Genomic DNA, 144,179 nt, shown 5'->3' on the forward strand with positions numbered 1-144,179 from the left:
AAAGCTAGAGTCGCAGCAACGACACACATACAAGTTAAGAGAAGAGCACACGAACACAGCGCAACAAGTTCACAACTCAACAAGTGCTCAAATCTCAATCACAATGATCCGGATGCGTGCTTGCGGGTTCTAGGCATCTTAGGATGTTCAATAGAGGTTTGGTGTACTGCTCCATGCGCCTAGAGGTCCCTTTTATAGCCCCAAGGCAGCTAGGAGCTGTTGGAGCACCATTTGGTATAGGCAATTCTTGCCTTCTGTCCGTGGGCGCACCAGACTATCCGGTGCACACCAGATAGTGAACAGTACAAGCGCAGGACGCGACAGAGAATCGCCTGATTGGTTGGTTTCCTTTTCTATGGGGCACCGGACTGTCCGATATGGGGCACCGGACGGTCCGGTGCACCATATGACCATTGGCTCTTGGTCGACGTGGCAGGTAGCCGTTGCACGGTTGATACACCGAACTGTCCGGCGCCTCGCGCGAACTGTCCAGTGAAATATAGCCGACGTAGCCAGGAAAACCTGAGAGCAGAGAGTTTGGCGGACCGTGCACCGGACTGTCCGGTGGGTGGCACTGGACCGTCCGGTGCTGTGTAGTCCAGCACCTTTTCCACGTTCCTTCCTTTGTCTTCCTTTGATTCTTTTGGACTTCACTTAGCTGAGTCCCTGGCACTTATACAAGTATGTTTAGCACATAAAACAATTGACTAAGTGTCTAGAACTTACCTTTATTCTTGATCCATCTAGATATACTTTTGCTTAACATTTGTTAGTTCTCACCTAGTGTGTTGTGCATCTAATCACCAAACAATATAGAAATAGCCCAAGGGCACATTTCTCTTTCAATCTCTCCCTTTTTGGTGATTTATGCCAACACATTAAAAAGCAACTCGTTTCGAACTAACATATCTAGAAGAACCAAAAAATGCAAATTGAAGACCAATAAGATTTTTAAGGAATTTGGCATATTTGGATCACTTTTGCCACCACTTGGTTTATTTTCACAAAACAAATTCTTTTTCTTATCTCTAATGTCAGACACACTTGTTTTGGCAAATCAAGATATCTTTCAAGAGTAAATTTGTTCAAATACCAAAAACTCCCCCTTTTCCCATAATCGAAATTCTCCCCCACAAGAGAACATTTTTTTGCAATAAGAAGTTTTTGATCAAACACAAAGATTCTAACTCTAAAAATTTGAAATATTTCAAATTCACAAGTGGTTGGCTGATCCATTTGCTTTGGCCTTAATTTTCCCCCTTTGGCATTAAGCACCAAAATAGGTGAACTTTTGGCCCTATAACCCCATTGCCTCACCAGAATGCCAAATAAGAGAAAAAAGGCAATGAGAACACAAGTACGAACTTGGGACAAGATACATTGATACTGGAATGCAGTGGAAGCCCTTTCTTTGTCCAAGTTCACTTTTCTTTTTCAATATAACTTTGAGACTATATCATGAGTACTCAACAAACAAGTTAGTCTCAAGGGAGTCAAGTTGTAGCACATCCTCCCCCTAAACATGTGCATCATTTGCATAGGGACTTGTGAGGTCCGAGGATGACTTGTACAACTTGAGCACAAAAAATCAGCAATTAAAGACATTAATGCTTAAAGTAACATGATCAAAGGCATAGAACACATGTATGCTATAGATCAATCCAAGTTACGTGAATCTAAGACATTTAGCTCACTACGCAACTTGTAAAACCTTTTCTCATCTAAAGGCTTGGTGAAGATATCGGCTACCTGGTTCCTGGTGCTAATATGGTAAATATCGATATCTCCCCTTTGCTGGTGGTCTCTCAAAAAGTGATGCCAGATGTCTATGTGCTTAGTGCGGCTGTGTTCAACAGGATTATCCGTCAAGCGGATTGCAGTCTCATTATCACATAGGAGTGGGACTTTGCTCAGATTGTAGCCAAAGTCCCAGAAGGTTTGCCTCATCCAAAGCAGTTGCCCGCAACACTGTCTTGCGGCAACATACTCGGCCTCAGCGGTGGATAGGGCAACAGAAGTTTGTTTCTTAGAGCTCCAAGACACCAAGGATCTTCCTAGAAACTGACAAGTTCCTGATGTGCTCTTCCAATCAACCTTGCACCCGACATAGTCGAAATCTGAGTATCCAATTAAGTCAAAGGTAGACCCTTTGGATACCAGATCCCGAAGAAAGGCATAGAAACCAAATATCTAAGAATCCGCTTAATGGCCACAAGGTGTCATTCCTTGTGGTCGGATTGAAATCTAGCACACATGCATACACTTAGCATAATATCCGGTCTACTAGCACAAAGATAAAGCAAAGACCCTATCATAGACTGGTATGCCTTTGATCAACGGACTTACCTCCTTTGTTGAGGTCTAGATGTCTGTCCGTTCCCATTGGTGTCTTTGCGGGCTTTGCATCCTCCATCCCAAACTGTCACACCCGGGTTTTAGGGGGAACCAAGACCCGGACGCGAAATAAACACCAGGTGTGCTGGGACTGTTGGGGACTTGTTCTCAAATGCTAAGAATTAAGAACAAGGCAACACAAAAAATGTTAAGCGTTAAGGTCCTTCGTCCTCCATAACAATATATCCCCTCGGGATATATAGCATCTCGGACGAAGGTTACGAAGGTCATACCTTCGTAAGCATAACAACGAAGAATGAAGCATTCACATAAATCATAGAATATGAAATAAACATTTAAATATTGTCATAGAATTGTCTCTACTTGTATCAATGAATATAAATGACTTTGAATTACAAATGTACCTTCGGTCCTGCGGAAGGCAAAAGTACAAGCGTGATGCGAAAGCAAATGATAAGTTCGCGTGAACAGTACAGAGGTACTGTTCATCTATTTATAGGCACAGGTCGCAGCCTGTGACAAATTACAATTATGCCCCTTGCGAAAGTTTACAGCATTGACTCAGACCTATATGTATAAAAAGGTCATTCTATCTCTATGTCGGTTTAAAACGCCGAAGCTCCATGAAAAGGGACCTTCGGCCATCTCTTGGAGACGACTTCAGCCGAAGCTGCTTCTTCGTGTGAGACCTTCGGCGCACCGAAGCACGACCCCAACAGTAGCCCCTTTCGCGGTGCTAGATCGTTCTTCGTAACGAGCTTGACCCGTGAAAAAAGCCTCTTCAGCTTCGGGAAGCCGAAGGTCCAAAAAACACCTTCCCTGAGCTCGTTGCGGAGAAACGATCCGACTTCCGAGCGCGTGTCGGTCCCACCTTGCAGAGTTACTGTTTTATCCTTGTGGTCCACTGCGCAGCGGGTATGAGTTACTGCGCGCCTGGTGTAACAGTTCCACCGCTTCGCCTTCCTACCTGCAGTACTATATAAACAAACAGGTGGGTGTGAAGTTACCACAGCATTCATTGCTATTTGCACTGTTTCGCTGCCAAAATTTTTCACCATAGCCGAAGCTTAAGTCTCAGAATCGAACGAAGGTGCTTCTCAACGTCCGCTTCGTCAGAAAGAAGAGCTTCGGAGAGAGAAAAAAGGAAAAAAGTTTTTGACTTCTCAAACTTAGAATCAAATGGCGAGAATACGATCTACTGCCAAAGTTGTACGTGAGGGAGACGAAGCCGAAGGTTCAGACACTGTGCCCATCTCCGAAGCAATGCAGCGTTCCGGTCTACTAACTACAGAAGAAATGCCTGCTGCTGAAGCAGGCCCAACAACTGTCGAAGGAGAAGAAGACATTGAAGGGACTGACTCCGAAGATGACTATCACCTTGCTACGCCCAGCAAGCCCAGCCACCTAGATTTTGGGAAATCAACTGTTTCAAAAGCTGACCTTTCGAAGATGGTGAAAGCAGGTTATTTCAAAGAGGACCAGAAGAAGTTACTCCGCTTCGGGGAAGAAGAAACCACCCCGAAGCCAAGGGAGGATGAGATTGTTATTTTCAAGAGTTTTTTAAAGGCTGGGCTTAGATTCCCTCTCCACGGTATTGTTGCGGAGATACTAAGGAGGTTTGGTATCTACTTTCATCAATTGACTCCTAACGCCATCGTTAGGCTCAATGTTTATATCTGGGCCCTCCGAAGCCAAGCTGTGGAACCATTTGCTGACAGCTTCTGCCGTGCTCACGAATTACATTACCAAACAAGGGCTAGAAAAGATGGGCTACATGATAATTTTGGTTGCTACAATTTTGCCTACCGGAAGTCAACAAAGTGTCCTGTCATCAGCTACCGAAGCAAATGGTCAGCAGGTTGGAAATCTGAGTGGTTTTATGTAAAAGTCGATGAAGGCAAAGAAAAATTGGCTCAAAGCCCTCTGGAGTTAACCTTCGGAGAGACAAGGCCACAATGCCACATTGGCGACCTAAAAGGTCCCACCTGGGCTGCTCTGGGTGAATTTGAAATTATCTCAAAAAATATTGGCACCAGGGATCTCGTTCAGGAATTCTTGGCATTCAGGGTTTTCCCTACTCTAAAAGAGTGGGAAATGCCGAAGCTGGAGGGAGAGAAGAAGGAGGGGGAGCTAGTTCGTCTGCCTTATCACTTTAAATTCAAGAAGTACTTTAAGAAACCCTGCAAAGAGTGGTTAGACACAGTTGAGACAATGTGCAATGAAATCTTGGGGAATTACTCCAAAAAGGAGGATCAATTAATGACAGCAGCCTTCGGAACCCGACCGAAGCGGAGGCTGAACCGAGTATTCGATGCCCTGGGCCTCGAGTATCCAGACTATGAGCAGTTGAATAAGGGTGCCGAAGGCCACAAAAGAAAAAGAGTGGCTGAAACCGAAACTCTGATCAGAAGTGAAGAAGGACCAGCAAAGAAAAAGAAAATTATCAAGAAAAGAACAATATCCACTCCGAAGCGCCAATCTCCCGAAGAAGAGGGGTCCCCCACACCGCCTTCTACCAGCGACGTGGATGAAATTTTAAAGGTAATGACTGAACCCATGCCCACGAAGCTAAGTCCACTAGGGCTCCAACTGACGAAGCTTTTTCGAAAGGTGGACGAGCCGGATCAAACGAAGACAAGCAAACCCAAGCGGCAAAGAATCATTGCGGTAACTGAAGTTATCGATAAGACGCCGCCAAGGGCGTCAATCCAAAAATCGGCAGCTGCCGAAGATACAACAATCGTCGAGGGCGTAGCTTCGGGGGTCGCGGCTACCGAAGCCGCTACAGCCGAAGATACAAACTTAAAATCCACGATTGAGAATATCAACAAGATTTTGGAAGACATGGCTGCGGAAGAAGCTGGTGCGACTACTGAAAAAACCATGGCCACAGTGCCTGAGAAAGGAAAAGAAATAGCCGAAGACCCTTCGGACGACGAAGTCTACTCTTTCCAGAACTTAGTTGGGCAAAAACTGACGAAGGACGAAATAGAAGAACTTAAAGACTACGCCAAGTCTTGCGGCTACAAGTCAGGTGCCCTCCTATTTGGGGGCATTGATGACGAACAGCTGGGCTGCATCCGGGACTCAGCTGGAGCTAAGGTCATCGGTACTCTATCAAAGAGTATCGGTTTTCCGAAGCTAGAGACAGACATCAGCCGCTATCGACGACAACATATCGTTGGCAGCTTATTTTATTCAAATTTCAAGGTAAACATCCTTCTCCCTAACTTCTATTGCTTTTTAATAATGGCAATATTCTTTAACGAAGGTTGTTTATTTGTAGAGCATGCTTCTAAGCAAAGCTTTGAGGATGCAGCAAGATCTAGAAGATAAGAAGCACGAAGCTATAATTGAAAATTTAGAGAGCAAAATAAAGGAGCAATCAGATGCTTTTGAGAAAAAGAACTTTGAGCTCCAGGCAGCCGAAGGCTTACTGGCGGAAGCTGAAGCAAAAATATCAGAACTAAACTCGAAGCTTCTCCGCCAGTCCGAGCAGTTCGAACGAGAGAAACAAGATCTCAATGAAAAACTTGAAGCCGGAGCTCAGCAGAATTCAGATTTGAGAAAACTACTGACAAATCTTCAAGAAAAATGCCTGGAATTTAGCAACAAGTGCATTCAACGATTAAGAAAGATTTTTTACTCGGTTGGAGCTAGCAGCGAAAAATTTACCCCCTCAGCTGAAGATCTACCGAAAACCTTTGAACACATTGAGGAGGAAATTGACGAGCTCGACGAAGTCATAGCTGGGCATGGTGACTTCTGTGCCTGGGTGGCTTCTCGAGGGACTGCTGCTGCATTTCTGAAGGCCGGCTGCGAACACGGAAAAATTGTCAACAGGCCCAACTTCACCTTATCTCCATCAATCCTGGATGATATGCCTGACCTCGCCCGAAGCATCTCCAATAGATTTATAAAAATGATATGGACAAAAGGCGGGCGGGAGAAAGCTGGAGACGAAGCACGAAGTCATCTTGAGCCAGTAAGAAATGATACTTCGGAGTTACCTTTTTCCTTTGCTCTTGATTTTTACTCATAAACTCTTAATTTATGTAGGATGACGAAGGTGAAGATGATGCCTAAATTATGTCGTCGAAGCTGAAACTTAATGAAGATCAGTAGAAGTGTACTGTAGAAAAACTCAGGATATTTTTGTAACAATTCTTGTAAACACAACTAGACTACCTTCAAGGAACTTTGTACATACCTTGTAATATATTCTTACCCTTTTGCTTGAGGCGCTTTGTTGTGGACGAAATTAGTATTTTGAGCCGAAGGCGAAAAAACACCTTCCCTTCTTTTCGTACACAACGAAGCCTAAAAGGTCGCTTCTTCTTTTTGCCGAAGCTTTGCTTTTTTGTACATGGCAAAACATAAAAGACTACTTCTCCTTTCTGCCGAAGCTTTTCTGTACAAAACATAAAAAACTACTTCTCTTTTCTGCCGAAGCTTTCCTTTACAAAACATAAAGAACTACTTTCTCTTTTCTGCCGAAGCTTTCCTTTACATGACAAAACATAAAAGACTACTACTCTTTTACACAACGATTCATAAAAATCCAGTTCTCCCTTATACTGAAACTTTTCTTTGTGTCAAAGCAACAGAACTTTTCACTTTTGCACACAACATAGCGTAACAAGTCATAAAAAGGCACTTCTCCGAAGCTTTTTTGCCGAAGCGGCCACTTGGGAACACAAATGCTATGAATGAATGCTTATGCATGCGAATGTTATGATGTAATGTAATGCACGAATGAATGTCCGAAGCATATGTCCGAAGCCATATTGTCAGCCATTACTTGAAAACAACCACACATTAGCTCTGCATTCCCTTAGGAACGACTTTGGAGCTTCTTCGCCTCTTACTTAGGCAATATCAGCGTTGACTTTTCGCTGTAAGCTCTGCATCCCCTTAGGGACGTCTTTGGAGCTTCTTCGTCTTTTACTTAGACGGTATAAGCTCTGCATTCCCTTGGGAACGTCTTTGGAGCTTCTTCGCCTTTTACTTTCGGCGGAATCAGCGTTGACTTTTCGCTGTAAGCTCTGCATCCCCTTAGGGACGTCTTCGGAGCTTTTTCTCTTTTTCAGCTTCGGCACTCGATGGTGCGCTCTCAGCTTTTACATGTACATCTTTGGGGGATTTTGCTCTTATAAAACTAAAAAGAAAAATTACATGTGATGGCCCCATTAAAAACCTTTCTCCCCCTTTAGAAAGGAAAAGGGTGCCATGAAAAAGAAAAGAAAAGTCAAAATTACATCGAGTTATACATAAAACCGCCGAAGCTCATCCGCATTCCAAGATCTTGGAATTTCATTGCCATCCATGTCCTTCAGTCTGTACGAACCAGGCCTTGACGAAGATGCTACTAAGAAAGGCCCTTCCCATTTCAGTTGCAATTTGCCCACTGTATCCGGATTGGCCACTCTCCGAAGCACCAAGTGTCCTGGCTCAATATTTTTTAGCCGGACCTTTCTATCTCGCCATTTAACTGTTTCAGCCTGGTACTTATTGATATTCTCCACGGCCTGGAGCCTGATCCCTTCTAAGGCATCTTTTTCCACGAGACAAGTATCTTCGGGACCTGATTCTGCCGAAGCTACCACTCTTATTGATCCAGCTTTGGCCTCTTCCGGGGTTATTGCTTCGTCACCAAATAACAACTTAAATGGGGTAAAGCCTGTAGATCTTGATGCTGTTGTGTTATGGCTCCATACCACTTTGGTAAGCTGATCTGGCCACTTTCCCCTTGGTTGATTGAAGATTAGCTTCATTATTCCTGTCATTATGATGCCGTTGGCCCTTTCAACAAGCCCATTTGACTCCGGGTGCCTGACTGACGCAAAGTGGATCTTCGTGCCAATTTGATCACAGAAATTTCTGAATTCTTCGGAGTCAAATTGTGTTCCATTATCTACAGTTATAGCCTTCGGTACTCCGAAGCGACAGACAATATTCTGCCAGAAAAATTTTTGGACAGTGGCCGAAGTTATTGTAGCTAATGGCTTCGCCTCAATCCACTTAGAAAAATATTCCACAGCAACTACAACATATCTCAGATTGCCCTGAGCCGGTGGTAATGGGCCCAGCAGATCGAGGCCCCACCTTTGCAGTGGCCAGATGGGTTGTATTAGCTGTGTCAAAGACGAAGGTTGTTTTTGATCTCTTGCACATTTCTGACAACCTTCGCACTTTCGAACTAACTCAGCTGCATCCGCAGCTGCCTTCGGCCAATAAAATCCTTGACGGAACACTTTTCCAAGTAACGGCCTGGATCCGATGTGGGATCCACAAAGGCCTGCATGTATCTCCTTCATCAACTCTATACCTTCGGCTCTAGACAAGCACTTGAGCAACGGGGCACAAACTCCATGCTTGTATAACTCCCCTTCTATAATGATATACGGACGAGCTCTTGCCTCTATTCTTTTATTATAAGCTTCGTCATCTGATAGGAAGTTGCCCTGAAGGTAAGAAATTATTTCAGTTCTCCAATCTTCACTGTACACAGGGGAAATAGTAAGAACTGCTCTTTCAAGTAACTCCACCGAAGGTGCCTTTATTGTTTCAAAGAATACATCCGAAGGTAGCGGCAGCCCCTGTGCTGCAGACCTGGCTAACAAATCAGCATGTTCATTTTGCCCTCGAGGGATATTCTTAACAGAGAATCCTTCGAAGGAAGCTTCGATCCTTCGGACTGTGTCTAGGTATTTTTCAAGCTTCGGGTCTTTAGCCTTGCAGCTTTTGTCAATATGACCCGAAACAATCTGAGAATCAGTTTTAAGGATCGCCCTCCTGATCCCCATCGCCTTTAGTTTCCGAAGACCCAGGAGCAAGGCTTCGTACTCAGCAATATTATTTGTGCAGCTGAAATCCAGTCTTGCTGCGTAGCAAGTTTTAACCTTGGATGGTGAAACCAAAACAGCAGCTGCTCCTGCTCCGAAGGTTCCCCAGGAGCCATCACAAAACACTGTCCATGCTTCGGCATCTTTATTCGCTTCTTCGCCCTGAGCCCCTGGCGTCCAGTCGGCAATAAAATCTGCCAATGCTTGAGATTGGATCGAGGATCTGTGCACATAATCAATGTAAAATTCATTAAGCTCCGCAGCCCATTTTCCAATTCGGCCAGTAGCTTCTTTATTTCTCATGATATCTTTCAACGGCTGCGAAGAAGGAACAATAATGTTATATGCCTGAAAATAATGCCGAAGCTTCCTGGATGCCATTAGAACGGCATACAACACCTTCTCCAGTTCTGTATAATTTTTCTTTGAGACACTAAGGACTTCAGATACAAAATATACTGGGACCTGCTTCTTGATTTGTCCATCAAACTTCTCCTGCACAAGTGCCGCACTTACTGCTGAGTGCGAAGCTGCCACATACAACAACAGAGGAGCCCCTGGCATTGGTGGAGTTAATGTTGTTAGATCTATCAGGTATTGCTTGAGTTCTTCGAAAGCTTTTTGTTGAGCTGGGCCCCATTGAAAGACTTCAGCTGATTTTAGCACCTCGAAGAAGGGTAGATTTCTTTCCGCTGATCTGGATATAAATCTGTTAAGAGATGCCAGTCTTCCTGTCAATCTTTGGGCCCCCTTTCTTGTGGTTGGTGGCTCCATTCGAAGTATAGCTTCGATTTTATTTGGGTTAGCTTCAATTCCCTTTGTTGAAACCAAGCATCCAAGGAACTTACCCTTCTTTACTCCGAAGACACATTTTTCTGGATTCAGCTTCAGACCAGCTTGTCTGAAGCTGGCGAAGGTCTCCTGCAGATCAGCAATATGGTCTTCTTGCTTCGTGCTTTTTACAATAATGTCATCAACATAGGTCAACACATTTCTGCCTATCTGAGATTGGAGAACCTTCGCAGTCATCCTGCTGAAACTCCCTCCAGCATTCTTAAGCCCCTCAGGCATCCGAAGATAGCAATATGTACCACTTGGGGTTATGAAACTAGTCTTCGGCTCATCCTCCTTTTTCATCCAGATTTGATGATAGCCTGAATAACAATCCAGGAGACTCATGAGTTCCGAAGAAGCTGCTGCATCAACTAAAGAGTCTATCCGTGGCAGCGGGAACTCATCCTTCGGACAAGCCTTGTTGAGATCTGTGAAATCAATACACATTCTCCATTTTCCATTGGCCTTCTTCACCATAACAGTGTTAGCTAGCCATTCTGGATACTTCACTTCTCTGATAACTCCTGCACTTAGGAGTCTTTTTACTTCGTTGCGAGCCCCTTCGGCCTTGTCATCAGACATTTTCCGAAGCCTCTGCTTGCGGGGTCTGAAGGATGGGTCAATATTGAGCGAATGTTCAATAACATCCCGATTCACTCCACATAGATCATTGGCTGACCATGCAAAAACATCTTTATTGTTGAATAAAAACCTTATCAAGGTTTTCTCTTGATCTTCAGATAATTGCGAGCCCAATAGCACCCTCTGCTCTGCTATATCCTCACACAGCAGCATGGGCTTCGGCTGATCAGCCGAAGCTGCTTTTTCCCTCCTGAACTTGTACTGTTCACAAGCTTCAGCTCCATCTATATTATGGATTGCCTTGGAATCAGTCCAGCTTCCTTCGGCCCTTCTGGCAGCTTCCTGACTCCCATGAATAGCAATAGGCCCTTGATCCGAAGGTATCTTCATGCAGAGATAAGCTGGGTGAAGAATTGCTTCAAAAGCATTTAGAGTACCACGACCAATGATGGCGTTGTAGGGGTATTCCATGTCAACAATATCAAACACAATTTGCTCAGTCCTTGTGTTATTAACAAATCCGAAGGTTACCGGCATGGTAATCTTCCCGAGTGCCACAATCTGCCGCCCTCCGAAGCCACAAAGAGGGTGCGTAGCATCATGAATCTTGTCTTCAGGCTCTTGCATCTGTCTGAAGGCTTTGGCAAATATAATGTCAGCTGCACTGCCTGTGTCAACTAGAACATTGTGAACCAGAAACCCTTTGATCACACAAGAAATGACCATAGCATCATTGTGGGGATAGTCCTTGAGCTGAAGATCTTCCTGAGAGAAGGTAATTGGAATGTGAGACCATTTTGACTTAATGAAGGGTCCCTGCACTCCAACATGCTGCACCCTTCTTTGAGCCTCCTTCTTCTGCTTTTTGTTAGCTGGCTCTGAGCAAGAACCGCCTGTTATCGGGAGCACCAGCTTCGAAGCCGAAGCAGCTCCAGCTTGAGTGTTGAACGAAGCCATCAGCTCAGAAAGGTGGAAGTGAGTTGACCGGAGGTGGGCGCCAATGTTGGGGACTTGTTCTCAAATGCTAAGAATTAAGAACAAGGCAACACAAAAAATGTTAAGCGTTAAGGTCCTTCGTCCTCCATAACAATATATCCCCTCGGGATATATAGCATCTCGGACGAAGGTTACGAAGGTCATACCTTCGTAAGCATAACAACGAAGAATGAAGCATTCACATAAATCATAGAATATGAAATAAACATTTAAATATTGTCATAGAATTGTCTCTACTTGTATCAATGAATATAAATGACTTTGAATTACAAATGTACCTTCGGTCCTGCGGAAGGCAAAAGTACAAGCGTGATGCGAAAGCAAATGATAAGTTCGCGTGAACAGTACAGAGGTACTGTTCATCTATTTATAGGCACAGGTCGCAGCCTGTGACAAATTACAATTATGCCCCTTGCGAAAGTTTACAGCATTGACTCAGACCTATATGTATAAAAAGGTCATTCTATCTCTATGTCGGTTTAAAACGCCGAAGCTCCATGAAAAGGGACCTTCGGCCATCTCTTGGAGACGACTTCAGCCGAAGCTGCTTCTTCGTGTGAGACCTTCGGCGCACCGAAGCACGACCCCAACAGGGACCAAGTCTCACATATATGATGAATAGTGGTATAGAAATGAATGTCACATCTTTATTATATAATAGGAGTTCTATACAAAATAAATAAATAATTACATCATAAGGAGACAACGATCCAGCAACCCAGAGTTGACTAGGAGATGATGGCCTAGACCTCTCACGAACTCATCACATCATCCTCCATGCGCCTCATCATGCGGTACCTGTTCTTGACCTGTGGGGGGGGTGTGAGACAGCAAGAGTGAGCTCACATACGTTCATCGCTCAACAAGTTGTGGGGAATAATGTGCTTGAGCTCGCCAAAGTTGAGAGCTCATGTGAAGTGTAAGGCTTACCAAAGAGGATGGTTAAAGCTGAGCATTGCTTTTAAAGTTGGTCAAAATTTTATTAGCAATTACTAAGTATAAGTAGATACCAACCCAATTAAGTAGTAGAATAAAAGTGATAACAACACATGCGATGCAATGCGTATGACAAATTGAATTTAGTTCCATAAATTACTCATGTGAGTGTCCGAGCTGCTCATGACCGTGAGCACGACTGATATACCAGTTTTACACTCTGCAGAGGTTGCACATCTTTACCCACAAGTCATGTTACCCATCTGCCAAGGGATCACGACTTCCCATATACATCTACCGAGGAGGCGAGGCAGGGTAACACTACGAGGCCTTTATAAAGTTCCACTAGCTTCAGAAAACCCGCTACAATTTCTAGGAAGCTTTAATACAGGGACCCCTCGCCTGACCGCCATCACATCAAAATCAACCCAAGGGTCTTCCTACACTGCCCTTGCCCCTTTCGAGTAAGGTAGTCATCCACTAGCTGTCCTAATTAGTCAGCCAAGGGCGTCCATACCATCCTTGTGGTAGCACTGTTTTCCCGGGTGGTTCTCCATGTTCCAATTAACATAATGATCTTATCATGAGTAGTAAATAATAAACTGATAATAAAAGTATGATCATGAATAATGTATATCTTCATACCCAAAACCACATAAAGCAATAGCAGGTACTACCCAAAAATTCAGTGGTAAACAAGGTATAAAGATAGCCAAACTAGGGTGACCTATTGGGTTCCATCAAAATTAACCTATGCAGATCATTATGATTAATAAGAACATGATTGGGTAAAAAGAAGTGATCAAGGGCACAACTTGCCTGGGACTTGAGATTCCAGATACCAACTTGCTCTTCAGGTGACTCGTAACCTTGCGCTAGTCGTAGCAATACAAACAAACATGGTATAGGAAAAATTAACATCACACCCAATGTAAGAACAACAGCATAATAATAATCTACGCGTTGCTACGAGATCGTGGTTTCAAGAATCACTAAAATTGGAGCCATGGTTGAGAAGATATGGCTTTCTGAAGTTTTAGGTGATTAAATAGTAAGAATATAATTTATGTTAATTAATAGTATGTGAAAGAACTATTGTAAAGGAATAACTAATCCAAGTTATAACTTGATTATAAATTATATTTTAGTTAAATTATGGATGGATCAAGTTAACTCTGATTAGAATAGATAATCTAATCAACATAGGCTAAACAAATTAGTTATCTATATTTTTTACAACATGTCATGTGATAGTATAGGGTTATTAAAGTGTAGGCAATATTATTATGAAGATAACACAACTTGAACGGGTTAAATCAGAGCTAAAATGATCAAAATACGAATTTCAGAAGTTCTAGTTTAATTTTTTATAATAATTTTATACTATAAATTTCAACCAGGGACCTATTTGCAAATACTAAGGGCGGTTTTGTAAAAATAGAGGATCCAAACATTATTTCTTATGCACTAGGTGGATGTCGGGTTAGTTTTATAGAAGCATAAGGGCTTATCTACAATTTACCGAGGCCGAAGTGTTATTGCTGTTTCTGGCCACGCGATCAGAGATGGACGCCCCAGATTATACTCAACATAGAATACCGATCCCACGGTCGCGATTAAATCACACTTAACCCAAACGATACACTATGCTGGTCGTTCGATTCCGGATCGATGGCCAGATCTTAAGTCCCCAACATTAAATCTCGCCCGCACCTACGTCAATCAACGACCTAGATCGGATCTGGCCAATCGTTACGCCCGATCAAATCTCCCCCGCCCGGCCGGGATCCAACGGTTGATGGGCGTCTTCCCCGCCCGACCACGTAGCTTGGCGGCGCCCAAAGCCAGTGTGGCGGCGGCCATCACCGGGCACAGGAAGACTGGCCGTCCCGGCACAAAGCTTTATCCTGATGGGCTCTACTCGAAGAGGAAGGATGGGTGAACGACATGGGTGGGTTCTTACCGGCCATAGAGCATTCATAGACTCGGACCACGACACGAAGCGGCTCCGCGGCGACGACGTACATTGGCGACGAATTCCGAACTGAACGATGACCCTCGAGCCCTCCCAGATTCCAATATGCGATCCATGAGCCTCGGCGGACCTCCACGACCCAACAAAGAGGCCGGAGCAATGGTGGGGATTCAATTCAACAGCGGCGGCGGAGGTGTGCTAACCACGATTCGGAGCTACCTCAAATGGAGGGGAGAAGGGGTGCCAGGCACAACGCAATGAACGAGGAAGGCATTGCGGCCCCCGCATTTATACTCTGGAGTGCGGCATGGATCCCGGCGGCAATCACGTGATTCATGGGAGCTATTGCGCGGCGACGGAGTTCAGCGTGCCCAACAGAAAAGCGGATAAAGGAGGGAGAAAAGGTTCCTGACGTCCGGGCCCCACCAGGCAGAGGCACAAGGCAACCGGGCTAGGTTAGCGTGGAGATGACATCTCGGCCCCACGCGGCAGCGACAGTGCAGGGAACACAGGTGCACACGAACATCGTCCAGAATCGCTGATATGTGGGCCCTGCCGGTCAGCGTGAGCAAGGCGAAGGAGACCGCCTGCCTGGGCCCACATGACAGCGCCAAAGGATCGCGTGGGCCGCGCGGTGGGGAAAAACTTGGGCAAGGCAGGGAAATAGGGCCCAAAGCACATATTCTTATCCTCTTTTTTTTCTTTTCTTTTATCCTTTCTAATTTCTTTTCCAAATTTGAAACTTCAATTCAAATTTTAAATCTTGTTTGAACTTCAACTTTCCAAATATATCTAATAAAAATCCTAATATGAAGATAACGCCTATTATTTATTTATAATGTTTTCATTTTCTCTATAGTGTATATTATTTCCCTCCTCTCTCTTCTTTCCTCCTTCATTTTCAAATTCTAAATTTTTTAAACTTAAACGTGTCTCACGAATTTAAACACAAATACACAATTACAAGAACCTCAGCATGAGATGCATATTTATATATTTATTTATTTGCTATTTGACTACTTCATTTCCCTTAAGTGAGTATGCACTAAGAAAAGGAAATCAAATAATTCCCAAAACACTTTTATGTAAATACATGTATTTATTTTATTATTTTTACTTTATACAAATTTTAGGGCTTTACAAATCCTACCACCTTAAAAATAATCTCGTCCTCGAGATTACTAAGAAAAGGGATGTAACAAATTTGGTTTAAAATTTAGTTTCCCATACGGTTTAGTGACCACAAATTTTGTTTCATGTTCTTAAAAACTAGTTAGTAGATGATTTGGAAAATATGGACAGAGTATGCCTAGTCATATTATTAGGTCAGATGAGGTATGGTTATAGAAAGTATAGTTCATGGTCAGGAAGAGTATAATAAGGAAAGACTTCATCATACATAGTGGGTCTTGATTCATCTGATGATTCAACTTGCTCTTTGAAGACTTGAGTTGGTGCTTATCCTTCCTTGATGAGGTTGACCTTCTCTTTACCAGGTCTTGGTGTCATTGATTTGGAGTTAGTGTATATCATTAGAGTTAGGGCATATGGTTAAGATAGATATGGGTGAGATATACTCGATGGTGTAGGTCAAAATTTTGTTCGATGATAAGTGGGGATAGATAGATTATGCAGGTCATTATAACTCTATTAGTTGGGTTAGGTCTCATGCATGTGGCTGAGTTGGTCTAAGGCACTAGTTTAGGTTTAAGTGCATGAGGGGAGAACAAGGTTTATAGGAGTATGATCCAGTTTATTTCACTAGTTTTAACTTGTTAAGTGACTCATATTAGATTGCATAAGATCTAGATTAGTATAAGTTGAGTGTGTTATGTAAAATTCTAGTTGGGTGGCTTTGTGTTAGGTCGGACTTGGTAAAATGATGTACATCATTGGAATCATGTAGGTCAGGCTGGAAGAATAGAATCTCTCTCTCTTTTTATAGATAGATTAGACAATTTATCAAGAATGTGTAGGTCGTTGGTATATGGCCGAGTTGATCTAAGTCACCAATTTAGGCTTAAGTGAATTAGGAGCTCACTACCGGAATCGCAGGCTTTGCCGAGTGCCGGCGGCTTTGCCGAGTACTTTTTATCGGGCACTCGGCAAAGAAAGCTTTACCGAGTGCCGCGCTCGGTAAACGTAGGCTCTCGGCAAAGATCCCCTTTACCGAGTGCTTAACACTCGGCACAGGACGCACTCGGCAACGACACGTTTGCCGAGGGTCAAACACTCGGCAAAGGTGGCTCTCGGCAAAGCGCCGTTAGCGGCCGTCCCACAGCTGACGGCCGTCAGTCTTTGCCGAGAGCCAACTGCTGGCACTCGGCAAAGAGGATTCTTTGCCGAGCGCCACACAGTAGGCACTCGGCAAAGCGTACTTTGCCGAGTGTCAGCTCTAGACACTCGGCAAAGTATATTTTTATTTTTTTTATTTTGTCTCTCAAAATTTTTGTGGTATGTTCCTACACTATGTAGACCTACTTGTACAATTTGTGGACAATTTTAACAGAGTTTTCAATCGTTAGTAGATTTAGTTCGTTTATTTGAATTTCTTCGGAAAATTTAGATTTGAACTGCAGGTCACTCGAAACTTGGAAAACCGTGCATGCAAAAATGATATTCATGTTACTTAGCATAAGTTACGACCGATTCCAGGAGCGGACCGGAAACTTCGAGCAACATGCTCACTAAACATGGCCGTGAACTTGCCATCCTCATGTTTAAAAATTGTATAAAACACAAACAAAGTCAGAAAATCCTGAAACTTGTCCACGTGTCATGATATCATATGTACAGGCTGCGATAAAAATTTTAGAATGTTTGGAGAAACTTGTGGGACACTATGTGTAGAAACCTCAGAGAACTACACATGAAATCATAGAGTTTCAATGTAGTTCTCTTAGGTTTCTACACATAGTGTCCCGCAAGTTTCTCCAAACATTCTAAAATTTTTATCGCAGCCTGTACATATGATATCATGACACGTGGACAAGTTTCAGGATTTTCTGACTTTGTTTGTGTTTTATACAATTTTTAAACATGTGGATGGCAAGTTCACGGCCATGTTTAGTGAGCATGTTGCTCGAAGTTTTCGGTCCGCTCCTGGAATCGGTCGTAACTTATGCTAAGTAACATGAATATCATTTTTGCATACACGGTTTTCCAAGTTTCGAGTGACCTGCAGTTCAAATCTAAATTTTCCGAAGAAATTTAAATAAACGAACTAAATCTACTAGTTATAAAAAACACTTTTATAATTGTACCAAAATGGTACTTGTAGGTCTACATAGTGTAGGAACACACCACAAAAAGTTTGGTTGCCAAAAATAAAAAAAATAAAATATACTTTGTCGAGTGCTGTGCTGTTAGCACTCGGCAAAGACAGTTTTGCCGAGTGCCTGTCGGTTGGCACTCGGCAAAGTCTGTAGAACACATCTTTGCCGAGTGCCCGCGATCCGGCACTCGGCAAAGTTTATTTTTAAATTTTAAAAAAATCTTTGCCGAGTGCCGGATCGCGGGCACTCGGCAAAGAATGTAATTTAACCGCCCGACGGGCTCTCTTCTCTCTTTCTCTCCTTTCAGCTCCTCTCTTCAACCCGCCCGGCGCCGCCGCTCCCACCGCCGCCCGCCCCACGCCCGCCCGCGACCGCCGCCCGCCCCTCGCCGCAGCTCCCACCGCCGCCTGCGAACGCCGCCCGCCCCACGCCCGCCCCTCGCCGCCGCCCCTCGCCCGCCCCTCGCCGCCCGCGAACGCCGCCCGCTCCCACCGCCCGCCCCACACTCTCGGCTCGACGCCGGCGCCGCCCGTCAAGCCGCCTGGCCTCCCCACGCACCGTTACGGTCGTCGCGCCGCCGTGCCCCGCCACCGTCGGCCTCCCCACCGCCGTGCCCCGCCACCGTCGTCGCGCCGCCGCCATCGCCGACCCATACATTAGTGAGTATAATAAGTTAATTAGTTTAGTATGTATTTATTGAGTTTATAGTATATGTGTTTAGTGGATTTAGTGATTTTCGTGAGTTTAATTAGTTTAGTATGTGTGTTTAGAGAGTTTATACTATTTGTGTTAATTTGGCATAATGTGATGATGGATATGGATGCCGTTGAAATATGTGTGATGGTGGATATGGATGCCACTTAGATGTGACTTGCATTCATCGTGTCGTTTGTATATGTGCGTGTCAGCCATCGTGCTGTTAGATCTATTTGCAGGTTTTGGAAATCTCCCCGTACAGGGGAAGTGCTGCCGATTTTTTTGACATGCTTGTTTATTTTTTACAGAGAAGATACTTGTCTTCCTAGCCACTGCGGGTCTGCCTGCACCGCGTCGCGTCGCCACTGCACCAACCCGCCACAGCACCGTCACCTTAGGTATAACCTCAATTTCCGCATCATGGTCGTAGATCACGTAACTCAGTTAGGCGTCTCCCGTTCGAAAGAGATACGGTGTAGATATGCAGATCTTTGCATATCTACAAATGTATCAGTTTCGAATTGTCCACGTTTTTTGGACAGCCCGCGGTTGCCTAGATGGTGTTAGTTTCCATGCTCTACTCTGGTCCGAGACAGAGTTTCAGCGTCACCTCCCTGTTGTTCTCCGGACAGTACACTCTCCCTGTCAGGACGTGTATCCGGAGAACAGCGGGGAGGTGCTGCCGAAATTCTATCTCGGATCGGAGTAGAGCATGGAAACTAACACCATCTACGCAACCGCGGGTGGGATTAGGACCTATCCTCACCTATTAGAAGGTAGAAACGTAGTGTACATGCATTACATGTCTATATTAAACTATACTCGGTTATATATGTTAGAGGATGGAGGACCGTGAGTGGATGTACACGGGCCGCGTAAGACGTAATGATGTCACCCCAGAATGGATTAGGAAGACCGATGCTTTCGTGGAACGGGCATATGGCGAAGCTGCTAAAGGAGCTAGTCTAGTCCCTTGTCCGTGCAGCAAATGTGACAACCGGAAAAGAAAACCAAAGAAGGCCATGGTAGAACATATTTGGAAGAATGGATTTACGCCGGACTATACTCGGTGGATCTTCCATGGTGAAGCGCATCGCACGAGAGAGGAGGTGGTGAGACAACGCGTCGAGGATTACAATGCTAATGCCGGGGTAGCGGACATGTTGAACGACTATCACGAGGCTCAGTTCGCCGAAGGACGTATGGAGGACGAGCCAGAGGCGACCGCAAAGGCATTCTACGACATGTTTGATGCGGCACAGAAACCCCTTCACGGCAAGACAAAGGTTTCTCAACTGGATGCCATTGGGCGTATAATGGCGTTCAAGTCGCAGTATAGCATGAGTCGAGACGCCTTCAATGGTTTGTTGATAGTTATTGGCAGCCTGCTGCCGGAGGATCACGTTCTGCCAAAGAGCATGTACGAGGCACAGAAACTACTTCGTGCACTCAAGATGACGTATGAGCAGATACATGCTTGTCCGAAGGGCTGCGTCCTATTTAGGAAAGAACACACTGAGGCAAAGTACTGTCCGAAGTGTAAATCTTCTAGGTTCATGGAGGTAGACTCTGGTGATGGACAGAAGAGGTAGCTCGACATCCCCGTGACAATCCTACGCCACCTTCCGTTCATACCGAGGATCCAGCGTCTATACATGACAGAGGAATCCGCGAAACAGATGACATGGCACAAAAAAGGCAAACGATACAATCCTGACAAGATGGTTCACGCATCCGATGGTGAAGCATGGACCCACTTTGATGCCATTCACCATGAGAAAGCCAAAGAGGCTCGACATGTTCGTGTTGCGCTGGCCACAGATGGGTTCAATCCCTATGGAATGACCGCTGCCCCATACACATGTTGGCCCGTGTTCGTTATCCCCATCAATCTCCCCCCCCGGTGTATGCTTTCAAAGACAGAACATATTCGTGTCGTTGATAATTCCTGGACACCCGGGGAATAAAATGGGCGTGTACATGGAGCCTTTGATTGATGAATTGGTCCGTGCTTGGGAGGAAGGGGTATGGACGTACGACCGAGCTACGAAGACAAACTTCAAAATGCATGTTTGGTACCAGTACTCCATGCATGACTTTCCGGCATATGGGCTATTTTGCGCCTGGTGTGTTCACGGTAAGTTCCCATGCCCAGTTTGCAAGGAAGCTCTTAGGTTCATTTGGTTGAAGAAGGGTGGCAAATATTCGTCATTCGATAAACATCGACAATTTCTCCCTCCTGACCATGCATTCCGACTAGACATCAAGAACTTTACGAAAGGTGTCGTGGTGACAGACCGCCCACCTGCAATGATGACTGGTGCCGAAGTTCGCGAACAGATAGATGGTCTCGTGGCCAACCCAGAAGGTGGTTTTGTGGGATATGGTGAGCAACATATGTGGACACATAAGTCGGGCTTGACTCGGCTCCCCTATTATGATGACCTGCTCCTTCCACACAACATTGACGTGATGCACACTGAAAAGAATGTCGCCGAGGCACTTTGGACAACAATTATGGAGATTCCTGATAAGTCAAAGGATAACGTAAAGGCAAGAGTGGATCTGGCAGAGTTATGTGATAGACCAAACCAAGAGATGAAGCCGCCTAGTGGTGGTAAGACATGGAGAAGGCCTAAGGCCGATTTCGTCCTGAGCAGGGCCCAGAGGAAGGAAGTACTACAATGGATCAAGATGTTAATGTTCCCTGATGGGTATGCAGCTAACCTTAGTAGGGGGGTGAACTTATCTACTCTGCGAGTCTTAGGGATGAAGAGTCATGACTTCCACATATGGATTGAACGAATTCTTCCGGCGATGGTTCGAGGCTATGTCCCTGAGCATGTCTGGCTAGCGCTTGCAGAGTTGAGCTATTTCTTCCGCCAGCTTTGTGCAAAAGAGTTAGCTCGGACCATGATTGCAGACTTGGAAAGGATGGCACCCGTGTTGCTGTGTAAGCTGGAGAAGATCTTTCCACCTGGCTTCTTCAATCCGATGCAACATTTGATTATTCATCTCCCGTATGAGGCACGAATGGGGGGGGCCGTGCAGGGACGTTGGTGCTATCCAATTGAGAGATGTCTAAAGACTATCCGAAAGAAATGTAGAAATAAATGCAAAATCGAGGCTTCCATTGCAGAGGCATACATACTGGAGGAGGTGTAAAACTTCACAACAACTTACTATGGTGACAAACTGCCGAGCGTGCATAATCCACCCCCTCGTTACAATGATGGCGACAATGAATCGAACCTCAGCATTTTTCGAGGGCAACTCGGAAGCGCAAGTGGTTCGACCACCAAGACCCTGAGACATGAAGAGTGGCACCATATCATGCTATATGTATTGACCAACCTTGAAGAGGTGATGCCATACATGGAGCAATTTCTTCATGAATTCTGGCGTCGATCAAGGGACCCAACTCCACAGGAATATGATACCCTTCTTCGAAAGGGTGCGGGAAATGGATTGCCCGATTTCATTTCCTGGTTTAAACGTAAGGTACATGCTTAGTTTGTCATTTGAAGTTGCTCTTACGTGCGAATAATATAACAATCTAGCGTGTTTGAACTTGTAGGGCCAAAGAGAGCCGTCTATGAGTGTCGAGTTGAGACAAGTAGCCAATGGCTTTGCCTATAGGGTCAGGAAATTTTCTGGGTATGACGTCAATGGATACCGTTTTCGCACAACAAGCTACGACCAAAGTCGGCCCAATCGAAAAACCACGTGTTCTGGAGTCTATACGCCCGGGCTTGACGAGGTCGAGTATTATGGAAGAATTGAAGAAATATATGAACTCAATTTTTATGGTTCCAAACCTCTTAATCCAGTGATATTCAAATGTCATTGGTTTGACCCTGAAGTTACGAGACGGACACATTCTAATCTTGGGCTAGTCGAAATTCGATAGGATTCCACCTTACCAGGAGACGATGTCTATATTGTGGCCCAACAGGCCACACAAGTGTATTATCTTCCATATGCGTGCCAAACGAAACAACATCTTAAGGGTTGGGATGTTGTGTATAAGGTATCACCGCACGCTAAATTACCTGTTCCAAACGATGAAGATTATAACTTAGACCCGGACACATATGACGGAGAGTTCTTCCAAGAAGATGGGCTCGAAGGGCAATTTGAGATAGACTTAACCGAAGCGATCGGAATGGAAGTAGATATTGAAATGGTTGTTGATGACGAGGATGATGAGGTTCAAAATGAGAATGACTTAGAAATACTTGAAGGCAATGCCAATGACGAAATTGCGCCTTCAGATGATGTTGACTATGAAATGGTTGATAGTGATGATGACACTTATGATCCGGCTAACCCGGACACATATGAAGATTATTTTTAATTGATGTAATGCTATATTTCATTTATTTTGCATATGTTTCTAAATACATATTTTTTATCTGTGCTTAATTGTTTACTCTTAATTGCAGGTTGTTGGACAAAGATGGTGGGCGGTGGGACGAGGACGAGGAGGGGGAGGGGGAGGGGGAGGGGGAGGAGGAGCACCCGTAGGACGGAGGAGAGGCGCAGCAGGACGACGCCGTACAACAGCAGGTGGAGCAGCAAGCCGCTGTCGATGCGGCACAGCAGGACGACGACGATGCGGCGCAGCAGGACGACGACGACGACGCCGCTCAGCAGGACGTCTCAGGTTCTGGCTCATCAGGTTCGAGGAGTATCTACCTGCGAGGTCCCGCGAGCCTCCCTAAGCGACCCATACTTCGTGACAGACGTCCGCTGATACAACCCGATGGAGAGAGGTAGGTAACTTTAGATGTTGTTGCTGCTTTTTCATATTATATGTTCAAATTAATAATAGAAACTAATACTTCATCTTAATCACTTGGACAGGTCTTGGATGGTTTTGGAGACTGCAGGGGGTCACGGCCGCAACCCCAATGGCATCCTCGGCCTTCTATGCCGGGAACACTTCCCTGGACTTGTCGAGTACGCCGGAGTGACGAGCCCAGCATACACCTTCGACCACTACGCCGTCGCCCCCGATGCAGTAGATCGGGACGGCAAACAATTCAACAACAAGGCGGAGCGGGTGAAGCAAGAGCTGTGGGTAAGTCTTCCTCGCACTATATTGTTTAATAAGTCGCATTTGTTGCATATTCTTGAAATAATGTATGGATACATCGTCTTTGTATGTAGGATTTCTTCAGGTGCGATGCTGGATACGAGGCCAGGGCGGATGTGGTGTCTACGACGTGCTGTAAGAAGCTCGTCGTGGACATGCACTACGAGGCGCGCATCCAGGCCATCGTCACTTACCACGGCTCCGTCCTTGGGGAGAAGGTGAACAAGAAGGACGCCCGAACCATGTCGTTGACTCCGGACCAGTACTTGCAGGTAAATACAAAACTTTATTATTGGTACTAAATATGCTTATTTTTTTCTTCTGATATGCAGTGTACTTATATTTTTTTAGATGATTCCTCATTGGTGCGCCGCGCATCCTGAGTGCTGGGAGCAGATGGTGCATAGGTGGTGCTCGTCTGAGTGGGATGAGGCGCACAACGCTAGCCGGGAACGACGTTTGCTGATGCAAGGTCCCTCCCACCATCAAGGCAGCCGCAGCCTGGGCAAATACGCGGAAGCATGGGTACACACTCTTTTTTATTTAGGTATATAACTTTCGATTAGACATGATTTCTAACCATCTCGTTAGTTTTCTCGCAGTCGGCGGCACATGGTGGCGCGCCTTGCTCCACGTTCTCGGCATATGCCATGGCCCACAAGGGGAAGGCGACGTCCGACGTCACCTACAACCCGGATGACGGGCCCGAGGCGTACACCAACCCCGCCATCCACAGCCGACTCAGTGAGTACACCGCCATGGCCAAGGAGGTCCATGGGCCAGATTACGATCCGAGGACCGAGGACATCGACGGAGATGTCCTCATGAGGGTCAGAGGAGGCAAGAAGCATGGGCGGTACTGGATTGCCGATGGGGCAATCGACTCGTCCTCCACTCCCACTCTCTCTCAGGTGCGAGCAAGGAGCACGAGCGCGAGCCCAGCCATACGACCTCGGTAGGACACCTCACAACATCGTATCCAGCAACTCCAGGTTATTCCTTATCTATTCATCGTTCATTGATTTTTATATATCTTCTCTTTGCATTATCGTAACATTAGGGCGAAATATTACAGACTCAGCTAGATGATGAGAGGAGGCAACATGAGGAGCTGGAGAAGAGGATGGCGGAGATGTTCGCGTACATGCAGAGCCTTGGCGCCGCACAGGGTCATGCTCCACCACCTCCGTTGTTCCCTGCAGCTGACCCTACAGAGTTCACTACTCCTATGAGTATCAAAATTTTAGTACTGCATGATATATATTCATATGTTCTCACACATACAATCTCTTCTCTGTGCAGGGTCAATCGGCGGCGTCGAACAACCCTCATGCTTCGTCCAGCCCTTCGCCGAACCAGTCCAGATGCCCACCTCGTTGATGATCTGTTTTGTGATGATCCAGACTTACCTTTATGAGTGTTGGTGATGTTAGTTAGACTTTATCTTGTGAGATACTTGGTGATGTTAGTGATGATGCAGACTTATATCTGTTTTGTGATGATCCTGACTTATATTTGTGAGACTTTAGTGAGACTTTGTGATATATATGGTGTTGATGATAAATGTGTTCATTCTGTGATGTGATTGATATATAATGTGATGTGAATGATATATATCTTTTGTTTGTTTGGATGGAACAACAAAAGCAAATAAAAAGGGACATCCTGGTCACTTTGCCAAGTGTAACACTCGACAAAGGGTCGCTTTGCCGAGTGCTATGACCATGGCACTCGGCAAAGAAGGAAACCTGGGAACCGGTAAAGCCATCTTTGCCGAGTGCTGACAATGGCACTCGGCAAAGAAGGAAACCTGGGAACCGGCAAAGATATCTTTGCCGAGTGCTGTTGCCAAGGCACTCGGCAAAGATACTGGCAAAGGGACCCACTGGAGGGTTCTTTGTCGAGTGCCAGTCCACCAGACACTCGGCAAAGAAGCCTCCTTTGCCGAGTGCCTGCTAGAGCTCTCGGCACAGGGACTGGCGGTGGGGTCCACTGGACCAGTCCTTGCCGAGGGCCTCTCGAGCAAACACTCGACAAAATTGGCCTCTTTGCCGAGTGCCACAGAAGGCACTCGGCAAAGGATCCGTCACCATCACTTGGCGCCGTGACGGTGACTTTTCTTTGCCGAGTGCCAAATGACACTCGGCAAAGTCTTTGCCGAGTGCCCGGCGAAAAGTACTCGGCAAAGAGTCTGTTGCCGATGTACAGTTCGCCGAGCATTCTTTGCCGAGTGTTACACTCGGCAAAGCCTTTGCCGAGTGTAAAATAGCCTTTGTCGTGTGTCTCAGACACACGGCAAAGGAGCTGATTCCGGTAGTGGAGTATGGCCTAATCCCATGTACCAACATTAAGTAACTCACACTAGATTAAATCATATTAGATTAGATAGAATCTAGATTAGGTTGGTATGACTAGATTAAACTAGTTAAGATCTGATTAATTTATTTAGGGACAAGTAGGTAGATATGGGTAGGATAAGTTATGATAGTTGAAAATCTTGGGTGCTTATAATTTTATGTCGGTCTATACAGATTTTGCAACCCAACGCATAAGTCAAGTACTTGTATATGGTTGAGCTGGTATAGGGAACCAGTTTAGGTTAATCGTGTTTATAGGAGTAGTGTCTAATTTATGCCACTAGCATTACCCAACTTGGTTAAGCAACTTACATTAGATTGTATAATCCTATTTAAGAATGTCATTTAGTTAAGCATATCAAGCTGACTTCATCTTTATGAAATTCTAGTATCCCTTTTTTTATCTAAGTGGAACTTCTAATTTAGAACTATTCACTAACTATGATTAATAATTAAGAACTGGCATTTTATAGATCCCCTATATATATTTTTATTTGCTACACTATTTCTGTAAGCACGCATTGCTCAAAGGTTAGAGCAGCGCATTTGGATATGACTGGATTAGACTAGTTTAGGTTAGATAGATCTACTAGGGTAGAATAAATGTTATTAGAACATGTTAGAATCTTTTCAGATAGTATGGATCATATGATGTAGGTAGGTCATAATCTCTGTTAGGTCAAAACAGAGGGTTTATGCAATCATCCGATGGGTAAGATGGTTGTATATAACTGAGTTGGTCTGTCATTCTTAATTTAGTGCAGAGTGAACTAAGTTAAAACATGTTCTATAGGAGTAGAGTCTAATCTATTTCATCAGTATTATCTAACATGTTTAGCAAGTCCCTTTAGATTAGATCAGATTAACCATATTAGTTTGGATCAAATTAGATTGTATTAATTTAGATGGGATCTAGATTGGATTGGTATGACAATCTTAGATAGATATGATCTAGTTAGTTTTGGATTAGACCATGGTTGTTACACTATAATGAGATAAGCAAAGTGGTTGGGATAAGTAGGCTTATTGGGACAAGATGAATCTATAAGAATAAGATAAAATCTTTTAAGATTAGTTAGATCTATTACTATAAGATAAAATCTTTTCAAAGTAAGACAAATCTATTAGGGTAAGAGAGTATCTTTTAAGACAAGATGGATCTATTAAGCTTAATATATTTTAGTGGGGGTATTCTTAGTTGGTCTAGTTTATCTTATAAACATTTTATGAGGATAATATATTTTTTCTTAACATAAGATGAACCTATTAGGATAAGATAGAATCCTTTAAGTTAAGAGGGATCTATTTAAAATAGATACACTTTAATGGAGGATAATCTAGGTTGCTTAGTTATCTTATGAATTTTATTTATTTATATTTATGCCTATATGTATATGCATATGTATATGTAGATGTAATTGTGGATATTACTCCACAACTCATCACACTCAATCAAAGATCCAAATCAGGCAAGTATCATAAGAACAAACATTCAAGTACATAGATACCTATAAAAATAGTTTTGTTTTTATTCCTAAGATTAGGTCTCCTATTCCTAAAAGTCACTTTAGGTACAAGATTTCAAAGTGTGAAATCCACTTTTGTCTTTAGAGTGAAAAGGTAAGAGTAATCAGAGTAAAGCAGTAGTGGATGAGAAAAGATTAAGGAAAGTTTTAGAAAGGATCATAGTAGCAAAGGTAAGTAGATAATGGTTGTCCAGTTCTATCTAGGTTTCGTCCTACAGTCAACATCCCTCTGATACCACTTCTGTCACACCCGGGTTTTAGGGGGCACCAAGACCCGGGCGCGAAATAAACACCAGGTGTGCTGGGACCAAGTCTCACACATATGATGAATAGTGGTCTAGAAATGAATGTCACATATTTACTATATAATAGGAGTTCTATACAAAATAAATAAATAATTACATCATAAGGAGACAACAATCCAGCAACCCAGAGTTGACTAGGAGACGACGACCTAGACCTCTCATGAACTCGTCACAGCATCCTCCATGCGCCTCATCTTGCGGTACCTGTTCTTGACCTGTGGGGGGGGGGGGGGTGTGAGACAACAAGAGTGAGCTCAAATATGTTCATCGCTCAACAAGTTGGGGGAATAATGTGCTTGAACTTGCTAAAGGTGGGAGCTCATGTGAAGTGTAAGGCTTACCAAAGAGGATGGTTAAAGCTGAGCATTGCTTTTAAAGTTGGTCAAAATTTTATTAGCAATTACTAAGTATAAGTAGATACCAATCCAATTAAGTAGTAGAACAAAAGTGATAACAACACCTGCGACGCAATGCATATGACAAATTGAATTTAGTTCCATAAATTACTCATGTGAGTGTTCGAGTTGCTCATGACCGTGAGTAGGGCTGAGATACTAGTTTTACACTCTACAGAGGTTGCACATATTTACCCACAAGTCATGTTACCCATCTGCCAAGGGATTGCGACTTCCCATACACATCTACCAAGGAGGCGAGGCAGGGTAACACTACAAGGCCTTTACAAAGTTCCACTAGCTTCAGAAAACCCGCTACAGTTTCTAGGAAGCTCCAATGCAGGGACCCCTCACCTGACCACCATCGCAGCAAAATCAACCCAAGGGCCTCCCTACATTGACCACTTCCCTACTGCCCTTGCCCCTTTCGGGTAAGGTAGTTGAAAGTCGCCTAGAGGGGTGGGGTGGATAGGCGGAATCTAAAAATTTATAAACTTAAGCACACACTACAAGCTGGGGTTAGCGTTAGAATGAATATTAAGTCCGGGAGAGAGGAAAAAACAAATCAACCAAGAAGTAAAGCGGATGAACACGATGATTTGTTTTACCGAGGTTCGGTTCTAAAGAACCTAGTCCCCGTTGAGGTGGTCACAAAGACCGGGTCTCTTTCAACCTTTTCCCTCTCTCAAACAGTCACTTAGACCGAGTGAGCTTTCTCCTTAATTCTCACGGGTCACTTAGACCCCACAAGGACCACCACACAATTGGTGTCTCTTGCCTTGCTTACAAAACACTTGGGAACAAGAATGAGGAAGGAAGAAAGCAAACCAAGCAACAAGAGCAACAAAGAGACACAAGAACGATCCTCTCACAAGTCCTAAAGCACTAGAATTGAATTGGGGACTTTGATTGGATCGGTGGCTTTGATTTGTGTCTTGGAGTGTTGCACTTTGCTCTTGTATTGAATGAAGTGTGATGAATGCTTGGATGGTTGGAGCGGGGGTGGTTGAGGGGTATTTATAGCCCTCAACCACCAAACAACCGTTAGGGAGGGGCTGCTGTCGATGGGCGCACCGGACAGTCCGGTGCGCCAGCCACGTCACCCAACCGTTAGGATTCGGGCGTAGTCGACCATTGGAGCCTTTGTCTTCTAGTGGCACCGGACAGTCTGGTGCCGCACCGAACATGTACTGTTCACTGTCTGGTGCGCCTCTGACGGTTTCTCTGCTCTGCCGCGCACTGTTTGCGCAGTGTTCATCTGGAATTCAGCTTTTGCAGGCGACCGTTGCGCAAAGTAGCCGTTGCTCCGCTGGTGCACCGGACAGTCCGGTGAATTATAGCAGAGCACGACCTGAGAAACCTGTGGGTGGTGAGTTTGGAACTGTACGGTCCTGGTGCACCGGACATTGTCCAGTGGTACACCGGACAGTCCGGTGCGCCAGACCAGGGCACCCTTCGGTTTCTTTGTTCCTTTGCTTTTGAACCCTAACTTTGATCTTTTATTGGTTTGTGTTGAACCTTTATGCACTTATAGAATATATAATCTAGAGCAAACTAGTTAGTCCAATTATTTGTGTTGGGCATTCAACCACCAAAATTATTTATAGGAAAAGGTTAAACCTTATTTCCCTTTCAATCTCCCCCTTTTTGGTGATTGATGCCAACACAAACCAAAGCAAATATATAAGTGCAGAATTGAACTAGTTTGCAGAAGGTAAGTGCATAGGTTACTTAGAATTAAACCAATTTATACTTTCACTAGATATGCATGGATTGCTTTCTTTCTTTTAACATTTAGGACCATGCTTGCACCACTTGTTTTGTTTTGCAAATTCTTTTGGAAAGTCTTTTCAAATTTTTTTTGCAAATAGTCAAAGGTATATGAAAATGATTGCAAGAAACATTTTTAAGATTTGAAATTTTCTCCCCCTGTTCCAAGCGCTTTTCCTTTGACTAAACAAAACTCCCCCTGAATGAAATTCTCCTCTTAGCTTTCAAGAGGGTTTTAATAGATATCAATTGGAAAAATATTTAGATGCTAGTTTTGAAAATCATACCAATTTGAAATATATTAAAAAATTTCGAAGGGTGGTGGTGCGGTCCTTTTGCTTTGGGCTAATACTCTCTCCCCCTTTGGCATTTATCGCCAAAAACGGAGACTTTGTGAGCCCTTTAAACTTTCTCCCCCATTGGTACAAGTAAATATGAGTGAAAAGATTATACCAATTTGGAGAGTGGTGTGAGTAATGACGAAGAGTAAATGATACCGAGAGAGTAGAGTGGAAGCCTTGTCTTCGTCGAGTACTCCATTTGCCTTTCAATCTACGACTTAGTATAGAAATACACTTGAAAACACATCAGTCGTAGTCATGAAAGAGATATGATCAAAGGTATATAAATGAGCTATGTGTGCAATGTTTCAATCAAAATTCCGAGAATCAAGAATGTTTAGCTCATTCCTAAGTTTGGTAAAGGTTTTCTCATCTAATGGTTTGGTAAAGATATCGGCTAATTGTTCTTTGGTGCTAACATAAGCAATCTCGATATCCCCCCTTTGTTGGTGATCCCTCAAAAAGTGATACCGAATGTCTATGTGCTTAGTGCGGATGTGTTCAACGGGATTATCCGCCATGCGGATTGCACTCTCATTGTCACATAGGAGAGGGACTTTGCTCAATTTGTAGCCATAGTCCATGAGGGTTTGCCTCATCCCAAGTAATTGTGCATAACAATGACCTGCGGCAATATACTCGGCTTCGGCGGTAGAAAGAGCTACTGAGTTTTGTTTCTTTGAAGCCCAAGACACCAAAGATCTTCCCATAAATTGACAAGTCCCTGATGTGCTCTTCCTATCAATTTTACACCCTGCCCAATCAGCATATGAATATCCTATTAAATCAAAAGTGGATCCCTTGGGGTACCAAAGACCAAACTTAGGAGTATAAACTAAATATTTCATGATTCTTTTCATGGCCCTAAGGTGAACTTCCTTAGGATCGGCTTGGAACCCTGCACACATGCATACAGAAAGCATAATATCCGATCGAGATGCACATAAATAGAGTAAGGATCCTATCATCGACCGGTATACCTTTTGATCTACGGACTTACCTCATGTGTCGAGGTCGAGATGCCCATTTGTTCCCATGGGTGTCTTTATGGGCTTGACATCCTTCATTCCAAAATTGGTAAGTATGTCTTGAATGTACTTTATTTGGTTGATGAAGGTGCCGTCTTGGAATTGTTTGACTTGGAATCCTAGAAAATACTTCAACTCCCCCATCATCGACATCTCGAATTTTTGAATCCTTATCCTACTAAACTCTTCATATGTAGATTTGTTAGTAGACCCAAATATGATATCATCGACATAAATTTGGCATACAAACAAATCTTTTGCAATGGTTTTAGTAAAGAGAGTAGGATCAGTTTTACTGACTTTGAAGCCATTAGTGATAAGAAAATCTCGCAGGCATTCATACCATGCTCTTGGGGCTTGTTTAATCCCATAAAGCGCCTTTGAGAGTTTATAAACATGGTTAGGGTACTCACTATCTTCAAAGCCGGGAGGTTGCTCAACATAGACCTCTTCCTTGATTGGTCCATTGAGGAAGGCACTTTTCACGTCCATTTGATAAAGCTTAAAGCCATGGTAAGTAGCATAGGCAAGTAATATGTGAATTGACTCAAGCCTAGCTACGGGTGCATAAGTTTCACCAAAATCCAAACCTTTGACTTGTGAATAACCTTTGGCCACAAGTTGGGCTTTGTTCCTTGTCACCACACCATGCTCATCTTGCTTGTTGCGGAATACCCACTTGGTTCCTACAACATTTTGGTTAGGACGTGGAACTAAATGCCATACCTCATTCCTCGTGAAGTTGTTGAGCTCCTCTTGCATTGCCAGCACCCAATCTGAATCTCTTAGTGCATCCTCTTCCCTGTATGGCTCAATAGAGGAGACAAAAGAGTAATGTTAACAAAAATGAGCAACTCGAGATCTAGTAGTTACCCCTTTATGAATGTCACCGAGAATGGAGTTCATGGGGTGATCTCGTTGAATTGCTTGGTGGACTCTTGGGTGTGGCAGTCTTTGACCCTGTATCTCTTGATCATCTTCCTTGTCTTGATCAACTTCATCTCCCCCTTGATCATTATCCTCCTCTTGAGGTGACTCATCTTCTTGATCTTCATCTTCATCATTTTGAGCTTGATCCTCATCTTGAGTTGGAGGGGATGCTTGATTGGAAGATGATGGTTGATCTTGAGCTTGTGTGGGCTCTTCGGATTCCTTAGGACACACATCCCCACTGGACATGTTCCTTAGCGCGACGCATGGAGCCTCTTCGTCATCTAGCTCATCAAGATCAACTTGCTCCACTTGGGAGCCATTAGTCTCATCAAACACAATGTCACAAGAAACTTCAACTAATCCAGTGGATTTGTTGAAGACTCTATATGCCCTTGTGTTTGAGTCATAACCAAGTAAAAAGCCTTCTACAACCTTTGGAGCAAATTTAGATTTTCTATCTCTTTTAACAAGAATAAAACATTTGCTACCAAAGACTCTAAAATATGAAACATTGGGCTTTTTACTAGTGAGGAGTTCATATGATGTCTTCTTGAGGATTCAGTGAAGGTAGAGCCGGTTGATGGAGTAGCAGGTAGTGTTAATCGCCTCAGCCCAAAACCAGTCCGGAGTCTTGTACTCATTAAGCATGGTCCTCGCCATGTCTAGTAGAGTTCTATTCTTCCTCTCCACTACACCATTTTGTTGAGGTGTGTAGGGAGAAGAGAACTCATGCTTGATGCCCTCTTCCTCAAGAAAGCCTTCAATTTGTGAATTCTTGAACTCTGTCCCGTTGTCACTTCTTATATTTTTTATTCTTAAGCCGAACTCATTTTGAGCCCATCTCAAGAATCCTTTTAAAGTCTCTTGGGTTTGTGATTTTTCCTGCAAAAAGAACACCCAAGTGAAGCAAGAATAATCATCCACAATTACTAGACAGTACTTACACCCGCCGATGCTTATGTAAGCTATCGGGCCGAATAGATCCATGTGTAGTAACTCCAGTGGCCTATCCATTGTCATTATGTTCTTGTGTGGATGGTGAGCACCAACTTGCTTTCCTGCTTGACATGCGCTACAAACCCTGTCTTTCTCAAAATGAACATTTGTTAGTCCCAAAATGTGTTCTCCCTTTAGAAGCTTGTGAAGATTCTTCATTCCAACATGGGCTAGTCGGCGATGCCAGAGTCAACCCATATTAGTCTTAGCTATTAAGCAAGTATCGAGTTCAGCTTTGTTAAAATCAACTAAGTATAGCTGACCCCTTAAATGCTACTGAATCATCACTTCTTCTAAAGACAGTAACACCTACATCTGTAAATAGACAATTGTAGCCCATTTTGCATAATTGAGAAACTGAAAGCAAGTTGTAATCTAAAGACTCTACAAGAAAAACATTTGAAATAGAATGGTCAGGTGATATAGCAATTTTACCAAGTCCTTTGACCAAACCTTGATTTCCATCCCCGAATGTGATAGCTCGTTGGGGATCTTCATTTTTCTCGTAGGAGGAGAACATCCTTTTCTCCCCTGTCATGTGGTTTGTGCATCCGCTATCAATTATCCAACTTGTGCCCCCGGATGCATAAACCTGCAAAACAATTTAGGCCTTATTCTTAGGTACCCAAACAGTCTTGGGTCCTTTCACGTTACAAACAAGCACCTTGGGTACCCAAACACAAGTCTTGGAGCCCTTGTGTTTGCCCCCAACATGTTTGGTAACTACTTTGTCTGATTTGTTAGTTAAAACATATGAAGCATCAAAAGTCTTAAATGACATGTTAGGCTCATTTGATGTAGTAGGAGTTTTCTTTTTAGGCAATTTAACATGGGTTGATTGCCTAGAGCTAGAAGCCTCATTCTTATATATCAAAGCATTGTTGGAAACAGAATGAGATTTCTTACCATGAATTCTCCTAATTTTGTGTTCGGGATAACCAGCAGGATATAAAATATAGCCCTCGTTATCCTGAACCATGGGAGCCTTGAAAGTGAAATGTGCCCTTGGGCCATTTCTATAAGTATTTTGGTGATTAGATGCCCAACACATTAATTAAGTTCTTATGTGCAAAATGTGTGAAAAGTGCAAATTAAAGCATAAGGTATGTTTCTAGACTTAGTATATTATTTTGTATACTAATGTGTTTGTCTAAGTGCTAGAAACAGTGACAAAAGAAGAAGAAAAGCAAAGGAAAAGAGTTGGCCATGTGCAGCCAACACCAACTCTGGCCAGGCACACCGGACTGTCCGGTGGTGCACCGGACAGTGTCCGGTGTGCCAGGCTGGCCGGTGGTGAACCGGCTGCTCTTGGGAAAATGCAGAGGCATACAGCTATAAGTCACCGGACTGTCCGGTGGTGCACCAAACTGTCCGGTGGTGCACCGGACTGTCCGGTGAGCCAACGGTCGCCAGCGCCAATGGTCGGCTGCACAATCCGCGGGCGACGCGTGGCCCGCAGCAACGGTCGGTTGGGCACACCGGACTGTCTGGTGTGCACCGGACAGTGTGCGATGCGCCAACTGACCCCAAGGACCAACGGTCGGATGCGTCAGATAAGGAAGGAGATCGCGCACCGGACAACTACAGTGACTGTCCGGTGGTGCACCAGACTGTCCGGTGCACTACCCGACAGAAGGCAAGTTTGGCCTTCCAAGTTGGCCTCCAACGGCTCCAAGCTGCCTTGGGGCTATAAAAGGGACCCCTAGGCACATGGAGGAGCACACCAAGCTTTCACAAAACATTCTAAGACTTCCAGACTCCGACTCCACGCCCTTGATTCTCTGTGTTAGCGATTTGAGCTCCATTTGAGTTGCGAACTCCGTGTGTTGTGTTTCGAGCTCAAGTTGTGACTTGTGTGCGTGGTTGTGCTGCAGATTTGAGTCTTGTGTGTGTTGCTCTCCCCGACCTTACTCTGTTCTTTCTTTGTGATCTCAATTGTAAGGGCGAGAGACTCCAAATTGTGGAGATTCCTCGCAAACGGGAAATAGACTCTAAAGGAAAAGACTGTGGTATTCAAGTTGATCATCGGATCACTCGAAAGGGGTTGAGTGCAACCCTCGTCCTTTGGGACACCACAACGTGGAAGTAGGCAAGTGTTACTTAGCCGAACCACGGGATAAAAATCGCGTGTCTCTTGTGTTGCTTTCTCTGTGATTGTTGTGTTCACAAGAACTCACTTCAAAGCTACTTAGCCGTACTAACACTTTAAACTAAGTTTTGTGGCTATTAGTGTTTGATTTTACAGGATCACCTATTCACCCCCCTCTAGGTGCTCTCAATTGGTATCCGAGCCATACTCTTCATCTAAGGGACTAATCGCCCGAAGAGATGGATCCTAAGGGAAAGGGGATGGTGGTCAACGATAAGGAGGAGTCCCTCTTCAACGAGCCAAGAGACGACAAGCCCACTGACTCAGGCTCGAGTCACAAGAAGAGGGACGGGAAGAAGAGACGCATCAAGAAGATCATCTACTACGTCAGTGATGCATCATCTTCTTCACCTAGAGACGACGACGACTCTTCGTCGAAAAAGAAAACGGTTAATCAGAACTACTCTTTTGATTATTCTAGTATTCCGTACAATTCGAATGCACATCTACATTCTATTCCTCTTGGAAAACCTCCACACTTTGATGGAGAAGACTATTCATTTTGGAGCCATAAAATGTGTAGTAATCTATTTTCTCTCCATCCTAGTATTTGGGAAATTGTCGAAAATGGGATGCATTTTGATAGTACGAACAACCCTATGATTATCAATGAACAAATTCACAAAAATGCCCAAGCCACTACTGTGTTGCTAGCATCTCTTTGCAGGGATGAATATAATAAGGTGAGCGGTTTGGACAACGCCAAGCAAATCTGGGACACCCTCAAGATTTCTCATGAGGGAAACGATGTCACCATGATTACCAAAATGGAGCTAGTGGAAGGCGAGCTGGGGAGATTCGCAATGATCAGGGGAGAGGAGCCAACTCAGACCTACAACAGGCTCAAGACCCTCATCAACAAGATCCGAATCTACGGAAGCACAAGATGGACGGATCATGATGTCGTCCGACTCATGCTAAGGTCATTTACTGTAATTGACCCCCATCTTGTCGATCTTATTCGTGAAAACCCTAGGTACACCAAGATGACGCCCGAGGAAATCCTTGGAAAGTTTGTGAGCGGGCGTATGATGGTAAAGGAGGCGCGATATGTGGATGATGCACTAAATGGTCGACTACCCGTCTACGAGCCAAAGCCCGTTGCGCTCAAGGCAACAAGCAGCAGGGAGGCGCTACCAAGCAAGGTGGCACAACTTGAGGCTGCCAGGCTAAATGAAGATGAGATGGCACTCATCATCAAATGCTTCAAGACCGCGCTCAAAGGACGCAAAGAGTACCCCTCCAAGAATAAAACAAGGGGAAAGCGCTCCTGCTTCAAATGCGGTAAGACTGGTCATTTCATAGCACAATGCCCCGATAACGATAATGACCAGGGACAAGAAAAGTACGGGAAGAAGGAGAAGAAGAAAAACTACAAGAAGGCGAAGGGCAAGGCACACCTTGGAAAGGAGTGGGATTCTGACTGCTCCTCATCTGACTCTGACGATGAAGGATTGGCTGCCTCGGCTTTCGACAAGTCTTCGCTCTTCCCCAACGAACGCCACACTTGCCTCATGGCAAAGGAGAAGAAGGTACGTAATCGAGACTCCCCAAAGTACTCTTCTTCTAGTGATGAAGATTCTTCCGATGATGAAGTAGATTACTCTGGTATATTTAAAGGTTTAGATAGAGCCAAAGTAGAGAAAATTAATGAATTAATTGATGCTCTAAATGAAAAAGATAGACTGTTAGAAAAGCAAGAGGGCATTCTGTATGAGGAACATGACAAATTTGTTAGTGTGCAAAAATCTCTTGCTTTAGAAACTAAGATAAATGAAATGCTATCTACTAAGTTATCTGCTTGCCATGAATCTATCTCTAGTTTAAAGAGTTTAAATGATGAATTAAATTCTAAGCTAGAGGAAGTAAATAAAACTAGTTCATGTATAGAGCATGTTAGTATTTGTAATAGATGTAAGGACTTTAATGTTGATGCTTGTAATGAACATCATATTTCTATTACTAAATTAAATGATGAGGTGGCAAGTCTTAATGCTCAACTTAAGACTTGCAAAAGTGATTTTGATAAATTAAAATTTGCTAGGGATGCCTACACTATTGGTAGACACCCTTCAATTAAGGATGGACTTGGTTTTCGAAAGAAAACCAAAAACTTAACAAGCCAAAAGGCTCCCATTCTCAACAAGGAGAAAGGGAAGGCCCCTATGGCTAGTAGTCCTCAAAGGAACCATGCTTTTATTTATGATAGGAAAATTTCTAGTCGTTCTAATTATAATAAGAGTTATGTTCATACTGCTTATAATGATTCACATGTTATGTATGCTTCTAGCTCTACTTTTGTGCATGGAAGAAATAGGCCTAGGAGAAATAATGTTGTGTCTCATGTGCCTAGGAAAATGTGCAATGAACCTACTACTGTTTTTCATGCTTGCAACACTTCTTTTGTTCTTTCATGTAAGAATGCAAAAGTAGTTGCTAGGAAGTTGGGATCTACATGCAAGGGAGACAAAACTTGCATATGGGTTCCAAAAACTATATTGACTAACCTTGTAGGACCCAACAAGAGTTGGGTACCTAAAACCCAAGCGTAAATTGCCTTGCAGGTTTATGCATCAGGGGGCTCAAGCTGGATTATCGATAGCGGATGCACAAACCACATGACGGGGGAGAAGAAAATGTTCACATCCTACGTCAAGAACAAGGATTCCCAGGATTCGATCATCTTTGGAGATGGGAACCAAGGCAAGGTCAAAGGATTAGGAAAAATAGCCATTACATCTGAGCATTCTATCTCTAATGTGTTTTTAGTTGAGTCGCTCGGGTATAATCTGTTATCTGTGAGTCAATTGTGTAACATGGGTTATAATTGTCTATTTACAAATATATATGTATATGTCTTTAGAAGGAGTGATGGTTTATTACCGTTTAAGGGTGTATTAGACGACAAACTCTATTTAGTAGATTTTTCGAAAGAGAATGCCCATCTAGATGCATGCTTAATGGCTAATACTAATATGGGCTGGCTTTGGCATCACCGTCTAGCACATGTTGGGATGAAGAACCTTCATAAACTTCTAAAGGGAGATCATGTGTTAGGACTAACTGATGTCTACTTTGAGAAAGACAGACCTTATGCAACATGTCAGGCAGGGAAACAGGTGGGAAGTACTCATCACAGCAAGAATGTGATGACAACATCAAGACCACTGGAGCTTTTTCACATGGACCTCTTTGGACCCGTTGCCTACCTTAGCATCGGGGGAAGTAAGTATGGTCTTGTAATTGTTGATGATTTTTCTCGCTTCACTTGGGTATTCTTTTTGCAGGACAAATCAGAAACCCAAGGGACCCTAAAGCGCTTTCTAAGAAGGGCTCAAAATGAATTTGAGCTAAAGGTGAAGAAGATAAGAAACGACAACGGGTCCGAGTTCAAGAATCTACAAGTTGAAGAGTTTCTTGAGGAGGAAGGCATCAAGCACGAGTTCTCGGCTCCCTACACACCACAGCAAAATGGTGTGGTAGAGAGGAAGAATAGGACGCTTATTGACATGGCGAGAATGATGCTTGGAGAGTTAAAGACGCCCGAGCGGTTTTGGTCAGAAGCTGTGAACACAGCCTGCCACGTCATAAACCGGATCTATCTGCATCGCCTTCTCAAGAAGACCTCCTACGAACTCCTTACCGGTAACAAACCCAATGTCTCTTACTTTCGTGTATTTGGGAGCAAATGCTACATTCTGGTGAAGAAAGGTAGACATTCTAAATTTGCTCCCAAGGCTGTAGAAGGGTTTTTACTAGGGTATGAATCAAATACAAAGGCGTATAGGGTCTTCAACAAATCATCAGGATTAGTTGAAGTCTCAAGCGACGTTGTATTTTATGAGACTAATGGCTCTCCAAGAGAGCAAGTTGATCTTGATGATATAGATGAAGATGAAGTTCCAACAGCCGTAATGCGCACGATGGCGATAGGTGATGTGCGACCACAGGAACTACAGGAACAAGATCAGCCTTCTTCTTCGACGCTGGTGCATCCCCAACTCAAGATGATGGACAGGTACCTCAAGAAGAGGAGCGTGATCAAGGGGGAGCACAAGAAGAACAGGTTATGGAGGAAGAAGCACCATGGGCCCCTCCAACTCAAGTCCGAACAACGATCCAAAGAAATCACCCCGTTGATCAAATTCTGGGTGATATCAGCAAGGGAGTAACGACTCGCTCATGTTTAGCTATTTTTTGTGAGCATTACTGTGACACCCCAGGTGTCAGTTTCGTGTTATGATGGGAGATTAATCCTAATCTCGGATGCTCAGTAAAAATTTCTCTTTCTCGCTTGCGTATGTCTCTGATTATCCAGATTATTCGTTCACATTTCGCCGAATTCGGAATTATTCAGTCTCACAGAAGACCGAATTCGGAGCCTGTTAAACTTTTATTCTCGGAACGAATGCAAACTCGATAGTCAATTTCGATTTATAAATCTTATCTAAAGCTCATTTAATCAATCCCTCGATGGCTGTTATTTGATCTGTGTCCGAATCCAACTCCTCGAACTTCGATCATGTCCGACTATTTTAATACGAGTCCGTACACTCAGACGGAATACTCAATATGTCGTCCTCTAATTAATTCTTACTCGACTCAGCCAAATATCTCATGTCCGAACCGAATTCAAAATCCCGTATCGACATCGATTTTAAAATATCACGATTCGCCTTCTCCGACTAAAAATCCAAAGCCGATCAAAATCTCAGGACGATTTATTTTCGAATCACGCGTAGGTAATTATTTTCGAGCGAAATCCAATCAGACTCTCGGCCGAATTAATCGCTCAATCTTCCGTTCGCCAAAACTCTATTTCACTCTGTTCTCCGTAGAAGCGAATTCCGCCGGAGTATTTTTGTTCCGGAAAATATTTAGCGCAGCCCGGTTACGTGTTTTGGGCCGAATCCAGTCCAGCCCATTTGGCCCACTAAAAACCCTAGCCCTCACATGTCTATAAATATGATGCCTCCCCTTGCAAGTTGGAAGAAATTACCACTCCCTACCCCTAGCCGCCACAACCATTTTCCTCTTCTCTTTCAGCCGACGCACGCTCCCTGTGTCTCCCTCCACTCGCCCCCCTCGACGCAGCACGCCAGTAGGGGCGCTTCTCTACCCCATGGCCGGCGCCCCAAGCTCCATCCGCTCCTTCTCCCTGGGCGCCCGCGGCAGAAGCCTCCTCGGCTGAGTTCCCTTGGAGCAGGCGCTCCCACCAGGAGCTCTTCCTCCTATGGCGCAACACATCAGCTCCATGGACGTCCATGGCTCCTCTCCTTGAGCGCCTTCCCTTCTGCTCCAGCCGCTGCTCCTCAACGCCGACACCCAGTCAAGCTCTGCAAGCCCCAGTCTGCAGCTCCCCTCTGCTCGGACGCCGAGCTCCCTGTTCCCCTGCTCCAAGGGCGCGCACCCAACCTCCCAGCGCCTTTCTTCCCCCTAGCGCTCGCTCCCTGCAGGCGAGCAGCTCGACCCCTTCCTCCCTGCGCAGCAGCCCTGCACTCCACCTTCCATGGAAACCAGCCGACCTCCATAGCACACGGGCATTCGGCCAGCAGCAGCTCTGCCCTCTCTCCCTTGGCGAGCAGGCCCTCTTCTTCCTCCCTGTCCATGGATGAAGCAGCCCATCCTCCTCTCTTCCCCCACAAAACAGTGGCTCCTCCCTCGGCACCTTCCCCTTGAGCAGTAGCTGCGGCAACTCCGTGCTCTATCGGCTCACTGTTTTGCCTAGTCCATTGGACAGCACCACCCCCTCCACTTCGGCTGAAGCATGCCCAACCCTCTACAGCGCAGCTCCTCGCAGCCGAGTTTCCCCCGTAGCCCCACAACGTTGGCGCTTCTCGGGTATTCGATGAAATGCCCGAGTAAAGCTCTATGTCATGAACAGCAGCGATGTCACAGTCGCTGTGACCTCGCCTTCGTGCGCGGCTCGCATTACTCCACGTCGTCGTCGAGTTTCCTTGCAAGCTTGCGGTTTAGCCAAAACCTTGTTTGCGTGCGAGTGAGGAACCTCGACGAAGTAAGTAATGAAGAGTAAGATGTCCCTTTTTGTTTTCCAACTAATATTAGGCGATATATATTGTAATGTGTTGAATGTTGGTAGAGTTTATTATTCATGTGTAGTGGCGTGCACGAGTGTGCGAATCGGAGAAATAACTGAGTTATGTTGATTGGACGTGATGTGTAAATTTAAAAATTGTAGGTTTGTGTGTAGGGTGTACTATTGCACATGTATGTCGATGTATTATAATAGTGATTGCGTTAGAGTCATTTGAAGTATTTGAATGCATGCCGAATATGGTTGCATTCAAAATAGGGAAAGAGTCATGTTGTGCGATGAAAAGGCTAGATTGATTTTATAGGTCGTACAAAAATCGTTCTATTAAGTGTATACGTCGATTGTGTTAAAAAGATCCTATGTAGGCAGAATGTAGTGTATTGGTTAGGCGAAGAGTTTTGTAATAAACAAGTATGAGGCGTGCAATTAAGTCGAGATTGAAGTGCAAATCCTATGCAATGTGATGGGATTCGTGATTATGTAGGAGTTATAATTGTGATGTGACGAGTAGTTTAGAAAATGCTTGTTTGCGTGGAGGAGGTATCATTAAGACATGAGTGTCGGAGTTCATTTATATTAGTGGTCGTGCCACATTGCTTGAAGTGTCTCGAGTGCATACCGCAATATGGTTGTATTCGTGCCAAGGATGTATAGGTTTTACTCAATTAGAAGTTTGGTTGATATGGTTAGGAGATTGTTTCGGCTTGGGTAGTGAGGTGGTAACATGCCAAAGTAGTCATCGCTTCCTCTACGGTTAAATGAGAATCATGTGTGATGATGTTACTTATGGGGTGAATACGTATTGAAATCTTTTATGTTGTGCAATATGACTAGAAATGTGAAGGATAGATAGGGTGTTTCAGAAATGTTAGCCAATAGGTCGGACAAGCATGATAGAGGTTGAGTCGCTTATGTTATAAAATTGATGCTCGACATGTTAGGTCCCCTAAAAGGTGATGTTTTAGGTGACTTATGTGTTATCCAATTTAAGTTGAGAAATGGGTAAGAGAAGCTAATTAATCCGCTTCGAACCATGTTTCGAGTTGCAATGTCTAAAATGGTTTGCTAAGTTTTATACCGCGTTAGCCAACTCATGTAAGTAGGAATCGATTGCGTAAGTGATTGTGATATATATGTTGTGTCTTGGATTGCGATAATAATAGGCAAACCGATGTGTATGGTGCATAACGGCCTAGGTTGTTGCTTGGGTTAACCAACTTGTTAGATGTCTTAGTTAAGCTCGTGGTCACGATGATTTGCTTGTTGTAGTCTAAATGCGTATGGTTATGATCGCGGATGAAAAGTAGTAGTGCTCATGTGATGTCTAAGTTGAAATGCAAATAATTGGGGGAAAGACGCTTCGATATTGATTATTGTAGAGGATGCGTTGTTAATTGAGTATGGTACTTCTAGTGTTCAAAATGACACGAATAAAAAAAAATAGTGAGTCTACTTGTTAGTTCTCACTTGGTTATGTTAACTCTAACAATTGTCAAAGTGTTAGAATAATTCAAGTCTTTAGAACGCGGCGATTTTTGAATTGTATAGGAGCTGAAATTTAGTAATTGCTGTTTTGGACTGCACACACTGTTTTAGTTGTGTTGTTTGTTTGATGAACTAAATCATGTTTTCTGTAGAAAAGTCATATAGAAGAGTTGTAGATAACCTTATTATCTTGCTTGTACTAAAAATTGACAGTCATAAACCTGATCGTTTAGGAGTTGTGCTTTTCACAAGCCCAGCACCTGAATCTGTCGAATTTCATAATAGATTTCAGAAATTGCAATGGTTGCTTAAGTTAATGTTGAAACCAGTTATTGGTGTTCACAAGAAAGTTGTAGAGAACTTTATTATCTTGCTGGTGTTAAAATTTGACAGCCATAGGTATGACCGTTTAGGCATTGTGCTTTTTACAAATTCAGTAACTGAATCTGTCCAAATTCTGTACAGATTTCAGAAACTGCATTGTTTGCTTACGTTAATGTTAGAATCAGTCCTTGTCAATTATAAGAAAGTTGTAGAGGCTTTTCTTATCTTGCTTGTGTTAAAATTTCATAACTATAGTCCTGACGGTTTAAGAGTTATAAATTTTACAGACTGGTTGTTGTGTTCTGTCCACCGTCAGAACAGATTTCGAAAACTGTAATATTTGATTTAGTTAAACCTGGAATCACTTCTTGGTGATTATAAAAGTTGTGTAGTACTTTTGCTAAGCTTTTTAAAAAGTCTTAGATCACTCTTTTTGGTGGTCTGAAGATTAAGTTACATGTGTTTGAAGTGTGAAGACTGAATCTGTCCAGTTTTGGACAGCGCAGCCTTCATAGTATATTTTACCCTTGATACATGCTAAACCAGCCAGGGATGTTTATAAATAATTGGTAGAACATTTAATTAGCTTTCCAGAAAGTCTAAGATCACTTTGTTTGGATGTCTGAATCTTTAGTTATGGATTTTTTAAAGTCACAGGTCTGAATCTGTCCAAATCTGGACAGCGCTGTTGTATTAGCACGTTTTGACCTTGCTAAGTGTTTAATCCTGCTGTGATGACAATACCAAAGTTGTAAAGTACTTTTAAAGCTTTCTAGAAAGTCCTAGTTTACTATTTTTGGGTAAATATCTTGTGAGCTATGACTGAAACAAGTGACTGATGTATTGCTGTCTAAAAAATTCTGCTAGTGCGCTTTTGATTGTTTAGTTCACCCTTCTCGCTAAAAATGTTTGGTTTGCTCTTAAGTAATATAGACTTGCCATGACTAAGCTTAATAATGCATGTGTGTCATGTTTTATATGTTTCTTCTCTAGTTGATTGTGATATAGGAGTTTCATAGACATTGATGCCTAGGTCCAATTTAAACTTACGTTGTCTTGGTTGCTCTTGTGTGGTCAATAGGAGAACAAATGAATGATTAAGGTGAGCGTAGAAAATGCGTGTACTTGTCATATCGTATTTGTGTTGCGTAAATAAATAAAATATGGTCGTCTTGTTAATGGTGTTAATGATGAACGCCGATAACATACGAATAGCTAGCGCTTGCGTATAGTCGTTGCGGTGTCTTACAATTAAATGTTAGTTTGCTACCATGTATTTATATAGCTTGTGATATTTTCATTGTATTCATACATATGCATCTGCATCTCATTTAGGACCGGGAGGTGATGATCGTGCAAGTGCTGTGGTGCCACCCACAAGATGCAGTTGGTGGACGACACAAGGAAGGATGGACTTAACCAGTGGATGCTCGCCAAGCGAGTACCTCCCCCAGCAAACACTATCTAAGTGTTAAAATTAAAGGCAAGCCCCGGTTTTATGCATAACCGTTATATATGCTATTTTACTGCACTTAATGTTTGTAGGCTTGTATTGTGCACTTAAGTGTAGGAGTTGATTGAAACCTTAGTTGCATGAACTCAGGATTCCTTTTGAGATGGATACTAGTATGCTAGGTCGAGTAGCTGCTTTACTAATTAGGGATCTCGGTAGAAGTCGAGTGATTTTTCTAGCACTCGCGCGAGGTCAGGAATTGGTTGTATCCATTTATATATCGTACTGATGATAGTCTGTGGACAACGGTCCATGGGGATGCGTTGTCTACGAGACGGAAATTGGAATAAGGATTAAGGTGTGGTACCGTGTGTCAAGCGTTTGAACGTACTAAACACATGCCGAGAAATATGGTAAATCGGTAAGCCTAGTACCTGAGTGAACCTGCCCACAGACTTTACCCCTCATGCGACCTGAGACGTGGTCTCCCATTCCGGTTATGGTGGGTACAAGTGCGGTCACTGCACGACGGCAGTCGGGGTCAGTGAGGCATTGTACGCCAAGGCGGTGAGCCCTGATCTGTTGCCAGGGAATCGATGGGGACGGTTGATGTGCGTGGGGACGGAGTGCCCCTGCATGTCGTGTGTTTAGGTTTACCTTGCAAGGTTTAAAAACTCGATTCGAATCGTCTGCTTCTCGCAGCTAATGAGACTGCTTGATCCATGCTGCTACATTGAGTAATAAGTAGAAATGAGTTGACCGGCAAAAAGGTTGATTGCTTAAAAATGTTTGATATCATGTATGAGTAGCTAGGTACTCATCTAGTTTAAAAAGGATCATACTAAAACTTGAAAAGCTAAAACTTGATTTTAGACTCAGCTAGTGCTTTTGGCAAACCAAACCCCTCAGCCAAACAGCTGCATGTCTAGAGGTAGAGGAGTAGACTCCTCACACCGGGTAAGTCTAGCTGAGTATTAGTATACTCAGCCTTGCTTGTGACACAATTTTTGCAGGTACATCCTAGATTTGGTTGATGGTGTGACTTGGCCTTCATCCCAGCCACCGGAATAGACAGTCGAGTGGGTTATTGCTTCCGCAGGAGAGGACCAGGAGGAGTAGCGTGGCCAGGCTTCGCCATGTTACTCGGTTTTCTCCGTTAGTTATTTCCGCTGCATTAAAATTTATGGTTATTATTTCTGAAACTCCGATAATGTAATCACTAATGATACTTATTTAATTTGTGGTATTATGTTTTATTGTATTTCTCTGTGCCTCACCTTTGTGTGAGCTAGTGGTATTCGATCCTGGTAAGTGGCTTTATCGGACTAGATCCGAAGGACTGACGGGTTATTCCTATTTAAGTGTGTTGCTGCCCTTAAGGGTGCGACTTGGGCACTTAAGCTGGAATAATTCGGGCGGTTCCGCCACAATTACTCGTTTGTCTCTTCTATTGAGCCTTTCAGGGTAGAAGAGGCCTTGCATGATCCGGACTCGGTGTTGGCCATGTAGGAAGAGCTCAGCAACTTCAAGAGAAACGAAGTTTGGAGCCTAGTGCCACGTCCAAAGCAAAACGTTGTGGGAACCAAGTGGGTGTTTCGCAACAAGCAAGACGAGCACGGGGTGGTGACAAGAAACAAGGCTCGACTTGTGGCAAAAGGTTATGCCCAAGTCGCAGGTTTGGATTTCGAGGAAACTTTTGCTCCTGTGGCTAGGCTAGAGTCAATTTGATTTTTGTTAGCCTATGCCGCTCACCACTCTTTCAGGCTATTTCAAATGGACGTGAAGAGTGCTTTCCTCAATGGGCCAATCAAGGAGGAGGTATACGTGGAACAACCCCCTGGCTTTGAGGATGACAGGTATCCCGACCACGTGTATAAGCTCTCTAAGGCGCTCTATGGACTTAAGCAAGCTCCAAGAGCATGGTATGAATGCCTTAGAGATTTCTTAATTGCTAATGCTTTCAAGGTTGGGAAAGATGATCCCACTCTTTTTACCAAGACTTGTGATGGTGATCTCTTTGTGTGCCAAATTTATGTTGATGACATAATATTTGGTTCAACTAACCAAAAGTCTTGTGAGGAGTTTAGCAGGGTGATGATGCAGAAATTCAAAATGTCGATGATGGGTGAGTTAACATACTTCCTTGGATTCCAAGTGAAGCAACTCAAGGACAGTACCTTCATCTCCCAAATGAAGTACACTCAAGATCTTCTCAAGGGGTTTGGGATGAAGGACACGAAGCCCGCGAAGACACCGATGGGAACCGACGGGCATGTCGACCTCAACAAAGGAGGTAAGTCCGTTGATCAAAAGGCATACAGGTCCATGATAGGTTCATTACTTTATCTTTGTGCTAGTAGACCAGACATTATGCTTAGTGTATGCATGTGTGCTAGATATCAATCCGACCCTAGGGAATGTCACCTTGTGGCCGTTAAGCGAATTCTTCGATATTTAGTTGATACGCCGTGCTTCGGGATCTGGTATCCAAAGGGGTCTACCTTTGACTTAATTGGATACGCAGACTCCGATTATACCGGTTGCAAGGTTGATAGGAAGAGTACATCAGGGACGTGCCAATTTCTAGGAAGGTCCCTGGTGTCCTGGAGTTCCAAGAAACAGACATCCGTTGCCATATCCACCGCTGAGGCCGAGTATGTTGTCGCAGGACAATGTTGCGCACAACTACTTTGGATGAGGCAAACCCTCCGGGACTTTGGCTACAATCTGAGCAAAGTCCCACTCCTATGTGACAATGAGAGTGCTATCCGCTTGGCGGATAATCCTATTGAACACAGCCGCACTAAGCACATAGACATCCGGCATCACTTCTTGAGGGATCACCAACAAAAGGGAGATATCGATATTTATCATATTAGCACCGAGAACCAGCTAGCCGATATCTTCACCAAGCCGTTGGATGAGAAAACATTTTGCAGGTTGCGTAGTGAGCTAAATGTCTTAGATTCGCGTAACTTGGATTGATCTAGAGCATACATGTGTTCTATGCCTTTGATCATGTTACTTTGTGCATTTACAACATTTGCTATCTATTTGTGGTGCTCAAGTTGTACAAGACCTCCCCGGACCTCACAAATCCATATGCAAATGGTGCACATATGTAGGGGGAGATGTGCTACAACTTGACCTTTTGAGACTAACATGTTTGATTGAGTATACTTGATGTAGTCCCAAAGGTGCATTGAAAGGGAAAGGTGAACTTGGACAATGAAAAGACTTCCACTGCACTCCGGTATTAGTGTACTTACTTCCAAGTTCATACTTGCAATCTCATTGCCTTTCTGCTCTTAATTGACATTTTTGGTGAGGCAATGGGGTTAAAGGGCCAAAAATGATCCTGTTTTGGTGCTTAATGCCAAATGGGGAGAAATTAAGGCCAAAGCAACTGGATCAGCCAACCACTTGAGAATTTTGAAAATAGTAGAGTTAGAATTTGTGATTTGACCAAAATACTCTTATTGCAAAATTTGGTCTCTTATGGGGGAGAATTTTGATTATGGGAAAAGGGGGAGTTTTTGGCACTTGATCAATTTTTCTCTTGAAATATCTCTTGATTTGCCGAAGCAAGTGTGTCTGACTTAGAGATAGCAAAAAGAATTTGATTTGCAAAAACAAACCAAGTGGTGGCAAAGAGTGATCCAAATATGCCAAATCATTAGCAAAAACAATTTGGTCTTCAATTGAACTTCTTTTGTTGTTTTTTGATGTGTTGGCATAAATCACCAAAAAGGGGGAGATTGAAAGGGAAATGTGCCCTTGGGCCATTTATATAAGTATTTTGGTGATTAGATGCCCAACACATTAATTAAGTTCTTATGTGCAAAATGTGTGAAAAGTGCAAATCAAAGCATAAGGTATGTTTCTAGACTTAGTATATTATTTTGTATACTAATGTGTTTGTCTAAGTGCTAGAAACAGTGACAAAAGAAGAAGAAAAGCAAAGGAAAAGAGTTGGCCATGTGCAGCCAACACCAACTCTGGCCAGGCACACCGGACTGTCCGGTGATGCACCGGACAGTGTCCGGTGTGCCAGGCTGGCCGGTGGTGAACCGGCTGCTCTCGGGAAAATGCAGAGGCTGCTAGAAATATGCCCTAGAGATAATCATAGAGATGAGCATATTTCTTTGTATCCATGATATATATATTGCTTAATTGAATATCCATGGAAGGCACCTTGTATTGATTAGCAATTATGTGAATTGTTTGTGAGATTCTTTACTTATATGGTTATTCTAAATGATGTCCCTAGTCAGAGTCGATGACTAGCACATGTATTAGTTGATGACTACATTTCACAAGTCATGAACATGGAGATGTTAAACTAATAATGTGGGCGCATGTATGACATGTAGCTGGACCGACCCAACGTGAGATATTGTAATATAGTTCTCTTCTTGCAACATGAATATTGTATCCTTAGACCTCAGATTGTCTCATGTTCTCAAGATGTGAATTGACTTACTTAGGGACTATCAAACGCTATCCCGTAACTGGGTAGTTATAAAGGTAGTTTTGGGTTTGTCAGGAAGCATGCTATGAGGCATGGTCAGTCAAGATGGAATTTGTCCCTCTCTTTGTGAGAGAGATATCTCTGGGCCCCTCGAGTGATTGGATCAAGAAATGCATGGCCGTGCTAGGGTTAAGAGTTAACCATTGAAAGGATTCCAATTCACAGTATCGAGAAAGAGAGGTCAGCTTGGAGCCAGACCAAATATCGTGAGACAAAGGGAACAACATGTACGTAATGTCGCAATGGTTCGTCTGATATGATCTTTACGTGCACATAGGAGTTGACATGTCTTGCTAGAGGCCGCTGTCAATTATTGGGCCAAGTAAGAGTACTCGGGCTATGTCTATTTGTACGTGAACCTATAGGGTCACACACTTAAGGGGAAGGAAGCCTAATTCGGATTAGATCCGAAGTTAGACTGGGCTTTAGGGTTAATGATGGGCCTCGGTGTCAGAAGCCCACCATAACGCCTATATAATGAGGGGCGGGGGCGCGGTTAGGCTTAACCTAATTCTCCACCTGCAAACGAGCAGCCGCCGCTCACCTCTCGCCCTCGCCAAGCCGCCGTCGCGAACCTAGCAGTTCGGTACGCGGCGCTTCCTCCCTGTACGTGTGGATACCTCGGAGGTGCTGCATTTGGAGCACTGGGACGAACCGTGCGAGGACGTGAAGGACGCTGACGACTGCACGGCACTGCTCGACGCGTTCATCTACATCGAGACGTCTTCCGCTGCTCTGCGCGTCTAGTGGTAATTCCATGACCTATAACCGCAGTAGTTCTTGGTATTATGGGGTTGAAAATTTTGTTTTGCGCTAGCGTAGCCTCCCCGTAATCCGACAGTTGTATCAGAGGAGGTTATGCGTAGTTTTAGGTCTGGATCTAGGTTCATGAGATGGATCTACTTGATGCACGGTTTGATTAGATCAATTGGTAATAAAGGGTTGAAGTAGATTACATCGGATATGACTGGAGAGATCAGTTTGTCCTTCTCTGTTGTATGCGCGACTTGCCCCTACCGGCTGGAATCACCATCGGGGCTAACTACGTACACAACCAGTAGATTGACGTAACAGATCAACGTCATGAGTGTAATCTTCTTCGGGTCGAAAGTCTCGGATTTGGGTTGATTTGATCAACCGCATGAGATTTCCAGTGGAATTTCCATACATAAACGTCATGAGTGTAATCTTCTTTGGACCGCCGTGGCTATCTGCTAAAGTGGCGAACGTATAGAAACGTGTTTGTCTAACCTGTTTTTGCAGGACATGTGATCGGTATGGCTATTATGTGTATATGATGCATGTTAATAAATTATTCATGACCTGCGTGTTGTGACCAGGGCAATACGGCTGGAGCCACATGTATTGTCCAAATTTAATGTAATGACCTGCGTGTCAACATGTGATGATCCAAAGCGTATATGTAATTTGTTTACCAGCATACGTTAGATAGGTCTTGAAGGACTCATCACCTGGAGGATGGCATACCTATATCATGGAGATGGAGATCATCGTGATGGATAGATTATTGGAGATGGGGATCACCATGTGAAAACAAGCCATACCGAATCACAACTGTTGTGTGAATGCCATTCTTAATGTTCTACTTGTTCATATTGCATATATGTCCTTGCGTGCGATGATATAAGTAGGACGATCCCTCATAAATGTTTAAGCTTTAATGCCTCTCCAAACCTTGCACTATCATAAGTCTTGTACAATTGGTGGTGGGTCTATGAAATTAGGGTGCCACCAGTTTTCCTTGACTAGATAGGTTTGTATCGGATACGAACTACAGAAAGGGTTGGTTAACTTAAACAAAGTCAGCTTAATGGTTAAGGACTTTGAGGCATAAGGTTGGGAGCCGAGACATAGAGATGTCACCCAACAACAGAAGTCATATATATGATATGATTAGCAAGGAGTTGCTTACCGATCTACCTTGTCTTCTAGCGGTGATGCTAAAGCTCACTAGTAGACTTGTTAGTTGTGGGTTCTGAATCACTAAGTATCAATAGAGGGATATTGATTTTAGTGGGAGTAGACTATTAAATGTTTAATATGATTTACTCTGTCATGGATATTTTTGTCTTAGTATTTTGCATTATTTTGTTGTAGATAAATGGCACCTAGCACACCAACATTTACTTTGCGATCAATTCTTGAAAAGGATAAGTTAAATGGAACAAACTATACGGATTGGATTCGTAACCTGAGAATTGTTCTCAGGGCTGAAAAAAGGAAGACGTTCTAGACACACCACTGCCAGAGGATCCTGGTGAAAATGCAACTGCTGCAGCTAAAACCGCTTACAAGAAAGCAATGGATACTAATCTTGAAGTGAGTTGCCTAATGCTTGCTTGCATGGAACCTGAGCTGCAGATGCAGTTTGCGACAAACCATGAGGTGCACGATATGATCGTGGCGCTCAAGGATATGTTCCAGACTCAGGCCAGGACTGAAAGGTTCAATGTGTCCAAAGCCTTTCTGGAATGCAAGCTAGCAGAAGGCGCAGCAGTTGGGCCACACGTAATCAAAATGGTTGGTTACAGTCAGAGGTTGGAGAAGCTAGGCTTCCCAATAAGCCAAGAGTTGGCCACTGACTTTATTTTGGCATCTCTTCCGCCCAGCTATGGAAACTTCATCACGAACTACCATATGCATGGGGCGGAGAGGGGCCTCAATGAACTATGTGGCATGCTGAAAACTGCAGAAGGGGATATAAAGAAAAGTGCTGGCAGCAGCGGCCATGTGATGGCGGTCCAAAACAAACCCAACTTTAAGAAGAAGGGTAAATCTCAAAAGAAGAAGGGCAAGGCAAAGGATACAGTATCCAAGCCAAATCAAAAGCCCAAGGCTGGACCAGCTGCAGATGCAGAGTGCTTTTATTGCAAAGAACTTGGTCACTGGAAAAGGAATTGCAAGCAGTACTTGGCCTCTATTAAGGATCGCGGCGGTAAGGGTACAGCCGCAGCAGGTACACTTGCTATTCACATTACAGAAATTTTTCTTGCTGATTCTTATATTAATTCTTGGGTATTTAATACCGGATCGGTTGCCCATATTTGCAATTCGATGCAGGGAATGACAAGAAGTAGAAGCGTGAAAAGAGGAGAAGTTGATTTCCGGGTAGGCAATAATGCAAGAGTTGCTGCGTTGACCGTCGGGACGATGCAACTCCACCTCCCATCAGGATTTATTTTGGAGTTAAATAATTGTTATCTAGTTCCTAGTATGAGTCGAAACATTATGTCTCCTTCATGTTTGATGAAGGATGGTTATTCATTTGCGAGTGAAAACAATGGTTGTGTGATCTCTAAGAATGGCATGTTTGTGGCTTTTGCATCCATTATGAATGGGTTATTCATTTTAAATCTTGATGATGCACCTATCTATAATATTAGTGCTAAAAGGCCTCGGCCTAATGATTTAAGTCCTACCTACATGTGGCACTGTCGTTTAGGTCATATAAGTGAGAATCGCATGAAGAAGCTTCATTCTGATGGGCTTTTAACTTCGTTTGATTTTGAATCATACGAGACATGTGAAGCTTGCTTACTTGGTAAGATGACCAAGGCGCCCTTCACGGGTTTACCGGAGAGGACGTTAGATTTATTGGAACTCATACATACTGATGTGTGCGGACCAATGAGTACGACAGCTAGGGGAGGATTCCAATACTTCATAACCTTCACTGATGATTTTAGTAGATATGGGTATGTCTACTTAATGAAACACAAGTCTGAATCCTTAGAAAAGTTCAAAGAGTTTCAGAATGAAGTAGAAAATCAGCGTGACAAGAAAACTAAAGCACTGCGATCAGATCGTGGAGGTGAATATTTGAGTCATGAGTTTGGCAATCATCTAAAGAGTTGTGGAATTGTTCCACAGCTTACGCCGCCTGGAACGCCTCAGAGGAATGGCGTGTCTGAGCGACGTAATCGGACTTTATTGGATATGGTTCGATCAATGATGAGCCAGTCGGACCTACCTTTGTCGTTTTGGGGATACGCTCTAGAAACAGCAGCTTTCACACTAAATAGGGTACCGTCTAAGTCCGTAGTTAAGACACCATATGAGATGTGGACTGGGAAGACTCCTAGTTTGTCTTTTCTGAAGATTTGGGGTTGTGAGGTTTACGTCAAGCGACTTCAGTCGGATAAACTCACTCCAAAATCGGACAAGTGCATGTTCGTGGGATATCCAAAGGAAACTTTAGGATATTACTTTTACCACCGGTCAGAGGGCAAAGTGTTTGTCGCCCGGAACGGTGTGTTCTTAGAGAAAGAGTTTCTCAAAAGAGAGAAAAGTAAACAAAAGGTGTATCTTAAAGAAGTTCAGGATGAGCCAGTGGGACAAGATTCAACAAGTGATGCTAATGTAGCAGAACAAGTTGAGACGTCTATGGCAAGAGAATCACCACCACAACCACGAAGGTCAGCAAGGCTTCGCGAGGCACGAGGAGAAGTGCTATTGTTGGGCAATGGGGAATCGTTGTTGTTAGACAACGACGAACCTACAACATATTCAGAAGCGATGATGGACCCAGATTCCGAGAAATGGCATGTCGCCATGAGATCCGAGATAGATTCCATGGGAGAAAATCAAGTTTGGAACTTGGTTGACCCGCCTGATGGTGTTAGACCCATAGAATGCAAATGGATCTATAAGAAGAAGAAAGACATGGATGGAAATGTTCACATCTATAAGGCTCGACTTGTTGCAAAGGGTTTTCGACAAGTTCAAGGAGTTGACTATGACGAGACATTCTCGCCAGTAGCGATGCTTAAATCTATTCGGATCATTCTAGCTATTGCCGCATATTTCGATTATGAGATTTGGCAGATGGATGTCAAAACAGCTTTCCTTAATGGAAACCTAGATGAGGACGTGTATATGATACAGCCCGAGGGTTTTGTCGATCCGATCAATGCTGGAAAGATATGCAAACTTCAGAAATCCATTTATGGGTTGAAGCAAGCATCTCGGAGTTGGAACATTCGTTTTGATGAAGTGATCAAAGGGCTTGGTTTTCATCAGAATGAAGAAGAAGCTTGTGTTACAAGAAGGAAAGTGGGAGCGCTGTTGTATTTCTGATCTTGTATGTGGATGACATATTATTGATTGGGAATGACATTCCTATGCTGGAGTCCGTCAAGGCTTCACTGAAAAAGAGTTTTTCTATGAAGGACTTAGGGGAAGCAGCATATATTTTGGGCATAAGGATCTATAGAGATAGGTCGAAGAGGCTTATAGGATTAAGTCAAGATACGTACATTGACAAGGTTTTGAAACGGTTCAACATGGAACAGTCCAAGAAAGGTTTCATACCTATGTCACATGGTAAACACCTTAGCCAGATGCAATGTCCTGCAACGGCTAATGAGCGAGAGCGCATGAGTAAGGTACCATACGCCTCGGCAATTGGTTCAATCATGTATGCCATGATAAGTACACGCCCAGATGTTTCATACGCTATAAGTGCTACGAGTAGATACCAGGCTGATCCAGGTGAGGATCACTGGACAGCGGTAAAAGGCATTCTTAAGTACTTAAGAAGGACTAAAGATATGTTCCTGGTATATGGGGATAAGGAGGAGCTCGTTGTAACTGGTTACACCGATGCTAGCTTCCAAACTGACCCAGACGAGTTAAAATCGCAATCAGGTTTTGTGTTCACAATAAATGGTGGTGCTGTTAGTTGGAAGAGTTCCAAACAGGAGACTGTGACTGATTCTACAACAGAAGCCGAGTACATTGCAGCTTCTGAATCTGCGAAGGAAGGTGTTTGGATAAGAAAGTTCCTCATCGAGCTTGGTGTGTTTCCTAATGCATCTAGCCCATTGAACCTCTACTGTGACAACAATGGGGCTATTGCGCAAGCTAAGGAGCCAAGGAACCACTAGAAAAACAAACACGTACTGCGGAAGTTTCACCTCATACGGGAATTCATTAGGCGGGGTGAGATAAAGATATGCAAAATACATACGGATTTGAATGTTCCTGATCCTTTGACAAAACCTCTTCGACAACCTAAGCATGAGGCACACGTGAGATCTATGGGTATTAGATATCTTCTAGATTAACTCTAGTGCAAGTGGGAGACTGTTAGAAATATGCCCTAGAGATAATCATAGAGATGAGCATATTTCTTTGTATCCATGATATATATATTGCTTAATTGAATATCCATGGAAGGCACCTTGTATTGATTAGCAATTATGTGAATTGTTTGTGAGATTCTTTACTTATATGGTTATTCTAAATGATGTCCCTAGTCAGAGTCGATGACTAGCACATGTATTAGTTGATGACTACATTTCACAAGTCATGAACATGGAGATGTTAAACTAATAATGTGGGCGCATGTATGACATGTAGCTGGACCAACCCAACGTGAGATATTGTAATATAGTTCTCTTCTTGCAACATGAATACTGTATCCTTAGACTTGAGATTGTCGCATGTTCTCAAGATGTGAATTGACTTACTTATGGACTATCAAACGCTATCCCGTAACTGGGTAGTTATAAAGGTAGTTTTGGGTTTGTCAGGAAGCATGCTATGAGGCATGGTCAGTCAAGATGGAATTTGTCCCTCTCTTTGTGAGAGAGATATCTCTGGGCCCCTCGAGTGATTGGATCAAGAAATGCATGGCCGTGCTAGGGTTAAGAGTTAACCATTGAAAGGATTCCAATTCACAGTATCGAGAAAGAGAGGTCAGCTTGGAGCCAGACCAAATATCGTGAGACAAAGGGAACAACATGTACGTAATGTCGCAATGGTTCGTCTGATATGATCTTTACGTGCACATAGGAGTTGACATGTCTTGCTAGAGGCCGCTGTCAATTATTGGGCCAAGTAAGAGTACTCGGGCTATGTCTATTTGTACGTGAACCTATAGGGTCACACACTTAAGGGGAAGGAAGCCTAATTCGGATTAGATCCGAAGTTAGACTGGGCTTTAGGGTTAATGATGGGCCTCGGTGTCAGAAGCCCACCATAACGCCTATATAATGAGGGGCGGGGGCGCGGTTAGGCTTAACCTAATTCGCCACCTACAAACGAGCAGCCGCCGCTCACCTCTCGCCCTCGCCAAGCCGTCGTCGCGAACCTAGCAGTTCGGTACGCGGCGCTTCCTCCCTGTACGTGTGGATACCTCGGAGGTGCTGCATTTGGAGCACTGGGACGAACCGTGCGAGGACGTGAAGGACGCCGACGACTGCACGGCACTGCTCGACGCGTTCATCTACATCGAGACGTCTTCCGCTGCTCTGCGCGTCTAGTGGTAATTCCATGACCTATAACCGCAGTAGTTCTTGGTATTATGGGGTTGAAAATTTTGTTTTGCGCTAGCGTAGCCTCCCTGTAATCCGACAGAGGCGTACGACTATAATTCACCAGACTGTCCGGTGGTGCAACGGACTGTCCGGTGAGCCAACGGTCGCCAGCGCCAACGGTCGGCTGCGCAATCCGCGAGCGACACGTGGCCCGCAGCAACGGTCGGTTGGACACACCGGACTATCTGGTGCGCATCGGACAGTGTTTGGTGCGCCAACCGACCCGAAGGACCAATAGTCGGATGCGCCAGATAAGGAAAGAGATCGCGCACTGGACAACTACAGTGACTATCTGGTGGTGCACCGGACTGTCCGGTGCACCACCCGACAGAAGGCAAGTTTGGCCTTCCAAGTTGGCCTCCAACGACTCATAGCTGTCTTGGAGCTATAAAAGGGACCCCTAGGCGCATGGAGGAGCACACCAAGCTTTCACAAAACATTCTAAGACTTCCAGACTCCGACTCCACGCCCTTGATTCTATGTGTTAGCGATTTGAGTTCCATTTGAGTGGCAAACTCCGTGTGTTGTGTTTCGAGCTCAAGTTGTGACTTGTGTGCGTGGTTGTGACTTGTTTAATTAAAGCAAGGTGATCATGAATAACTTCTACATTAACATCTCTACATCTAGTACAAATGGCAACATGTTCAACAGTAGATGTAGAGGGTTTGTAAGCATTTAATTCATCTATCTTAGCATGTGATATTGAATTTTCATCTCTAAGACAGGAAATAGAATCATTGCAAACATTTAAATCTCTAGCCTTGGAAATTAAACTAGCATTTTCAGTTTTAAGGCTAGAAATTGATTCATTCAACTTATCAATCTTAGCAATTAAACTAGGATTTTCATTTCTAAGATTGGTAATTGAATCATGGAAAATGCTATGCTCTTTAGTCAAGATTTCATTTTTCTCTACTTCTGAGCATAAGCATTCTTCACTTTAACATGCTTTTTTATTTTCCTTAATAAGGAATTCCTCTTGGCTGTCCAAGAGTTCATCCTTCTCATGAATAACACCTATCAATTCATTTAATTTTTCTTTTTGTTGCATGTTAAGGTTGGCAAAAAGTGTAAGTAAATCATATTCATCATCACTAGAACTACCCTCATCACTAGATGTAGTATATTTGGGTGAGGTTCTAGATTGTACCTTCTTTTTGCTGCCCTTTTCCATGAAGCATTTGTGGCCGACGTTGGGGAAGAGAAGACCCTTGTTGATGGCGATGTTTGCGGCATCCTCGTCGAAGGAGGAGTCGGTGGAGCTCTCATCGGAGTCCCATTCCCGACACACATGGGCATCACCACCCTTCTTCTTGTAGTACCTCTTCTTCTCCTTCTTCTTTCCCCTCTTGTCGTTGTCCCTGTCACTATCACTAGTCATTGGGCATTTAGCGATAAAATGACCGGGCTTACCACACTTGTAGCACACCCTTTTGGAGCGGGGTTTGTAATCCTTCCCCCTCCTTTGCTTGAGGATTTGGCAGAAGCTCTTGATGATGAGCGTCATTTCCTCATTGTCGAGCTTGGAGGCATCGATGGGGAGCCTATTTGATGTAGACTCTTCTTTCTTCTCTTCCGTCGCTTTGAATGCGACAGGTTGCACCTCGGGTGTGGAGGTGCCACCTTGCTCCAAGTCGACGATGTGTTTGGAGCCTTTGATCATCAACTCAAAGCTCACAAACTTCCCTATCTCTTCCTCGGGAGACATTAATTTGTATCTAGGATCCCCACGAATTAATTGAACTTGAGTAGGGTTACGAAAAACAAGGGATCTTAGAATAACCTTGACCATTTCATGGTCATCCCACTTGGTTCTCCCAAGGTTGCGCACTTGATTCACCAAGGTCTTTAGCCGGTTGTACATTGCTTGTGGCTCCTCTCCTTGGTGAAGGACGAATCGACCGAGCTCCCCCTCGATCGTCTCCCTCTTGGTGATCTTGGTCACCTCATCTCCTTCGTGCGTGGTCTTTAGGACGTCCCAAATTTCTTTGGCACTCTTTAACCCTTGCACTTTATTATACTCCTCTCGACATAGAGAGGCGAGGATTATAGTAGTGGCTTGGGAGTTAAAGTGCTGGATTTGGGCGACTTTGTCCGAGTCGTAGCCCTCGTCCCCTACGGTAGGTACCTGCACTCCAAACTCAACAATGTCCCATATGCTTGCGTGGAGTGAAGTTAGATGATGCCTCATTTTATCACTCCACATACAATAATCCTCACCATCAAAATATGGTGGTTTGCCTAATGGAACAGAAAGTAAAGGAGCGCGTTTAGAAATGCAGGGATAGCGTAAGGGGATCTTACTAAACTTCTTGCGCCCATGACGCTTAGAAGTGACGGACTGCGTCGGAGCCAGATGTGGAGGGCGACGAAGAATCGGTCTCATAGTAGACCACGTTCTTCATCATCTTCTTCTTGTCGCCACTCCGATGTGACTTAACGCGAGGAGGTGATTCCTCCCTTCCTTTGGCGCCGGACTCTCTTGATGGAGCCTTCCCGTGGCTTGTGGCCTTCTCACCGGTTTCCATCTCCCTCTTAGTGGATCCTCCCGACATCACTTCGAGTGGTTAGACTCTAAATGAAGTACCAGACTTTGATACCAATTGAAAGTCGCCTAGAGGGGGTGGATAGGCGGAATCTGAAAATTATAAACTTAAGCACACACTACAAGCCGGGGTTAGCGTTAGAATGAATATTAAGTCCGGGAGAGAGGGAAAAACAAATCAACCAAGAAGTAAAGCGGATGAACACGATGATTTGTTTTACCGAGGTTCGGTTCTAAAGAACCTAGTCCCCGTGGAGGTGGTCACAAAGACCGGGTCTCTTTCAACCCTTTCCCTCTCTCAAACGGTCACTTAGACCGAGTGAGCTTTCTCCTTAATTCTCATGGGTCACTTAGACCCCGCAAGGACCACCACACAATTGGTGTCTCTTGCCTTGCTTACAAAACACTTGGGAACAAGAATGAGGAAGGAAGAAAGCCAACCAAGCAACAAGAGCAACAAAGAAACACAAGAACGATCCTCTCACAAGTCCTAAAGCACTAGAATTGAATTGGGGACTTCGATTGGATCGGTGGCTTTGATTTGTGTCTTGGAGTGTTGCACTTTGCTCTTGTATTGAATTAAGTGTGATGAATGCTTGGATGGTTGGAGCAGGGGTGGTTGAGGGGTATTTATAGCCCTCAACCACCAAACAACCGTTGGGGAGGGGCTGCTATCGATGGGCCGCCACTGGACACTGTCCAGTGCGCTAGCCACGTCACCCAACCGTTAGGGTTCGGACGTAGTCGACCGTTGGAGCCTTTGTCTTCTAGTGGCACCGGACTGTCTGGTGCCGTACCGGACATGTACTGTTCACTGCCCGGTGCGCCTCTGACGGTTGCTCTGCTCTTTCGCGCATTGTTTGCGCACTGTTCATCTGGAATTCAGCTTTTGCAGGCGACTGTTGCGCGAAGTAGCCGTTGCTTCGCTGGTGCACCGGACAGTCCGGTGAATATAGCGGAGCACGACCTGAGAAACCTGAGGGTGGCGAGTTTGGAACTGTACGGTCCTGGTGCACCAGTGAGAGCACCTAGAGGGGGGTGAATAGGTGATCTTGAAAAATCAAACACTAAATAGCCACAGACTTGATTATTAAGGTGTTAGTTAAATCAAGTGGCTATGGAACACGCTCGTGTGAACAAAACAATCACAAGAAGCAACACACGAGACACACGATTTTTATCCCATGGTTCGGCCAAGTAACACTTGCCTACTTCCACGTTGTGGCGTCCCAATAGACGAGGGTTGCACTCAACCCCTTTCAAGCGATCCAATGATCCACTTGAATACCACGACTTTCTTTCTTATAGTCTTTCTCCTGTTTGCGAGGAATCTCCACAATTTGGAGCCTCTTGCCCTTACAATGATGATCACAAGAGAGATACAGAAGTAAGGGAGGAGAGCAACACACACACACAAGACTCAAATATGGAGCACAACCACACACACAAGTGAAGAAGTGAGCACACAAACACAGCGCGAGGAGTTTACAACTCGAAAGTGCTCAAATCTCAAGAACTATGATCCGATTGCGTGAATGCAGAGTCTAGGTGCCTTAGGATGTTTCTTGTAAGCTTGGTGTGCTCCTCCATGCGCCTAGGGGTCCCTTTTATAGCCCCAAGGCATTTAGGAGCTGTTGGAGATCAATTTGGAAGGCCATTCTTGCCTTCTGTCGAGTGGTGCACCGGACAGTCCGGTGCACCACCGGGCAGCCACTGTTCATGTAGGTGTGCGATCTCCTTCCATATCGGGCATAGCCGACCGTTAATCCTCGGGGCCCATTGGCACACCGGACAGTCCGGTGTGCCCAACCGACCGTTGGAGCGAGACACGCGTCGCCCGTAGATTGCGCAGCCGACCATTGGCCGCGGGCGCCGTTGGCTCACCGGACAGTCCGGTGATTTTTAGCCACGTCGCCTTTTTCATTTCCCGAGACCGATGAGTTCGTCGTGGATGACTCACCGGACAGTCCGGTGATTTATAGTCATACACCTCCATCGATTCCCGAGAGTAATCGGTTGACGCCGGCCAGCCTGGGGCACCGGACACTGCCCGGTGCGCCACCAGACAGTCTGGTGTGCCAGGCCTAGCTGGAGTTGGCTGCACACTGCCAATTCGTTTCCATTTCTTTTCTGCTTCTTTTGTCACTGTTTCTAGCACTTATACAAACACATTAGTATTCAAAAACAATGTACTAAGTCTAGAACCATACCTTGTAATATGATTTGTATTTCTCTTCTTTGTTTAGCACATAGGAACTTAACCAATCGTGTTGGGCATTTAATCACCAAAACATTATAGAAATGTCCCAAGGGCACATTTCTCTTTCAACCGGACACTGTCTGGTGGCACACCGAAAAGTCCAGTTCAACTGGTCTTGGCCAGAGAGTTTAGGAGAGAAAACCCCAGTTCAACTGCCTGGAGGCAAGTTTAGTTGGTGTGTGGTCAAAGAGGTTCACAGTTGAAGTTGAAGTTCAGCTGGAGTGGAGAAAGCTCAACTGTAGTTGAAAAAGCTCAACTCAGCTGAAGTTCAACACAGCTAAAAAGCTCAGCTGCAGCTGAAGAAGCTCAACTCAGTTGAAGTTTAGTTCAGCTGAAAAGCTCAACTGCAGTTGAAGAAGTTCAGCTGCTTTTCAATAAGAACACTCTAGGTTTCTCAAACCTAACCACGGTCAACCAGAGAACGTTCAAGAGATTTTTGGTTTTCAAAGATAGCTTTTATATATAGAGGCTTGAGCTTTGGCAAACACCAACCTTCTATTTGGATCCCCCTTGATAGTACGACGATTCCTATACTCAAGTTAAATAAAATATAATGAAGTAAACTCCTTGAGTAATTGGTGTCTCATGTGTGATTTCTCCATGGCGTTGCTTCATAGGGATCACAAACATCTTTGTCTCACCTTTTGAAGCAAACACAAATCAAACCCTGTGACTTGTACCATATCACCATATATGAGTTCAAATCATGGTGTCAAGTCACCGTACTGATGCATCAACATGTTATAACTCTTCATAGCTGATTAGTTCATCGACTTAGTGCAAGTACTCTCTTCTTCACCTTAGCCATGGTACCTCGGTCCACAAGCCGTCGCTTGGCCTTCACCTTTGTTTAGTTCCTCGAAACCCTTTCCTTGCTATCTTCACCCTATCAAGCCATTCTTGAGTCACATCATATTGAGCATCCATTGAGAGAATCATTTCTTCAATATTGTGAACCTTGCTTGAATGTCTTCTAGATATAACCGTTAAGATCAATCAAGTTCTACTTTGATTCTCATAAAAGCATATATGGACTGATAGTAATATGGTCAAGCCAATTCACGATTCCTCATATCTTATTCACTTTGGCTTGACCAATCCTCTTAATCACTTCATCCTCTATTCTGGTGATATGTATGTAGTGATTTCTCAGGTCTTGTCCATATATTCAAACCAATATAGAGATCATATTATATCCATTTGCATTGTCTCATTGGTTATTTAACCTTGTGTTGAACCTTTGTTCACTGATCATTATACACTATCCACGTATGTTCATCATACTGAATTTCCTATTCAACACTTAGCAAACTCGTTAGACCTTTAAATGTGTTGTTATCCAAATTACCAAAACTCACAAAAGGGATGAATGCACTTTCAATCTTCCCCTTTTTGGTGATTGATGACAACACATTTAAAGCTTACATAAGAATTGATAAATAAGATTTTGAATCTTATGATATAGTTTCCTCCCCCTAAATTTGTGCATTTCAGAAAATAACACTTTTGTACTCAAATGCCAAAAGCACATATTTGGGTCAAAGTATGGAGACAACTTATATCATACTATTCATGGGGTGCAGTGTGTCATAAAATAAACGTGATGCTCATGATATAATATGCACTCATCAACTTTCTACATCTAATGTTTTTCTTATGATTCCCCCCTTTTGTTAATTATTTCTCCCCTTTTCAAAAGTCTTTTAACACTTAGTTACATAAGACTAAAGGTAAGCTTTAATGCAAAATTTCTCCCCATTTGTCATAAATCTCCAAAAAGGATACAAAGAATATAAAGGGTAGAAATTATGATTAAGCAAGATGTGAACACACTATCATAAAAAGGATCCTTAGATGGCACAAAGGTAATGGAGAAGTGTCATAAGTGATGTACCTTTGCATTTTACCCTTTTCAAGGGGGTGTTCCAAACTTGTGTTGGATTTAGAATTCATTTGCATGCTCTTGTTGGTATAGTTGTGATATTTGTTCAAGATATCAAATGAAGATTGTCATACTAAATTGAAGGTGAAACTTGATACGTGGAGTCTAGATGTCACCTGGCATTTTCTTATCACAACAAGAGGCAACATGAAAATTTCACAAGTATGGATTCTATAACTAGTGTTCATGTACGAAAAATATCAATTGAAAACCACCAATTGATACAATTTGTTAGATAATCAGGTCACTAATTGCGTATACACTAAGTTCTCCTCAAGTTTTAGTGCGCACATATATATGATATCAATTGATACCTGTTGAGAGTACTTATTTGCAACTTAAAGTACCATTGGCATAAAAGGAGTATCAATTGAACATAATCATGCAACATAAGAAACATGTGCACTATTTAATCAATTAAGTTCTAAATAGGAGAATTTATAGGCTATGATACTTTAGACATTTGCAATCCAAAAGGATGTGATACATAGTTACCAATTTTAGATGACGTTGGAGTAGCATATACAAGAGAAACTCATTCCCTTATGAAATGTATAAAAGATACATTTATTGGAGCAAAGAATCTTTGATACCCATCAAATTTGCAGTGGAAGTGACTGTCTTTGCCCGAAAATTCCTTTCTAATTTGAGACTACACACATAATAGACTTGAAAATGAAGTTAGTCTCAAAGATTCAGATTATAGATCATTCTCCCCCTAAATGTGTGCATACAAGTGATCAATACTTGTTTAGGTTATGCACTTGGAGTTGTGAGGCCAGGGGATTAAGTTCTATAATTTGAACCTTGGTACAAATAAAGTGTGAAAATGTGAAATTGTACCAATTGAAGGAATTACTCATAATCAAAAAGGTATACTAATAGACATGATATGCAATATTTTAAGCCAAGATTCTTGAGAAGTTAGCATGTTTGACTCATACCTCACTAAGATGACTTACGACTAACTTATGATATCACCACAAGAGATATTAATCAAATATCTAGAGATTCTTTAATCGTCACCACAAGTGCAACCTTATGATGTGACTTAAGATATTGCATGTACATGCACACACTAGCATGTAAGAGCCTAGATACACAAATATAATACAATAGTTCATGGAGTGACACACCTTTGTTCTACGCCACATGGTCTCCATTATAATCATGAATTTCCATCTTAGCTTTTGATAGGCTTGACATTTCAAAGAGAAACTTATCCTCTTCAAACGATCAAGAGAAATTCATTTTCATTTCTATGGAACCATTCATCCTCATTTGATGTTCTCCAAGGTTTGAGACTACACAATATGAACTTGAAAGAAATCATTAGTCTCACAAGACATAGGCTAAACTCTCCCTCAATTTGTGCATGCAAGAGTACACAAAGTACACTTATGCACATCAACAATACGAGGTTAAAGGAGATGTTTGGACTATATCTTAGTTTAACATAACATGCTTTACATAGATAATGAAAATTAAACCAATTGAAAGTTTAAGGACTGAAAGTATGTCAATTGAAATCCTGAAGGGTAAAGCATGCTATATGAACCTCAAACCTCATAATGAAGGATATTATATGATTATGTCACTACTTCTTCATTATTTGGTTTACAGGATAGTTCAACTTCCTTCTTGATTCACTGTGATTTCTTTTCTCTTTATGATTTCATCCAACCAAGTGATCTTGAACTTCATTCGTCTTTACTTGGTTCGATCATACTTGATATGAGACCCATTGAAACTCAATGATTGAAATAACCAAGACACTTATATTTGTAGATTTTGAATCCATCTTGAAAGCACTTGGAAGGACCTTGTTGAAACACTTAGAAAAGAGAGCATTAAAAACACAAGGGAGGGTTTCACAAATGATTATTCTTATATGTGGATGGCAAATGAATCATCATTCTTGAAACCCAAAAGGATAGAGTAAATTCCTTTAAATTAGTGCACACACATAGTTGATGTCAAAGTTATATGCACTATTAAACATTTTATATTGCAAGGAATTTAACCTATACTATGGTACATCCTACTAAGAGTAGAATACTAAAACAACTGCAGGAGAGGAAGTTTTCATACCTTGGCCTCTTATCAACTTCATCTTAATTTAGTTGAATAGTATCCTTTAAGCTTGTGATTTATCCAATTTAAAAACAAGCACCATCTCTTAACATAGATTTTCTATGGATAAACTCAACACAAGAGATGGCATTAGTAGCACAAGCACTAGTTTCTTATTTAGCAACTCTTTATATGTGGATGGCAAGTGAGTTGCTAAAATAGAGAAACCTCATAATATGGACTAAAATTCCCTTGAGCCCTCATGCACAATATATTTTGAATGACATGGATAGTATGCATGGTTGTTCAATGAAGTCTAAAGGGCTGACTTAATCCATATTATGGCGAGTGTCTAAAATAGAAGAATAGAATCCAAATTAACTAGATAGAGAATACGTCACATAATTTTGGATTGTTCACCATATGATAATATTCATTCATCTTCCAATTGGACCTTTATTTCATAATCAACAACTGATGTATATCCTCAAGCGCTTCTTTTTGCTTAGTGGCTACACAAGTCACAAAAGAGATAAGATTTGAAAATAATATGCACTAGAGATTCAGTTGTTACCACCCTTGCTACTATCTCCAAATATGATTTATACATTCATTATCGAGCACCCAACTTGATCCATTGAAGGAGTGATCCTGCAAAACATGTTTAAGCTTCATATCTTTGTACCCAATTTGAATTGGGTCCTTTGAGATTAGTAGTAAGAGCCTTGAGTACCCACACAATCCTTATTTTGGCCTTTCTCTTTGTGTAGGCACCCACATATACTTGACAACCATCTTACAAGGTTTCAAGTCAATATTTAATCACACAGATAAAAGCTAGAGTTAAGAATAGGAGTCTTTTCTCCTTTTCTTGATACATCATTTTGTTGCCTTCTTGATGATGAACCTAGCTTGACCTTGGGTGCACCTAGCTTATCAAGGTTAGTCGCACAAGCATTCATATTAGAAAGACAAGTTATGCATGGAATTTATAACTTAGTGATCCAATTCAATGTGAAGCATATGGATACCGACCGAAGTAAATTTCTAAGATATCAAAATAAGGGTTTCCAAAATTTAGAGAGTATGGATTACTAATTGTACCTTTTACAGTTTAAAAATCATATCCATGTTAGTGCATATGTATGTGATGAATATCAACAAAAAGGATTCTTATGCACTTTTAGATTTAACGATAAGGGAATTTTAAACTGCATCAAGAGTAGCTATTTAGAAAACAAAGATTACAATCCATATGAATGAGATACAAATTTACCATTTTGGATTGTCTTAGTATAGCTTACTCAAGGGAAACTTATTCTCTACGACACAAGATATATAACGTTCTCCCACTAGATATGTGCATCAAGTATTTGAATGACTTGCCACATGCACTTTCAATTCAGTTAAGAGTCTTATTGATAGTCGCCTAGAGGGGGGGTGAATAGGGCGAAACTGAAATTCTCAAAATAATCACAACTACAAGCCGGGTTAGCGTTAGAAATATAACCGAGTCCACGAGAGAGAGCGGAAAACAAATCGCAAGCGAATAATGAAGTGAGACACGCGGATTTGTTTTACCGAGGTTCGGTTCTTTCAAACCTACTCCCCGTTGAGGAGGCCACAAAGGCCGGGTCTCTTTCAACCCTTCCCTCTCTCAAACGGTCCTTCCGACCGAGTGAGCTTCTCTTCTCAAATCAAAGCCGGGAACAAAACTTCCCCGCAAGGGCCACCACACAATTGGTGCCTCTTGCCTTGATTACAATTGAGTGTTGATCACAAGAGCAAGTGAGAAAGAAAAGAAGCAATCCAAGCGCAAGAGCTCAAAAGAACACGGCAAATCTCTCTCGCTAATCACTAAAGACTTGTGTGGAGTTGGAGAGGATTTGATCTCTTTGGGTGTGTCTAGAATTGAATGCCTAGCTCTTGTAAGTGGTTGAGAAGTGGAAAACTTGGATGCAATGAATGGTGGGGTGGTTGGGGTATTTATAGCCCCAACCACCAACTTGACCGTTGGTGGAGGCCGTCTGTTCGATGGCGCACCGGACAGTCCTGTGCACACCGGACAGTCCGGTGCCCCAGCCACGTCACCAGTTCCGTTGGATTCCGACCGTTGGAGCTTCTGACTTCTGGGCCCACCTTGATGTCCGGTGGCGCACCGGACATGCACTGTAGAGTGTCCGGTGCGCCTGCTCCCGCATGCCTGACGACTGCGCGCTTCTGTCGCGCATTAAATGCGCCTGCAGGTGACCGTTGGCGCGAAGTAGCCGTTGCCCCGAGGTTGCACCGGACAGTCCGGTGTACACCGGACAGTCCGGTGAATTTTAGCGGAGCAGCTGAAGTGAAAACCCGAGGCGGGCGAGTTTCGGAGGCCGCCCTTCCTTGGAGCACCGGACATGTCCGGTGTACACCGGACAGTCCGGTGAATTATAGCGGAGTTGCCTCTGGAAATTCCCGAAGGTGGCGAGTTTGTATTGAAGTCCTCTGGTGCACCGGACATGTCCGGTGGTGCACCGGACACTGTCCGGTGTACACCGGACAGTCCGGTGCCCCCAGACCAGAGGTGCCTTCGGTTGCCTCTTTGCTCCTTTGTTGAAACCAAAACTTGATCTTTTTATTGGCTGAGTGTGAACCTTTTGCACCTGTATAACTTATACACTAGAACAAACTAGTTAGTCCAATTATTTATGTTGGGCAATTCAACCACCAAAATTAATTAGGGACTAGGTGTAAGCCTAATTCCCTTTCAATCTCCCCCTTTTTGGTGATTGATGCCAACACAAGCCAAAGCAAATATGGAAGTGCATAATTGAACTAGTTTGCATAATGTAAGTGCAAAGGTTGCTTGGAATTGAGCCAATATAAATACTTACAAGATATACATGGATTGTTTCTTCATCTTTAACATTTTGGACCACGCTTGCACCACATGTTTTGTTTTTGCAAAAATCTTTTGTAAATCTTTTCAAGGTTCTTTTGCAAATAGTCAAAGGTAAATGAATAAGAGTTTGCAAGGCATTTTCAAGTTTTGAAATTTTCTCCCCCTGTTTCAAATGCCTTTCCTTTGACTAAACAAAACTCCCCCTAAATGAAATCATTCTCTTAGTGTTCAAGAGGGTTTTGATGATTCAAATTGAAAAACTATTTTCTCCCCCTTTTGAACTCAATAAGATACCAATTGAAAAATACTCTTGGAAGACACTAAGTTTTTGAAATTGGTGGTGGTGCGGTCCTTTTGCTTTGGGCTCAACCTTTCTCCCCCTTTGGCATGAATCGCCAAAAACGGAATCATTAGAGCCCTTTGAAGTATTTTCTCCTCCTTTGGTCATAAAATAAATGAATGAAGAGTATACCAAAGTTGGAGAGATGCACGGAGTGACGACGAAGGATGAGTAGTGGAGTGGAGTGGAAGCCTTTGTCTTCGCTGAAGACTCCAATTCCCTTTCAATATACCTATGAATTGGTTTGAAATACTCTTGAAAACACATTAGTCATAGCATATACAAAAGAGATATGATCAAAGGTATACTTGTGTGCTATGTGTGCAAATTAGCAAAAGAAGTTCCTAGAATCAAGAATATTGAGCTCATGCCTAAGTTTGGTAAAAGTTTGTTCGTCAAGAGGTTTGGTAAAGATATCGGCTAATTGATCTTTAGTATTAATGTATGCAATCTCGATATCTCCCTTTTGTTGATGATCCCTAAGAAAATGATACCGAATGGCTATGTGCTTAGTGCGGCTATGCTCGACGGGATTGTCAGCCATTTTGATTGCACTCTCATTATCACATAGCAAAGGAACTTTGGTTAATTTGTAACCGTAGTCCCGCAGGGTTTGCCTCATCCAAAGCAATTGCGCGCAACAATGGCCTGCGGCAATATATTCGGCTTCGGCGGTTGAAAGAGCGACCGAATTTTGCTTCTTTGAAGCCCAAGACACCAAGGATCTTCCCAAGAACTGGCAAGTCCCCGATGTGCTCTTTCTATTAACCTTACACCCTGCCCAATCGGCATCCGAATAACCAATCAAATCAAATGTGGATCCTCGAGGGTACCAAAGCCCAAACTTAGGTGTATAAGCCAAATATCTCAAGATTCGTTTTACGGCCGTAAGGTGTGATTCCTTAGGGTCGGCTTGGAATCTTGCACACATGCAAACGGAAAGCATAATGTCCGGTCGAGATGCACATAAATAAAGCAATGAACCAATCATCGACCGGTATACCTTTTGATCCACGGACTTACCTCCCGTGTCGAGGTCGAGATGCCCATTGGTTCCCATGGGTGTTTTGATGGGCTTGGCATCCTTCATCCCAAACTTGTTTAGAATGTCTTGAGTGTACCTCGTTTGGCTAATGAAGGTGCCCTCTTGGAGTTGCTTTACTTGGAATCCTAAGAAATACTTCAACTCCCCCATCATAGACATCTCGAATTTTTGTGTCATAATCCTACTAAACTCTTCACATGTAGACTCGTTAGTAGACCCAAATATAATATCATCAACATAAATTTGGCATACAAACAAGTCATTTTCAAGAGTTTTAGTAAAGAGTGTAGGATCTGCTTTTCCGACTTTGAAACCATTAGCAATAAGGAAATCTCTAAGGCATTCATACCATGCTCTTGGGGCTTGCTTGAGCCCATAAAGCGCCTTAGAGAGCCTATAGACATGGTTAGGATACTCACTGTCTTCAAAGCCGGGAGGTTGCTCAACATAGACCTCTTCCTTGATTGGTCCATTGAGAAAGGCACTTTTCACGTCCATTTGACAAAGCTTAAAGCCATGGTAAGTAGCATAGGCCAATAGTATGCGAATTGACTCAAGCCTAGCTACGGGTGCATAGGTTTCACCGAAATCCAAACCTTCGACTTGGGAGTATCCCTTGGCCACAAGTCGAGCTTTGTTCCTTGTCACCACACCATGCTCATCTTGCTTGTTGCGGAAAACCCATTTGGTTCCTACAACATTTTGATTAGGACGTGGAACCAAATGCCATACCTCATTTCTAGTGAAGTTGTTGAGCTCCTCTTGCATTGCCACCACCCAATCCGAATCTTGTAGTGCTTCCTCTACCCTGTGTGGCTCAATAGAGGAAACAAACGAGTAATGTTCACAAAAGTGTGCAATACGAGATCTAGTAGTTACCCCCTTATGAATGTCGCCGAGGATGGTGTCGACGGGGTGATCTCGTTGGATTGCTTGGTGGACTCTTGGGTGTGGCGGCCTTTGCTCTTCATCCTTCTTGTCTTGATCATTTGCATCTCCTCCTTGATCATTGCCGTCATCTTGAGGTGGCTCATTTGCTTGATCTTCTACTTCATCAACTTGAGCTTCATCCTCATTTTGAGTCGGTGGAGATGCTAGCGTGGAGGAGGATGGTTGATCTTGTGCATGTGGAGGCTCTTCGGATTCCTTAGGACACACATCCCCAATGGACATGTTCCTTAGCACTATGCATGGAGCCTGTTCTTCACCTATCTCATCAAGATCAACTTGCTCTACTTGAGAGCCGTTAGTCTCATCAAACACAACGTCACAAGAAACTTCAACAAGTCCTGAGGACTTGTTAAAGACTCTATATGCCCTTGTGTTTGAGTCATATCCTAGTAAAAAGCCTTCTACAGTTTTAGGAGCAAATTTAGATTTTCTACCTCTCTTAACAAGAATAAAGCATTTGCTACCAAAAACTCTAAAATATGAAATGTTGGGCTTTTTACCGGTTAGGAGTTCATAGGATGTCTTCTTGAGGATTCGGTGAAGGTATAACCGGTTGATGGCGTAGCAAGCGGTGTTGACCGCTTCGGCCCAAAACCGATCCGGTGTCTTGTACTCATCAAGCATGGTTCTTGCCATGTCCAATAGAGTTCGATTCTTCCTCTCCACTACACCATTTTGTTGTGGAGTGTAGGGAGAAGAGAACTCATGCTTGATGCCCTCCTCCTCAAGGAAGCCTTCAATTTGAGAGTTCTTGAACTCCGTCCCATTGTCGCTTCTAATTTTCTTGATCCTTAAGCCGAACTCATTTTGAGCCCGTCTCAAGAATCCCTTCAAGGTCTCTTGGGTTTGAGATTTTTCTTGCAAAAAGAACACCCAAGTGAAGCGAGAATAATCATCCACTATTACAAGACAATACTTACTCCCGCCGATGCTTATGTAAGCAATCGGGCCGAATAGATCCATGTGGAGTAGTTCAAGCGGCCTGTCGGTCGTCATGATGTTCTTGTGTGGATGTTGAGTTCCAACTTGCTTCCCGGCTTGACATGCGCTACAAATCCTGTCTTTCTCAAAATGAACATTTGTTAATCCTAAAATGTGTTCTCCCTTTAGAAGCTTATGAAGATTCTTCATCCCAACATGGGCTAGTCGGCGGTGCCAGAGCCAACCCATGTTAGTCTTAGCAATTAAGCAAGTGTCGAGTTCAGCTCTATCAAAATCTACCAAGTATAGCTGACCCTCTAACACTCCCTTAAATGCTATTGAATCATCACTTCTTCTAAAGACAGTGACACCTACATCAGTGAATAGACAATTGTAGCCCATTTGACATAATTGAGAAACGGAAAGCAAATTGTAATCTAATGAATCAACTAGAAAAACATTGGAAATGGAATGGTCAGGTGAAATAGCAATTTTACCCAAACCTTTGACCAAACCTTGATTTCCATCCCCGAATGTGATCGCTCTTTGGGGATCTTGGTTTTTCTCATATGAGGAGAACATCTTCTTCTCCCCTGTCATGTGGTTTGTGCACCCGCTATCGAGTATCCAACTTGAGCCCCCGGATGCATAAACCTACAAAACAATTTTAGTTCTTGACTTTAGGTACCCAAACGGTTTTGGGTCCTTTGGCATTAGACACAAGAACTTTGGGTACCCAAACACAAGTCTTTGACCCCTTGTGTTTGCCCCCAACAAATTTGGCAACTACCTTGCCGGATTTGCTAGTAAGCACATAAGAAGCATCAAAAGTTTTAAATGAAATAGCATGATCATTTGATGCATTAGGTGTTTTCTTTCTAGGCAACTTGGCATGGGTTGGTTGCCTAGAGCTAGATGTCTCACCCTTATACATAAAAGCATGGTTAGGGCCAGAGTGAGACTTCCTAGAATGAGTTCTCCTAATTTTGTTCTCAGGATAGCCGGCGGGGTACAAAATGTAACCCTCGTTATCCTGAGGCATGGGAGCCTTGCCCTTAACAAAGTTGGATAAGTTCTTTGGAGGGGCATTAAGTTTGACATTGTCTTCCCTTTGGAAGCCAATGCCATCCTTGATGCCAGGGCGTCTCCCATTATAGAGCATACTTCTAGCAAATTTAAACTTTTCATTTTCTAAGTTATGCTCGACAATTTTTGCATCTAATATTGCTATATGATCATTTTGTTGTTTAATTAAAGTCATGTGATCATGAATAGCATCAATATCAACATCTCTACATCTAGTACAAATGGAAACATGCTCAACACTAGATGTAGAGGGTTTGCATGAATTAAGTTCAACGATCTTAGCACGCAAGATATCATTATTATCTCTAAGATCGGAAATAGTGACATCAAAGTTTTTAGCCTTAGCAATCAAATTTTCATTTTCTACTTTAAGGCTAGCAAGAGAAATGTTTAATTCTTCAATCCTAGCAAGCAAATCATCATTATTATCTCTAGGATTGGGAATTGAAACATCACAAACTTGAGAATCAACCTTAGCATTTAATCTAGCATTTTCATTTCTAAGGTTGTCAATGGTCTCATGGCAAGTGCTTAGCTCACTAGACAATTTTTCACATTTTTCTACTTCTAGAGCATAAGCATTCTTAACCTTAACATGCTTTTTGTTTTCCTTAATAAGGAAGTCCTCTTGGGAGTCCAAGAGGTCATCCTTTTCATGGATGACACTAATTAGCTCATTTAGTTTTTCCTTTTGTTCCATGTTAAGGTTGGCAAAAAGAACGCGCAAGTTATCCTCCTCATTGCTAGCATCATCCTCATCACTAGAGGTTTCATATTTAGTGGAGGATCTTGATTTTACCTTCTTCCTTTTGCCGTCCTTTGCCATGAGGCACTTGTGGCCGACGTTGGGGAAGAGGAGTCCCTTGGTGACGGTGATGTTGGCGGCGTCCTCATCGTCGGAGGAGGAGTCGGTGGAGCTCTCGTCGGAGTTCCACTCCCGGCAAACATGGGCATCGCCGCCCTTCTTCTTGTAGTACTTCTTCTTTTCTCTCCTCTTTCCCTTCTTGTCGTCGCCCCTGTCACTGTCACTAGACATAGGACATTTTGCAATAAAATGACCGGGCTTACCACATTTGTAGCACACTTTCTTGGAGCGGGGTTTGTAGTCCTTCCCCCTCCGTTGCTTGAGGATTTGGTGAAAGCTTTTGATGATTAAAGCCATCTCCTCATTGTCGAGCTTGGAGGCGTCGATTGGTTGTCTACTTGGTGTAGATTCCTCCTTCTTCTCTTCCGTCGCCTTAAATGCCACCGGTTGTGCTTCGGACGTGGAGGGATCATCAAGCTCGTTGATCTTCTTTGAGCCTTTAATCATGCATTCAAAGCTCACAAAATTCCCGATAACTTCCTCGGGGGTCATTTGAGTATATCTAGGATTACCACGAATTAATTGAACTTGAGTAGGGTTAAGGAAAATGAGTGATCTAAGAATAACCTTAACCACCTCGTGGTCATCCCACTTCTTGCTCCCGAGGTTGCGCACTTGGTTCACCAAAGTCTTGAGCCGGTTGTACATGTCTTGAGGCTCTTCCCCTTGGCGAAGACGGAAGCGACTGAGCTCCCCCTCGATCGTTTCCCGCTTGGTGATTTTGGTGAGTTCATCACCCTCGTGCGCGGTCTTGAGTAGGTCCCAAATCTCCTTTGCATTCTTCAACCCTTGCACTTTGTTGTATTCTTCCTTGCTTAAAGAGGCGAGGAGTATGGTTGTGGCTTGAGAGTTGAAGTGCTCGATTTGGGCCACTTCGTCCGTATCGTAATCCTCATCCCCTACAGAAGGTACCTGTGCTCCAAACTCAACAACATTCCATATACTTTTGTGGAGTGAGGTTAGATGAAATTTCATTAAATCACTCCACCTAGCATAATCTTCGCCATCAAAAGTTGGCGGTTTGCCTAATGGAACGGAAAGCAATGGAGAATGTCTAGATGTACAAGGATAGTGTAAGGGGATCTTACTAAACTTCTTACGCTCTTGGCGTTTAGAAGTTACGGAGGGCGCATCGGAGTCGGAGGTCGATGTAGATGAAGTGTCGGTCTCGTAGTAGACCACTTTCCTCATCCTCTTGTGCTTGTCTCCTTTTCGATGCGACTTGTGGGAAGAAGATTTCTCCTTCTTCTCCTTGTGGTGTGAGGAAGAAGATCTTTTCTCCTTCCGTTTGGAGGAGTCTTTCTTCTTCTCCTTCCTCTTGGTGCGGGATTCTTCCGATGAAGTGCTCCCTTGGCTCGTAGTGGGCTTGTCGCCGGTCTCCATCTCCTTCTTGGCGTGATCTCCCGACATTACTTCGAGCGGTTAGGCTCTAATGAAGCACCGGGCTCTGATACCAATTGATAGTCGCCTAGAGGGGGGGGGGTGAATAGGGCGAAACTGAAATTCTCAAAATAATCACAACTACAAGCCGGGTTAGCGTTAGAAATATAACCGAGTCCACGAGAGAGAGCGGAAAACAAATCGCAAGCGAATAATGAAGTGAGACACACAGATTTGTTTTACCGAGGTTCGATTCTTTCAAACCTACTCCCCGTTGAGGAGGCCACAAAGGCCGGGTCTCTTTCAACCCTTCCCTCTCTCAAACGGTCCTTCCGACCGAGTGAGCTTCTCTTCTCAAATCAAAGCCGGGAACAAAACTTCCCCGCAAGGGCCACCACACAATTGGTGCCTCTTGCCTTGATTACAATTGAGTGTTGATCACAAGAGCAAGTGAGAAAGAAAAGAAGCAATCCAAGCGCAAGAGCTCAAAAGAACACGGCAAATCTCTCTCGCTAATCACTAAAGACTTGTGTGGAGTTGGAGAGGATTTGATCTCTTTGGGTGTGTCTAGAATTGAATGCCTAGCTCTTGTAAGTGGTTGAGAAGTGGAAAACTTGGATGCAATGAATGGTGGGGTGGTTGGGGTATTTATAGCCCCAACCACCAACTTGACCGTTGGTGGAGGCCGTCTGTTCGATGGCGCACCGGACAGTCCGGTGCCCCAGCCACGTCACCAGTTCCGTTGGATTCCGACCGTTGGAGCTTCTGACTTCTGGGCCCGCCTTGATGTCCGGTGGCGCACCGGACATGCACTGTAGAGTGTCCGGTGCGCCTGCTCCCGCATGCCTGACGACTGCGCGCTTCTGTCGCGCATTAAATGCGCCTGCAGGTGACCGTTGGCGCGAAGTAGCCGTTGCCCCGAGGTTGCACCGGACAGTCCGGTGTACACCGGACAGTCTGGTGAATTTTAGCGGAGCAGCTGAAGTGAAAACCCGAGGCGGGCGAGTTCCGGAGGCCGCCCTTCCTTGGAGCACCGGACATGTCCGGTGTACACCGGACAGTCCGGTGAATTATAGCGGAGTTGCCTCTGGAAATTCCCGAAGGTGGCGAGTTTGTATTGAAGTCCTCTGGTGCACCGGACATGTCCGGTGGTGCACCGGACACTGTCCGGTGTACACCGGACAGTCCGGTGCCCCCAGACCAGAGGTGCCTTCGGTTGCCTCTTTGCTCCTTTGTTGAAACCAAAACTTGATCTTTTTATTGGCTGAGTGTGAACCTTTTGCACCTGTATAACTTATACACTAGAACAAACTAGTTAGTCCAATTGTTTGTGTTGGGCAATTCAACAACCAAAATTAATTAGGGACTAGGTGTAAGCCTAATTCCCTTTCACTTATGAGGAGTACATTACATATCATGGTCAAGGCATGACAAATTTGCAATGAAACAAATTATGCCTAAGAATACTTACCACCATATAGAACGTACCATTTGTTATATCAATTGAAAGGTGTTACTATATGAGATGGTGTCATCTAAGTATTCTTCTTTTCTTCATTTGTGAAGACTTCCTTCTTTAGCCTGTTATCTCTTTTCCTTTTAAAATTAGTCGAAAAGCACTTTGAAAAGAGGTATTAGTAGTACAAAAAAGTATTTAATGAATGATGATATTTATATATGAATGGCAAATAAATCATCATTTATGAGGCATAAAGGCATAAATTAAATTCCTTTTAAGTTAATGCACATAGAGGAGTTAATTAATAATATGCACCAATTTACAAATTTAAGCCAAAAGGAATGTAACCTTCATATTGACATTTCTTTCCATAGAATAGATTATTATCAATTGAAAGAATGCCACTTGAAAGGGACTACTATTGGTCACATACCAAATGAAACAACCAGTTCCATACCTTTGCCTTGAGCATTCCTAATCTTTCTTTCAGGTGAAGATTAACCTTTAATACTTGTGATTTTACCAATTGAAAGAGCACCAATCTCTACTTATGAATTTCCATGAAATATCTTAAAAGAGATTGCATTTGAAACACAAGCAATAGCTTCCTATTTAGCAACCTCTAGTATATAAATGATAAGAAGGTTACTAAAATAAGGAAACCTCATGATATGAACTAAATTACCCTTACAAACATCATGCATAATACTGATTTAAACATGGTGAAAATAGCATGATTATTTAATAAAGTTTACATGGCAAGTTTAATTTATAGCATGCTGAGTGATTAATTTAGAAGACTCAAAACCAATTTAAACAAGAAGGAATACATCACATAGTATTGGATTGATCTTCTTTGAATGTTGAATGACACATTCCATTTGAGAAACACATTCTCATGTTGTGAGACTACATAAACACTTAGAAACATTAGTCTCACAACTCTAGTCATATAGAGAATTCCCCTTTTGGTAAGTGCTTTAAGAATTTGAATTTCTTACTTAGCACTCTATTCATTTAAGAACATGGGATAATACTCTTTATGTCTAGGTCATGGCAATAATACGATAATTAATTTGAAATATCCCACAAGATACATACAATCAATTTAAAGCATGTAGATTGTCACAATAAAAAAATGAACTTGCAATCTACCATATGATTGGATCTTTTCCAAAGCAAGGTAAAATCTTTTAAGTTCATTATCAAGTGCTTCATTTTTCCTATGTAGCTACAAAAGACATAAAGGAATATACTAATTAAAAGCAATGTGCACTTAAGATTTAATTTTTTACCATCCTTTGGATATTCCATAGTTGTAGGCCATTTGTTTGATTCCCACAAAAGTTAATCCTTATTCCCTACAACAGAAGTTCTTGCTAGAGATGAATATGAAGTTAGTGATATAACAACTCAATTCATCTTTGGGCCAATCTTAAAAAAATAGTAAATGTATGATTGACAGCTTGAGATAAGAATTGAGTTAAACTGCTCAAGCACCCCAAAGCTTCATATCATCTCGAGTACCTGCAAAACTTATTAAGTACATTTTGGTACCCATTTTTGGATGGGTCCACCAAGGTTAGCTAATAAGTACTTAGGCACCCAAATGGCCTTTGTGCTAGTTTTAGGTGAACTAATTACCTTTCTAGCACAAATGTCAAGGTAGGCTTAGGAAACTTACTCATGGGACAATCCTTGCATAGGTGTCCCTTTCTTCGGCAAGTGTAGCAAATATGATTTTTAATTTTGCAAGGATCCTTCTTACCTTGCTTCTTGTTTGCTACATGGTTAGTGAGCTTCTTTCTTTCTAAATCGATCCGACGGTCCCACGGTCGCGATTAAATCGCACTTAACCCAACCTGTACACTATGCTGGTCGTTCGATTCTGGATCGACGGCCACATCTTAAGTCCTCAACATTAATCTCGCTCGCACCTGCGTCAATCAATGACCCAGATCGAATCTGGCCAATCGTTACGCCCGATCAAATCTCCCCCGCTCAGCCAGGATCCTACGGTTGATGGGCATCTTTAAAAGTTGCCTAGAGGGGGGTGAATAGGCAAGTTAAAACTTTTTTCAACAAAAACTAGAAACAAACTAGGTAAAACCGTCCGGTGTCAAAACTGATGCAACCGGTTTGAACGAGCTCAGCTAAAGAATGATATATAAAACTAAATTGATCTCAAAATTCACCCAGTTAACTTTGAAAATGAGATGTTCTAGGATCCACAGGGTTCAAAGTAGTAGATCTGAGAAGGGCACTTCTCAAAATCCACACACCAAAAAGATATGAACAAATCTTCCATGGAATGGTGAGAGAACGAAGAACACAAACAAACACAATGAGCAAGAACACAAGAGACACAAGATTTATCCCGAGGTTTGGTCACACCACAAAAGGTGCCCTACTTCCTCATTGAGGCGCCCACAAAGAGTCGGGTCTCTTTCAACCCTAATCCTCCCGTTGTCGACCACAAAGGTCAATCCCACAACTAATCTTTGCTCAACGAGCGGGTAATACAAACTTTATTGTGGTCTTCCACAAGATTTGGAGACTCACAAGAGACACCTAGTCGTCTAGGAGCTAGAAGCTCCAAGAGTAATGAATCCACAAAGAACTCGATGTAGTACCAAAGCTCGAATCAAGAAGAGCAAGAGGGTTTTAGAGATGAAGCACCAAAAACCGCAGCTCTCAAACTCACTCAAAGATTTCTCCCCAAAGATTTGAAATGGGAGAGGCAAGAGATGTGTGAGAGAGAGTGGGAGGTGTTCTTCAAGTTAGAAATGGAGTTTGGGTCGTGCTCACTTGTGGGGACAAAGGTAGGAGTGAGTATATATAGGTGGGGCTTCAAAACTAGCCCTTTGAGCCAAAACCCGGTCTAAAACCGGTTGAACTGCCCCTTAGGGCGGTTGAACCGCCCTTGGCATGACAGGCAGACTGTCTGCCAGTCTGACTGGCAGACTGACCTGCAGTCTGACCAGGTTGACCAAACCAGTTGAACCGCCCCTAACAACTCTGGCGACCTGTTTGCCAGTCAAACTGGCAGACTTTTGGTCAGAGGTCAGAGGGGTCAGAGACCAGTTGAACTGCCCCTCAAGACCACCAGAGAGTTTAGGAGAGAAAACCCCAGTTCAACTGCCCAGAGGCAAGTTCAGCTGGTGTATGGTCAAAGAGGCGCACAGTTGAAGTTGAAGTTCAGCTGGAGTTGAGAAAGCTCAACTGTAGTTGAAAAAGGTCAACTCAGCTGAAGTTCAGCTCAGCTATAAAGCTCAGCTACAGCTGAAGAAGCTCAACTTAGCTGAAGTTTAGTTCAGCTGAAAAGCTCAACTACAGTTGAAGAAGTTCAGCTGCTTTTCAATAAGAACACTCTAGGTTTCTCAAACCTAACCACGGTCAACCAGAGAACGTTCAAGATATTTTTGGTTTTCAAAAATAACTTTTGAATATAGAGGCTTGAGCTTTGGCAAACACCAACCTTCCATTTGGATCCTCTTGATAGTACGATGATTCCTATACTCAAGTTAAATAAAATATAATGAAGTAAACTCCTTGAGTAATTGGTGTCTCATGTGTGATTTCTCCATGGCGTTGCTTCATAGGGATCACAAACATCTTTGTCTCACCTTTTGAAGCAAACACAAATCAAACCCTGTGACTTGTACCATATCACCATATATGAGTTCAAATCATGGCGTCAAGTCATCGTACTGATGCATCAACATGTTATAACTCTTCATAGCTAATTAATTCATAGACTTAGTGCAACTACTCTCTTCTTCACCATAGTCATGGTACCTCGGTCCACAAGCCGTCCCTTGGCCTTCACCTTCACTTAGTTCCTCGAAGCCCTTTCCTTGCTATCTTCACCCTATCAAGCCATTCTTGAGTCACATCATATTGAGCATCCATTGAGAGAATCATTTCTTCAATATTGTGAACCTTGCTTGAATGTCTTCTAGATATAACCGTTAAGATCAATCAAGTTCTAGTTTGATTCTCATAAAAGCATATGTGGACTGATAGTAATATGGTCGAGCCAATTCACGATTCCTCATATCTTATTCACTTTGGCTTGACCAATCCTCTTAATCACTTCATCCTCTATTTTGATCATATGTATGTAGTGATTTCTCAGGTCTTGTCCATATATTAAAACCAATATAGAGATCATATTATATCCATTTGCATTGTCTCATTGGTTATTTAACCTCGTGTTGAACCTTTGTTCACTGATGATTATACACTATTCACGTATGTTCATCATACTGAATTTCCTGTTCAACACTTAGCAAACTCGTTAGACCTTTAAATGTGTTGTTATCCAAATCACCAAAACTCACAAAAGGGATGAATGTACTTTCAGTCTTCCCCGCCCGACCACGCAGCGCGACGGCGCGCAAAGCCAGCGTGGCGGCGGCCATTAATGGGCATAAAAAGACCGGCCATCCCGGCACAAAGCTTTATCTTGATGGGCTCTACTCGAAGAGGAAGGATGGGCGAACGGAATGGGTGGGTTCTTACCGGCCATAGAGCAATCGTAGACTCCAACCATGACACGAAGCGGCTCCACGGCGACGATGTACATTGGTGACGAATTCCGAACTGAACGATGACCCCCGAGCCCTCCTAGATGCTAATACATGATCCATGAGCCTCGGTTGACTTCCATGACCCAACATAGAGGCTGGAGCAATGGTGGGGATTCAATTCAACGACGATGGGGGAGGAGAGCTAACCACGATTCAGAGCTACCTCCAATGGAGGGGAGAAGGGGTGTCAGGCACAGCGCAATGAACGGGGAAGGCATTGCGCCCCCCCACATTTATACTCTGGAGCGCGGCATGCATCCCGGCGGCAATCACGTGATTCACGGGAGCTGTTGCGCGGTGACGGAGTTCGGTGTGCCCAACAGAAAAGCGGATAAGGGAGGGAGAAAAGGTTCCTAACGTACGGGCCCCACCAGGCAGAGGCACAAGGCAACCGGACTGGGATAGCGTGGAGATGACATCTCGGCCCCACGCGGCAGCGACAACGACAGCGCAAGGAACGCAGGTGCACGCGGACATCGTCTAGAATCGCTGATATGCGGGCCCTGCCGGTCAACGTGAGCAAGGCAAAGGAGACAGCCTGCTTGGGCCCACATGACAGCGCCGAAGGACCGCGTGGGCCACGCGATGGGGAAAAACTTGGGCCAGGCAGGGAAATAGGGCCCAAAGCACAGATTCTAATTTCCTTTCCAAATTTGAAACTTCAATTCAAATTTTAAATCTTGTTTGAACTTCAGATTTCCAAATATATCCAATAAAAATCCTAATATGAAGATAATGCCTATTATTTATTTATAATGTTTTCATTTTCTCTATAGTGTATATTCTTTTCCTCCTCTCTCTCTCTTCTTTCCTCCTCCATTTTCAAATTCTAATTTTTTTTAAACTTAAACTTGTCTCGCCAATTTAAACACAAATGCACAATTACAAGAACCTCGGCATGAGATGCATATTTATATATTTTGTTTATTTTCTATTTGACTACTTCACTTCCCTTAAGTGAGTATGCACAAAAACGGAAATCAAATAATTCCCAAAACACTTTTATGTAAATACATGTATTTATTTATTTATTATTTTTACCTTATACAAATTTTAGGGCTTTACACAAACCTCTTGAGCAAATCTTGAGTATACTTTGTCAACTCGCCCATCATTGACATCTCAAATTTCTGCATTATCACCGTGCTAAACTCTTCACAAGAATTTTGATTAGTAGAACCAAATATTATGTCATCGACATATATTTGGCATACAAAGATATCACCATTACAAGTCTTAGTAAAGAGAGTAGGATCAGTGTTGGGGACTTGTTCTCAAATGCTATGAATCAAGAACAAGGCAACACAAAGTGTTAAATGTTAAAGTCCTTCGTCCTTCGAAGCATTATTTTCCTTAGGATATAATGATCTTCGGACGAAGGTCATGAAGGACATACCTTCATCATCACGGTTATAGGATAATGAAAGATGAAACATATGAAACATGAAAAGTTATATGAACAAACACATAATGTTATTCATATGTTATCATTGTATAAACTTGGATATCAAATATAATATTTAATTACATTTATACCTTCAGTTTGACGAAAGGCAAAAATCCAAGTGTGGCGCGCGAGCAATTACAGGATCGCGTGAACAGTATAGGGGTACTGTTCATCTATTTATAGGCACAGGACGCAGCCTGTGGGGAATTACATTCATGCCCTTTACAAAGGTCTACAATCATAATACAAATTATCATGGGCCGATTGGTCATTTCATCTTTAAGTCGGTGCCTTTGGAAATGTACTTCGAAGCCTTCTGATTGGTAGCTTCGGCTTTGTGTCAATCTTCCGAAGGTGTTTCTTCTTATGGGACCTTCGGCGACGAAGCATACCCCCAACAGTAGCCCCTTCGCGATGCTAGATCGTTTTTCGTAACGAGCTTGATCCGTGAAAAAATCTAAAAGGCTTCAGAATGCCGAAGGTCTGAAAAACACCTTCCCTAAGCTCGTTGCCGAGAAACGATTAAAATATTTAGAGTGCAAGGTGGCCCACCACGCAGCGGGTACAAACGATCTGGTAATTCACTTCCCAGGCGCCGAGTGGTCCACCATTCAGCGGGTGCGGGCGACTTGGCGATTCACCTTCCCACCTGCAGCACTATATAAACAGACGGGTAGGTGTGGAGTTACCACAGCATTCATTGCCATTGCACTATTGTGCTGCCAAACAATTTGACCACAGCCGAAGCTTGCTCACTGTATTCTGAACCGAAAGATCATTTTGCTCTAGCTTCGTGACAAGAGAGAGCTTCGGCAAAGATAAAAAAAAATTCAACTTCGTCAAAACACAAAAAATTCAAAATCAAATGGCTAGGGTACGCTCAACAGCTAGGGTTACTCGCGACGGAGAGGAAGCCGAAGCTGCTGAAACTGCGTCTATCTCCGAAGTTATGAAGCGGTCAGGATTGATTGTGACTGAAAGCCCTTGTGACGAAGAAGCACCCGCTGCTGAAGTCGACAGACAGATATTGAAAAGGGTGATGCTAGAGAAGGAGATATTGATTATGACATTATTATGCCATCGAAGCCCAGCCATCTGGATTTTGGGAAATCAACTGTGTCTGAAGCTGATATGACTATGATGACGAAGCTAGGCTACTTCAAGGAAGCCGATAAGGGGTTGGTTCGCTTTGGCGGGGAAGAGACTATCCCGAAACCGGAAAATGATGAAGTTTTTTTAAGAGCTTCAAAGCAGGGTTGAGATTTCCTCTGCACGGAATGATTGCAGAAGTCTTGGAAAAATTCGGGATTTATCTTCATCAGCTGACCCCCAACGCCATTGTTAGGCTCATCGTGTACATCTAGGCTCTCCGAAGTCAAGGGGTAGAGCCGCTCGCCGATGCATTCTGCCGAGTACATGAACTTCATTATCAGACGAAGGCTATAGAAGACGGATTGCATGAGAACTTTGGCTGCTACAATTTTGCCGAAGGATATGAAGACACCAGTGGTCAGCTATCGTACTAAATGGCCGACTGGTTGGAAATCTGAATGGTTTTATGTTAAAATTGATGAAGAAAAGGAGAAGCTAGTTCAGAGCCCGATGAAGCTAATCTTCGGGCTGACTAGGCCTCAATGCAACATGACACCAGGGGATCCATGCCAGGATGTTGTATATGAGTTTAGAATTGTGTCTGAACACATTGGGACTAGGGATCTAGTCCAGGAATACTTGGCCAACAGAGTATTCCCAACGCTGAGGAAGTGGGGGTATGCCGAAGCTTGGAGAAGAGAAGAAAGAGGGTGAACTCGTTCGGCTGCCTTATCACTTTAAATTCAAAAAACACTTCAAGGAACCCTGCCAAGAATGGTTAGACACGATTGAAGTTATGTGTAATGAGATTTTATGGAACTATACGAAAAAAGAAGATCAGTTAATGACCGCAGCCTTCGGCTCCCGACCAAAGCGAAGATTGAATCGGGTAATGGATGCTCTACATTTTGAATATCCTGATTATGAGTGGTTGAACAAGGGCGCCGAAGGGCAGAAAAGAAAAGGAGTTGTTAGTGTTGTGGGCAGATAGGCCGCTAGAATGGTAAAAGAAGATGAAGAAAACCTGAATAAGAGGAAATTGAGCCCTGAGCCGACGGCAGTTGCTCCGAAGGAGAGAAAAGTGGTGGCTCCGAAGCAGAAGGCGACTGATATAGAAGAAGAAGCTCCTGCATCACCTTCTGTTACCGATGTGGCAGAAATTCTAAAGGTAATGACTAAATCCTTGCCTATCAAGCTAAGTCCACTGGCGCCACATCTGACGAAGCTTTTTCAGAAGAAGAAGGAGCCTTCGATAGCGAAGAAGGCAGCTGGGTCGAAAAAATGAAGAATTATTACTGTGACAGAAGCTATCGAAGAGACACCACGACCAGCTTCGGCTTCAAAAGCACCAGCTATTGAGAGCGCTACAGCTATCGAAGCTGCACCGGCCGAAGCTGCAACTGCCGAAGCTGAACCGGCTGAAGATGCAAATCTAGAAAGCACACTTTCTAACATTGATAAGATACTTCTGGACATGGTCACAGAAGAAGCTGCTGCTGCCGCTGAAGAAACCATGGCTACAGTACATGAGAAGGAGAAGGAAATAGCCGAAGATGCTTCGGAAGAAGAAAAGTTTAACTTTCAAAACTTAATTGGGCAAGAATTGTCGAAGGCTGAGAAAGAAGAGTTGAGAGAATACGCCATATCCTGCGGGTATCAACCAGGGGCACTACTCTTCGGCGGTGTTGACGATGAAAGGTTAGGCTGCCTCCGAGATCAAACCGGAGCAAAGGTTATCGGTACTCTATCAAAGAGTGTTGGTTTCCCGAAGCTTGAAATAGACATTAGCCGCTACCGACGACAACATATCGTCGGTAGTTTATTCTATTCTAATTTCAAGGTAAAAAACTTTTCTTCAACTTTTTATTGTCTTTAACAACGAAGGTGCTTCCTAACGAAGGTTGCCTCTGCACAGAGTATGCTATTGAGTAAAGCTTTGAAGATGCAACTAGATCTTGAAGATAAAAGCATGAAGTCATAATTGAGGGCTTAGAAAATAAAATAAAAGATCAAGCAGCTGCTCTTGAAAAGAAGGATTTCGAACTTCAGACAGCAGAGGGTTTACTAGCAGAAGCTGAAGCTAAAATTGCAAAGTTGAATACGGAGCTTCTCTCAAAGTTAGAGAGCTTCGAACAAGAAAGACAGAAATTCGATGCAAAATTTGAGGCTAAGGTAGAAAAAAGTTCAAATTTGCAAAAAATATTGACAGAGCTTCAAAACAAATGTCTGGAGTTCAGTAACCGATGTGTGCAACGGCTGAAGCAAATCTTCAATTCGGTTGGAGCCAGCTGTGAAAAATTTAATCCTTCGATTGAAGACGTGCCAGGGGCCTTCGATCATATCGAGGGTGAAATTGATGCTCTTGATGAAATTATAGCTGGACATGGCGATTTCTGTGCCCTGGTAGCTTCTCGGGGCACAGTTGTTGCCTTCCTGAAATCTGGCTGCACACATGGAAAGATTGTCAATAGACCCAACTTTAGCTTATCACCAGCAGATCTGATTGATATTCTCAGTCTTGCCTGAAGCATAGGAAATAGATTTATAAAGCTAGTATGGACGAAGGGTGGACGAAGCTTGGCTGGTGACGAAGCTCGTAGTCATCTTAAGCCGGTAACAAAATCATACCTTGCGCTTACCTTTTCCTTTAAACTTGAATTTTCCTTACAACACTTTAATATGTACAGGATGACGAAGCTGAAAAGCAGGATGATGAAGCTGAAGAGCACAGAGCCGAAGCTTAATAGACGATCCGAAGCTCGATAGATAATGATGAAGCTTGAATAGATAGTTGTGGAAAAAACTCTAAGAACTCTTGTATTAACCTTTGTAAAAAAATATTGTAATTTAAGAATTAGATTCTACTCTGTAAATTTTGTCCATACCTTGTAACATGTTTTTACCTTTCCATCAATGTGTGGAGTGCTTCGATATGAACGAAACTTGTACTTTTTGAGCCGAAGGCGAAAAACACCTTCCCTTCTTTTCGTGCACAATGAAGCATGATTCTTTTTTCGAAGCTACATTCTTAGAGCCAAAGCAACTGTTTGTATCCGTATGGTATGATGATGATGATGATCCTATGTATGTCTGAATGAATGTTTATGTATGCAATGTATGATGTAATGTATCGTGCAAATGAATGCCCAAACACACACATCCGAAGCTTCATCCACAACCTTCATTCCCTAAGGAATGACTGAAATCTCTTATTCGTTTATTTTTCGGCTGCACCGTTTATTTTTTGGTGTAAGTTCTGCATTCCCTAAGGAACGTCTTTTGAACTTCTTCGCCTTCTATTTCGGCGGTATTCGCGTTGACTTTTCGTGCTTCGCCTTATATTTTGGTGGTATTTGGCTCTGCATTCCCTAAGGAATGACTTTTGAGCAGAAAACTTACGCTGCGCTCCCTTAGGAATGGCTTTTTGTAGCTTCGTCATGCTCTGCATCCCCTAAGGGACGACTTTCGAGCTTCTTCCTGTTTTTTTTCTCTGCACTCGATGGTGCATGCTCAGATTTTACATTTACATATTTGGGGGATCTTGCTCTCGTGGAGCTGAATAAGAAAAGAAAAGATTACAAACTATGGCCCCATTAAAAACCTTTCTCCCCCTTTGGAAAGGAAAAGGGTGCCATAGAAAAATAGAAAAAGATTACATGACTCTATACATAATATCGTCGAAGCTTATCTGCATTCCAAGACCTAGGAATGTCATTGTCATCCATATCTTTCAGTCTGTAGGAACCGGGCCTTGACGAAGATACAACCAGAAAAGGTCCTTCCCACTTTAGTTGTAGTTTACCTACTGTGTCCGGATTAGCCACTCTTCGAAGCACCAGATGACCTGGCTTGATATTTTTTAGCCGAACTTTTCTGTCGCGCCATTTTATTATTTCGGCTTGATATTTATTAATATTTTCCACAGCCTGAAGTCTGACCCCTTCTATAGTGTCTTTAGCCACATGATAATCAGCTTCGTCTTCAGTCGAAGCTGTTGTTCTTATTGACCCCGCTTTAGCTTCTTCTGGGGTTATAGCTTCGTCACCAAATAATAGCTTGAATGGCGTAAAACCTGTTGATCTTGATACAGTTGTATTGTGGCTCCACACCACTTTAATCAACTCATCTGGCCACTTTCCTCTGGGCTGATTAAAGATTAGCTTCATTATTCCTGTCATTATGATACCATTCGCTCTTTCGACAAGTCCATTTGATTCTGGATGTCTGACTGATGTAAAATGGATCTTCGTGCCAATTTGATCGCAGAATTCCTTGAAGGTTTCGGCATCAAACTGTGTTCCGTTGTCCACAGTTATAGCCTTTGGTACGCCGATGCGACAAACAATATTTTGCCAAAAGAATTTCTGGACTATGACCGAAGTTATTGTGGCCAAAGGCTTCGCTTCAATCCACTTAGAAAAATATTCTACAGCCACCACAACATATTTTAAATTGCCTTATGCTGGTGGAAGTGGTCCTAACAAATCCAGGCCCCATCTTTGCAATGGCCAGGTTGGTTGTATCAGTTGGGTTAATGACGAAGGTTGTTTCTGGTCTCTTGCGCATTTTTGGCAGTTTTCACATTTTTGAACCAGATCCGCTGCATCCGAAGCTGCCTTCGGCCAATAAAATCCTTGTCTGAAGACTTTCCACAGCAAAGGTCTAGATCCAATGTGAGATCCACACAATCCTGCGTGTATTTCTTTCATCAACTCTATACCTTCAGCTCTGGATAGACACTTGAGCAGTGGAGAGCAGACTCCATGCTAGTATAATTCCCCTTCTATTATTACATATGGTCGAGCTCTTGCCTCTATTCTCTTATTATAAGCTTCGGCATCTGAAAGGCAGTTGCCTTGGAGAAAAGATATAATCTCGGTTCTCCAATCTTCACTATGAACAGGAGATATATTGAGCACTGCTCTTTCAAGAAGTTCCACCGAAGGTGCTCTTATTGTCTCAAAGAATACTTCCAAAGGTAAGGGCATTCCCTGTGCTGCTGATTTGGCTAGCAGATCAGCGTGCTCATTTTCTCCTCGTGGAATATTCTTGACAGAAAACCCTTCGAAAGAAGCTTCAAGCCTTTGAACTGTATCCAGGTATTTCTCAAGCTTCGGATCTCTTGCTCTACAACTCTTGTCAACATGACCAGAAATAACTTGGGAATCAGTTTTAAGAACCACCCTTCTTGTCCCCATTGCCTTTAACTTCTGAAGCCCCAAAAGCAAGGCTTCGTATTCAGCAATGTTATTTATGCAGCTGAAATCAAGTTTTACTACATAGCATGTTCTGACTTTGGAAGGTGCAACCAAAACAGCAGCTGCACCTGCCCCAAAGGTTCCCCAGGAACCGTCGCAGAACACTGTCCAAGCTTTGGCGTCTTTATTTGCTTTTTCTTTCTGAGCCCCTGGCGTCCAGCCAGCGATGAAGTCTGCTAACGCCTGGGACTGGATCGAGGATCTATGCACATAATCAATGCTGAATTCATTAAGTTCCGCAGCCCACTTTCCAATCCTTCAAGTAGCTTCTCTGTTCCTCATAATATCTTTCAAAGGCTGAGATGAAGGGACAATTATATGGAATGCCTGAAAGTACTGTCGAAGCTTCCTGGAGGCCATTAAGACAGCATACAACACCTTCTCTAATTCTGTATAATTTTTCTTTGATAAGCTTAGAACTTCAGAGACAAAGTATATTGGGGCTTGTTTTTTGATTTGTCCTTCTAATTTCTCCTGCACAAGCGTTGCACTCACTACAGAGTGCGAAGCTGCCACATATAATAGTAACGGAGCCCCTGGCGCAGGTGGAGTTAATGTTGTTAGATCAATCAGGTATTGCTTCAGCTCTTCGAAGGCTTTCTGTTGAGCTAGGCCCCACTGAAAGACTTCAGCTGACTTTAGTATTTCAAAGAATGGCAAGTTTCTTTCTGTTGATCTAGATATAAATTTGTTCAATGAAGCCAATCTTCCTGCCAACCGTTGGGCCCCCTTCTTCGTACTTGGCGGTTCCATTCGAAGTATGGCTTCGATCTTGTTTGGATTGGCTTCGATCCCCTTCGTTGAAACTAGGCAACCAAGGAAGTTACCCTTCTTTACTCCAAAGACACATTTTTCAGGATTTAATTTCAGGCCAGCTTGCCTGAAATTAGCAAATGTTTCTTGCAGATCAGTGATATGATTTTCTTGCTTCGTGCTTTTTACTATGATGTCATCAACATATGTTAGCACATTTCTGCCTATCTGAGAATGAAGGACCTTGGCTGTCATTCTACTGAAGCTTCCTCCAGTATTCTTGAGCCCCTCAGGCATCCAATGATAACAATATGTACCACTGGGGGTTATGAAGCTGGTCTTCGGCTCATCTTCCTTTTTCATCCAGATTTGGTGGTAGCCTGAGTAACAATCTAGTAAACTCATAAGCTCTTATGAAGCTGTTGCATCTACTAGAGAATCTATTCTTGGCAATGGGAACTCATCCTTTGGACAAGCCTTGTTAAGATCTGTAAAATCAAAGCACATTCTCCATTTACCATTTGCCTTCTTCACCATAACAGTGTTAGCTAGCCACTTTGGGTATTTGACCTCTCTGATAACACCAGCACTAAGAAGTCTCTTCACTTCGTTTTGAGCACCTTCAGCTTTGTCATCGGACATTTTCTGAAGCCTTTGTTTTCTTGGCCTGAAAGATGGATCCATATTGAGTGAATGCTCAATGACATCTCTATTGACACCGCAAAGATCATTAGCTGACCAAGCAAACACATCTTTGTTGTTGAATAAAAACCTTATCAAGGTTTTCTCCTGCTCTTCAGATAACTGAGAACCCAGCAATACCTTCTGCTCTGCTATATCTTCACAAAGAAGCATAGGCTTCAGCTGATCAGCCGAGGCAGCCTTCTCTCTTCTGTACTTGTACTGTTCACAAGCTTTGTTTCCATCTATGTTGTGGATTGCTTTTGAAACTGTCCAGTTTCCTTCATCTTTCTAGCAGCTTCCTGACTGCCATGAACAACAATGGGTCCTTGTTCCGAAGGTATCTTCATGCATAGATATGTTGGATGAAGTATTGCTTCGAAAGCGTTGAGTGTCCCACGACCAATGATTGCATTGTAGGGGTATTCCATGTCAACAATATCAAACACAACCTGTTCAGTCCTTGTGTTGTGGACAAATCTGAAGGTCACCGGCATTGTGATTTTGCCGAGCGCTGCAATCTGTCTTCCTCCGAAGCCACAAAGAGGGTGTGTAGCATCATGAATCTTGTCCTCTGGCTCTTGCATCTGACTGAAGGCCTTAGCAAATATGATGTCAGCTGCACTGCCTGTATCAACCAAAATATTGTGGACCAGAAATCCCTTGATGACACAAAGATATGACCATAGCATCATTATGAGGATAATCCTTGAGCTGAAGGTCCTCCTGGGAGAAGGTGATTGGGATGTGGGACCATTTTGACTTGATGAAGGGTCCTTGTACCCCAACATGATGTACCCTTCTCTGAGCCTCCTTCTTCTGCTTCTTGTTGACTGGTTCTGAGCATGAACCGCCTGTTACTGGGAGCACCAGCTTCGTAGCCGAAGCAGCTTTAGCTTGGATGTTGGACGAAGCCATCAGCTCAATAGTGGAAGTGAGTTCACCGGAGGTGGGCACCAATGTTGGGGATGAAAGTCGCCTAGAGGGGGGGGGTGAATAGGGCAAATCTAAAATTTATAAACTTAAGCACAACTACAAGCCGGGTTAGCGTTAGAAATAAGAACGAGTCCGAGAGAGAGGGTGAAAAAACAAATCGTGGGCAAATAAAACGTGAGACACGATGATTTATTTTACCGAGGTTCGGTTCTTGCAAACCTACTCCCCGTTGAGGTGGTCACAAAGACCGGGTCTCTTTCAACCCTTTCCCTCTCTCAAACGGTCACTTAGACCAAGTGAGCTTCTCTTCTCAATCAATCGGAACACAAAGTTCCCGCAAGGACCACCACACAATTGGTCTCTCTTGCCTCGATGACAAATGAGTTTGATCACAAGAAGAATGAGAAAGAAAAGAAGCGATCCAAGCGCAAGAGCTCAAATGAACACAAATGTCGCTCTCTCTAGTCACTATTTGATTTGGAGTGATTCCGGACTTGGGAGAGGATTTGATCTTTTGGAGTGTCTAGAATTGAATGCTATAACTCTTGTAATGTGTTGAAGGTTGGAAACTTGGATGCCATTGAATGTGGGGTGGTTGGGGTATTTATAGCCCCAACCACCAAAAATGGCCGTTGGAAGGCTGCTGTCGCATGGCGCACCGGACAGTCCGGTGCGCCAGCTGAGAGCACCTAGAGGGGGGGTGAATAGGTGATCCTGTGAAAACTTAAACTTATAGCCACAAAAACTTGTTAAGTGTTAGCACAATGATTGCCAAGTGGCTAGAAAGGAGTCTCAACAAAACACAATACCACAAGAGATCAACCACAGAGATGACACAGTGGTTTATCCCGTGGTTCGGCCAAGACCAACGCTTGCCTACTCCACGTTGTGGCGTCCCAACGGACGAGGGTTGCAATCAACCCCTCTCAAGCGGTACAAAGACCAACTTGAATACCACGGTGTTTTGCTTGCTTTTTCTCAATCCCGTTTGCGAGGAATCTCCACAACTTGGAGCCTCTCGCCCTTACAATTGAAGTTCACAAAGAAACACAGAGCAAGGGGGAATGAGCAACGCACACAAGACTTCAAAAGATCAGAGCAACAACACGCACACAAGTCGCAACAAGAGCTCGCAACACAACTCAAAGAGTTCACAACTCCACAAGAGCTCTATATGCTATCACAATGAAACGAATGCGCGAGATCGATGTCTTGGTGCTTAGGAATGTTGTAGGAATGCTTGGTTTTTTTCTTCCATGCGCCTAGGGGTCCCTTTTATAGCCCCAAGGCAGCTAGGAGCCATTGAGAACAAACCAGGAAGGCTGTCCTTGCCTTCTGTCGTCGGGCGCACCGGACAGTCCGGTGCACACCGGACACTGTCCGGTGCACACCGGACAGTCCGGTGCCCCCTTCCGACCGTTGGCTCGGCCACGTGTCCTGCGCAGATCGCGCGGCCGACCGTTGGCCCGGCCGACCGTTGGCTCACCGGACAGTCCGGTGCACACCGGACAGTCCGGTGAATTTTAGCCGTACGTCGTCGGCGAATTTCCGAGAGCGGCCACTTTGCTCGAGGCAACCTGGCGCACCGGACACTGTCCGGTGCCCCACCGGACACTGTCCGGTGCACCACCGGACAGTCCGGTGCCCCAGACCGAAACAGCCTCTTGGCTGTACACAGCCAACTCTCCTCTTTTCTTCTTCTTCCTGTTTCTGATACTTAGACAAGTATATTAGTACATAAAACCAATGTACTAAGGCTTAGAAACATACCTTTACTCTTGATTTGCACTTTGTTCATCCATGGGCATAGATTCATATTTAGGCACTTGTGTTGACACTCAATCACCAAAATACTTAGAAATGGCCCAAGGGCACATTTCCCTTTCAATCTCCCCCTTTTTGGTGATTTATGCCAACACAACATAAAGCAACTAGAACAAGTGCAATATTACTTCAAATAAAAACTCAAGTTTATTTTGATTCAATTTGGCATATATGGATCATCCTTTGCCACCACTTGGTTTGTTTTTGCAAATCAAACTCAAACTCCTATCTCTAAGTCAAATCCACTTGTAGAGACATAAAGAGAGGTTTTCCAAAGAAAATTAATTCAAGATTCCAAAAACTCCCCCTTTTTCCCATGATCAACACTTCTCCCCGCAAGAGGCCAACTTTTGACACAAGAGACAATGCAAGAGTTTTGACAAAACAAAAAGCTCTATTCTACTATTTTCAAAATATCTCAAGTGGTAGCTGAACCATTTATCGCTTTGGCCTTTAGTTTCTCCCCCTTTGGCATCAAGCACCAAAACGGGATCAATCTTGGCCCACTTAACCCCATTGCCTCACCAAATTCTTCAATTAAGAGCAAATAGGCAATAAGAGTTTAAAGATGAACTTGGAATAAGTTACCCTCTTATCGGAGTGCAGTGGAAGTCTTTCATGGTCCAAGTCCACCTTTTTCCCTTTCAATCCTCCTTCGAGACTAAATCATCAAACTCAAGCACATGGTTAGTCTCCAAGGGTCAAGTTGTAACACATCTCCCCCTAAACATGTGCATCACTTTGCAACGGACTTGTGAGGTCCAGGGAGTGTTTGTACAACTTGAGCACCATAATAAGCAACAAAATGCAAAAAAGGAACATGATCAAAAGCATAAATACATGTATGCTACAATTCAATCCAAGTTCCGCGAATCTAAGACATTTAGCTCACTACGCAGCCTGCAAAAGGTCTTCTCATCTAGAGGCTTGGTAAAGATATCGGCTAGCTGGTTCTCGGTGCTAACATGAAACACTTCGATATCTCCCTTTTGCTGGTGGTCTCTCAAAAAGTGATGCCGGATGTCTATGTGCTTTGTGCGGCTGTGCTCAACAGGATTTTCCGCCATGCGGATAGCACTCTCATTGTCACATAGGAGTGGGACTTTGCTCAGATTGTAGCCAAAGTCCCTGAGGGTTTGCCTCATCCAAAGTAGTTGCGCGCAACACTGTCCTGCGGCAACGTACTCGGCCTCAGCGGTGGATAGGGCAACGGAAGTTTGTTTCTTAGAGTTCCATGACACAAGGGACCTTCCTAAGAATTGGCACATCCCTGATGTACTCTTCCTATCGACCTTACATCCAGCATAGTCGGAGTCTGAGTATCCAACCAAGTCAAAGGTAGACCCCTTTGGATACCAGAGCCCGAAGCAAGGCGTAGCAACCAAATATCTAAGAATTCGCTTCACCGCCACTAGGTGACACTCCTTAGGATCGGATTGAAATCTAGCACACATGCATACGCTAAGCATAATGTCCGGTCTACTAGCACATAAATAAAGTAAAGACCCTATCATTGACCGGTATGCTTTTTGATCAACGGACTTACCTCCATTGTTGAGGTCGGTGTGTCCGTCGGTTCCCATCGGAGTCTTTGCGGGCTTGGTGTCCTTCATCCCAAACCGCTTCAGCAAGTCTTGCGTGTACTTTGTTTGGGAGATGAAGGTGCCGTCCTTGAGTTGCTTCACTTGGAACCCAAGGAAGTAGTTCAACTCGCCCATCATCGACATCTCGAATTTCTGCATCATCACCCTGCTAAACTCTTCACAAGACTTTTGGTTAGTAGAACCAAATATTATGTCATCGACATAAATTTGGCACACAAACAAATCACCATCACATGTCTTAGTGAACAGAGTTGGATCGGCTTTCCCAAACTAGAAAGCATTAGCAAGTAAAAAGTCTCTAAGGCATTCATACCATGCTCTTGGGGCTTGCTTAAGTCCATAGAGCGCCTTAGAGAGCTTACACACGTGGTCGGGGTACCGTTCATCCTCGAAGCCAGGGGGTTGCTCCACGTACACCTCCTCCTTGATTGGCCCGTTGAGGAAAGCGCTCCTCACATCCATTTGGAACAACCTGAAAGAATGGTGAGCGGCATATGCTAGCAAGATACGAATTGATTCTAGCCTAGCCATAGGAGCAAACGTCTCCTCAAAGTCCAAACCTGCGACTTGGGCATAACCTTTTGCCACAAGTCGAGCCTTGTTCCTCGTCACCACCCCGTGCTCGTCCTGTTTGTTGCGGAACACCCACTTGGTTCCCACAACATTTTGCTTCGGACGAGGCACCAGTGTCCAAACTTCATTGCGCTTGAAGTTATTGAGCTCCTCCTGCATGGCCAACACCCAGTCCGGATCTAGCAAGGCCTCCTCTACCCTGAAAGGCTCAATAGAAGAGACAAAGGAGTAATGCTCACAAAAATTAACTAATCGAGATCGAGTAGTTACTCCCTTGCTAATGTCACCCATAATTTGGTCGACGGGATGATCCCTTTGAATCATCGCTCGAACTTGGGTTGGAGGTGCTGGTTGCGCTTCTTCCTCCATCACGTGATCTTGTGCTCCCCCTTGATCACACGCCTCCTTTTGATGAACCTGTTCATCGTCTTGGGGTGGGGGAAGCACCGTTGTTGAGGAAGAAGGTTGATCTCGTACATCTTGTTCCTGTGGCCGCACTTCTCCAATCGCCATGGTTCGTATAGCGGCCGTCGGAACATCTTCTTCATCTACATCATCACAATCAACAACTTGCTCTCTTGGAGAGCCATTAGTCTCATCAAATACAACGTCGCTAGAGACTTCAACCAAACCCGATGATTTGTTGAAGACTCTATACGCCTTTGTATTTGAGTCATAACCTAACAAAAACCCTTCTACAGCTTTGGGAGCAAACTTAGAATTTCTACCCTTCTTTACTAGAATGTAGCACTTGCTCCCAAATACACGAAAGTAAGATACATTGGGTTTGTTACCGGTTAGTAGCTCATACGAAGTCTTCTTGAGGAGGCGATGAAGGTAGACCCTGTTGATGGCGTGGCAAGCCGTGTTCACGGCTTCCGACCAGAAACACTCGGGGGTCTTGAATTCTCCAAGCATCGTCCTCGCCATATCGATTAGCGTCCTGTTCTTCCTCTCTACCACACCATTTTGCTGTGGTGTGTAGGGAGCGGAGAACTCGTGCTTGATCCCTTCCTCCTCAAGGAACTCCTCCACTTGAAGGTTCTTGAACTCGGACCCGTTGTCGCTCCTTATCTTCTTCACCTTGAGCTCAAACTCATTTTGAGCTCTCCTGAGGAAGCGCTTGAGGGTCCCTTGGGTTTCAGACTTATCCTGCAAAAAGAACACCCAAGTGAAGCGGGAAAAGTCATCAACAATAACTAGACCATACTTACTCCCTCCTATGCTCAGATAGGCGACGGGTCCGAAGAGGTCCATATGCAGCAGCTCCAGGGGTCTTGAAGTGGTCATCACATTCTTGCTGTGATGCGCTCCTCCCACTTGTTTACCTGCTTGACAAGCTGCACAAGGTCTATCTTTTTCGAATTGCACGTTAGTCAAACCTATCACGTGTTCTCCCTTTAGAAGCTTGTGAAGGTTCTTCATCCCCACATGTGCTAAGCGGCGATGCCACAGCCAGCCCATGCTAGTCTTAGCTATTAAGCATGCATCTAGACCGGCCTCTTCTTTTGCAAAATCAACTAAATAAAGTTTGCCGTCTAATACACCCTTAAAAGCTAGTGAACCATCACTTCTTCTAAAGACAGACACATCTACATTTGTAAATAGACAGTTATACCCCATGTTGCATAATTGACTAACAGATAGCAAATTATATCCAAGAGACTCTACTAAAAACACATTAGAGATAGAGTGCTCATTAGAAATTGCAATTTTACCTAACCCTTTTACCTTGCCTTGATTCCCATCATCGAATATAATTGAATCTTGGGAATCCTTATTCTTGACGTAGGAGGTGAACATCTTCTTCTCCCCCGTCATATGGTTTGTGCATCCGCTATCAATAATCCAGCTTGAACCCCCGGATGCATAAACCTGCAAGGCAAATTTAGGCTTGGGACTTAGGTACCCAACTCTTGTTGGGTCCTACAAGGTTAGTCACAATTTCCTTGGGGATCCAAATGCAAGTTTTATCACCCTTGCATTTTGCCCCTAACTTCCTAGCAATCACCTTTCTATCCTTTCTACAAATTGCAAAGGAAGCATTCAAGGCATGATATATTGTAGAAGGTTCATTGACTTTTCTAGGAACATTAACAACATTTCTCCTAGGCATATTATGAACAACATTCCTTCTACCAACATTTCTATCATGCACATATGAAGAACTAGAAGCAAACATAGCATGAGAAAAATCATCGTAAACATTATAACTCCTATAAGCATTTCTAGTTTGTCTCCTATCATGATACAAAAAGGCATGGTTCTTTTTAGCACTAGTAGCCATAGGGGCCTTCCCTTTCTCCTTAGCGGGAATGGGAGCCTTATGGCTTGTTAAGTTCTTGGCTTCCCTCTTGAAGCCAAGTCCATCCTTAATTGAGGGGTGTCTACCGATCGTGTAGGCATCCCTTGCAAATTTTAGTTTATCAAATTCATTCTTGCTAGTCTTAAGTTGGGCATTAAGACTAGCCAATTCCTCGGTTAATTTGGAAATTGAAACTAAATGATCACTACAAGCATCAACATCGAAATCTTTACACCTAGTGCAAATCTCAACATGTTCTACACAAGAATTAGATTTACTAGCTACTTCTAGTTTAGCATTTAAGTCATCATTAACACTCTTTAAAGTAGTAATGGTTTCATGACACGAAGATAGTTCACTAGAAAGCACTTCATTTCTTTTAACTTCTAAAGCATAAGATTTTTGTGCCTCTACAAATTTGTCATGCTCTTCATACAAAAGATCCTCTTGTTTTTCTAAGAGTCTATCTTTTTCATTTAAGGCATCAATCAATTCATTAATTTTATCTACTTTAGTTCTATCCAATCCCTTGAACAAACTAGAGTAATCTATTTCATCATCACTAGACTCATCGTCACTAGAAGAATCATAAGTGACATTGTTTTGATTACATACCTTCTTCTCCCTTGCCATAAGGCATGTGTGACGTTCGTTGGGGAAGAGGGATGACTTGTTGAAGGCAGTGGCGGCGAGTCCTTCATTGTCAGAGTCGGAGGAGGAGCAATCCGAATCCCACTCCTTTCCGATATGTGCCTCGCCCTTGGCCTTCCTGTAATGCTTCTTCTTTTCCCTCTTGCTCCCGTGTTCCTGGTCACTATCATTGTCGGGACAGTTAGCAATAAAATGACCAAGCTTACCGCATTTGAAGCATGATCGCTTTCCCTTGGTCTTAGTCTTGCTTGGCTGTCCCTTTCGACCCTTTAGCGCCGTCTTGAATCTTTTGATGATGAGGGCCATCTCTTCATCATTAAGTCCGGCCGCCTCAAACTGTGCCACCTTGCTAGGTAGCGCCTCCTTGCTTCGTGTTGCTTTGAGAGCAAGGGGTTGCGGCTCGTTGATCGGACCATTCAAGGCGTCGTCCACGTACCTTGCCTCCTTAATCATCATTCGCCCACTAACGAATTTCCCAAGAACTTCTTCGGGCGACATCTTGGTGTACCTGGGATTTTCACGTATATTGTTCACCAAATGAGGATCAAGAACGGTAAATGACCTTAGCATTAGGCGGACGACGTCGTGGTCCGTCCATCGCGTGCTCCCGTAGCTCCTTATTTTGTTGATAAGGGTCTTGAGCCGGTTGTATGTTTGCGTCGGCTCCTCCCCCCTTATCATCGCGAACCGTCCAAGTTCGCCTTCCACCAACTCCATTTTGGTGAGCAAGGTGACGTCGTTTCCCTCATGAGAGATCTTGAGGGTGTCCCAGATCTGCTTGGCATTGTCCAAGCCGCTCACCTTGTGATACTCGTCCCTGCACAAAGAGGCTAGCAATACAGTAGTAGCTTGTGCATTTCTATGAATCTGTTCATTAATAAACATAGGGCTATCCGAGCTATCAAATTTCATTCCACTTTCCACAATCTCCCAAATGCTTGGATGGAGAGAAAACAGGTGAGTACGCATTTTGTGGCTCCAAAATCCGTAATCCTCTCCATCAAAGTGAGGGGGCTTGCCAAGTGGAATGGGAAGCAATTGAGCATTTGAACTATGCGGGATGCGCGAATAATCGAAAGAAAAGTTTGAGTTAACCGTCTTTCGTCTATCATAGTCGTCGTCGTCCTTTTGGGAGGAGGAAGATTCGTCGCTGTCGTAGTAGACAATTTCCTTGATGCGCCTTGTCTTCTTCTTCCTCCCATCTTTTCTTTTGTGGCCCGAGCCCGAGTCGTTGGACTTGTCATCCCTTGGCTCGTTGACGAAGGACTCCTTTTCCTTATCGTTGATTACCATCCCCTTGCCTTTAGGATCCATCTCTTCGGGCGGTTAGTCCCTTTCTTGAAGAGAACGGCTCTGATACCAATTGAGAGCACCTAGAGGGGGGGTGAATAGGTGATCCTGTGAAAACTTAAACTTATAGCCACAAAAACTTGTTAAGTGTTAGCACAATGATTGCCAAGTGGCTAGAAAGGAGTCTCAACAAAACACAATACCACAAGAGATCAACCACAGAGATGACACAGTGGTTTATCCCGTGGTTCGGCCAAGACCAACGCTTGCCTACTCCACGTTGTGGCATCCCAACGGACGAGGGTTGCAATCAACCCCTCTCAAGCGGTCCAAAGACCAACTTGAATACCACGGTGTTTTGCTTGCTTTTTCTCAATCCCGTTTGCGAGGAATCTCCACAACTTGGAGCCTCTCGCCCTTACAATTGAAGTTCACAAAGAAACACAGAGCAAGGGGGAATGAGCAACGCACACAAGACTTCAAAAGATCAGAGCAACAACACGCACACAAGTCGCAACAAGAGCTCGCAACACAACTCAAAGAGTTCACAACTCCACAAGAGCTCTATATGCTATCACAATGAAACGAATGCGCGAGATCGATGTCTTGGTGCTTAGGAATGTTGTAGGAATGCTTGGTTTTTTTCTTCCATGCGCCTAGGGGTCCCTTTTATAGCCCCAAGGCAGCTAGGAGCCGTTGAGAACAAACCAGGAAGGCTGTCCTTGCCTTCTGTCGTCGGGCGCACCGGACAGTCCGGTGCACACCGGACACTGTCCGGTGCCCGATTTCCTTCCTTAAACAGCGCAGTCGACCGTTGCAGATTTGTGAGCCGTTGGCGCACCGGACATGTCCGGTGCACACCGGACAGTCCGGTGCCCCCTTCCGACCGTTGGCTCGGCCACGTGTCCTGCGCAGATCGCGCGGCCGACCGTTGGCCCGGCCGACCGTTGGCTCACCGGACAGTCCGATGAATTTTAGCCGTACGTCGTCGGCGAATTCCCGAGAGCGGCCACTTCGCTCGAGGCAACCTGGCGCACCGGACACTGTCCGGTGCACCACCGGACAGTCCGGTGCCCCAGACCGAAACAGCCTCTTGGCTGTACACAGCCAACTCTCCTCTTTTCTTCTTCTTCCTGTTTCTGATACTTAGACAAGTATATTAGTACATAAAACCAATGTACTAAGGCTTAGAAACATACCTTTACTCTTGATTTGCACTTTGTTCATCCATGGGCATAGATTCATATTTAGGCACTTGTGTTGACACTCAATCACCAAAATACTTAGAAATGGCCCAAGGGCACATTTCCCTTTCACCAGCCACGTTAGCAGACCGTTGGGGTTCGACCGTTGGAGTTCTGACTTGTGGGGCCTCTGGGCTGTCCGGTGGTGCACCGGACAGGTCCTGTAGACTGTCTGGTGCGCCAACTGCTGAAAGGGAAATGTGCCCTTGGGCCATTTCTAAGTATTTTGGTGATTTAGTGTCCAACACAAGTGCCTAAGTGTTAAATGGTGGACAAAGTACAAATCAAGTATAAAGGTATGTTTCTCAGACTTAGTACATTGTTTTAGAGACTAATGTATTGTGTCTAAGTGCTGGAAACAGGAAAAATCAAGTTGAAATTAGAGATGGCTTTGTTCAGCCAAAGTCAGCTCTGTCTGGGTGCACCGGACTGTCCGGTGCGCCAGGCCGGCGGATGTCAACTGGCTGCTCTCGGGAAGTGATTAACGGCGTACGGCTATAATTCACCGGACTGTCCGGTGTGCACCGGACTGTCCGGTGAGCCAACGATCGGTCGGGCCAACGGTCGGCCGCGCGATCCGCGCGAGACACGTGGCCGAGCCAACGGTCGAAAGGGGGCATCGGACTGTCCGGTGTGCACCGGACAGTGTCCGGTGCGCCAACGGCTCGAAATCTGCAACGGTCGGCTTCACCAAAGAAGGAAAGAAATCCGCACCGGACAGTGTCCAGTGGTGCACCAGACTGTCCGGTGCGCCAGGCGACAGAAGGCAAGATTTGCCTTCCTGAAATGCACTCAACGGCTCCTAGCTGCCTTGGGGCTATAAAAGGGTCCCCTAGGCGCATGGAGGAGTACACCAAGCATTCTCTAAGCATTCCTAAGCACCAAGACCTCGATTCCGCGCATTTGATTCTTTGTGATAGCAACTAGAGCTCCATTTGAGTTGTGAACTCGCCGGGTTGTGTTGTGAGCTCTTGTTACGACTTGTGTGCGTGTTGTCGCTCTGATTTCGTGTCTTGTGTGCGTTGCTCATCCCTTCCTTACTCCGTGCTTCTTTGTGAACATCAAGTGTAAGGGCGAGAGGCTCCAAGTTGTGGAGATTCCTCGCAAACGGGATATAGTAAAGCAAAGCAAAACACTGTGGTATTCAAGTAGGTCTTTGGACCGCTTGAGAGGGGTTGATTGCAACCCTCGTCCGTTGGGACGCCACAACATGGACTAGGCAAGTGCTGAACTTGGCCGAACCACGGGATAAACCACTGTGTCTATCTGTGATTGATCTTCTTGTGGTTATCGTGTCTTGCAAAGACTCTTCTCTAGCCACTTGGCATTCTTGTGCTATCTCCTAATCAAGTTTTGTGGCATTAAGTTTCAAGTTTTACAGGATCACCTATTCACCCCCCCTCTAGGTGCTCTCAATTGGTATCAGAGCCATTCTCTTCAAGAAAGGGACTAATCGCCCGAAGAGATGGATCCTAGGGGCAAGGGGATTGTGATCAATGATAAGGAGAAGGAGTACTTCGTCAACGAGCCTAAAGATGACAAGCCTACCGACTCGGGCTCGGGCAACAAACGAAAAGATGGGAAGAAGAAGAAGACAAGGCGCATCAAGGAGATCGTCTACTACGACGACAGCGATGAGTCCTCTTCTTCCCAAAAGGATGACGACAACAACTACGAGAAAAAGAAGACAGTTAACTCAAACTTCTCTTTTGATTATTCTCGTATTCCGCATAGCTCAAATGCACATTTGCTTTCCATTCCTCTTGGCAAACCTCCTCATTTTGATGGAGAGGACTACGGATTTTGGAGTCACAAAATGCGTAGTCACTTGTTCTCTCTCCATCCTAGTATATGGGAGATAGTAGAGAGTTGAATGAAATTTGATAGCTCGGATAGTCCTTTATTTATAAATGAACATATTCATAAAAATGCACAAGCTACTACTGTGTTGTTAGCCTCATTGTGCAGGGACGAATACCATAAGGTGAGTGGCTTGAACAATGCCAAGCAGATCTGGGACACCCTCAAGATCTCACATGAGGGGAACGACGTCACCATGCTCACCAAAATGGAGTTGGTGGAAGGCGAACTCGGGAGATTCGCGATGATTAGAGGGGAGGAGCCAACACAGACGTACAACAGGCTCAAGACCCTCGTCAACAAGATAAGGAGCTATGGAAGCACGCGATGGACGGACCACGACGTTGTCCGCCTAATGCTAAGGTCCTTTACCGTCCTTGATCCACATCTTGTGAACAATATTCGTGAGAATCCTAGGTACACGAAGATGACGCCCGAGGAGATCCTTGGAAAGTTCGTAAGCGGGCGGATGATGATCAAGGAGGCTAGATACGTCGATGATGCATTAAATGGCCCAATCCAAGAGCCTCAAACTATTGCCCTCAAGGCAACAAGGAGCAAGGAGGCGCTACCTAGCAAGGTGGCGCAAGTTGAGGCGGCCGGGCTTAATGATGAAGAGATGGCCCTCATCATCAAGCGGTTCAAGACGGCGCTAAAGGGTCGCAAGGAGCACCCCAACAAGAACAAGACGAAGGGGAAGCGCTCCTGCTTCAAATGTGGTAAGATTGGTCATTTTATCGCTAATTGTCCCGATAATGATAGTGACCAGGAAAAGAAGAGTGGAAAGTGGGAAAAGAAGAAGAACTACAAGAAGGCGAAGGGCGAGGCACATCTTGGAAAGGAGTGGGATTCGGATTGCTCCTCGTCCGACTCCGACAACGAAGGACTCGCCGCCACCGCCTTCAACAAGTCATCCCTCTTCCCCAACGAGCATCACACTTGCCTCATGGCAAGGGAAAAGAAGGTAAGCACTCGTAATACTAGTACTTATGCTTCTTCAAGTGAGGATGAGTCTAGTGATGATGATGAAATAGATTATTCATGTTTATTCAAAGGCCTAGATAGAACCAAGGTTGACAAAATTAATGAATTAATTGATGCCTTGAATGATAAGAATATGTTATTAGAAAAGCAAGAGGATCTTTTGTATGAAGAGCATGATAAATTTGTTAGTGCACAAAATTCTCTTGCTCTAGAAGTTAAAAGGAATGAAATGCTTTCTTGTGAACTATCTACTTGTCATGAAACCATTTCTACTTTAAAAGGTGTTAATGATGATTTAAATGCTAAACTTGTAGTAACGAATAAATCTAACTCTTGTGTAGAACATGTTATGATTTGCAATAGGTGCAAAGATTTTAATGTTGATGCGTGTAGTGAACACCTAGCTTGCATTTCTAAATTAAATGAAGAAGTGGCTAGTCTTAATGCCCAACTTAAGACTAGCAAGAGTGAATTTGACAAGCTAAATCTTGCAAGGGATGCCTACACGATTGGTAGACATCCCTCAATTAAGGATGGTCTTGGCTTCAAGAGGGAAGTCAAGAACTTAACAAGCCATAAGGCTCCCATCTCCACCAAGGAGAAAGGGAAGGCCCCTATGGCTAGTAGTGCTCAAAAGAACCATGCTTTCATGTATCATGATAGAAGACACTCTAGAAATGTTTATAGAAGTTATGACGCTTTTGATCCTCTTGCTATGGTTGCTTCTAGTTCTTCTATTATGCATGATAGAAATTTAGCTAGGAGAAATGTTATTAATCACATGCCTAGAAGAAATGTTGTACATGTGCCTAGGAAAACAAATAGTGAACCTTCCACAATTTATCATGCTTTAAATGCTTCCTTTGCTATTTGCAGAAAAGATAGGAAGATAGTAGCTAGAAAATTAGGGGCAAAATGCAAGGGAGATAAAACTTGCATTTGGGTCCCTAAGGCTATTTGTACTAACCTTGTAGGACCCAACATGAGTTGGGTACCTAAAACCCAAGCCTAAATTGCCTTGCAGGTTTATGCATCCGGGGGCTCAAGCTGGATTATCGACAGCGGATGCACAAACCACATGACGGGGGAAAAGAGGATGTTCTCTTCCTACGTCAAGAACAAGGATCCCCAAGATTCAATCATATTTGGTGATGGGAACCAAGGCAAGGTGAAAGGGTTAGGAAAAATTGCCATTTCTTCCGAGCACTCTATTTCTAATGTGTTCTTAGTTGAGTCGCTTGGATATAACTTGTTGTCTGTGAGTCAATTATGTAATATGGGATATAACTGTTTATTCACAAATGTAGATGTGTCTGTCTTTAGAAGAAGTGATGGTTCATTAGCTTTTAAGGGTGTACTAGACGGCAAACTTTATTTAGTTGATTTTGCAAAAGAGGAGGCCGGTCTAGATGCATGCTTAATTGCTAAGACCAGCATGGGCTGGCTGTGGCATCGCCGTTTAGCACATGTGGGGATGAAGAACCTTCACAAGCTTCTAAAGGGAGAACACGTGATAGGTCTAATAAATGTTACTTTCGAAAAAGATAGACCTTGTGCAGCTTGTCAAGCAGGGAAACAGGTGTGAAGCTCTCATCATGCCAAAAATGTGATGACGACATCAAGACCCCTGGAGTTACTTCATATGGACCTCTTCGGACCCGTTGCCTATCTGAGCATAGGAGGAAGTAAGTATGGTCTTGTTATAGTTGATGATTTTTCTCGCTTCACTTGGGTATTCTTTTTGCAGGATAAATCTGAAACCCAAGGGACCCTCAAGCGCTTCCTAAGGAGAGCTCAAAACGAGTTTGAGCTCAAGGTGAAGAAGATAAGAAGCGACAATGGGTCCGAGTTCAAGAACCTTCAAGTGGAGGAGTATCTTGAGGAGGAAGGAATCAAACACGAGTTCTCCGCTCCCTACACACCACAGCAAAATGGTGTGGTAGAGAGGAAGAACAGGACGCTTATAGACATGGCGAGGACAATGCTTGGAGAGTTCAAGACCCCCGAGCGCTTTTGGTCGGAAGCCGTGAACACGGCTTGTCACGCCATCAACCGGGTCTACCTTCATCGCCTCCTCAAGAAGACTTCGTATGAGCTACTAACCGGTAACAAACCCAATGTTTCGTATTTCCGAGTTTTTGGGAGTAAATGCTACATTCTAGTGAAGAAGGGTAGGAATTCCAAATTTGCTCCCAAAGCCGTAGAAGGGTTTTTGGTAGGTTATGACTCAAATACAAAGGCGTATAGGGTCTTCAACAAATCATCGGGTTTGGTTGAAGTCTCTAGCGACGTTGTATTTGATGAGACTAATGGCTCTCCAAGAGAGCAAGTTGTTGATCTTGATGATGTAGATGAAGAAGATGTTCCAACGGCCGCAATACGCACCATGGCAATTGGAGATGTGCGGGCACAAGAACAAAATGAGCAAGATCAACCTTCTTCCTCAACAATGGTGCATCCCCCAACTCAAGACGATGAACAGGTTCATCAAGAGGAGGCGTGTGATCAAGGGGGAGCACAAGTTGATCATGTAATGGAGGAAGAAGCACAACCGGCACCTCCAACCCAAGTTCGAGCGATGATTCAAAGGGATCATCCCGTCGACCAGATTTTGGGTGACATTAGCAAGGGAGTAACTACTCGGTCTCGATTAGTTAATTTTTGTGAGCATTACTCTTTTGTCTCCTCTATTGACCCTTTCAGGGTAGAAGAGGCCTTGCTAGATCCAGACTAGGTGTTGGCCATGCAGGAGGAGCTCAACAACTTCAAGAGAAATGAAGTTTGGACACTGGTGCCTCGTCCCAAGCAAAATATTGTGGGAACAAAGTGGGTGTTCCGCAACAAACAAGACGAGCACGAGGTGGTGACAAGGAACAAGGCACGACTTGTGGCAAAAGGTTATGCCCAAGTCGCTGGTTTGGACTTTGAGGAGACTTTTGCTCCTGTGGCTAGGCTAGAGTCCATTCGTATATTGCTAGCATATGCCGCTCACCACTCTTTCAGGTTGTTCCAAATGGATGTGAAGAGCACCTTCCTCAATGGGCCAATCAAGGAAGAGGTGTACATGGAGCAACCCCCTGGCTTCGAGGATGAACGGTACCCCGACCATGTGTGTAAGCTCTCTAAGGCGCTCTATGGACTTAAGCAAGCCCCAAGAGCATGGTATGAATGCCTTAGAGACTTTTTAATTGCTAATGCTTTCAAGGTTGGGAAAGCCGATCCAACTCTTTTCACTAAGACATGTGATGGCGATCTTTTTGTGTGCCAAATTTATGTCGATAACATAATATTTGGTTCTACTAACCAAAAGTCTTGTGAAGAGTTTAGCAGGGTGATGACTCAAAAGTTTGAGATGTCAATGATGGGCGAGTTAAGCTACTTTTTTGGGTTCCAAGTGAGGCAACTCAAGGATGGGACCTTCATTTCCCAAACAAAGTACACGCAAGACTTGATCAAGAGGTTTGGGATGAAGGACGCCAAGCCCGCAAAGACTCCAATGGGAACCGACGGACACACCAACCTCAACAAAGGAGGTAAGTCCGTTGATCAAAAGGCATACCGGTATATGATAGGGTCTTTACTTTATTTATGTGCTAGTAGACCGGATATTATGCTAAGTGTATGCATGTGTGCTAGATTTCAATCCGATCCAAGGGAATGTCACTTAGTGGCTGTGAAGCGAATTCTTAGATATTTAGTCGCTACGCCTTGCTTCGGGATCTGGTATCCAAAAGGGTCTACCTTTGACTTGATTGGATATTCAGACTCCGACTATGCTGGATGTAAGGTCGATAGGAAGAGTACATCGGGACGTGCCAATTCTTAGGAAGGTCCTTGGTGTCATGGAGTTCTAAGAAACAAACTTTCGTTGCCCTATCCACCGCTGAGGCCGAGTACGTTGCCGCAGGACAGGGTTGCGCGCAACTACTTTGGATGAGGCAAACCCTCAGGGACTTTGGCTACAATATGAGCAAAGTCCCACTCCTATGTGATAATGAGAGTGCTATCCGCATGGCGGATAATCCTGTTGAACACAGCCGCACAAAGCACATTGACATTCGGCATCACTTTTTGAGAGACCACCAGCAAAAGGGAGATATCGAAGTGTTTCATGTCAGCTCCGAGAACCAGCTAGCCGATATCTTTACCAAGCCTTTAGATGAGCAGACCTTTTGCAAGTTGCGTAGTGAGCTAAATGTCTTAGATTCACGGAACTTGGATTGATTTATAGCATACATGTGTTTCATGCTTTGATCATGTTCCTTTAAGCATTTTGTTGTTTATTTATGGTGCTCAAGTTGTACAAACACTCCCCAGACCTTACAAGTCCATTTGCAAGAGATGCACAAATTTAGGGGGAGATGTGCTACAACTTGACCCTTTGAGACTAACTGTGTACTTGAGTTTGCTTAATTTAGTCCCAAAGGAAGTTTGAAAGGGAAAAGGTGGACTTGGACCATGCAAGACTTCCACTGCACTCCGATGAAAGAGTAACTTATTCCAAGTTCATCTTTGTACTCGTATTGCCTTTTTTTGCATTTTTTGTTGTTTGTCAAAATACTCTTGTTTGTCTCTTTTTGTCAAAAGTTGGTCTCTTGTGGGGAGAATGATTGATTATGGGAAAAAGGGGAGTTTTGAACTCTTTGATAAATTTCTCTTGAAATATCTCTCTTTATGTTTCAACAAGTGTGTTTGACTTAGAGATAGGAAATTGAGTTTGATTTGCAAAAACAAACCAAGTGGTGGCAAAGAATGATCCATATATGTCAAATTTGAATCAAAACAATTTTGAGTTCTTATTTGAATTAATTTTGCACTTGTTCTATTTGCTTTATGTTGTGTTGGCATAAATCACCAAAAAGGGGGAGATTGAAAGGGAAATGTGCCCTTGGGCCATTTCTAAGTATTTTGGTGATTTAGTGTCCAACACAAGTGCCTAAGTGTTAAATGGTGGACAAAGTACAAATCAAGTATAAAGGTATGTTTCTCAGACTTAGTACATTGTTTTAGAGACTAATGTATTGTGTCTAAGTGCTGGAAACAGGAAAAATCAAGTTGAAATTAGAGATGGCTTTGTTCAGCCAAAGTCAGCTCTGTCTGGGTGCACCGGACTGTCCGGTGGTGCACCGGACAGTGTCCGGTGCGCCAGGCCGGCGGCTGTCAACTGGCTGCTCTCGGGAAGTGATTAACGGCGTACGGCTATAATTCATCGGACTGTCCGGTCTGCACCGGACTGTCCGGTGAGCCAACGATCGGCCGGGCCAACGGTCAGCCGCGCGATCCGCGCGAGGCCGAGCCAACGGTCGGAAGGGGGCACCGGACTGTCCGGTGTGCACCGGACAGTGTCCGGTGCGCCAACGGCTCGAAATCTGCAACGGTCAGCTTCGCCAAAGAAGGAAAGAAATCCGCACCGGATTGTCCGGTGCGCCAGGCGACAGAAGGCAAGATTTGCCTTCCTGAAATGCACTCAACGGCTCCTAGCTGCCTTGGGGCTATAAAAGGGTCCCCTAGGCGCATGGAGGAGTACACCAAGCATTCTCTAAGCATTCCTAAGCACCAAGACCTCGATTCCGCGCATTTGATTCTTTGTGATAGCAACTAGAGCTCCATTTGAGTTGTGAACTCGCTGGGTTGTGTTGTGAGCTCTTGTTACGACTTGTGTGCGTGTTGTCACTCTGATTTCGTGTCTTGTGTGCGTTGCTCATCCCTTCCTTACTCCGTGCTTCTTTGTGAACATCAAGTGTAAGGGCGAGAGGCTCCAAGTTGTGGAGATTCCTCGCAAACGGGATATAGTAAAGCAAAGCAAAACACCGTGGTATTCAAGCAGGTCTTTGGACCGCTTGAGAGGGGTTGATTGCAACCCTCGTCCGTTGGGATGCCACAACGTGGACTAGGCAAGTGTTGAACTTGGCCGAACCACGGGATAAACCACTGTGTCTATCTGTGATTGATCTTCTTGTGGTTATCGTGTCTTGCAAAGACTCTTCTCTAGCCACTTGGCATTCTTGTGCTATCTCCTAATCAAGTTTTGTGGCATTAAGTTTCAAGTTTTACAGGATCACCTATTCACCCCCCCCCCCTCTAGGTGCTCTCAACTGCGTGTGCTCTGTCCTCTGCGCGCGCAGGCGCGCATTAAATGCGTTGCAGTCGACCGTTGCGCGCGAAGTAGTCGTTGCTCTGCTGGCACACCGGACAGTCCGGTGCTTCACCGGACAGTCCGGTGAATTATAGCGGAGCGGCCTCCCAATTTCCCGAAGGTGGCAAGTTTGGCGTCGAGTGCCCTGGTGCACCGGACACTGTACGGTGGCACACCGGATAGTCCAGTGCGCCAGACCAGGGTGCCTTTTGGGATGTCTTTTGCTCTCATTGTTTGAACCCTTTCTTGGTCTTCTTATTGGCTTATTGTGAACCTTTGGCACCTGTAAAACTTATAGACTAGAACAAACTAGTTAGTCCAATTATTTGTGTTGGGCAATTCAACCACCAAAATCAATTAGGAAATAGGTGTAAGCCTAATTTCCTTTCAATCTCCCCCTTTTTGGTGATTGATGTCAACACAAACCAAAGCAAGTATAGAAGTGCATAATTGAACTAGTTTGCATAATGTAAGTGCAAAGGTTACTTAGAATTGAACCAATAAATATTTTCATAAGATATGCACGGATTGTTTCTTTATTTTCATCATTTTGGACCACGCTTGCACCACATGTTTTGTTTTTGCAAATTCTTTTGTAAATTCTTTTCAAAGTCCTTTTGCAAATAGACAAAGGTAAATGAGTGAGATTTTGAGAAGCATTTTCAAGATTTGAAATTTTCTCCCCCTGTTTCAAATGCTTTTCCTTTGACTTAAACAAAACTTCCCCCACAATAAAGTCCTCCTCTTAATGTTCAAGAGGGTTTTAAGATACCAATTTTGAAGATGCTACTTTCTCCCCCTTTTGAATATAATAAGATATCAATTGAAAAATTCATCATTTTAAAACCTTTTGAAAATGGGTGGTGGTGCGGTCCTTTTGCTTTGGGCTAATACTTTCTCCCCCTTTGGCATGAATCACCAAAAACAGATACTTGAGTGAAATATAAGCCCTTGTAACTAATTTCTCCCCTTTGGTGAACAAAATATGAGTGAAGATTATACCAAAGTTGGAGAGTTGCTCGGAGCGACGGCGAAAGATGAGTTATGGAGTGGAGTGGAAGCCTTTGTCTTCGCCGAAAACTCCAATTTCCTTTCAATACACCTATGACTTGGTTTGAAATATACTTGAGAACACATTAGTCATAGCACATGAAAGAGATATGATCAAAGGTATATTAATGAGCTATGTATGCAAGATATCAAAAGAAATTCCTAGAATCAAGAATATTTAGCTCGTGCCTAAGTTTGTTAAAAGTTTGTTCATCTAGTGGCTTGGTAAAGATATCGGCTAATTGTTCCTTAGTGTTAATATATGCAATCTCGATATCTCCCTTTTGTTGGTGATTCCTTAATAAATGATACCGAATGGCTATGTGTTTAGTGCGGCTATGCTCAACGGGATTATCCGCCATGCGGATTGCACTCTCATTATCACATAGAAGAGGAACTTTGGTTAATTTGTAACCATAGTCCCTAAGGGTTTGCCTCATCCAAAGTAATTGTGCGCAACAATGGCCTGTGGCAATATACTCGGCTTCGGCGGTAGAAAGAGCTACGGAATTTTGCTTCTTTGAAGCCCAAGACACCAGGGACCTTCCCAAGAACTGGCAAGTCCCCGATGTACTCTTTCAATTAATTTTACACCCCGCCCAATCGGCATCCGAATAACCAATTAAATCAAATGTGGATCCCCTAGGATACCAAAGCCCAAACTTAGGAGTATGAACTAAATATCTCAAGATTCGTTTTACGGCCGTAAGGTGAGCTTCCTTAGGGTCGGCTTGGAATCTTGCACACATGCATACGGAAAGCATAATATCTGGTCGAGATGCACATAAATAGAGTAAAGAGCCTATCATCGACCGGTATACCTTTTGATCGACGGATTTACCTCTCGTGTCGAGGTCGAGATGCCCATTGGTTCCCATGGGTGTCTTGATGGGCTTGGCATCCTTCATTTCAAACTTGTTTAGAATGTCTTAAATATACTTCGACTGGCTAATGAAGGTGCCCTCTTGTAGTTGCTTCACTTGAAATCCTAAGAAGTATTTCAACTCCCCCATCATAGACATCTCAAATTTCTGTGTCATGATCCTACTAAATTCCTCACAAGTAGATTCGTTAGTAGACCCAAATATAGTATCATAAACATAAATTTGGCATACAAACAAATCATTGTCAAGAGTTTTAGTAAATAAAGTAGGATCGGCCTTTCCGACTTTGAAGCTATTAGTGATAAGAAAATCTCTTAGGCATTCATACCATGCTCTTCGGGCTTGCTTGAGCCCATAAAGCGCCTTAGAGAGTTTATATACGTGATTAGGGTACTCACTATCTTCAAAGCCGGGAGGTTGCTCAACATAGACCTCTTCCTTGATTGGTCCGTTGAGGAAGGCACTTTCACGTCCATTTGGTAAAGCTTAAAGCCATGGTAATTAGCATAGGCAAGTAAAATGCGAATTGATTTTAGCCTAGCTACGGGTGCATAGGTTTCACCGAAATCCAAACCTTCGACTTGTGAGTATCCTTTGGCCACAAGTCGGGCTTTGTTCCTTGTCACCACACCATGCTCATCTTGCTTGTTGTGGAAGACCCACTTGGTTCCTACAACATTTTGGTTAGGACGTGGAACTAAATGCCATACCTCATTCCTAGTGAAGTTGTTGAGCTCCTCTTGCATCGCCACCACCCAATCCGAATCTTGTAGTGCTTCCTCTACCTTGTGTGGCTCAATAGAGGAAACAAAAGAGTAGTGTTCACAAAAATGAGCAACACGAGATCGAGTAGTTACCCCCTTCTGAATATCGCCGAGGATGGTGTTCACGGGGTGATCTCGTTGGATTGCTTGGTGGACTCTTGGGTGTGGCGGCCTTGTAGCTTGTTCTTCTTCCTCATCTTGATCATGGGCATCTCCCCCTTGATCATTGCTCTCCTCTTGAGGTGGCTCAACTCCTTGATCTTCTCCTTCATCATTTTGAGCCTCATCCTCATCTTGAGTTGGTGGAGATGCTTGCATGGAGGAAGATGGTTGATCTTGTGCATTTGGAGACTCTTCGGATTCCTTAGGACACACATCCCCAATGGACATGTTCCTTAGCGCGACACACGGAGTCTCTTCATCACCTAGCTCATCAAGATCAACTTGCTCTACTTGAGAGCCGTTAGTCTCATCAAACACAATGTCACAAGAAACTTCAACTTGTCCAGAGGACTTGTTAAAGACTCTATATGCCCTTGTGTTTGAATCATATCCTAGTAAAAAGCCTTCTACAGCCTTAGGAGCAAATTTAGATTTTCTACCTCTTTTAACAAGAATAAAGCATTTGCTACCAAAGACTCTAAAATATGAAACATTGGGCTTTTTACCGGTTAGGAGTTCATACGATGTCTTCTTGAGGATTCGCTGTAGATATAACCGGTTGATGGCGTAGCAAGCGGTGTTGACCGCTTCGGCCCAAAACCGATCCGAAGTCTTGTACTCATCAAGCATGGTTCTTGCCATGTCCAATAGAGTTCTGAAAGGGAATTAGGCTTACACCTATTTCCTATTTGATTTTGGCGGTTGAATTGTCCAACACAAATAATTGGACTAACTAGTTTGCTCTAGTCTATAAGTTCTACAGGTGCCAAAGGTTCACAATAAGCCAATAAAAAGACCAAGAAAAGGGTTCAAACAAAGAGAGCAAGGGACAACAGAAGTGCCCCCTGGTCTGGCGCACCGGACTGTCCGGTGCACCACCGGACAGTGTCCGGTGCACCAGGGGACTCCAAGCTGAACTCCTCACCTTCGGGAATTCTCAGAGGTGCTTTGCTACAATCCACCGGATTGTCCGATGCATCACCGGACAGTGTCCGGTGCCCCAAGGGAGAGCGACTCTGAACTCGCCAGCTTCGGGAATCCGCTCCGCTAAAATTCACCGGACTGTCCGGTGTAACTCCGGACTGTCCGGTGAGCCAGCGGAGCAACGGCTACTTCGCGAGCAATGGTCGACTGCAACGCATTAAATGCACGCCTGCGCGCGCAGAGGACAGAGCACGCGCGGGTGGCACACCGGACAGTCTACAGGACTTGTCTGGTGCGCCACCGGACAGCCAGGCGGGCCCACAAGACAGAGCTCCAACGGTTGGAACCCAACGGCCAGGTGACGTGGCTGGCACACCGGACAGTGTCCGGTGGCGCACCGGACTGTCCGGTGCGCCATGCGAAAGAAGCCTTCATCAAACGGCTAGTTTGGTGGTTGGGGTTATAAAAAACCCCAACCACCCCACACTCAAGTCATCCAAGTTTTCCCACTTCTACACCTTACAAGAGCTAGCATTCAATACAAGACACACCAAAGAGATCAAATCCTCTCCCAATTCCACACAAAGCTTTAGTGATTAGTGAGAGAGATTTGTTGTGTTCATTTGAGCTCTTGCGCTTGGATTGCTTCTTTTTCTCATTCTTTCTTGCGATCATCTCAATTGTAATCAAGGCAAGAGACACCAATTGTGTGGTGGTCCTTGCGGGAAGTTTGGTTCCCATTTGATTGAGAAGAGAAGCTCACTCGGTCCGAGGGACCGTTTGAGAGAGGGAAAGGGTTGAAAGAGACCCGGTCTTTGTGACCACCTCAACGGGGAGTAGGTTTGCAAGAACCGAACCTCAGTAAAACAAATCCTCATGTCACACTCTTTATTTGCTCGCGATTTGTTTTACACCCTCTCTCTCGGACTCATTCTTATTTCTAACGCTAACCCGGCTTGTAGTTGTGCTTAAGTTTGTAAATTTCAGATTCGCCCTATTCACCCCCCCCCCCCTCTAGGCGACTTTCAATTGGTATCAGAGCCCGGTGCTTCATTAGAGCCTAACCGCTCGAAGTGATGTCAGGAGATCACGCCAAGGAGATGGTGACCGGCGAGAAGCCCGCTACAAGCCACGGGAAGGCTCCATCGGGAGAGACCTACAACAAAGGAAAGGGGAAGGAAAAGGAATCCCCTTCACACAAGTCGCGTCGGAGCGGTGACAAGAAGAAGAAGATGAGGAAGGTGGTCTACTACGAGACCGACTCCTCGTCGCCATCCACCTCCGGCTCCGACACGCCGTCCGTAACTTCTAAGCGCCATGAGCGCAAGAAGTTTAGTAAGATCCCCCTACGCTATCCTCACATTCCTAAACATACGCCTTTACTTTCCGTCCCATTAGGTAAACCACCAACATTTGATGGTGAAGATTATGCTAGGTGGAGTGATTTGATGCGATATTACCTAACCTCACTCCACAAAAGTATATGGCATGATATTGAGTTTGGTGTACAGGTACCATCCGTAGGGGATGAAGATTATGATGAGGACGAAGTGGCCCAAATCCAACACTTCAACTCCCAAGCCACAACTATACTCCTCGCCTCTCTAAGTCGAGAGGAGTATAATAAGGTGCAAGGGTTGAAAAGTGCTAAGGAGATTTGGGACACGCTAAAGACCGCGCACGAAGGAGACGAGGTGACCAAAATCACCAAGCGGGAAACAATCGAGGGGGAGCTCGGTCGCTTCCGTCTTCGCCAAGGGGAGGAGCCACAAGACATGTACAACCGGCTCAAAACCTTGGTGAACCAAGTGCGCAACCTCGGGAGTAAGAAATGGGATGACCATGAGATGGTTAAGGTTATTCTAAGATCCCTCGTTTTTCTTAACCCTACGCAAGTTCAATTAATTCGAGGAAATCCTAGATATACACTAATGTCTCCCGAGGAGGTAATAGGGAATTTTGTGAGCTTTGAATTGATGATCAAAGGCTCAAAGAAGATCAACGAGCTTGATGGCCCCTCCACGTCTGAAGCACAACCGGTCGCATTCAAGGCGACGGAGGAAAAGAAGGAGGAATCTACATCAAGTAGAGCACCCATTGACGCCTCCAAGCTCGACAACGAGGAAATGGCGCTCATCATCAAGAGCTTCCGCCAAATCCTCAAACAAAGGAGGGGGAAGGATTACAAGCCCCGCTCCAAGAAAGTTTGCTACAAGTGTGGTAAGCCCGGTCACTTTATAGCAAAATGTCCCATCTCTAGTGATAGTGACATGGGCGACGACAAGAAGGGGAGAAGAAAGGAGAAGAAGAGGTACTACAAGAAGAAGGGCGGTGATGCCCATGTTTGCCGGGAGTGGGACTCCGACGAGAGCTCCACCGACTCCTCCTCCGACGAGGACACCGCAAACATCACCGTCACTAAGGGTCTTCTCTTCCCCAACCTCGGCCACAAGTGCCTCATGGCAAAGGATGGCAAAAGGAAGAAGGTAAAATCAAGATCCTCCACCAAATATGAAACCTCTAGTGATGAGGATAATGCTAGTAATGAGGAGGATAACTTGCGCATTCTTTTTGCCAACCTAAACATGCAACAAAAAGAAAAATTAAATGAATTAATTAGTGCTATTCATGAGAAGGATGATCTCTTGGACACCCAAGAGGACTTCCTTATTAAAGAAAATAAGAAGCATGTTAAGGTTAAAAATGCTTATGCTCTAGAAGTAGAAAAATGTGAAAAACTATCTAGTGAGCTAAGCACTTGCCTTGAAACTATTGACAACCTTAGAAATGAGAATGCTATTTTAATTGCTAAGGTTGATTCAAATGCTTGTGATGTTTCAATACCCAATCTTAGAAATGATAATGTTGATTTGCTTGCTAAGATTGAAGAATTGAATATCTCTCTTGCTAGCCTTAGGATTGAAAATGAAAAATTGCTTGCTAAGGCTAAAGAATTAGATGTTTGCAATGCCTCCATTTCCGACCTTAGAAGTAAAAATGATATATTGCATGCTAAGGTTGTAGAATTAAAATCTTGCAAACCCTCTACATCTACCGTTGAACATACTTCCATTTGTACTAGATGTAGAGACATTAATGTTGATGCTATCCATGATCACCTAGCTTTAATTAAGAAACAAAATGATCACATAGCTCAACTTAATGCTAAGATTAGTGAGCATGACTTAGAAAATGAGAAATTTAAATTTGCTAGAAGCATGCTCTATAGTGGGAGACGCCCTGGCATCAAGGATGGCATTGGCTTCCAAAAGGGGGACAATGTCAAACTTAATGCCCCTCCTAAAAGATTGTCTAATTTTGTAAAGGGCAAGGCTCCCATGCCTCAGGATAACGAGGGTTACATTTTGTACCCTGCCGGTTATCCCGAGAGCAAAATTAGGATAATTCATTCTAGGAAGTCTCACTCTGGTCCTAATCATGCTTTTATGTATAAGGGTGAGACATCTAATTCTAGGCAAACAACTCATGCAAAATTGCCTAAGAAGAAAACTCCTAAGGCATCAAATGATTCTAATATTTCATTTAAGACCTTTGATGCCTCTTATGTTTTAACTAACAAATCCGGCAAGGTAGTTGCCAAATATGTTGGGGGCAAGCACAAGGGGTCAAAGACTTGTGTTTGGGTACCCAAAGTTCTTGTATCTAATGTCAAAGGACCCAAAACCATTTGGGTACCTAAAGTCAAGAACTAAACTTGTTTTGTAGGTTTATGCATCCGGGGGCTCAAGTTGGATCATCGATAGCGGGTGCACAAACCACATGACAGGGGAGAAGGAGATGTTCTCCTCCTAAGAGAAAAACCAAGATCCCCAACGAGCGATCACATTCGGGGATGAAAATCAAGGTTTGGTCAAAGGATTGGGTAAAATTGCTATATCTCCTGACCATTCCATTTCCAATGTTTTTCTTGTAGATTCTTTAGATTACAATTTGCTTTCCGTTTCTCAATTATGCAAAATGGGCTACAACTGTCTTTTCACAGATATAGGTGTTACTGTCTTTAGAAGAAGTGATGATTCAATAGCATTTAAGGGAGTATTAGAGGGTCAGCTATACTTAGTAGATTTTGATAGAGTTGAACTCGACACTTGCTTGATTGCTAAGACTAACATGGGTTGGCTCTGGCATCGCCGACTAGCACATGTTGGAATGAAGAATCTTCATAAGCTTCTAAAGGGAGAACACATTTTGGGACTAACAAATGTTCATTTTGAGAAAGACAGGATTTGTAGCGCATGTCAGGCAGGGAAGCAAGTTGGGACTCATCATCCACACAAGAACATCATGACGACTGATAGGCCACTTGAGCTCCTACACATGGATCTATTCGGCCCGATAGCTTACATAAGCATCGGCTGGAGTAAGTACTGTCTAGTTATTGTGGATGATTATTCTCGCTTCACTTGGGTGTTCTTTTTGCAGGAAAAATCTCATACCCAAGAGACCTTAAAAGGAGTCTTGAGACGGGCTCAAAATGAGTTCGGCTTAAGGATCAAGAAAATTAGAAGCGACAACGGGACGGAGTTCAAGAACTCTCAAATTGAAGGCTTCCTTGAGGAGGAGGGCATCAAGCATGAGTTCTCTTCTCCCTACACCCCCACAACAAAATGGTGTAGTGGAGAGGAAGAATAGAACTCTATTGGACATGGCAAGAACCATGCTTGATGAATACAAGATTTCGGATCGGTTTTGGGCCGAGGCGGTCAACACCGCTTGCTACGCCATCAACCGATTATATCTACACCGAATCCTCAAGAAGACATCATATGAACTCCTAACCGGTAAAAAGCCCAATATTTCATATTTTAGAGTCTTTGGTAGCAAATGCTTTATTCTTGTTAAAAGAGGTAGAAAATCTAAATTTGCTCCTAAGACTGTAGAACGCTTTTTACTAGGATATGATTCAAACACAAGGGCATATAGAGTCTTCAACAAGTCCTCATGACTAGTTGAAGTTTCTTGTGACGTTGTGTTTGATGAGACTAACGGCTCTCAAGTAGAGCAAGTTGATCTTGATGAGATAGGTGATGAAGAGGCTCCGTGCATCGTGCTAAGGAACATGTCCATTGGGGATGTGTGTCCTAAGGAATCCGAAGAGCCTCCAAATGCACAAGATCAACCATCCTCCTCCACGCAAGCATCTCCACCAACTCAAAATGAGGATGAGGCTCAAGTTGATGAAGGAGAAGATCAAGAAGATGAGCCACCTCAAGATGACGGCAATGATCAAGGGAGAGATGCAAATGATCAAGACAAGGAGGAGGATGAACCAAGACTGCCACACCCAAGAGTCCACCAAGCAATCCAACGAGATCACCCCGTCGACACCATCCTCGGCGACATTCATAAGGGGGTAACTACTAGATCTCGTGTTGCACATTTTTGTGAGCATTACTCTTCTGTTTCCTCTATAGAGCCACACAGGGTAGAGGAAGCACTTCAAGATTTGGATTGGGTGGTGGCGATGCAAGAGGAGCTCAACAACTTCACTAGGAACGAGGTATGGCATTTGGTTCCACGTCCTAATCAAAATGTTGTAGGAACCAAGTGGGTCTTTCGCAACAAGCAAGATGAGCATGGTGTGGTGACAAGGAACAAAGCCCGACTTGTGGCCAAAGGATATTCACAAGTCGAAGGTTTGGATTTCGGTGAAACCTATGCACCCATATCTAGGCTTGAATCAATTCGCATACTACTTGCCTATGCTACTTACCATGGCTTTAAGCTTTATCAAATGGACGTGAAAAGTGCCTTCCTCAATGGACCAATCAAGGAAGAGGTCTATGTTGAGCAACCTCCCGGCTTTGAAGATAGTGAGTACCCTAACCATGTTTATAAACTCTTTAAGGCGCTTTATGGGCTCAAGCAAGCCCCAAGAGCATGGTATGAATGCCTAAGAGATTTTCTTATCACTAATGGCTTCAAAGTCGAAAAAGCGGATCCTACTTTATTTACTAAAACTCTTGACAATGATTTGTTTGTATGCCAAATTTATGTTGATGATATCATATTTGGGTCTACTAACGAATCTACATGTGAGGAATTTAGTAGGATCATGACACAAAAATTCGAGATGTCGATGATGGGGGAGTTGAAGTACTTCTTGGGATTTCAAGTGAAGCAACTCAGAGAGGGCACATTCATTAGCCAAACGAAGTATATTCAAGACATTCTAAACAAATTTGGGATGAAGGATGCCAAGCCCATCAAGACTCCCATGGGAACCAATGGGCATCTCGACCTCGACACGGGAGGTAAATCCCTAGATAAAAAGGTATACCGGTCGATGATGGGCTCTTTACTCTATTTATGTGCATCTCGACCGGATATTATGCTTTCCGTATGCATGTGTGCAAGATTCCAAGCCGACCCTAAGGAAGCTCACCTTACGGCCATAAAACGAATCTTGAGATATTTAGTTTATACTCCAAAGTTTGGGCTTTGGTATCCTAGGGGATCCACATTTGATTAATTGGTTATTCGGATGTCGATTGGGCGGGGTGTAAAATTAATAGAAAGAGCACATCGGGGACTTGCCAGTTCTTGGGAAGATCCTTGGTGTCTTGGGCTTCAAAGAAGCAAAATTCCGTAGCTCTTTCTACCGCCGAAGCCGAGTATATTGCCGCAGGACATTGTTGCGCGCAATTACTTTGGATGAGGCAAACCCTTAGGGACTACGGTTACAAATTAACCAAAGTTCCTCTTCTATGTGATAATGAGAGTGCAATCCGCATGGCGGATAATCCCGTTGAGCATAGCCGCACTAAACACATAGCCATTCGGTATCACTTCTTAAGGGATCACCAACAAAAGGGAGATATCGAGATTGCATATATTAACACTAAGGAACAATTAGCCGATATCTTTACCAAGCCACTAGATGAACAAACTTTTAACAAACTTAGGCATGAGCTAAATATTCTTGATTCTAGGAATTTCTTTTGATGTTTTGCACACATAGCTCATAAGTATACCTTTGATCATATCTCTTTTATATGCTATGGCTAATATGTTTTCAAGTATATTTCAAAACAAGTCATAGGTGTATTGAAAGGGAAATGGAGTCTTTGGCGAAGACAAAGGCTTCCACTCCACTCCATAACTCAACCTTCGCCGTCGCTCCGAGCAACTCTCCGTCTTTGGTATAATCTTCACTCATGTTTTTATTTGCCAAAGGGGAGAAAGTAGTTTTACAAAGGGCTTATATCTCACTCAAAGTATCCGTTTTTGGCGATTCATGCCAAAGGGGGAGAAAGTATTAGCCCAAAGCAAAAGGACCGCACCACCACCTAATTTTAAAACTAATGATTTTCAAATTGGTATCTTATTGTGTTCAAAAGGGGGAGAAAGTAGTATTTTCAAAATTGATATCTTAAAACCCTCTTGAACACTAAGAGGAGGATTTCATTGAGGGGGAGTTTTGTTTAGTCAAAGGAAAAGCATTTGAAACAGGGGGAGAAAATTTCAAATCTTGAAAATGCTTTTCAAACTTTTATTCATTTACCTTTGACTATTTGTGTCGGCGTTTCGAGACCGGGGGGTCCCTAGGCCGACGAGTGAATGTCGTCGCGTGCCCCAGCCCAGATGGGTCGAGCGCGAGGCCGAGCGCGAAGGGGGGAGAGCGAGGCGGCCGGAGACCGGCGTGAGAGAGGTGGGAATCCCGTGGCCTTCGTGTTCGTCCCGCGCCCAGGTCGGGTGCGCTTGCAGTAGGGGGTTACAAGCGTCCACGCGGGAGAGGGAGCGAGCGGCTTCAAGCGAGCGCGTATCTCGTCCTCGTCCCCGCGCGGCCAACCTTCTCTAAGAGGGCCCTGGTCCTTCCTTTTATAGGCGTAAGGAGAGGATCCAGGTGTACAATGGGGGGTGTAGCAGAGTGCTACGTGTCTAGCGGAGGAGAGCTAGCGCCCTAAGTACATGCCGTTGTGGCAGCCGGAGAGATTTTGGCACCCAGCTGGTGTGATGTCGTGGCCGTCGGAGGAGCGATGGAGCCTGGCGGAGGGACAACTGTCGGAGCGGTTGAATCCTTGCTGACGTCCTCTTGCTTCCGTAAGGGGGCTGAGAGCCACCGTCGTCACAGAGTATGCAGGGCGCCATCATTGCCTATCTGGCGGAGCGAGCCAGATGGGACGCCGGTCTTGTTCCCTGCGGCCCGAGTCAGCTCGGGGTAGGGTGATGATGGCGCCTCCTATTGACGTGGTTGGTCTGCGCCCTAGGTTGGGCGATGTGGAAGCTCCTCCGAAGCCGAGGTCGAGTCTGTCTTCCGTGGCCGAGGTCAGGTCCGAGCCCCAGGTTCGGGCGAGGCGGAGATCGCCGGCTGATGTCGGGGCAGAGTCCGAGCCCTGGGGTCGGGCGAAGCGGAGTTCGTCGTCTTCTGGGGCCGAGCCCAAGTCCGAGCCCTGGGTCGGGCGATGCGGAGATCGTCGTCTTCTGGGACTTAGCCCGAGTCCGAGCCCTGGGTCGGGCGGAGTTCGCCGTCTTCCGGGACATAGCCCGAGTCCGAGCCCTGGGTCGGGCGGAGTTCACCGTCTTCCGGGACTTAGCCCGAGTCCGAGCCCTGGGTCGGGCGGAGTTCGCCGTCTTTCGGGACTTAGCCCGAGTCCGAGCCTTGGGTCGGGCGGAGTTCGCCGTCTTCCGGGACTTAGCCCGAGTCCGAGCCCTGGGTCGGGCGGAGCGGAGTTCGCCGTCTTCCGGGACTTAGCCCGAGTCCGAGCCCTGGGTCGGGCGGAGTTCGTCGTCTTCCGGGACTTAGCCCGAGTCCGAGCCCTAGGGTCAGGTGAAGCGGAGCTTCCTATGGTGCCTTCGGCAGGGCCTGACTGCCTGTCAGTCTCACTCTGTCAAGTGGCACTGCAGTCGGAGTGGCGCAGGCGGCGCTGTCCTTCTGTCAGGCCGGTCAGTGGAGCGGCGAAGTGACGGCGGTCACTTCGGCTCTGCCGGCTGGGGGGCGCGCGTCAGGATAAAGGTGTCAGGCCACCTTTGCATTAAATGCTCCTGCGACTTGGTCGGTCGGTGCGGCGATTTGGTCAGGGTTGCTTCTTAGCGAAGACAGGGCCTCGGGCGAGCCGGGAACACATTCGCCGTTGGAGGGGGGCCTCGGGCGAGACGGAGATCCTCCGGGGTCGGCTGCCCTTGTCCGAGGCTAGGCTCGGGTGTGGCGTGATCGAGTCCCTCGTATGGACCGATCTCTGACTTAATCGCATCCATCAGGCCTTTGCAGCTTTATGCTGATGGGGGTTACCAGCTGAGAATTAGGAGCTTTGAGGGTACCCCTAATTATGGTCCCCGACAGTAGCCCCCGAGCCTCAAAGGGAGTGTTAGCACTCGCTTGGAGGCTTTCGTCGCACTTTTTTGCAAGGGGACCAGCCTTTCTCGGTTGCGTTTTGTTCCGGTGGATGCGCGCGAGCGCACCCGCCGGGTGTAGCCCCCGAGGCCTCGGAGGAGTGGTTTCACTTCTCCGAGGTCTTAATGCCTCGCGTAATGCTTCGGCTGGTCTGGTCGTCCCTCATGCGAGCTGGCCGTAGCCCGAGTGTACGGTCGGGTCCCAAGTTCTCGGGCTGGTATGTTGACGCTGTCAACGGTTCGGCCGGAGCCGGGTTTGCGAGAGCAGCCCCCGAGCCTCTGCACAGGGCGAGAGGACGATCAGGGACAGACTCGACTTCTTTACATACGCCCCTGCGTCGCCTTTCCGCAAGGAGGAGGGGGGAAAGCGCCATGTTGCCCTCGATGGGCGCCGAACATGGTGTCTCCGGTGAGCTGCAAGCGGGTAATCCGAGTGGACGTCTGTGCCCCGTTCGTTGGGGGTCGGCTAGGGGCCCAGGGGCACGCCCAAAAGTACCTGCGGGTGATTTGCCGGACCCGGTCCCCTGGCGACGGGGTCCGAGGGCTCGATGCCTCCCTCCGATGGGATTCCGTTACAAGATCGTTCCTGCTGGTCTCGGAAATGTCCTAGGGTACCTCGGGAGCGTAGCCCGAGCCTCGGCTATGTATCGAACGTACCCATGGTCATCCCTCGCTCGGCGTCTGAGGCGGCTGTGAACCCTTCGGGGGCCAGCCTTCGAACCCCTGATCAGTAATGGGCGCGGAGCCCGAGTAGCCTGAGGCGGCCGTTGAACCCTTCCGAGGGGCCGGCCTTCGAACCTCTGACCAGTAGTGGGTGTAGGGCCCACGCGATCTGAGGCGGCTGTCGAACCCTTCCGAGGGGCCAGCCTTCGAACCTCTGATCAGTAGGGAGGCTCGGAGCCTGGTTCCTTCACGGGGAAGGATCCTTTTCGGGGTATCCCCCTTTCCCGGTCCCTGTTGCAAGAGAGAGAAAGAGGAAAAAAGGAAAAGGATACGAAATCGAACGACGCAGCGTACCTTTTTTGACGCGGTCATTATGGCGAAGGCGAAGCGTCGCCCACTTCTCCTGCCAGAGGCACCGTCTGTCCCGCCGCGGAGTTAATGCGACGGGGCGAGTGGTTGGCGGGGCGGCCGTTGCGCGTGCGCGAGCCGTTCGGGGAACGGCTGTTTCGCTTTGCGTTTTTGAATCCCGCGTCCGGTCCGGGCGGAACGTTTGGACCGGTCTCGCCTTGGTCCTTATATACTCGGAAGAGGGTCTGGCGATGGTTCTTTGCTCCGCTTTCTGCCTCCCTCTCAGGTTTTCGCAACCCGAGAGACTTAGCCAGAGAAGAGGAAACCGCCCTCCCTGTCCCTTGCGCCGCCACCCCTTCCGCTCGGTGATGGCTGACCGGGTGACCATCATCTCGCCGCGCGACCCATGGCCTTTTTCCACGGTGACGGTGAGTGATCTGGAGGATCTTGTCGGCGAGGGTTTACTTCGCCCTCTCACCGATGAGCAGCGACCGGAATGGATTCCCCCCGTGGGTGGAGCCGCTCCGTCCCCACCGCCGGGGTACATCGTGAGCTTCATCTCCTTCCACGAGCGGGGATTTGGTGTGCCGACGAGCCGATTCATGCGGGCGATCCTGCACCACTATGGGGTGGAGTTGCACAACCTCAGCCCCAACTCCATCTCGTAGGTCGCCATCTTCGTAGCGGTGTGTGAGGGGTACTTGGGGATCGCCCCCCATTGGGATTTGTGGACCCATCTCTTTTTCGCGAAGCTTTTTGCTTCCCCGACGGGGGAGAGGAAGGTCCGCGCGGCGGTGCGGGCCGGCGGCTGCACCCTCCTGTTGAGGCAATCGCGGGCGTCGCTGTATATTCCCGCTATCCTTGCGTCCTCGAACAAGGGGTGGCAGCGCTGGTGGTTCTACCTCCGGAATGACGGCGAGTTGCTCCCGCCGTTCTCCCAGCGAGTAGTCACCACCGTCGTCGATGCTTGGTGCCACGGGACCCCGCACGAAAGGCAGAAGAACCTTGAACCCCTTCTCAAGGCCTTGGAGGCGTTGCGAAAGGGGGGACTCACCGCTGCGGGAGTGATTGCTGCCATCCACTGCCGGAGGGTGCTTCCCTTGGCGGAGCGACGGCTGCCGCTTTGGGAGATGACACCGGAGGCTGACTTGGAGGGCTCGCGGATGTCCTCTGATCCTCTTCCCTTCGACGTTCTCCACGGGCGGGTGTCCGTTGCGTTGGGGAAGCCGGACCCCGGCGCCTTCTCCCAGCCTTTGATGCGCCCTGACCAAGGGTGCGTGACTCTGGTGAGTGTCCCCTCCTTCTTTCTTCTTGCGTTGGGTTGCCCCTGGTTTTTACGGTCGGGATTTCCATCCGTCTTCAGGAGGTAGGGTGGCACAAGCCTTCCCTGCCACGGGTCCCGTAGGATGCGGCGGACCGAGCAGCGCGGCGGGTTGCCGCGGAGGAGAAGAAGAAAAAGAAGGACGCGGAGAAGGCCCGGGCCCGCGAGCGGAGGCGGGCTCGAGACGCTTTGGAAAAGCTTCGTCGCCGGCAGGAGAGGGAGGGGCTCCCGAGGGAGCCGTCGCCGGAAACGCCCGACGACGACGACGATGATGAAGATGATGACGAGGAAGACGACATGGGTGTCCGCCTTGGACTCAGCCCTGGCTTGGGGTTAGGCCAGGAGCCGTCAAGCCAGCCCCCGAGCGGGCTGATTGAAAGTCGCCTAGAGGGGGGGTGAATAGGGCGAAACTGAAATTCTCAAAAATAATCACAACTACAAGCCGGGTTAGCGTTAGAAATATAAACAAGTCCGCGAGAGAGGGAGCAAAACAAATCGCAAGCAAATGAAGAGTGTGACACGCGGATTTGTTTTACCAAGGTTCGGTTCTTGCAAACCTACTCCCCGTTGAGGAGGCCACAAAGGCCGGGTCTCTTTCAACCCTTCCCTCTCTCAATCGGTCCCTCGGACCGAGTGAGCTTCTCTTCTCTAATCACTTGGGAATCAAACTTCCCGCAAGGGCCACCACACAATTGGTGCCTCTTGCCTCAATTACAATTGAGTGTTTGATCACAAGAAAGAATCAAGAAAGAAAAGAAGCGATCCAAGCGCAAGAGCTCAAATGAACACTACAAATCACTCTCTCTAGTCACTAGGGTTTTGAATGGGATTTGGAGAGGATTTGATCTCTTGTTGGTGTGCTTTGCAATGAATGCTAGCTCTTGTATAGTGGTTGGAAGCTTGAAAACTTGGATGCAATGAATGGTGGGGTGGTTGGGGTATTTATAGCCCCAACCACCAAAAGTGGTCGTTGGGAGGCTGTCTGCTCGATGGCGCACCGGACAGTCCGGTGCACACCGGACAGTCCGGTGCCCCCTGCCACGTCATCACTGCCGTTGGATTCTGACCGTTGGAGCTTCTGACTTGTGGGCCCGCCTGGGTGTCCGGTGCACACCGGACAGGTACTGTTTGCTGTCCGGTGTGCCAGTATGGGCGCGCCTGACTTCTGCGCGCGCAGAGCGCGCATTTAATGCGCCGCAGGTAGCCGTTGGCGCGGAGATAGCCGTTGCTCCGGAGTCGCACCGGACAGTCCGGTGTACACCGGACAGTCCGGTGAATTTTAGCGGACTAGCCGTTGGAGTTTCCCGAAGCTGGCGAGTTCCTGAGGCCGCTCCTTCTTGGCGCACCGGACACTGTCCGGTGTACACCGGACAGTCCGGTGAATTATAGCGTGAGTGCCTCTGGAAATTCCCGAAGGTGGCGAGTTGGCGTTGGAGTCCTCTGGTGCACCGAACATGTCCGGTGGTGCACCGGACACTGTCCGGTGGCACACCGGACAGTCCGGTGCGCCAGACCAGAGGTGCCTTCGGTTGGCCCTTTGCTCCTTTGTTGAATCCAAAATTTGATCTTTTTATTGGCTGAGTGTGAACCTTTAACACCTGTATAATCTATACACTTGGGCAAACTGGTTAGTCCAATAGATTTGTGTTGGGCAATTCAACCACCAAAATTAATTAGGGACTAGGTGTAAGCCTTCCCTTTCAATCTCCCCATTTTTGGTGATTGATGCCAACACTAACCAAAGAAAATATAGAAGTGCATAATTGAACTAGTTTGCATAATGTAAGTGTAAAGGTTGCTTGGAATTGAGCCAATATAAATACTTACAAGATACGCATGGATTGTTTCTTTCTTATTTAACATTTTGGACCACGTTTGCACCACATGTTTTGTTTTTGCAAACTCTTTTGTAAATCATTTTCAAAGTTCTTTTGCAAATAGTCAAAGGTAAGTGAATAAGATTTTGCAAAGCATTTTCAAGATTTGAATTTTTCTCCCCCTGTTTCAAATGCTTTTTCTTTGACTAAACAGAATACCCCCTAGAAGAGATCCACCTCTTAGTGTTCAAGAGGGTTTTGATGAATCATTTTGAAATACTACTTTCTCCCCCTTTTTGAACACAATAGGAAAATCAATTGATAAATATTCAACACTAAGTTTTTTTTTAAAAAATCGGTGGTAATTGGTGGTGGTTCGGTCCTTTTGCTTTGGGCCCATTTCTCCCCCTTTTTGGCATGAATCGCCAAAAACGGAGTCATTAGAGCCCTCGAAGTGCTATCTTCCCCTTTGGTCATAAATAAATGAGTTAAGATTATACCAAAGGTGAAGTCCGGTCCTTTAGCTTTGGGCTCTTACTCTCTCCCAAGGATGAAGTCCTTTTCTTTGATGCTCATTTCTCCCCAAAGAATAGAGAGTTGCTTGGAGTGATGGCGAAGTATGAGTTACGGAGTGGAAGCCTTTGTCTTCGCCGAAGACTCCAATTCCCTTTCAATATACCTATGACTTGGTTTGAAATACTCTTGAAAACACATTAGTCATAGCATATACAATAGAGATATGATCAAAGGTAGATAAAATGAGCTATGTGTGCAATCTAACAAAAGAAGTTGCGGGAATCAAGAATATTGAGCTCATGCCTAAGTTTGGTAAAAGTTTGTTCATCAAGTGGCTTGGTAAAGATATCGGCTAATTGATCTTTAGTGTTAATGTATGAAATCTCGATATCCCCTTTTTGTTGGTGATCCCTAAGAAAATGGTACCGAATGGCTATGTGTTTAGTGCGGCTATGCTCGACGGGATTGTCGGCCATTTTGATTGCACTCTCATTATCACATAGCAAAGGAACTTTGGTTAATTTGTAACCGTAGTCCCGCAGGGTTTGCCTCATCCAAAGTAATTGCGCGCAACAATGACCTGCGGCAATATACTCGGCTTCGGCGGTTGAAAGAGCGACCGAATTTTGCTTCTTTGAAGCCCAAGACACCAAGGATCTTCCCAAGAACTGGCAAGTTCCCGATGTGCTCTTTCTGTTAATCTTACACCCCGCCCAATCGGCATCCGAATAACCAATCAAATCAAATGTGGATCCCCGAGGGTACCATAGCCCAAACTTAGGAGTATAAGCCAAATATCTCAAGATTCGTTTTACGGCCGTAAGGTGGGATTCCTTAGGGTCGGATTGGAATCTTGCACACATGCAAACGGAAAGCATAATGTCCGGTCGAGATGCACATAAATAAAGCAATGAACCAATCATCGACCGGTATACCTTTTGATCCACGGACTTACCTCCCGTGTCGAGGTCGAGATGCCCATTGGTTCCCATGGGTGTCTTGATGGGCTTGGCATCCTTCATCCCAAACTTGTTTAGAATGTCTTGAGTGTACTTCGTTTGGCTAATGAAGGTGCCCTCTTGGAGTTGCTTTACTTGGAATCCTAAGAAATACTTCAACTCCCCCATCATAGACATCTCGAATTTCTGTGTCATAATCCTACTAAACTCTTCACATGTAGACTCGTTAGTAGACCCAAATATAATATCATCAACATAAATTTGGCATACAAACAAGTCTTTTTCAAGAGTTTTAGTAAAGAGTGTAGGATCGGCTTTTCCGACTTTGAACCCATTGGCAATAAGAAAATCTCTAAGACATTCATACCATGCTCTTGGGGCTTGCTTGAGCCCATAAAGCGCCTTAGAGAGCTTATAGACATGGTTAGGGTACTTACTATCTTCAAAGCCGGGAGGTTGCTCAACATAGACCTCTTCCTTGATTGGTCCATTGAGGAAAGCACTTTTCACGTCCATTTGATAAAGCTTAAAGCCATGGTAAGTAGCATAGGCTAATAATATGCGAATTGACTCAAGCCTAGCTACGGGTGCATAGGTTTCACCGAAATCCAAACCTTCGACTTGGGAGTATCCTTTGGCCACAAGTCGAGCTTTGTTCCTTGTCACCACACCATGCTCATCTTGCTTGTTGCGGAAGACCCATTTGGTTCCTACAACATTTTGATTAGGACGTGGAACCAAGTGCCATACCTCGTTCCTGGTGAAATTGTTGAGCTCCTCTTGCATCGCCACCACCCAATCCGAATCTTGTAGTGCCTCCTCTACCCTCTGTGGCTCAATAGAGGAAACAAACGAGTAATGCTCACAGAAATGTGCAACACGAGATCTAGTAGTTACCCCCTTATGAATGTCGCCGAGGATAGTGTTGACGGGGTGATCTCGTTGTATTGCTTGGTGGACTCTTGGATGTGGCGGTCTTGGTTCTTCATCCTCCTTGTCTTCATCATTTGCATCTCCCCCTTGATCATTGCCGTCATTTTGAGGTGGCTCATCTTCTTGATCCTCTTGTTCAACATCTTGAGCCTCATCCTCAATTTGAGTTGGTGGAGATGCTTGCATGGAGGAGGATGGTTGATCTTGTGCATGTGGAGGCTTTTCGGATTCCTTAGGACACACATCCCCAATGGACATGTTCCTTAGCGCTATGCACGGAGCCTCTTCATCACCTATCTCATCAAGATCAACTTGCTCTACTTGAGAGCCGTTAGTTTCATCAAACACAACGTCACATGAGACTTCAACTAGTCCAGTGGACTTGTTAAAGACCCTATATGCCCTTGTGTTTGAGTCATAACCGAGTAAAAAGCCTTCTACAGTCTTAGGAGCAAATTTAGATTTTCTACCTCTTTTAACAAGAATAAAGCATTTGATACCAAAGACTCTAAAATATGAAATGTTGGGCTTTTTACCGGTTAGGAGTTCATATGATGTCTTCTTGAGGATTCGGTGTAGATATAACCGGTTGATGGCGTAGCAAGCGGTGTTGACTGCCTCCGCCCAAAACCGATCCGAAGTCTTGTACTCATCAAGCATGGTTCTTGCCATATCCGATAGAGTTCGATTCTTCCTCTCCACTACACCATTTTGTTGTGGAGTGTAGGGAGAAGAGAATTCATGCTTGATGCCCTCTTCCTCAAGAGAGCTTTCAATTTGAGAGTTTTTGAACTCCGTCCCGTTGTCGCTTCTTATTTTCTTGATCCTCAAGCCGAACTCATTTTGAGCCCGTCTCAAGAATCCCTTTAAGGTCTCTTGGGTTTGAGATTTTTCCTGTAAAAAGAATACCCAAGTGAAGCGAGAATAATCATCCACAATAACCAGACAGTACTTACTCCCGCCGATGCTTATGTAAGCAATCGGGCCGAATAGGTCCATGTGTAGGAGCTCCAGTGGCCTGTCGGTCGTCATGATGTTTTTGTGTGGATGATGGGTACCAACTTGCTTCCCTGCTTGGCATGCGCTACAAATCCTGTCTTTCTCAAAATGAACATTTGTTAATCCTAAAATGTGCTCTCCCTTTAGAAGCTTATGAAGATTCTTCATCCCAACATGGGCTAGTCGGCGGTGCCAGAGCCAACCCATGTTAGTCTTAGCAATCAAGCAAGTGTCGAGTTCAGCTCTATCAAAATCCACCAAGTATAGCTGACCCTCTAACACTCCCTTGAATGCTATTGAATCATCACTTCTTCTAAAGACAGTAACACCTACATCAGTAAATAGACAGTTGTAGCCCATTTGGCATAATTGAGAAACGGAAAGCAAATTGTAATCTAATGAATCAACAAGAAAAACATTGGAAATGGAATGGTCAGGTGATATAGCAATTTTACCCAGTCCTTTGACCAAACCTTGATTTCCATCCCCGAATGTGATCGCTCTTTGGGGATCTTGGTTTTTCTCATATGAGGAGAACATCCTTTTCTCCCCTGTCATGTGGTTTGTGCACCCGCTGTCGAGTATCCAACTTGAGCCCCCGGATGCATAAACCTACAAAACAAGTTTAGTTCTTGACTTTAGGTACCCAAACGGTTTTGGGTCCTTTGGCATTAGACACAAGAACTTTGGGTACCCAAACACAAGTCTTTGACCCCTTGTGTTTGCCCCCAACAAACTTAGCAACTACTTTGCCGGATTTGTTAGTAAGCACATAAGAAGCATCAAAAGTTTTAAATGAAATGGCCTGATCATTTGATGCATTAGGAGCTTTCTTTCTAGGCAACTAGGCACGGGTTGGTTGCCTAGAGCTAGATGTCTCACCCTTATACATAAAAGCATGATTAGGGCCAGAGTGAGACTTCCTAGAATGAATTCTCCTAATTTTGCTCTTGGGATAACCGGCAGGGTATAAAATGTAACCCTCGTTATCCTGAGGCATGGGAGCCTTACCCTTAACAAAATTAGACAATCTTTTAGGAGGGGCACTAATTTTGACATTGTCTCCCCTTTGGAAGCCAATGCCATCCTTAATGCCAGGGCGTCTCCCATTATAAAGCATGCTACGAGCAAATTTAAATTTCTCATTTTCTAAGTTGTGCTCGGCAATTTTAGCATCTAGTTTTGCTATATGATCATTTTGTTGTTTAATTAAAGCCATATGATCATGAATAGCATTAACATCAACATCTCTACATCTAGTACAAATAGATACATGCTCAACAATAGATGTAGAGGGTTTGCAAGAATTAAGTTCAACAATCTTAGCATGAAGAATATCATTTTTATCTCTAAGATCGGAAACTGTAACTTTGCAAACATCATAATCTTTAGCCTTAGCAATTAAATTATCATTTTCTACTCTAAGGCTAGCAAGAGAAATATTCAATTCTTCAATCCTAGCAAGCAAATTATCATCATTATTTTTAGGATTGAAAGTTGAACCAATGCAAACATGAGAATCAACCTTAGCATTTAAACTAGCATTTTCATTCCTAAGGTTGTCAATCATCTCACGGCAAGTGCTTAGCTCACTAGATAATTTTTCACATTTTTCTACTTCTAGAGCATAAGCCTTTTTAACCTTAACATGTTTCTTGTTTTCTTTAATTAGACAATCCTCTTGGGAGTCCAAAAGGTCATCCTTTTCATGAATAGCACTAATCAATTCATTTAGTTTTTCTTTTTGCTCCATGTTAAGATTGGCAAAGAGAACACGCAAACTATCCTCCTCATCACTATTATTATCATCACTAGAAGACTCATATTTAGTGGAGGAGTTAGATTTAACCTTCTTCCGTTTGCCGTCCTTTGTCATGAGGCACTTGTGGCCGACGTTGGGGAAGAGAAGTCCCTTGGTGACGGCGATGTTGGCGGCGTCCTCGTCGTCGGAGGAGTCGCTTGAGCTTTCGTCGGAATCCCACTCCCGACAAACATGGGCATCGCCGCCCTTCTTCTTGTAGTACTTCTTCTCCTTTCTTCTCCCCTTCTTGTCGTCGCCCCTGTCACTATCACTTGATAATGGACATTTAGCAATAAAGTGACCGGGCTTACCACACTTGTAGCAAACCTTCTTGGAGCGGGACTTGTAGTCTTTCCCTCTCCTTTGTTTGAGGATTTGGCGGAAGCTCTTGATGACGAGCGCCATTTCCTCATTGTCGAGCTTGGAGGCGTCGATTGGTTGTCGACTTGGTGTAGCCTCCTCCTTCTTTTCCTCCGTCGCCTTGAATGCGACGGGTTGAGCTTCGGATGTGGTGGAATCATCAAGCTCGTTGATCTTCCTTGAGCCTTCGATCATGCACTCAAAACTTACAAAATTCCCGATAACTTCCTCGGGGGTCATTTTAGTATATCTAGGATTACCACGAATTAATTGAACTTGAGTGGGGTTAAGGAAAATGAGAGATCTTAGAATAACCTTAACCATTTCGTGGTCGTCCCACTTGACGCTCCCGAGGTTGCGCACTTGGTTCACCAAAGTCTTGAGCCGGTTGTACATGTGTTGTGGCTCTTCCCCTTTGCGAAGCCGGAACCGACCGAGCTCCCCCTCGATCGTTTCCCGCTTGGTGATCTTGGTGAGCTCATCTCCTTCGTGCGCGGTTTTGAGCACATCCCAAACCTCCTTGGCGCTCTTCAACCCTTGAACTTTGTTATACTCCTCTCTACTTAAAGAGGCGAGGAGTATTGTTGTCGCTTGAGAGTTGAAGTGCTCGATTTGGGCCACCTCATCCTCATCATAGTCTTTATCCCCTACGGATGGTACCTGTGCACCAAACTCAACAACATCCCATATACTTTTGTGGAGTGAGGTTAGATGAAATCGCATTAAATCACTCCACCTAGCATAATCTTCACCATCAAAAGTTGGTGGTTTGCCTAATGGGACGGAAAGTAAAGGTGCATTTTTAGAAATGCGAGGGTAATGTAGGGGGATCTTACTAAACTTCTTACGCTCTTGGCGTTTAGAAGTTACGGAGGGCGCATCGGAGTCGGAGGTCGATGTTGATGAAGTGTCGGTCTCGTAATAGACCACTTTCCTCATCCTTTTGTGCTTGTCCCCTCTCCGATGTGGCTTGTGGGAGGAAGATCTCTCCTTCTTCTCTTTGTGGTGCGAAGAAGATTTCTTCTCCTTTCCTTTGTTGGAGGAGCTCTTCTTCTTCTCCTTCCTCTTGGTGCGGGACTCTTCTGATGAAGTGCTCCCGTGGCTTGTAGTGGGTTTTTCGCCGGTCTCCATCTCCTTCTTGGCGTGATCTCCCGACATCACTTCGAGCGGTTAGGCTCTAATGAAGCACCGGGCTCCGATACCAATTGAAAGTCGCCTAGAGGGGGGGGTGAATAGGGCGAAACTGAAATTCTCAAAAATAATCACAACTACAAGCCGGGTTAGCGTTAGAAATATAAACAAGTCCGCGAGAGAGGGAGCAAAACAAATCGCAAGCAAATGAAGAGTGTGACACGCGGATTTGTTTTACCGAGGTTCGGTTCTTGCAAACCTACTCCCCGTTGAGGAGGCCACAAAGGCCGGGTCTCTTTCAACCCTTCCCTCTCTCAATCGGTCCCTCGGACCGAGTGAGCTTCTCTTCTCAAATCACTTGGGAATCAAACTTCCCGCAAGGGCCACCACACAATTGGTGCCTCTTGCCTCAATTACAAGTGAGTGTTTGATCACAAGAAAGAATCAAGAAAGAAAAGAAGCGATCCAAGCGCAAGAGCTCAAATGAACACTACAAATCACTCTCTCTAGTCACTAGGGTTTTGAATGGGATTTGGAGAGGATTTGATCTCTTGTTGGTGTGCTTTGCAATGAATGCTAGCTCTTGTATAGTGGTTGGAAGCTTGAAAACTTGGATGCAATGAATGGTGGGGTGGTTGGGGTATTTATAGCCCCAACCACCAAAAGTGGCCGTTGGGAGGCTGTCTGCTCGATGGCGCACCGGACAGTCCGGTGCACACCGGACAGTCCGGTGCCCCCTGCCACGTCATCACTGCCGTTGGATTCTGACCGTTGGATCTTCTGACTTGTGGGCCCGCCTGGGTGTCCGGTGCACACCGGACAGGTACTGTTTGCTGTCCGGTGTGCCAGTATGGGCGCGCCTGACTTCTGCGCGCGCAGAGCGCGCATTTAATGCGCCGCAGGTAGCCGTTGGCGCGGAGATAGCCGTTGCTCCGGAGTCGCACCGGACAGTCCGGTGTACACCGGACAGTCCGGTGAATTTTAGCGGACTAGCCGTTGGAGTTTCCCGAAGCTGGCGAGTTCCTAAGGCCTCTCCTTCTTGGCGCACCGGACAGTCCGGTGAATTATAGCGTGAGTGCCTCTGGAAATTCCCGAAGGTGGCGAGTTGGCGTTCGAGTCCTCTGGTGCACCGGACACTGTCCAGTGGCACACCGGACAGTCCGGTGCGCCAGACCAGAGGTGCCTTCGGTTGGCCCTTTGCTCCTTTGTTGAATCCAAAATTTGATCTTTTTATTGGCTGAGTGTGAACCTTTAACACCTGTATAATCTATACACTTGGGCAAACTGGTTAGTCCAATAGATTTGTGTTGGGCAATTCAACCACCAAAATTAATTAGGGACTAGGTGTAAGCCTAATTCCCTTTCACTGATGCCGTCAGTCCCTGGAGTCGGGACGCCGGGGTCCCGACCCGAGGGGCGGGGGCAATCCGAGAGGGTACTTGGCCCCTCGGCTGGAGGAGTTGAGGCGACCCCGGGGAGCCAGGCCGAGGCGTCTGCTCCCCGAGAGCCGCCGCCCACGCGGACAGCGCAGGGGAGCGACCCTCAGGTCGCCGTGGCGGTGCCTGGGCAGTCCGCCCCCCGGGCGTTCAGGGCGCCCAAAGCAAGGGTGGTGCCGAAGCTGCCGACGAAGCGGACCTCGGCGGCGGCTCCAGGGGTCGAGATCCGAGAGGCCTCCCCCCAGGCTCGGTTGGTCATGGCCCGGAGCGGGTAAGTATCTTGGAATGTCTTCGTCCTGGCTCTTCATTTGCATGTCCCGGTCGTGATTTTTCTTTTTTCCCTCAGCAAGCGAAGCCATGGCCTGACTGACCTGGCACCCCGGAAGGCCCTTAAGACGGTGCCGGCTTGCGTGGCCAGCGCCGCTCCGGGCCTTGCCATTCAGCTGACCTTCTCGCAAGGTACTCCACAGCAGGGGGCTCAGGCGGCACCAGCCGCCGTGGAGCGGGTTCCTGAGGCTGGCTCTTCTGCTGAGGCGGTCATTGTGACAGGGGAGGCGGCTGACGCGGACGTGGCCCTGGGCCCACCGGACGTGCCGGCGATGTCGGCACCTGTCGCTACTGAAGTCGCCGCCGTCCCGGTCGGGGAGCGACCAGTTGCTGCCGACGTCGAGATGGCTGAGGCGTCGGCGCTCGGTGCCTCGGAAGAGGGGGGCGTGGAGACGCGATCCGTCCCGCCGGGCGGCAGTCTCGTCGCTGTGCGGCAGAGCTCCGAGGGCCGACGCCAGTTGCTCTGGTTCCGGACCCGTGAGGCCTCGGATCCCGACTTCGTTCTCGACGATGAACGGGAGGACCAGTCCTGGGACGAGTTCCGCGAGTGTGCTGAAGCAACGGTGGGGTCGCTCCGGTCGTCGCTGGAGGTTTTCTGCAGGGACGTCCCCAAAATCCTCCAGGTAACGGTTTCAGGCATACCTTTTCTCTTTTATGACCAAGGCGTCCTTCGTGACGCCCCGCTTCCTTCCCTCAGGATCTGACGGATCGGAGCGCCGCCAAGTTGTCGTTCATCCGCCGCGAGGTCGATGTCTGGGGCTCGTTGCGATCCCTGAGGACCTCGCTCGCCGGGGCTACTGCGCGCCTCTCTCAGCAGGGTGCCGAGGTAGCGGACCTTCGGTTGCTCTACACCGACCTGAGAGCCAAGGCGGCAGCGGCGCGCGCAGAAGCGCGACGACAGCAGTCGGAGTTCGACCGGGTCGTCAAGGAGCGGGACCAATCTCGGGGCCAGGCTGCCGAAGCCGAAAGCCGGGCCGAAACCCTTGCAGCCGACCTAGCCGTAGCCCAGGTCGCAGCCTCGGAGCAGCGTGCCCGAGCCGGAGGTACGCCTTGGCCATCTTCGGTTTCGTTCCTGCTTGTTTCCTCTGCTTGTGTTTGAGATCTTTCTTCTGGCTGTTCGCAGAGCTCGAGTCCGCCCTCGATGAGTCCGCCAAGGCGCTTGCCGAGGCGCTTGCCGGGGCGGCCGAGCAGAGGGAGGCCGACCACGCGGCCATGTCCGAGGCCGTCTCGGACGTTTTCCGGGTCCTTGGCTCTGGCGACCTCCCCTCAGGAAGCTCCCCTCACAGTCGCCTTCAAGTCTTGGGCGATCATGTGCGCGGCAGACTCCGCGAGGCGCTACACCACGGCGTCAGGCGGGCCTTCGCCGTGCTCGCTTCCCACTACGTTGTGGACCTGGAGCGGGTTAGCGAGGGGTATTGCCTTCCCAACGAAGATGAAGCCGCCCAGGCAGAAGTCCAGAGGCTCGATGCGGCCGCCGTAGGTCCGAGCGCAGTGCTGGCGACCACCTTTGAGGCAGAGATCCTACCACCTGCGCCGTCGCCGGAAGCCGGGATGGACTTTGCCGAAGGTGGGGACGAAGCCGAAGGCGCGGCTCCTTCCCAAGGCGACGCCTAACTCTGTTGGAACAGTTTCTGTTGGATGCACGTGTGTCTTTCTGCGGTCGCTGAGGCCTGAACACTTTGTTACCGTCGCATGAAGTCGTACTCCTTTCCCTTTTATTTTGCGTGTCCGGCTTCGCCTGTTAGTAACAGGGTGGCTTCCCCAAGTAGGGGTCACTTTTCGTGGAGGGTGACGAGTGAGGTGTCCCTAACCCGGAGGCATAGGAGTCCCTCGGCTCAGTCGGCCTTGCCACTTACATGCACCCACGTTCGCTCCTTGGGGTCCTGCTTCCGACATAGCCGGGGGAACGCAAAAGCCTTTTTGATTGAAAATTTTGGACGCAGAGAGGTTCCCCAATCTTGACGCAGAGGGGTTCCCCCCTTTTTAGCCCCCGAGGGAGGGTCGGGCTCTGCCGAGGCGAGGCTGACCCTTCCTTGACGACTAAGACTTGCGTGGGAGCGAGGTATACGAACAACTTGAAAACATCTTAAGGGCAGAAGCGACGTAGCTGTTGGATGTTCCAAGCGCTGCCGTAGACCTCGCCTTGACGGTTGGCCAGCTTGTACGTTCCGGGCCTCAGAACGGGTGTGTGTAGCCCCCGAGTGCCCCCAACAAGGGATCGGGGTGCTGCGCGATGGTCGCGATCTTCTCCGGGTTGGCTTCGATGCCCCGCTTGGAGACGATGAACCCCAAGAACATGCCCTGGGGCATCCCGAAGACCCACTTTTCGGGATTGAGCTTGACGCCTTTCGCCTCTTTGATGAACCCCGCCGCCATTAGCTTGTGGATCTCCTCGCCTATGGCTCTGCGCTTCTCCCCATCGAATCGGCGCAGAGGCTTCTTGACAGGTCGGGCTCCGGCTCGGATGTCCAGCGAGTGCTCGGCGACATCCCTCGGTATGCCGGGCATGTCCGAGGGATTCCACGCGAAGACGTCGGCGTTCGCGCGGAGAAAGTCGACGAGCACTGCTTCCTATTTGGGATCGAGCCCAGAGCCGATCCGGATCTGCTTGGAAGCGTCGCCTCTGGGGTCGAGGGGGGCGGACTTAACCGTCTCCGCTGGCTCAAAGTTGCCGGCATGACGCTTCACGTCTGGCACCTCCTTCGAGAGGCTCTCCAGGTCGGCGATGAGGGCCTCGAACTCAGCGAGGGCCTCGGCGTATTCCACGCACTCCACGTCGCATTCGAACGCGTGTTTGTACGTGGGGCCGACGGTGATGACCCTGTTGGGGCCCGGCATCTTGAGCTTCAGGTAGGTGTAGTTGGGGATGGCCATGAACTTCGCGTAGCATGGCCTCCCCAGTACCGCGTGGTAGGTTCCTTGGAACCCGACCACCTCGAACGTCAGGGTCTCCCTTCAGAAGTTGGAGGGTGTCCCGAAGTAGACGGGAAGGTCGAGCTGTCCGAGGGGCTGGATGCGCTTCCCGGGAATGATCCAATGGAAGGGCGCAGCGCCTGCCTAGACAGAGGACATATCGACACGCAGGAGCCCGAGGGTCTCGGCGTAGATGATGTTGAGGTTGCTGCCTCCGTCCATGAGGACCTTGGTGAGCCTGACGTCGCCGATGATGGGGTCGACGACGAGCGGGTATTTCCCCGGGCTCGGCACATGGTCGGGGTGGTCGGCTTGGTCAAAGGTGATGGGCTTGTCGGACCAGTCTAGGTAGACTGGCGCCGCCACCTTCACCGAATAGACCTCCCGACGCTCTTGCTTGCGGTGCCGAGCTGAGGCATTCGCCGCCTGCCCACCGTAGATCATGAAGCAGTCGTGGACCTCGGGGAACTCTCCTGCCTGGTGATCTTCCTTCTTGTCGTCGTCGCGGGCCTTGCCACCCTCCGCGGGTGGCTCGGCCCTGTGGAAGTGGCGCCGAAGCATGACGCACTCCTCAAGGGTGTGCTTGACGGACCCCTGGTGATAGGGGCACGGCTCCTTGAGCATCTTGTCGAAGAGGTTGGCACCTCCGGGGGGCTTCCGAGGGTTCTTGTACTCGGCGGCGGCGACAAGGTCCACGTCGGCGGCGTCGCGTTTCGCTTGCGACTTCTTCTTGCCCTTCTTCTTGGCGCCGCGCTGAGTTGACGCCTCGGGAGCATCTTCCGAAGGGCGGCCCTGGGGCTGCTTGTCCTTCCGGAAGATAGCCTCGACCGCCTCTTGGCCGGAGGCGAACTTGGTGGCGATGTCCATCAGCTCGCTCGCCCTGGTCGGGGTCTTGCGACCCAGCTTGCTCACCAGGTCGCGGCAGGTGGTGCCGGCGAGGAACGCGCTGATGACATCCGAGTCGGTGATGTTGGGCAGCTCGGTGCGCTGCTTCGAGAATCGCCGGATGTAGTCCCGGAGAGACTCTCCCGGCTGCTGTCGGCAGCTTCGAAGGTCCCAGGAATTCCCGGGGCGCACGTACGTGCCCTGGAAATTACCGGCGAAAGCTTGGACCAGGTCGTCCCAGTTGGAGATCTGCCCCGGAGGTAGGTGCTCCAACCAGGCGCGAGCGGTGTCGAAGAGGAACAGGGGGAGGTTGCGGATGATGAGGTTGTCATCGTCCGTTCCACCCAGTTGACAGGCCAGACGGTAGTCCGCGAGCCACAGTTCCGGTCTAGTCTCCCCCGAGTACTTCGTGATAGTAGTCGGGGGCCAGAACCGGGTCGGGAACGGCGCCCGTCGTATGGCTCGGCTGAAGGCTTGCGGACTGGGTGGCTCGGGTGAGGGACTCCGATCCTCCCCGCTGTCGTAGCGTCCCCCACGCCTGGGGTGGTAGCCTCGGCGCACCCTCTCGTCGAGGTGGGCCCGACGGTCGCGGTGATGGTGCTCGTTGCCGAGGCGACCCGGGGCCGCAGGCGCTGTGTTGCGCGTGCGTCCAGTGTAGACCGAGGCTTCCCGCATGAATCGGGAAGTCGCGGCATGAGGTTCCGAGGGGTACCCCTGCCTTCGGGAGGCAGAGCTCTCGGCCCGTCGGACCGCGGCGCCTTCCAGGAGATTCTTGAGCTCCCCCTGGATTCGCCGCCCCTCGGTGGTTGATGGCTCCGGCATCGCGCAGAGAAGCATCGCTGCTGCAGCCAGGTTCTGGCCGACCCCACTAGATGCGGGTGGTGGCCTGACCCTGACGTCGTCGGCGACGCGGTGCTGGAAGCCCTGGGGTAGATGACGTATTTCTCCGGCCGGGGGTTGGCCCGCCCATGCCTGCCCAACGTCCCGGCGGATCGGCTCAAGCGCTCCTGCTCCCTCGTCGAGCCTGGCCTGTACCCCGCGGATTTGCTCGAGTTGTGGGTCATGGCCCCCCGCCTGAACGGGGACCACAGCTAGCTCACGTGGGATGTCAACGCGGGGCACCGGCCTAGGGGGATCACCACCTTCCGGCATGCCGAGATGGTTGCCTTCGGAGGGACCCCCCAGATCGACGTGGAAGCATTCGCGACTTGGGCCGCAGTCCTCGTCGCCGAGGCTACGGCTACCGTCGGAACAGTCGGAAAGGCAGTAGTCGCATGCGGTCATGAAGTCCCGCATGGCACTGGGGTTGCCAAGTCCAGAGAAATCCCAACAGATGCTGGGCTCGTCGTCTTCCTCGGACCCAGAGGGCCCGTAGGTCGAGACGTCCGTCAGCCGGTCCCAAGGTGACCGCATACGAAACCCCAGAGGGTTTGGACTCGCCTCTACGAGAGCACCCGCCAAAGCGAAGCCGCTAGGCGGGTCGAGGCTGAATCCGAAAGACGTGGGATGGGAATCGGTCGGTACCTTTTGGTCGATGGGCGGCGATGAGGTCACGTCGGGGACTGACTGCACCGTCGTCTCAGGTACAAGGGTGACGTCCAGCAAGCTTTTCGCGAGCGTGCTGGCGTCGTCCGCTTGCTCGAGATTGGCGTGTCGCGGGGAGACGGCACTCGCCTTTGCCTCAATCGCGAGGTCGATGCCCGACGCGCCCCCCGTTGGGGCGCTGGGGCCGTCGACTCGCTCGATAGCCGACGAGGCGCTGCCTCCTGCTTGGCCTTGGTTGCCCCGCCTCCTCCTCGGTCGGCGGGGGAGAGGACGGGGTGAGCTCGAATGTTGTTCTTCCACCACGCGGGGAAGACGTCGTCGATTCCGCCGCCGGCGGGCGGGCTGTTGGCCGCCATTGTCGTTGTCGCACGGCGGTGGAAGGAGTATCATGTCGTAGCTGCCGTCGAGGGACATGAACTCAAGGCTCCCGAAACGGAGCACCGTCCCGGGTTGGAGAGGTTGCTGGAGACTACCCATCTGGAGCTTGACGGGAAGCTGTTCGTCAACACGCAGCAGGCCCCTACCTGGCGCACCAACTGTCGGCGTTTTGAGAACGGGGGGTCCCTAGGCCGACGAGTGAATGTCGCCGCGTGCCCCAGCCCAGATGGGTCGAGCGCGAGGCCGATCGCGAAGGGGGAGAGCGAGGCGGCCGGAGACCGGCGTGAGAGAGGTGGGAATCCCGCGGCCTTCATGTTCGTCCCGCGCCCAGGTCGGGTGCGCTTGCAGTAGGGGGTTACAAGCGTCCACGCGGCAGAGGGAGCGAGCGGCTTCAAGCGAGCACGTATCTCGTCCTCGTCCCCGCGCGGCCAACCTTCTCTAAGAGGGCCCTGGTCCTTCCTTTTATAGGCGTAAGGAGAGGATCCAGGTGTACAATGGGGGGTGTAGCAGAGTGCTACGTGTCTAGCGGAGGAGAGCTAGCGCCCTAAGTACATGCCATTGTGGCAGCCGGAGAGATTTTGGCACCCAGCTGGTGTGATGTCGTGGCCGTCGGAGGAGCGATGGAGCCTGGCGGAGGGACACCTGTCGGAGCGGTTGAATCCTTGCTGACGTCCTCTTGCTTCCGTAAGGGGGCTGAGAGCCGCCGTCGTCACAGAGTATGCAGGGCGCCATTATTGCCTATCTGGCGGAGCGAGCTAGATGGGACGTCGGTCTTGTTCCCTGCGGCCCGAGTCAGCTCGGGGTAGGGTGATGATGGCGCCTCCTATTGACGTGGCTGGTCTGCGCCCTAGGTTGGGCGATGTGGAAGCTCCTCCGAAGCAGAGGTTGAGTCTGTCTTCCGTGGCCGAGGTCGGGTCCGAGCCCCAGGTTCAGGCGAGGCGGAGATCGTCGGCTGATGCCGGGGCGGAGTCCGAGCCCTGGGGTCGGGCGAAGCGGAGTTCGTCGTCTTCTGGGGCCGAGCCCAAGTTCGAGCCCTAGGTCGGGCGAGGCGGAGATCGTCGTCTTCCGGGACTTAGCCCGAGTCCGAGCCCTGGGTCGGGCGGAGTTCGCCGTCTTCCGGGACTTAGCCCGAGTCCGAGCCCTAGGTCGGGCCGAGTTCACCGTCTTCCGGGACTTAGCCCGAGTCCGAGCCCTGGGTTGGGCGGAGTTCGTCGTCTTCCAGGACTTAGCCCGAGTCCGAGCCCTGGGTCGGGCGGAGTTCGCCGTCTTCCGGGACTTAGCCCGAGTCCGAGCCCTGGGTCGGGCGGAGCGGAGTTCGCCGTCTTCCGGGACTTAGCCCGAGTCCGAGCCCTAGGTCGGGCGGAGTTCGTCGTCTTCCGGGACTTAGCCCGAGTCCGAGCCCTGGGGTCGGGTGAAGCGGAGCTTCCTATGGTGCCTTCGGCAGGGCCTGACTGCCTGTCAGTCTCACTCTGTCAAGTGGCACCGCAGTCGGAGTGGCGCAGGCGGCGCTGTCCTTCTGTCAGGCCGGTCAGTGGAGCGGCGAAGTGACGGCGGTCACTTCGGCTCTGCTGGCTAGGGGGCGCGCGTCAGGATAAAGGTGTCAGGCCACCTTTGCATTAAATGCTCCTGCGACTTGGTCGGTCGGTGCGGCGATTTGGTCAGGGTTGCTTCTTAGCGAAGGCAGGGCCTCGGGCGAGCCGGGAACACATTCGCTGTTGGAGGGGGGCCTCGGGCGAGACGGAGATCCTCCGGGGTCGGCTGCCCTTGTCCGAGGCTAGGCTCGGGCGAGGCGTGATCGAGTCCCTCGTATGGACCGATCCCTGACTTAATCGCACCCATCAGGCCTTTGCAGCTTTATGCTGATGGGGGTTACCAGCTGAGAATTAGGAGCCTTGAGGGTACCCCTAATTATGGTCCCCGACAATTTGCAAAAGAACTTTGAAAAGAATTTACAAAAGAATTTGCAAAAACAAAACATGTGGTGCAAGCGTGGTCCAAAATGTTAAAAAGTTTAAAAGAAACAATCCATGCATATCTTATGAAAATTTATATTGGCTCAATTCTAAGTAACCTTTGCACTTACATTATGCAAACTAGTTCAATTATGCACTTCTATACTTGCTTTGGTTTGTGTTGGCATCAATCACCAAAACGGGGGAGATTGAAAGGGAATTAGGCTTACACCTATTTCCTTATTGATTTTGGCGGTTGAATTGCCCAACACAAATAATTGGACTAACTAGTTTGCTCTAGTCTATAAGTTCTACAGGTGCCAAAGGTTCACAATAAGCCAATAAAAAGACCAAGAAAAGGGTTCAAACAAAGAGAGCAAGGGACAACCGAAGTGCCCCCTGGTCTGGCGCACCGGACTGTCCGGGGTGCCACTAGACAGTGTCCGGTGCACCAGGCGACTCCAAGCTGAACTCCTCACCTTCGGGAATTCTCAGAGGCGCTTCGCTATAATTCACCGGACAGTGTCCGGTGCCCCAAGGGAGAGCGACTCTGAACTCGCCAGCTTCGGGAATCCGCTCCGCTAAAATTCACCGGACTGTCCGGTGAGTCAGCGGAGCAACGGCTACTTCGCGCGCAACGGTCGACTACGACGCATTAAATGCGCGCCTACGCGTGCAGAGGACAGAGCACGCGCGGGTGGCACACCGAACAGTCTACAGGACTTGTCTGGTGCGCCACCGGACAGCCAGGCGGGCCCACAAGACAGAGCTCCAACGGTCGGAACCCAACGGCCAGGTGACGTGGCTGGCGCAACGGACAGTGTCCAGTGGCGCACCGGACTGTCCGGTGCGCCATGCGACAGAAGCCTTCACCAAACGGCTAGTTTGGTGGTTGGGGTTATAAAAACCCCCAACCACCCCACATTCAAGTCATCCAAGTTTTCCCACTTCTACACCTTACAAGAGCTAGCATTCAATACAAGACACACCAAAGAGATCAAATCCTCTCCCAATTCCACACAAAGCTTTAGTGATTAGTGAGAGAGATTTGTTGTGTTCATTTGAGCTCTTGCGCTTGGATTGCTTCTTTTTCTCATTCTTTCTTGCGATCATCTCAATTGTAATCAAGGCAAGAGACACCAATATTGTGGTGGTCCTTGCGGGAAGTTTGGTTCCCATTTGATTGAGAAGAGAAGCTC

Source organism: Zea mays, chromosome 5 (genome assembly GCF_902167145.1).
Source record: "Zea mays cultivar B73 chromosome 5, Zm-B73-REFERENCE-NAM-5.0, whole genome shotgun sequence".
NCBI classification, from domain to species: Eukaryota; Viridiplantae; Streptophyta; class Magnoliopsida; order Poales; family Poaceae; genus Zea; species Zea mays.